We start from the raw sequence: 134,771 nt of genomic DNA on the forward strand, positions 1-134,771 counted from the left end.
TCCTGTGGACAATTACATCTTTTCTAAAGATCTGGCACGGTCCAGGGACCTGATGATCAGTTACATGCCCACCATGGAGGGTCTCCGTCTCTCTCCTCTAAGTCGCGTGGATTGTGGATTAAGAGTCGGGGAAGTGTAGTTCACCAAATGAGAATTAAGATGTGGATGCCGGGGACGCCTGGGTGGCTCAGTGGGTTAAGCCTCTGCCTTCAGCTCAGGTCATGATCTCAGGGTCCTGGGATCGAGTCCCGCATCGGGCTCTCTGCTCAGCAGGGAGCCTGCTTCCCTCTCTCTCTCTGCCTGCCTCTCCATCTACTTGTGATCTCTCTCTGTCAAATAAATAAATAAAATCTTTAAAAAAAAAAAAAAAAAAGATGTGGATGCCGGAGGTCGGCTGAGGCAAAAACAATAATGGGTTTGCGGGGATCAAAGACTTAGTACTCAAGTTAGCCGCTACTCGAGTAATCAAGAAAATGTGGATGAGGGGCGCCTGGGTTGCTCCGTGTTAAAGCCTCTGACTTCGGCTCAGGTCATGATCTCAGGGTCCTGGGATGGAGCCCGGCATCGGGCTCTCTGCTCAGCAGGGAGCCTGCCTCCCCCCTCTCTCTGCCTGCCTGTCTACTTGTGATCCATCTGTCAAATAAATAAAATCTTAAAAAAAAGAAAAAGGAAATGCGGATGGACTCAAACCGGGTGTGCGTGTAGAAAAATGGAAACCAGGCTCGTTCTCTAGCAGCCCAGAACTCTGGAATCAGAGTTGGCAGCTTGAAGAAATGGGAGACTTGGAAATGCCCTGACACGCTTAGAAGCCACAGCACAACTGCACACAGCAATCGGGCCTTCAGTTGCTGTGGCCAGTCCTGCAATGCCAACCCGTGCCCCTCCGTGCGCCTCTGCCTCGAGAGCAGGGTGTGGAACCAAGCCACACTCACCAACAAGACGCTGCCTCTGGTAGAGAAGTACATGAACCCCCAAATTACTATGTTTCTAGATCTGTGGCCAATTGGGGGCAATGTTCGGTCTACCTTACGCTGAGATAGCCCACTATCACTGATGACTCATCGCGACAGTATGTGCTTCCTACCCCCATTCATCTCTGATTACGTGGCAATCTTGCAGAGGAGGAGCCTTCCTACCTTGATGGAAACTGACCAAAGCTATTAATAGGCTTTTAATTGTGCACTTTTGTGGTTTAAATACCATGTTCTATTTTTGATGACTGATAAAAATAGGCTATGTACCACCATGTAAAATATATCCCCGGCTTTTTATTTTGAAAAATTGCAAACCCACAGAAGTTGAGATAGTAATACTAAAATATTAATGCTGCCTTCACACACAGAGTTTTCATCAGAAACCCACAGCGGCCTCTGCTCTGTGTTCATGTCCAGATACCTTCTTCCATGCTGAGAAGAGAAGCGGCCCTGACATTAGTGACACTGTGAGAGGAGCGGTGTCCTCGGGAAGTCCTGAGGCTTTTTCTGCTTCACTTGTCTCATGAGACACTCACGGCTCTACAAAACCCTCAGGACAGGATTCATTCCCATTTTACAGATGAGGAAACAAACTCAGAGAGCGGCCCTGTGATCCGTCTGCTCAAGGTCTCAAGTCAGTCAGCGACCCGGCCGAACCTGGAGCCAAAGACTTCTGACTTCAGTAACTCAACATACTACGCTCACTTGCCTCCTGGATACACAGTGAGAGTAAAGCCAGAACCAGACAGATGTGCAAAGAAGTGTTTTAGCCTCGTTCTTCTGACACCCTGAAAGCAAATATTCACCGGGACCCATGTGCATAGCATTATAAACCAGAAGTCTGTTATCAGGAGTATAAAACCACAAAGGACATTGAGAGGGACAGTGCACACAGAGGGCATCAAAATGTCTGCTAACCGGCCCCACAGTTTGACTTCAATATTTATTGAGTGCTCACTCTGTCCCTGGTATAGTGCTTGGGATACAGAGCAAAGAAAATGGACAAAGATCTGCCCTTGTGGAGCTCACATTTCTGGAACAATCCAGAAGGTCCCAACGAGAGACCGCTGGGCTGCATTTGGCCCACGTTAGTGTTCCATTTGGTCCGCAGTGTTTAATTTTTGCCTTTTTCCAATAAATCACCAGCTTCTCTCAAACAAGCAACTTCTGCTGGATTCCTGAATAGTAAGTAGCAGCCACCCTCCCTCTGCCTCACCCCGGACACAGGCCCTCCGGAGATCACTTCAGTTTCCCCCCATTTCTCATGGTCTTGCACCCGGGCCGGTGTGGCCCCATGCCTGCATCTGCGCCTTCCACTTGACCTTCCTAAGTATTCAGCCCCAGGAGCAAACAAGTATCCAAACAAGATAATTTCAAGACGGCCTTAGGTAAATACAAAACACAAATAAAGTAAGCTGATGTGGCAGGTGTGATGGGATTGGTGGAAAGGGCTACTTCAGACTGGGTGGTCAGGGAGGGTTCTCTGTCAAGTGTAACTGGACGGAGGACTGAATTACGACAAGCCTGTTACGTCGGCCAACAGCAAAGAGAAAGGCTTCCAAGCAGAGGGCACAGCTTCTTGGGACAGAACTTGACTTGGCCAAATCTGTAACAGCAAGGTTAGGGTGGCTGGCAGAGTGGTAACGAGATCACAGAGGAAGGAAGAAGCCAGATTACATAGGACCTTGTAGGCCACGACGAGAATTTTGGATTTTATTCCGAGTGCGATGGGAAGCCTCTGGAAGGCTTGGGAACAATGTGTTCTGGTTTCCATTTTCAAAAATCACTCTGCTACGTAGAGAGGGACTTAACGAGGCAAGGGAGGAAGTCGTGGGACCCGTGAGGAAGCAACCTTATCACAGTCCAGTAGGTGACAGCGGCCAGGACCAGGATGATAACAGAAAAGATGGAGAGAAACAGATTCAGGGTATCATCTCGAGTCCAACCCAAAGAATTTTCTGGTGGAGTGGAATGGTAGGATGAGAGTAGGCCGGAGGGATTAATGAAAAAGAGAGTCCGTCATCAAGGATAACTCTAAGGTTATGCCTCGTTCAAATATTTAGGAGTTGGGGATATTTGGGGAGGCCTCGGTTTTAGGGAAAGAGACAGCAAGAACGTGATTTCAGATGAATGCATTTTGCCAAGATTCAAGGCTTCTGGATCCTCGTGTTCCTTCTCCCACACCGAAACAGTCTCAAACCCAAAACATCTGAACTTCGAAATGCGGCATCTCTTACCAACTTCAACTTCAGATCCATTGCCTGAGTCCCGATTCAGTCCTCTCTGGCCTTGACTTTGACAGCAGCCGTCCACAGCTATGAATTAACTAGCAGAAAGCGCTTGACAGCCACGTGCCCCCTCTCCCGTTAGCCATGACTGACAGCAGTAATCGTGTCCTGTTCGTTTTTATCTCCAGTGCCTAGTGCTGTGCTGGACACAGAGCGGACACTGAAATACAGGACAAACTGAAAACGGGATGTAACCTTGAAGAGAGGAGTCCAATCCTAGAATCCTAGGATTCCTCTACCCAACTTAAAGCAGAACCAGATACAACACGTATGATCAAGTTCCAGAAACTTAGCCTTCCCAAGGGAATGTATTTCTTTCCTTTCATTTAGTTTCACTCCACGGAGTCCCACTTTCACCTGGTTGTTAGTAAGTGAGACTGGCTGACAGGCAACACATATTAGTACTCTTTTCCACATGGAGGGACTTTATACGTGCATACCTTCACAACACCTCTATAATAAGTAGGTCGAGAGAAAATCTAATGTCCATTTTACAAGTAAAAAAACTGAGGCACAGAATGGAATCCCTTAATTCCCCTTCAATGGAGGTAGGAGCTTCGCCCGGATTAAGACTAGCCCTTCCTTGACACCACAGCACAGAGGAAAATACGCCAGGCTCCCAGCCCTGCCAAGACCGCTGGTTAGTACTCAGGTGTCCCCTAGGTTTTGCCTCCACAATAACAAACTCCTTTGGGTACCAGGGTGTGATGCCACAAGGTCAAGGCCATGTCCTCTCTCTCTCTCTCTCTCTCTCTCCAATTTACTCCTTCCCTGTGCCTGGTGAAGACAGAGTCCCTCCCTCGGGCCCAGGAGAAAGAGAAGCACCTTAGTCATTAGTCTGGGAGGTCAAGTAAGGCCAGGAGTCACAACCGGCAAGAAGAGAGAGAGAGATCAAAGTAGGCAAGAATAGTTTCAATGGGGAAAAGGGACAGAGGAGCCGCCACTGAGAAAATCAGAATACTCCTTTCAAAAGGTTCCCAGCTGGGGAGTCCCCGGGAAGAAAGGGCAGCCACGGCGGCAGCAGCACGCCAGATCTTTCCTGCCAGACTCTCCCAGAGTCATTTCTTCAAGGCGCCCAGGCTTCTCAGAGCCTCCTGGGCCTGGGTCAGCTGCTGCTGCAGCCTCTGGCGGGTGCTCTCATTGGAGGCCCGCTTCAGGAGGCCCTGCATTTCCTCCACCACTGCCCGGTGGCCAGGGGTGTTGTGGAAAAGCCGCACTGCCCGGTCCCCACAGGAGGCCAGAAGCCGGCCAGTGATGTCAAAGGACAAGTCAGTGATACACTCCCCGTGGACCTGCTCAAAGCTCTCCTCCTTCTCACCCCGCCGGGTGTTGTAGAGATGAATACTGCTGCCACTGGCCAAGGCCAAGACCTGGGCGTCTGGGGAGAGTGCCAGGCGGCACGGCGTGGCGCTCGCAGCTTCAAAGCAGCCTGTCCTCAGCAAGTAGGGATCCTGCTGCTTCTTGTACTCCACGTCTGTGTCCCACAGTTTCCACGTACCGTCCTTGGAGACCGAGGCCATCCTGCAGCATGGAAAATCACGGCTCTAGCCCCAACACACCCTGAGCGGGGAGGGCACCAGGATGGCGTGAGGGACTCCAGCTAGGAAGCCAAATGCACGGCCAGGCCTACCTCCTGCTGAAGCCCGGGAACTCTACCCACTTCAGAGCGGCAGCAGAGATAGGGAAGAGGGCCCTGGTTGCCAAGAGGGGCTGAGAGGCACCGGTAAGATGCCAGAGAGGAGGCACTCACCGGCGGGAGTCGTTGGAGAAAGCGAAGAAGTGGACGGCCGCAGAGTGGCCTTTCAGTTCGAAGGCTCGCACGACCTCCTGGAAGTCGCTTTTCTTCCCAAAGCACACTTCCCAGACTTTTACATCTGGGGTGAAGCCACACGAGGCCACAAACCTGCCACACAACCAGGTTCCTTTACAACTTCACTTTAAGGGCATCTCATTTCTGCCAACCCGCTAAACCTTAAGAGTTAATCATCTTATGCGTAAATAACACCGTGTCTTTTAAAACCGCTTTTATACGCAGGACTCAGTCCATCTTCGTAACCACTCTGTAAGGTAGGTAATACCCCCAGCCCAGCCTTCTAAAAACTATAGATGAACAGAGACTAAGGGCTTGGATCTAGGCGTCCTGATTCCACACCGTACGCTCTTTCCCCTGTTTGAAGCTGGCTCTCTGCTCTGTCCCTGGCCACAACTTCTGCCCACCCCGGACGCCAAGTCCCTCCTTCCTCACCTGCTACAGGGGGAGATAGCAGCATGCGTGTTGTTCATCTGGTTGGTGTTGATGGTCGACAGCACGTGACCTTTCAGATTCCAGATGAGGATAGTCGTGTCACTGGAAGCAGTCATGATGAACTTCCCTGAGAGGGGAAAGACCAGGGGGGTGGTGACAGGAACTGGGGTCAATGACCTAACCAAGTGTCATTCTCTGAGGAGACACTTACAAAGGCCTCTGCTGTCTCAAATCTCCATGCTCCCCTCCTGGGCCAAGGGTCCCCAAAGATCAGGATTTTGCTCAAGACTGTGGGTCTTACCTGCCTCCGCTGGGGACCTGCTGTGGCTCTGGGACACCAGGGGAGCCCAGAGCCAGAGACCTTTCGTCACAGTAGAACCCAGCGTAACTCTAGGCAGCGCTAACGCATTCAGCAGGTAACTGGTGCTATTTCTTCTAGTCTTACCCTCTGAACGCCTCTTACCCGTGTCCGCGATGCCAATGTTGATGACGGGTGCCTTGTGCTTTTTAGGAAAGTCCTCCGGGTTGGCTGTGAAGGTGTAGCCTCCATCCTCTCGCTTGGTCATCTTGAAGACGCGAAGGGTGTCTCCGTTGGCCAGCCAGACGATGAAGGCTCTAGAGACAGGTAGCAGACAAGGCACTCGTTCGTTTGGAGGCCCCTGTGCGCCAGGTTCTATGCTAGGCTCTGAGGAAAACCACGGTCTTCCTTCAGCCCTGCAACTTAACCCCTTCGTTCAAAACCTCTTAACACTCCTCAGAAGATATGACTCTCGTAGCTTTGGCTCCTTCAGAGTTTAGAAAACCATTATCATGGCTTCCAAGACGACTCTGGAGCCGGGCTTCATCTGGTACTTCCCAAGAAGGAACACATTCTCCCCTCTCTGCTTCCTGGCTGTGTAAAATGCAGAGACCTCCACGGAGCCCCGGGAGGTGCTCAAGCTGTCCGGATCTGCTTTCTGCCACACCCCAGGGAGATCCAGGGTGTCCCCCCCACCACCGTCACTATCCCAAGTCAGGTGTGGGAAGGACATAAAGCCTGGGGCTGGGCTCCTGCGGGCAGAGCTGTGTCCCACCTGCAGTCGGGGCTGAAGCGCACCAGGGTGGCGTGGTCCAGCTCCACGTTGGCTCTCATGCTGCGATGCTCCCGCTGCAGGAAGTCCTTGGTGCTCCAGATGCGGACGGTGCGATCGTCCGCGCAGGTGGCCAGGTACTTGCCATTGCTGCTAAAGTCCATGCAAGATATGTTCCCACTGTGGCTCTGAGGGAAGGGTTGCAGGAAGTATGAACAGGGACCCCTTGGGCAGACGGGGTCTGCTGCCTGGATTAACCGCAAGCTGGTGATGGGGTGTCGTGAGGAGGAATGGGAATGGGGCATCCCCATGGATCTGGGTTAGAGGCGGAAGAGTCTGTCACGTGCATGGAATACTAGTGAGGAAAAGTCTGCGGGGGGAGGGGGAGGTGTGAGTCTGTGTGTGTGTGTGTGTGTGTGTGTGCTGAGCACGGGTGCCCACGTACCTTCAGTGCCCCGGCCAGGAGGCGGTGCGAGAAGTTGTGCTGTTGAGGCTTCTCCTTGCGAATTCGTTGATGCTGTTTCTGCTTCTTGGATCTCAAGGACTTGTCAAGTGGCAATCCATTCGCTTTTTGGCCTATGAGGAGAGGCCGTGTCATCGACGCATTCACTCGCTCCCTCGGCCTTTCTGACCATCTGTGACTGGCCAGACGTGGAGTGCAGCAGCAAGAGGTGACCAGACAGGGTCCCAGGCTTGGGATGTGGGCAAACTGGGTTTGGGATCAGGCTGGGTTGGGACTGTGTCTGTACCACCGAGTGATCTGTTAGTCCATACAGCACCATGGTGCAAATTAGAAAAGGCGCCCTCTCTGGGCCCCACACAGCTCAGCGGGTACACGGCACAGGACCCAAGGGCAGGTCACCGGCCACACATCCCTAAGTAGGGAAAAACCTGCACGACCAAATCTGGCGGCCCCGGCCTTAGGCAAGTTGCTTCATGGCTCTGGGCTTTCGTCTCCTTAAAGAGAAGAGAGGATGACCCCCACACAAGCAATGGAGGCCAGGACGACTGGACTCCCAGAGAGAACTCGGGAATGAGAGGCAGGGAGTGGACACCTGTGGAGCTCCAGTCCCTTTTGCATAAAACAGCTGTTTCGGCTGAGAAGCAGGCCAGGTGCAAAGCTGGCTTTGTTAGGTTCCTGCAGACGCCCCTCAGTTCCTCCAGGAAATACAGCGACTGAGGCCCGAGCGCGGAGACCAGCGCGATCTGCCCTCTCCGGCCTCGCCCCACCAGCACCCGCCCTGCTCCGCTCACATCAGGGTCCCATCAAATGCCCTTCGAGAACCGCCCGCCTTTGCCAGCGATGCGCTTCCCTCCTCCTTGGCCCCACGGACACATCCATCCTGCCAGACCCCACGCCACGTGCTGCCTACGCAGAGACTTCCTTGACCCCCACCGCCCCCAACGAAGAAAGCAGCGCTGACCGCTCCCACCCTCGGGTTTCCAGTCGCTAGGACCGACCTCCTCCCTGAAACCGACTTCACTCTCTTTTTCGCTTACACTTTCGGGGGTTCTGCCTTCCGCGCTCCCTAGAGGATGCCCACCCCACCCCCACCCCACCCCCCGCCACCACCTATTAAGAACCAGCCCGGAGCGCCGACAAATGCGGGTCCGCCTCCCCTCACCCCTCCCCGCTTTCCGGAGTTTGCAAGCTCGCAGCGGCCCCGGGGGGACGCGGAGGCGGAGCGGGACAGCTCCTCGGCCTCCGCCGCCGAGACGCCGGCCGCGCGGGACGCAGCCTGCAACTGCGGGCGCGACCAGCCCGGCGAGCCGCTCCCTCGTCTCGGGAAGCGAGAAGGAGAAACTGAGGCCCCCGGGGGTCCGCGGCACCCCTGCCGGGCCCAAACCGCCCGTGGCACGACGGGGAGGTCCCCGCGGGTCGCCCCCACCCGGCCCGCCCCGCCCCACTAACCGGCGGAGCGGCTGCACGCCTCCTCCTCCGCGCGCAGCCACCCCCGCGCTACCGCCGCCGTCGCCATCAGGGCCAGCAGCCCGAGCAGCAGCGACAGGCCCATCAGCTCCGGGATCTGCGGCAGCTCCATGCTGGCAGGCCCGCTGCCACCTCAGCCTCCGGCGACGCGGGCACCAGCACGTCTCCGCGGGGCCGCGCACGTATGCGAGGCGGGATCTGGCCGTTGGCTCGTCCCGAGGGGCGGGATCTGGCCGTTGGGCACCCGTCGGGGCGGGGCCTGAGCGTTGGAGCGACCGAAAGGGCGGGGCTTGGCAGTGCCCGGCTCGCGGGGCGGGGCCTGATCGTCGGAGCGTTCCGAGGGGCGGGGCTTGCGCCTTCCCGGGTTCGGCTGCGTCGCCTTCGCAGGTCAAAGGCTGGGTTTGTTGGTTCTGAGTCCTCTCGAGCAGTTTACTGATAATCGTTCGTTAACGGCGCTGTTCCAGCCATCACCACAGTGGATCCTTTCGAGGAAGCAACACGGGGATGAGGTCGTCTGGATGGACCAGTGTGTGCCAGGACGAAAGACAGAAGGAAAATCGGGAGGCGGCTGCCGGGATCCGAGAGGGAGGTGATAAGGGTCTAGACTTAGGGGTGGCCTGGGGAGTGGAAAGGAACTTGAAAAGACTTTTAACGAGAGAGTTTTATTTTGAAATTAGAGAGTCGCAAGGAGTTTGGGAGAACCAGCAGGAAGGTTCCCCGTATACCTTTACCAGGTTTCCCCCAGGGGTGACAGCTCACGTAGCTTATTGTGCGATATCAAAACCCGGAGGCTGGGGAGAGGTCTACGGAGCTCGTTCTGATTTAACCAAAAAGGAGATATTCGGGGCGCCTGGGTGGGTCAGTCGTTAAGTGTCTGCCTCGGGTTCGGGTCATGATGCCAGGGTTCTGGGGATCGAGCCCTTCCTTTGGGCTCCCTGCTCCAAGGGAAGCTTTCTTCTCCCTCTCCCACTCCCCCTGCTTGCGCTCCCTCTGTCCCTGCCAAATAAATAAATAAAATCTTTAAAAAGAAAAAAAGAGACATTCTGAAAGACTAATTGATGAGGTTTAAATTGGACCTGCTTGGCTGGCAAGGAAAGGTTCCCAGGACGGGAACCTCCCAGCCCTGCAACCCAGAGTGACTTGAAATACCAGGGTCAGAGATTCCAGATTCAAAGGTTTCCATGCCCACCAGGGAACGTGTCCTGAGAGTGCAAGATCTCCGGCCTTTAGAAGGGACCCTCTAAGGAGAAGGGCTGTGCAGAGAACAGGTGACAGACCGGTAAGCTTGGTGGAGGGCATAGATCCAGTCAGAGAGCAAATGGAGTGTGGTCTCATTTCCTTCCCTTTTGTCCTTGGGGGTGGGGTGGGGTGGGGTGGGGTTGACATTGACTCATCTGTGGGCAGTGGGGTGGGGACAGCTGGGGGTGTCCAGAACATCCTGGGGCTTTTCCTCCTTAATTTGCTATTTAGAACTATAGGACTGGCCATGAACCACTATATCACCTAGAGACAAAGCTGTGCTTTTTTTCCCTAGTTATTTAAGCAATCTCTACACCCATTGTGGGGCTCAAATTTATGACCCCCCCCAGATCAAGAGTCAGATGTTCTTCTGACTGAGCCAGCCAGATGCCCCGACAAAGCTGTGCCTTTAAGAACTTCATTCACCAAGCATTTTTTGCATAGGACATTCATTGATTGGGAGCTTTGCCTTTCATTTAATCTCCCATTCCCATCCCACAAATTAGGATAGTAATGCTCTAGGAAGTGCTCATTAAGTGACTTTGCAGAGATCGCAGGGATGAAGAGTGAACCTGAGGACACATGCAGGTCTGTGACTCCATAATCTACGGATGTGGGGGACAAGAAGAAAGAGTAGGGCTCTGCGGAGAGCTCACTCAAGACTATAGGATTCCCACATCAGGAGTTACTTGATTTTTCTAGCGGCCTTTAAGGCCAGTGATGCTATGAAATTAAACAAATGAAAAAAAATTAGGCTCAGGTCAGGTGACTTACCCAAGGTCAACAAGGAAGCAAGAGATACATCTCTTTGGGGTGGGTGGTAAACTGGGGTCGGCTACACTCCAAGACCCATCCTCCGCCTACCTTGCCACTTGGGTGATGATAAGGTCTGCCTCTCACCCGAAGGAGTCACAGCGGGAAGCCGAGGTTAGCTTGTGGAAGGACAACCAGTGACAAAGCAAGATTTGGGAAGGCTGGACAGATCAGGGAGGGAGCTCTCTCTCTACCCATGGGTTTGTGGGGGGCAGTGAGACTTGGTTGTATGGGCTGCAGACCAGCATTGTTGGAAATGTAAATTCTTTTTTTTAAAGATTTTATTTATTTGACAGACAGAGATCACAAGTAGGCAGAGAGGCAGGCAGAGAGAGAGGAAGGGAAGCAGGCTCGGGCTCGATCCCAGGACCCTGGGATCATGACCTGAGCGGAAGGCAGAGGCTTTAACCCACTGAGCCACCTAGGCGTCCCGGAAATGTAAATTTTTAGATTCCATTCCAGACCTGCTGACTCAGAAACTCTGGACATGGGGGTCCCTGGCAATCTGTATTTTAAAAAGCCCCACTAGCTAAGTGATTCTGATGTATACATAGTATGGGGATTTAACTGATTTAAATTTATTATTTAGGGGCGCCTGGGTGGCTCAGTGGGTTGGGCTGCTGCGTTCGGCTCAGGTCATGATCTCAGGGTCCTGGGATCGAGTCCCGCATCGGGCTCTCTGCTCGGCAGGGAGCCTGCTTCCTTCTCTCTCTCTCTGCCTGCCTCTCAGTGTACTTGTAATTTCTCTCTGTCAAATAAATAAATAATATCTTTAAAAAAAAATAAAAAAAAATAAATTTATTATTTATTATTTAACTGATTTAGCACACTGATTTAACCAACTTGAGCTCCAAACAGGTGCTGTGTGCAGCTCAAAGCATCTTCTCACAGTGCTTCTTAACCTTGGTTGCCCTATTGGAATCACTTTAAAAATGCTGGTGGTCCAAGCTTCCACACTGACGGCTTCTGATTTAATTGGTCTAGACCAGACCTGGTCGTGAAGGCTTTTTAAAGCCTTTCCAAGTTACTCAGGTGCACATTTAAGTTTGAGAAGCAGCTGTCAGGGATACAGCAGACTGATACAAGGCTATACATAGAAGGGATGTTCTGTTGGACCAGGGCGGTGGCTGTGGGGATGGATGCCGACGAGGTCGCCTGGCCAGGCCTTGGTAACAGGTGCCACAGGGTGATGGGAAGTTGGCAGGGGCCCAAGATGACTGTTTCCAGCCTGTACAAGTGTGTGGATGGTGGCGCCCTTCCTGGGGATGGGGACACAAAGAAGACCAGGTTTGAGGAGGGAGACTGTGGGCTGTGGTCTCAGAAATGAGTTCTGGGTCACCTGGATGGCTCAGTTGTTAAGCGTCTGCCTTCGGCTCAGGTCACGATCCTGCAGTCCTGGGATCGAGCCCCGTATCAGGCTACCTGCTTGGTGGGGAGCCTGTTTCTCCCTCTGTCTGCTGCTCCCTCTGCTTGTGCTCTCTCTCTCTCTCTCTCTCACTGTCAATTACATAAATAAACTCTTTTAAAAAAAAAAGAAAGAAATGAGTTCTGCTTTGGTTCCTTCAAGGTAAAGGGAGCTGTGAAACACCCAGAAGGGAGGGGTCAGGGTGGCAGCTGGATATGCGCTTTTGATACAGAAGAGGAGTGGATCCTTGGCAAAGAGGCCAAAGGGAACGCTATCGCCCAGGGCTTGCCCCGAAGTGAGAAGGAAGTGGGTCAGGAAGGGGCAGTGGAAGATTCCCACAGCAGACACTTGGAAGGCACTGCCAGGGAGGAGGGAGAGCCTGGAGAGAATTCTGGATTCAGGAAAGGGTTGTTCTAGAATGAGATCCAAGCTGGGGCGACTGGGTGGCTCAGTCAGTTAGGTGTCTGCCTTTGGCTCAGGTCATGATCTCAGGGTCCTGAGATCGAGCCCCGCATCGGGCTCTCTGCTCAGCAGGGAGCTGCTTCCTCTTTTTTCTCTGCCTGCCTCTCTGCCTACTTGTGATCTCAATCTGTGTTAAATAAATACATAAAATCTTTAAAAAAGAATCTTAAAAAAAAAAAAAAAGGGTGAGATCCAAGGGCCCAGGGGAAGTCAGGAATAGCACTGCAAATTGGTCATTGGATTTAGCAATGAGGGAGTCAAGTGACCTTAGTGGCTTTCTAGGAGGTAAAGTCCTAACGGCGCGCTCTGCTGGAGGTGTGTGCGTGGGGGAAAAGCAGCAGAGCGCGCCGTGGGGGAAAAACAGCAGAGCGCGCCGTTAGGACTTTACCTCCTAGAAAGCCACTTCAAACCTCTGTCTGCAGCGACAAAGCACTCCACGCCCGCGTGCCCCTGTTCCCTGCACCAGAGAGAGCACTGGCTAAAAGCAGAGACTAGAGTCCAGACGGTAACCGAGCAGCCCTGGGCTGGTTGACCTCTCTGTGCCTCAACTTCTCATCTGTGAGATGGGGATTATGAATAATTATAACTTCTATAGTGCTACATACGAGTCACTGTTTTAAGTGCTTTACACTTACCCTGAAATGCTCACAACTAGCCTGTAGCAGTAGATGAGTAATACGTAATAAGTGAATTAATATACACACATAAGGTGCTCACAGTAGACGTTCCCACCAAGTGGCTACGCACCCTCTGCTCGCACATCTCGCCTAATGGGAAGGTCACTACCCTCCAGTGGCAGCACCTTCTCCTTCTGGATGGTTCCATCAGAGTGCCTTGCCCCTTCTACTCTACCCCTACACAAAACCTTCCAGTGCCTTCCGGCTCGGAGGAAAAGCTAAGGTCCTTTCAAGGCCATCTCCCACTGCCAGCTGGTTCTCTCTCCATCCCAGAGTGAGACACCCGGACAGTCCCCAACAGTTTTTGGTTTTATTGGCAAGAATTCTTTACAAAATCTATACACACGCATTCACATGCACACGAGATGCCTGTCCCTGGTTTGGCTACCCCCCACACCCCCGCACTGCTCTCTCCTGGAATCTGACCTTCCTGGCCTCGCCCAGGAATGCCATCCTGCAGCACCCCACTCCCCACTGGGCGGCCAGCGAAGGAGCCGAGAGTGGGAACCTCCTTTTCTGCCTCTCTGCTGAGAAACAGAGGCCTGTGTCCTAACGGGGTGGGGTTGGGAAGCAGGGAGCAGGGTAACAGGATCGTCCCCCTTCCTCCTCCAAGCTCCCTGAGTTGCCAGCTTTGGTCCTAAGGGTCACAGCTACTAAGGCCTTGGGATCATCATCTGTGGAATCTTCCCTAGGACCATTTTGCAGACTAGAAAATGGAGGTCCCAAGAGACAGCATGAGTCTCCCAGGTCACAGTGTTCATCACTGGTGGGGCAGCGACTTAGAAAGTAGCTCTTCCTGGCTTTCAGGAGGTGGAAGAGATTTGGGCCCTGCTAGACCCTCAGGACAGAGGACAGCCGGGGCCCGGGGCAGGAAGGGAGTGCCCAGATGTTGTCCCTGGAACCCACACCCAGGGAAAGCAGCTCTGGGGTAGCCGAGCGAGTGGCAGTGTCCAGCCGGCACTATAGCGGTTTGCCAAGGGTGCCCTCTGTGACTGCCCGCGTGGCTTGCTCGGGTATACAGCCTGGGTCCGTCAGGATACTAGTAGATGTGCTCAGCTGGCGGAGAGAGTTCAAGACAGCTGGGGAAACAGAATGAGAGAATGAGAGAGAGAGGGAGGGAGAGATACCTCCTGGGGTCCAGGGGTGTCCTCTGGATGCTGAAGGATAAGGAAGGGATACGAGCTGGCAAGACCGTCAGCCCCTCCCAGGACCTCTGTCTGCGAGTGTCCTGGAGGCTGGAGGACCCTCCGGGGTACGTGGTGGGGATGGCCAAAACTCAAGGCTATTCTGAAGACAGGCTGGACCTGCGGTCTGAGCCGAATGGACATTCCTGGATATTCTGGTGGTGGGCAGAGGGGTGTCTCACGTACTTGGCCGGAGGGCAGGCAGGGAGCAGTACTGGTCCAGCCAAGCCAGTGAGGTCTGGCGGAGGCTCTGTAAGCTTGCTGTGGACACCATCCCGTTGAAGGACTCGAACAGAGGCCGAATGAGGATGCTGAACTGGGCCCGGGTCAAGGAGCAGGGCTGCTGATCAGCCATTACCCTCCCCCAGCTCACGCGGAGCCCTGACATCTGGGCCAAACCCGGGGAAGGGCCTGGCCATGGTGGCACCTTGAACTTGGAGGCCTTCCGCTGCAGCCACCCGCCCACCTGCCACGGCCTGCCCGGACCCTCTGTGTCCATCTCCTGGGCTGCACTAGCCTCCCCCACATCCCTGAGCGTCCTGCCCTGGCCCAGCCAAGAGCTTGACCAGGTAAGGGAGTGAGACACCCCACGCCTTCTTCAGGACCCACTCCACTCACGCCCCTCAAACTCGAGGTTCTCCCAAACTCCTCTTGGGACATTCTGTGGGCAGGGCCGTGCTCCCCTCAACCAGGGGCTCCTCCCTCGGTTTCCCTCTGCTCCCAGCGAGTCCCTGAGCACTCCTGCTGGCCAAGATGTCAAGCCCCTGGAAGGAGGGGGCGGAACCTGCGGCCCTTCCCCTGGGGCGCAACTCCGAGAGCCCCTGCCTGGTCAGTCGGGCACAGCGGGGTCTGGCCATGGTGTCCCTCCCCTCCCCTGCCCCCACTGCTGGCCGGGGGAGGATACCACCCAGAACTTCCAGTTATGCAGCGTCCGGGTGCGAACGTATTCATCAAACATGTCTCGCATCTGGTCGAAACGCTGGTGTGTGATGGGCACCCCGGTAGCAGGCAGTTGCTGCTGGCACAGGCTAGGGGGTAGGGGGGCCAGTCAGGGCTGGGGAGTCGTGCGGCATGCCCCCTCGCCCGCGGCACCCACGCGTCCCCCCCACGCCCCGCTTACTTGATGGCGGCGTTGAGCTCCTCTATCTGGTCCCGTAGCTGCTGCGCTTCCTCCTGCATGGCCGCCCGCTCCTGCTGGAGCATGGCGATGTACTCGGCCGTCTTCTGCAGCGTGGTCGCCTTGCTCACCTACGGCATCACCAGGGTGGGCTCAGGTGCTGGCGGTGGCCCCCCCTCTGGGGCCCACTGAGGCACTGGGTGGGAGGAGGAAACCGGGTGTCCAGAGGATCCTGGGAGTTGGTCTCAGGAGGTGAGGGGAGGGGGGGTTGTCGACCAAGGAGCCCTGCCGGTTCTGGGGGCGCCGGCCTGCGCTGGAGGCTCACCTTGAGGCTGGGCTGGGCGCTGAGGGTGCTCACCAGCCCATGCAGGGTGTCAAAGCCCAGCTTGATGTTGAAGCGCCGTTTCTGCTCCGCAGAGATGTGGGTGATGCGCCGGCTCTCGGTCTTGGGGGGCAGATAGTGGGGTGAGCCTAGGAGGGAGCACGGAAGGGCCTCGGGGTAGCAAACAGATCTCGGGGTAAGGGCAAGTGCCACCTTGTTGCTGTCTGGACGGCCCCGGCTCAGGATGGGTTGAGGGGGAGAGACGCAGACACTCAGAGTCCCTGGGCCCCGTGCGGAGCTGAGGTCCCCAGACAGCCGCCGCTCACCACCTGTGGCAGGGACAGACACACCCACAGACAGACCGACACAGGGGAGAGGATCCCATGGCCCTGTCCCTCTCGTCCTGGCCTCAGATGGAGTCCCCCTTTCTCCATTCCCGGGCATCCCCCCGCAGCCCTGCAAGCCCTCTTTACCGCTGTGCGCTGGGGGCGAGAGCCGCTCCGCTTTGGGGACAATCAGGGGCCTGGGAGGGGCCAGTGTGGCCGGGCCTGGAGGGGGCCGGGGCGGCGTGGGGGCCGGGGTCGGGGGTAGGAAGGTGCAGGGAAATTCAGGGGCCGTCTCCTGCTGGGGTGGAGAACGGTGGAGAGTTGGGGCAAAGCCCGGGCCCACCCTCGCCTCCCAGGGCTCGCCTCCCAGCGCCCGCCATCATACCGGGGACCCTGAGGACCGGAGGAGGGTGCTGGACACAAGCGGCGGTTCCAGGGTCTGCTCGGGCTTAGCTGCGGACGGGCAGAAGTGTGAGGGCCACCAGTCATCTCGTCATCTCCCCAAACCCATCGCTCCCCTCCAAAAAAGCCCAATCCCCTTTTGGGTTCAGAACCCATGTCTCTAATTCCTACCCCCCCCCCCCAAGCTGAGCCTGAACCCGCCCCTTCAATCTTCACCCTCTGCTCCCACAGGCTCCCCACTGCCACGTTGGGTCCCCGCCCCCCCTCCGTGGACCCCGTTCTGGCTCTTCCCATCTTACCTGCTGTGAGCAGCTGCGTGAGGCAGGGGTTGCTGCCCCCGACAGTGGCAGTGGGGTTGGCAGTGGTGGCGGCCAAGGTTGGGGGGCTGGGCTTCCGCCCTCTAGGGCATGGGGTGGGGGACCTGCCTCTGGGCCGCATACCTTGGGGCACTGGGAAGTGGGGCCCAAAAGGGGGCTCCAGATACCCCGAGGGCAGAAGGTCTATGGGGAAGGGGGCAGGGGCCTGGCCTGGACCTGGCTGTGGGGTGGATGGGAAGGCGGTGGGAGCAGGTAATGGGGACACTCCTGGGGCGGGAGGGACAGTGGAGAAGGGGAATCTGGGGGCGAAGAGAGGCTCCTCCGGCAGCAAAGCAGGGGCCGGCGCCATGGGAGGGAAGGTGGGGGCCGGACAGGGCTCTAGGCCAGGCCCCTTGGCAAGAGCAGGGTATTGGAGCAGGGGTGGGGGGACTGGCGGGGGTGGGAGCTTGGGCTTGGGGTCTTCAGGAAGGAGGAAATCAGAGTTCAGGAAGGCACTGGAATCCAGGGGGCCAGGGCAGCTGCTCCGGGCCTGGTTGGGGGACAGACAGAGAGCAGGAGAGAGCGAGCTGGTCTCGGCAGCCACCCCCGCAGCCTCTTGCCCTGGCTGAGCTCTGGACGGGGGCCCTGAGACAGACAGGAGAAATGGTCCCCGCTGTCCCCCCTCCCACACACCAAGGGAGACTGTGGTCTAGTGAGGGGAGGGAGTAGACACACACGCATGCGCAAATTCTGCAGGAGCATGACTCCATCCAGCCACCAGTCCATCCACCTGTTTGTCCTCTCCCTTATCTCTCCGCCAGCCAACGAGGTTTTAACCCCTTCGCCGATCTATCCGGCCATCTCTCCTTCACCCATCCGTCAACCCGTCCCAAACCTCTCCACTGTGGGTTCCGTGGCCCGCGCGCCTTCTCCAGCCGCCAGCCTGTTCACGGACCCGCCAAACTATCCCTCCCCAAATCCATCTACCAGCCCATCCATCCAACCAACCCCTCTCCTACCCACCCAGCCCCATCTACAACCACCCCCCCCATCCATTCACCAACACGCCCCTCCATCCACACACCCCCCCTCGCTGGCTCACTAGCTCAGTCCCTGGGCAACCATTCACCCAAGGCTTCCACTCCGCTGGGTGAGCAAGGCTTAGCTCTTTCAGCGAGGGGCTCACTGCCCGGTTGAGGAGAGAGACCTCTCAACGAGGAGCTACAGGAGCGCCTGAACCGTCGGATGGCAGAAGCAGAAGGCGTCTGACCAAGCAGCAGGGAGGCGACCTCCGAATGGAGCCCGCAGGTTCCTGATCCAAAATGGCAGCTTCCCTGTGTCCTAAGCCCTCGCACTGAGCTTTCCGTCTCCCTGTGCGCTCGTTGGTGCTTCCCCTCCCATCTGGCTTGCCCTCGACGGGTCTCTTCTTCTGTCTAAACCCAAACATTCACTAAGTCCAGAACCTCTCCTCCTCCAGGAAGCCTTCCATCAACAACCCGGTCCTCAGCGGTGTCCTGCTTCATGCCCTCCCTTCTCCCCCATCCCCCACTGCCTTCAGTCTCCCCTCTACAACCTGGTCCCATTCCGCTTCACGAGGGCCCTTCCTCCTTCCTCCTGAGCTGAACTGCTCCCTCTCAGAGGGCAGAGATGGGGTCTCTCTCCCCCTCAGTCCCTCTCAGTCGACCAAGCACAGGACATGGGCAGGTGAGCTCGGCAGGGCTGAGTGGGGAGGGGACGGGAGCTCACCTGCAGACGGTTATGCCCCGAGAGGTGGCTCACGCCTGACGAGGCAGGGGGCACCTCGGAGCCCAAGACCCCACTGCTGAAGAAAGGGTCAGCCATGGGGCCAAAGCCGGGGGGCTCCGGGAAGTGTGAAGCCGTGGGCGTCGGTGGAGGGCGGTAGCTGGTGAAGAAATCTGTAATTCGGACACACAAGGCGGTAGCAGTTAGGGATCGGGCCAGGCATGGCTGGAAGCAGTGGGCGGAGAGTGGGCCTCGTGCCCTGTCCCCAGGCCGGGCTGGCCTGGCTGGCAATGAGGTGGGGGGAAGGCGGGGGAGGGGGGGCTTCGACAGGAGATTGTGAAATTGGGGGAGTTTCTGTCTCACTCAGGGGAAGCAGCGAAACAGAGGTTTGGGTGGGATGGGCCTGCCTGCAGGCCAGCAGAGGCTGCGGGGGGGCGAGTAGGACCCCGGGAAACAGTCCTCCTGCTCACGGGGTCCCCTTCCCCATCCCAGGACCTGGCAGTCCCCTCTCCCTCCTGTTACCGGCAGAGCCGGGGCCACATGGAAAGGGCCAGGGCGACAGAGTGCCAGGGAGCGAAAGGGGTGGGGTGCGAGGGGCGGAGGTCCAGGATGGGGATGAGCCCCAGGGTGACGGGAGTTCTAGGGGTGAGCTAGAGGTGAGTGGGGTCGGGAGGTCAGCGGGTCTGGGACAAGTAGGTTTGTGGGGAGGTCAAACAGGGCCTCAAAAGCAGAGCCTGGGAGTGGGCCGAAGGGCTTAGGGGGTCAGGGCGGGGGTCAGAGGGTGGGCTCGGAGTCGGGGCAGGAGTGAGAGGGGGCTGGAAAGCCTGGAAGAGGGCCGGGAGCGGGCAGCCAGATCGTCTGAGATGCGGGTTGTGTAAGCCCAGGCTATTCTGGTTTTGGGAAGCAGCTGCCTGCGGCCTAACCACATCCCGGGCCTGGACGCCGCCCGCCCACCCGCTCCCTTCCGGGCACCTTTCTCTGACCCTGGCCAGCCTTGGGTCTGAACCAGCTCCCGAGGCCTCCTAGTCTGGCCCGACCCAGCCCCACTGGCCTTGGACAGGCCCTGGCTCCCCCCAGCCAGGGGAGCTGGTCTGGCCTCTCTCCCAAAGGCCACCTTGAAAGAGACCCAGGAGCGAGAAAGATGAGCCCACGCCAAAGCCAGAGCCTGAAGGGGTTAAACGCTGTGTGTGCCTCTTCTGTGAGTCTGGTGCCCCTGTGTCCTGGAAGGCTGTCTCTAGGCGGCTATCAGCGGGTGACCTCCTGCGGGATCCATCTGCGCGTGTGTGACCCTGTCTCCCTGGCTCTGTCTGAGTCCTTGTGTGCCTGCCTTGATGTGAGGCCCTCCGTGTGTCGGGTGTGTGCACCTGTGTGTGTGCGTGTGTGTGCGTGTGTGTGTGTGTGTGTGTGTGCGCGCGTGTATGTGCGCCCTCGTGTGGGTCTTTCCTTATCACCTGATCTGAAAGGATCTTCTTATCCTACCGCCTCCCTTAAGCGGAGGGACCGGGCGGCAGAGGGCAAGTGGTCACGGATCCGCTACCCTCCCAGCCCGCGGGGACCGTGGGCCTCATCGCTAGGCCCCTTGAGGCTTAGACTCAAGAACCAGCCACGCAGGGGTCTGCTCCCGGCTCACTGCTGCTGTTTCCTCCCTGGTGCTCTGTAGGGCTCACGGGGTTCCCAGCCCGCTCACCACCAAGCCCCTGCTATAGTTTGCCCTCAACTATCCCCTCCCCCCTTGAGAGAAGTTGCTTCGTGACCCTAACCGGCCACCCACATAGTGGCCCCAAGCTTCTGTCCCGCCATTGGCCCGCGTCCCCTCTCTGACACCCTCTCCTGCTCCAAGCCCATGGCTCTTCCTTGAACACCCCTCCCAAGCCCCCTCCCTCCATACAGTTCCGGCCTCCTCACTGGGTCTCCTCTCAAGTGAGGGGCTCTGGGCGACAATGAAGGCAGCAGCCCGGGTGGCCTTGGTGCTTCCGGCCCTCCCTGTGCGTGGAGGGCCAGAGAGGGCTACCCTAGCCACCACCTCTGCATGACCGACATCCCCTACCTTTGGTTACCCCAGCTCACCCCCACTCTAGCAGTCACCCCGGATGGACAGAAGTGGCTTCCTAGCCCCTGACTTGGCCCAGAGTCCCACCTGGAGAAGGTTTCCTACCTGTGGTGGGGGTACGTGTGCCCAGACAGGACCGCTGCCCTCCCAGACTGGTTCGCTCTCTGGGTACTGCCATCAACACTTCTGCCCCCACGGCCCCCACCCTGCCCGGGGCTGAGGCAGGGGTGGGGGTGGTTCCTCATTCCCTGGTTCCCACCTCCCCCTTGACTGACAGGCCCAGGACCCTATGGGGAAGAAGTTCAGGGGTCATGGAACTAAACCTTAATCCCAGAAAACCTCTTCCTACCCCTGGGCCTGGGCTGAGACAAGCCAAGCCTCTAATAGGAGTCCCCTGAAAATATGATGACTGGGACAGTCTCACAAGCTCTCCAGCTGAGTAAAGGAAGCAGAGCCTCCTGTGAAAACAAAAAGAGACATTTGTCCACAGGGGCCCATGCAGACACAGGTATCTCTGGGAAGACACAAGAAACCAGTGACCTAGCAGCCCTGGGGTCAGGAGACAGAGGCCCAGAAACATGTTACTTTAAAAAAATAAATAAATAAAATGCTTTACAAGATATAATTCCTGGAATTTTCTTAAAAACAACGTAGGAAGGAGAAGTGGGTGAGGCCTCCGTGACACCAGACCCACCAAGGGTGGATACATTTTGAAGTCGGTGATGGCTGTAGGAGGGTTCGGTGAACCACGCTCTCTCTACCTGTGTGTGTGTGTTTGGAATGTTCTTTTTTATTTACTTAAAGATTTTATTTGTGGGACGCCTGGGTGGCTCAGTTGGTTAAGCAGCTGCCTTCGGCTCGGGTCATGGTCCCGGGGTCCTGGGATCGAGTCCCACATCGGGCTCCTTGCTCGGCAGGGAGCCTGCTTCTCCCTCTGCCTCTGCCTGCCTCTCTGTCTGCCTGTGCTCGCTCGCTCTCTCTCCCTCTGTCTCTGACAAATAAATAAAATCTTTAAAAAAAAAAAAAAAGATTTTATTTAAAAAAAAAAAAAAAGATTTTATTTGTTTATTAATTTGAGAGAGAGCGCGAGTGGGGTGAGAAGCAGAGGGAGAGGGAGACGCAGACTGCTCGCTCGGCAGGGAGCCCAGTGACGCCGGGCTCGATCCCAGGACCCTGGGATCATGACCTGAGCCCACGGCAGACACTCAACCCACGGAGGCGCCCAGGAGCCCCTGGAATGTTCTTTAACAGTTTTTAAAGGGAATTATGTCAATTAATAAACAGGCCCTCCAAAATCAAAGTCCCTTTCTCTCCTGAGATTCCACTACTGTCCTGGGAGCTGGCAGAGCCTGTAGCTTCCATGCCCTTGGCCTTGGCGCCCGCCCAGGTGTCCAGTCTGGCTCTGCTCTCACCTGAGGCTACATCAGTTGCATCCCAAATCCGGACAAAGGGAGTTCAGGAAGGGCCCTCAGAAATCACCTGGACCATCCGTCCTCCCAGAGTGGCCTGGGAAGGGCCCCCCCAAGGGCTGGTGGTCCTCCAGGGACTTTCCTCGCACTGGCCCGTCCCGCCCACCCCACCCAGCAGGGGGCGCTGCCTCACCCGAGATCTCCATGAAGTCGTCCAGGCTGGGCTGCAGAGGCGTCAGGTCTGGCTGGATCATGTCAGCATTGCCCACGTAGGCTGCAGAGGGGCAGGGGTGACGTCAGGGGCCACAGGCGGGGCGGGGTGGGGGCCGCCCACCCCTGGCCAATGCTCCCTGGGCTGCCTGGCTTCTCGCAGGCCTCCCCTTCCAGGTGCAGGCCCTTACCGTCCTCAGGGGGCAGCTGCAGGGGCGCGGAGCTGGGCTGCGTCATGGTGAAGAGCGTGTCGGAGATGTCGGACAAAAAGCAATCGAGGTCCAGCAGCTGCCGCCCGCCGGGCTCCTCCTCTGGGCCCACAAGCAGCACGGGCACCACGCTGGAGAAGAGCTGCTCGCACCATCGCTCCGGTGGCTGCCAACCCCCTTCGGTCTAGGGAGACGGAGACTTCAGCAGCCACGAGAGGGACACAGGGGCCTCCCACTGGGGGATGGAGCGGTCAGCCGGTCGGAAGCTTCCGTGTGCACGGCCCTCCTCACCTCTCTCTGCAGGACGCACTTTGCTGCCCCGAAGGCTTAAGGTCACCCCATTGGCCTCTAACTGCTGCCCCCAGCAGAGGGAGCCGGATGGCCCGCAGATAAGGGTCCTCCTCCTGCCCCTATACTTTTCCCTGCCTGGAACCCCAGTTCTTAGGGACTTCTGTCCCCGTGCCTCCCACCACTTGCTGGGCTAGCCAGAAGGCTTTGGGTCTCCCCCACCACTACGCTCAAAGGTTCCCCCACCTCCGGGGAGAAAGGCTCTCGAGGAACTAGAGGACAGAGGCCACACCCACTGCCTTGGTGACCCGCCACCGCCTTACCCACCCAGAAGGGAAGCTGTCAATTCTCTGGGTCCCCGGATCACCCACCTGCTTTGGGGTCAGGAGATCCCCTTCCCTGCTGGATTTACGGAGCTGCAGGAACACACAGAGGTGGGCGCTGGATCGCTTGTCTCCCTCTGCCATCACTGCCCGCCAGGCCTCCCCTACTCACAAGCTCCCCAGGACGAAAGGGATCCCCATTTTCCCCCTCAGGAGCCCCTGCGCGCTGGGAGGTAAGGAGGCGGCGAGGAGCCTCTGGGCCACACGGTGGCGCTGTCGAGCTGGGTCTTCCTGGGAGGCGGGGTCCGGGGGTTGCAGGGGAGTCCCGCGCCGGCCCTCCCAGGAGAGGCGGTGGCCCGCGGCCCACCCCCGCCCCCGCCCCCCTACCCGCAGCACTGACCCTCTTCTTGTAGTAGATGCGCCACTTGTGGTACTCGCGCATCACCACCTCGATGCGCCGCTTCCAGTAATTGCCCTCCAGGACGACGGCCTGGGGAGGGTCAGGGAGGGGGCTCAGTGAGCGGCGGGCGCGGACCCCACCCCGCACCCGATCCGCATCTGGGCCGCTGCTCGTGTCGCGCGCTACAGGGGACCCGACGGAGGGGCCGGGCTCGGCAGGGAGGCAGGAGGTCCCGCGGCTCAGCTACCTCCGGTTTCCGGTGCTCATCAGCCTCAGGCCCCTGCAGGGGGGTCACGAAGCCACACACGGGGCTCTTCCTCCGCTCCACATCTGAGAGAAGGGGCTCAGGTCAGGGGGTACCCGGCTTCTTCACCTCCCACCCCAAGGGGACTGGGCCTCCAGGGCTGCACTATGAATTCCTGCTGGGCTTCAGATGCTTAGATAAGTGCCACCTCCTCCAGGAAGCCTTCCTGCCTGCTCTAGCCCATCCAGAGCTCCCTCTGTTATGGGATCCTGTGAAAGGAACCTCCCACGCCTCCTTTGCCTTCCTTGGGAGCCCAGTAGGTGTGCAGGGCTGAATGGGATTGTGGAACCACAGGAAGTGAGCTGCTCCAAGAAGGTCAGATGGGCAGGCCAGGGCCTGGAGCCCTTGGTCTCCTGCCTCAAGCTCCTGGGCACTGCCCAGTCTGATGCCAGAGAACCACTCCTTGTCCCCTTCGGCCACCTAGCTGAGCCCTTTCTCCACCTCCTCCACTCCCTTCTGTATCTCCAATCCAATCTCTCTCCCCAGGCTCCTTCTTCCGGGCCCACAAGTACCTTTCAGTCTCCCCATTCACCTCCCAAACCTTCCCTTCTTTCGCTACTCCAACAAGCTAATCTTCTCTTTCACTACTTTGCTTTGCCCCCAGTTCTGCAAGAGTTGTCATAAGCATCTCCGCCCCTGGCCTCCACTTCCTCTGACCCAGCACCCGACTCCACTGCCTGCCCGAGGCCCTCACCCACCCCAGGCCCAACCTCCTGGACCTCACTACAGAGCATCCCCAACCCCTCCTCCCTCCGCCAGGGAGCCTTCCCTTGGTTCTCCTGCCTCCGTGACTATTTTCACTGGCCCTTCTCTGAGGCGCGCCCCCAAACCTCTCTCCTCTTGCCCCTTTCCAGCTGCAGACATTTTCCAGCTGCCCATGGACTCTCGGGATGTCCCAAAACTTGGGGGGGGTTAATTTTTAAAAAAAGGGGGGGGCTGTCCCAAAACTTGACACTCTCAGATGTCCAGAAACATCCTTCCCAAGCCTATGTCTCTGCTGGAGAGCCAACACTGCTTCCCAGTCACACTAACTGCCCATCGACCCCCAGCATTCCTGTTGAACCGGGGACTAATCATCTCACGCCTGAGGATGTGTGGTATTTCACCCACTGTCTCCTCCCCTCCATTTTCTGTCACCGATCGCCCAGGGTCTGGTGACCTAGGCTTCATAGGCCCCACCTTGAAGCCAAACAGCCTCCCTCCTACCACAGCCCACCCTCTGGCTTTATCCTACGCAGAATGTTCTTCCCTTCCCTCCTCTGCTTCACCCACCCCTGCCCTCCCATCAGGAGAGCCCAGGGCAGTCCCTCTTCCAGGAAGCCCTCCCTCCTCTGAAATCCCACAGTCTTATCTGCCTGGCTCTCCACTTGGCCTTGGCCGTTTCTCTGCATGCTGGCCTCCCTGCCAGGAGTAAAAGCAGGAACTGTTGCCCTTTGGGCTCAGATCGCTGAACCTGGCACACAGCTTGGCACACAGTAGGGCTTCCGAATCCTGGGACCCCCACGCAGTGACTTTTCCCACCTCACTCAGCCTTCAGCAAACTTCCTCCGGGATCATTAACAGACAAGGGCGACCACCCGAATGTGAAATTATCTGGCCCTTTGGACTCATTTACAAAGTTCTGTCCTAAAGAACAGTCTGCAAAATAATCCCCCATGGGATTAGGGGAGGGGGTTTGTGCTGGTGGCTGAGTGTGGCTTGGAAAACAAAGAGGTGGGCTGTCTCCAGAGGCCTGGCTGGACCTCCCCTCCCCATCCCCGTTGACCCTGTGCTCTAGACAGAAGGGCAGTGACCACGTGGCTCCTGGGGCTGGGACAGGCTTTATTTAACACTGATAAGCTCATCCATTCAGGAAGCCACCTAGCCCCTTGCACCTGCGCTGGGACGGATGCTGGAACAGGGGATCCGCAGGTGAATCAGAGACTCCCAGCTTAGTTGGAGAGATCAGGAAAGCACACCATAGCATGAGCTGATGCAAGGCGGGGAGCCTGCCCACAAGAGGGGTGCAGGGCTCTGGGAGCCCAGAGGACACCAAGATGATTCAGAGTGAGGGGTGGGTTAGAAAGGAGAGGATCTTGGAGGCCAGGAGCCTGCAGAGGGATGGCAGGTACGAGGGGGATGAGCCAGGCAGCCGTCCATCTGTCCCCACTCCTCTCCCTTTCCCAAAGCCCACCTTCAAGCCCTCAGGGCTCAGGGAGAAGGGGCTTGCCTTGGGCTGTCGCTATTATCACAATAATATTATCACCTTTGGGGAGCCCTGGTGTATGTCGGCCGTGGGGTGAGATATGAATGATCTCACTGGAAACTCAAGCAAGCCTCGGAGCAGGACCTACTGTTACTCTCTTTCTACAGATGAATGATCCTTATTAGGGAGGCTGGGGACTTTCCCAAGGTCACATGGCTTGGTTGGGGGGGGAGTGCATCCTGGAAATTAACTCAGCCCCCTCTCTGTCTGACACAGACCCTGGGTGCTTCCAGCAACTCAGGCAATAGCCAGAGACGGGGTCTGTCTGTCTGGGTGAGGATCAGAAGTTTCTTCTGCAAAGAGAAAGGCCTGCGTCCCATTCAGCTCTGTGCGGGAAGGGTAGGGAGTGTGGGGCGGTGGGGGCGGCGGTGGCAGTGGCTGTGACTCCCTCTGGCCTATCAGCTTCCTGCTTAGGGTAGGGCCCGGTCCTACGTGTTCTCAGGTGAGCCATCCCACGTGTTCTCCGGGGAGGACTGGAAGCCGGCCAACTGGGAGCTGTGGAAGGAGCATTGGGCTCAGAGTCGGAGAGCCCTGGACCTCCAGCCAGTCCCAGCTCTGTTCCTTTTATGATCCATGACCCCGAACAAGTTACTGGCCTTCTGGGCTTTACTTGTTCATCCATAAAATAGGGGTAATAATACCTATCACCAGCATTGCCAGGAAGCCTCACATAAGATGGTTTGTGAAGTACTGGGTGCCAGAGATAAATGGAAACCAGAAACCCTCCCTCCCCTGCGCTTGGATGGAATCCAGGGGACCCGGGCAGAGAACACTGAATATGTTCCCTCCTGGGCTGTGTGTTCCCAGTTCCGGGGAGTCTTTGATCCTGTAGCAGGACTTGGCTGTTCTGGACGAGATCCCACCCCACGGCCGACTGGGGCCGAGGCAGCTCAGCCTCTGCAGCTTTGCCATGGTGGGTGGGTGGGTCTCAAACCCCCAAATGAATGACCGTGACCTTCTCAAGGGCATATCAGATTCAACCATCATTTATTTAGCACCAGCTTCGTGCTGGGCCCATTTGTACGTGTCATCCCCGGGGCCAACCAGGAAAAGTAGGACTGTTGGCCTTATTTTACAGATGAGGAAACAGATTCAGAGAGGTTAGTCACACAGCCTGCGGTCACACAGCGAGCAAGAGCCGAGACTGGGTAGGAAAGCAGCTCTGGGCAACTCCCAAGTCTGCAGCCCCCTCCGTTCTACCACATGGCCTCTCTGCCCCCCCCCCAAGCCCCCAGACTCCATGGGGGCACCTGCTGGGAGTTCAGTAAGGACTTCAGAAAGGCTGGGGGACATCCAGGCAAGATCCTATTTTCCCCATTTGCGACGTGATGCCTCCGGCCCGGACAGCATCCTAGCACCTCTTTCCACCCTGGCATTCAACGCACTGACAAGGCTGACACAAGGCAAAAAGGGCCTTGAACTATCCTGCAACTCTCTGCCCATCTCAGGACTTCCAAGGGGTGACCCCTGCTGTGCCTAGCATCCCCGTGGAGAGCACCCTTTGGGATGCGTTCCCCGAGACCCTCTGGGGGTCAGATGCTGGCGCTGGCCCCTAATGGCCACGGGGGTTTCCTGGGCACCCCCCCCCCACCTGCAGCTCCCCTGCTGTGAGGGTCGAGGCGCGCACTCACACTGGATGTACCAGGCCCTCCAGATGGCGTTGTTGAGGCGGATCTTGTCCCTGCAGAGCAGCTTGAGGCCTTTGAAATTCTTCCACTTGGGAGACACCAGCTGGCCGCTGTCAGAGGGAGAGGGCTAGGTCAGGGGGGTGGGCAAGGGGAAGCTGGGGGGCAGGGTGCTGCTGCAGGGCTGGCTCCCCGCTCTCCCCCGTGCACTGGGTACTCACCCATGCTGGGCCATCTGAGGGGCCCCTCCCCCACCACTCCCTCTTACCTGCCTGAAATTCCCACCCCGAGAGTCGAGAGTCGGACCTTCCATATAGGTCCCTGCTAGGGCCCGCTAGGTAGGGTTCGCAAACCCATTTGCAAACTGAGTGTCAGGAAGGTGCAGGGCCATTCCCAAGGTCACATGGTAGAGATGCACTCAGGCCCTGTGGCTTTCAGGCTCACTGGCCCCCATCAGCCTCCAGGGGATGGGGAAAGGTGTGCCTGGGTGGGGAGGGAGTCTCTTTGCCAGAAGTGGCCACCAAGCAGCCAGCTGCTGCCTTTTCACTGCCCTTCTGGCGGCTGCCCACACCAGTATCCCAGGATGGAGATCTGGGCTGAGCTCGAAGGGTTGCCCCCTCTCAAGGATGTGTGTAAGACCATAGCCATCAGGCTCCAAAGGAAGACAGCTGGGATGCTGGAGCGGTGGGCAGCAGGGAGGCAGCACCCCGATCCCGACCCCTAACCCTGGCCCTAATCCGAGGAGTCAATCAAATCCACGAGATGGAAGGGCCCTACACAGGTGAGGGGCTTGACTCCCAAGGTCAGGATGTGCTAGACACAGGCCAAGTCTACCACCGCTAAGGAGCTGACCTAGGAGGACAAGATCCTCAGGGTCTAGACCCCCACTGGCCCCTCCGTTCTCCCTTCCCTCCTCATGTTCCAGCCCGCTCTGGCCCACCTTCTCAGCCTTTGCTCACCTGGGAGGCTGAGGCCCCAAGACTTAGTTTTTCAGAACCCCAGGCCTGCTTTCTTCCAAGTCTTCTCTGTCATCTTGGGGCTAAGGGGTGGGTGGGGAGGGGGGCAATCTGGCTCCTACAGCCCCTAGGTGCATGGGTCACTGGGTCCCCTCTCCTCTCTGGTCTCCAAGCTCCTATGTTTGTTTCCAGGTAGGGAGCGGGGGAGGACTGCTACCCTAGGGTACCACAGGCCTCATTACCCAAATAGAGTACATAGCCCATGCCTGCTGGCTGGCCTCCTCCTTCCTAAGTTAGATAAACACCATCTGTCTAGTAGGGAGACTTCGATGGGATACACTGATACCTCCTGGGCCAGCTTCTTCTGTGGCACCCCCCGGGCGGGGGGAACCTCTGAGTCTGTTGCCCCCACCTGTATCCCAGCAACCTCCTAGCACTCTGATCACCCAGGGCCCCGGCCTGCCTGCCCTCCCCCTGCTTCCCCGCTGAGGCTATGGTGTGTGTGTGGCCAACGCAGTGTTTAGGGAGATGAGACAGTGACAACATCCAAGGGCAGGAGGAAAGCCATTTTGCTTGTGCCGGGCTTGCTGGGTGGTAGGGGAGCCGAGGGGCCCGGCCCGGAGGAAAAAGCCTGGCACCAGGGTTCGAGGGCTTCTCATGACCAACAGAAAGTCTGGGACTCTTGGGGATAGCTTGGAGAAAACCTAGGACTCCTAGTTCAGCCCGACTGACTCCCTACCCCTTACCTGGTCCCCAATCTCCCTGATAGGACTTCCCCTAGAGTCTCCCTAACAGGGTCCTCCTTGCTCTCTGCTGGATGCTAGGCTTTCCATAGCTAGCCAGCTCTGACCATGAACAAGTGTTTTTATGGAACTTCCAGAACCTGTCTCCCTGGGGCTTCCACCCACAGAATCGTGAACTCTGGTTCTCCTCCTAGAAGGGAAGTCCACACTGCCCTGGCCGGGGATGAAACTGGCCTTTCGTCCGGTCCTCCTGGTCAAGCGCCCCTAGATAGACCCCTTGCCTTGCTGTCTTTTCCCATCCAGTCAGTCACTCTCTTGGGTCACCCTGGCTTCCCCCATACTCTCCCTTCCAGGGAACCCCTATAATTAGGGGTATTCAAGAGCTAAAACACTGTCCCTGTCTGAACCTCAGATTTTTCCCCTCTACGGTAGAGGGGAAAGTCTCCTCTAGTACTGAGCCACCTCCATCCCTGGCACTTGGACACCCCCAGAGATGGGATATTCTGGGCGTTTAGGAAGAACGCACAGCCCTCTCCTCCCCAGCTGCCCTGGGTCACACCAGATTCTAGTCAGCCCCTTAGTGGGGTCAGATCTTGGAGCACGCTCTAGCCCCAACCTTGCCCCTTCCCCCGAAACCCCTCCCTTTGGCCACCCATGGTTTGGGGTTGGGTGGGATGCGGTATAAAGCAGGAAGCTAAAGTTGGGGGCAGGTGAGAAATGGGGCGCCCTGGGAGAGCCTGGGGAGGAGGGGTGCCCACATCCGGTGCACCAAGACCTTAAATGCCCTCTCCCAGTGGGTCCCGTGATGTCCCAGGAGGCGGGGGAAGGGAAGAAAGGGACGGGAATTTGAACTTTCCACATCGGTCCAGCGCACTGGACGATCAGGTTGCAACATGACCTGGGCCTGGGGCCAGAGCATGTGGGCCAAGGTTACATCGCCTCCAGCCAATGGGGTCTCGGCTGGGCTGCCGCGGCTGGGGGTGGGCAACACCCTCGCAATCCCCACCCCAGCCCTGGCTCCCGGTCGGAGCCTCAAGGGCTGTTCTGTATCCAGCGGTTCTCAGAAGGGGAGGAGACGCCGCAGAGGAAGAGGAATATTTGCACAGAGAAAAGATCAAGGCCAGCCGGTCCCCCTTTCACCTCCACGGTTTTCGGTTGATAATTTATCCTGGCCCCTCCGCTCCTGGGAACTTTGCTCCAGGGCACTGGGCCAGAACCCCGGTTCGCGCCCTCCCCTGGGACCCAGGCGTGGAGCTAGGGCCGGGCGCGGTCCGTGCGTACTCTCTGCGACGCACCGAGCCGGGGTCCCAGGCGGCCTTAGGCGCTCAGCCTAGCGCGGGAGACCGGGGTAGGCGAACCCAGGCCTCCCGGGCACCAACCCCCACGCGGCGTGCAGCACCCCCTGCCGGGCGACCGCTGGGGAACTCTGCCAGCCGCGTCCTCCTCGGGCCGCCCGGGGCACCCTCCATCTAGCAGGTCAAGGACAGGTGTCCCGGCAATTGGGGAGTACAGGGTGGACGAGAGACCGGGTTTCGTACGACGTTGGCCATGAGTCCGGACAGTCACGGGCGTGAGGAGTGTCGTCTGAGTGCAGGAATGAAGTGGGTCTGGGCCAGGGGTGCTGGGGAGGGCGCGGAGGCCTGGGGTGGTCTGGTGGATCGGCCCCAGAGTGGAGGGTAGGGACAGCTTAGGGTCCTGGGCGCGTGAGGGGTGCCCTGGCCTTTCTCTGGGGGGGCAGAGGAGCCGGGACAGGCCTATAGCGGTCAAGGTGGAGGGCAGGCTGTCTGCATCCCGGGAAGGGAGTGGAGGTGGTCAGCAAAGGGAACCTGGAGGGGTGCACTCCAGGCGGAGGGCGGTGGGCTGGGCCCGGGCCGGAGGACGCTCGGGGCCGGGGCAGAGGGGTGTTCAGGATGTGGTCGGAGTCTCCGAGAGCAGCCGGGGACCAAAGTTTGGGGCCGGGTCGGGTGTCCGGGGCCTCAGCGCGTGGTCCCGCCACGGAGGGCCGAGGCTGGCGGGCCCCGGAGCCGCCCTCACCTGTAGGCCAGGCTCATGCACTCGAAGAGGCGGGTGAGTGTGGGGTCGATGCTGCGCGGCCCGAAGTCTGCGGGCCCCGTGGGCCCCTCCTGGTCGCGCCGCCGGGTCAGCGAGTCGCTGTGCGGCGACGACACCATGAAGTGACCGCTGTGGATGACCTGCGAGCGGAGCAGCCCGCCCGCGCTGCGCCGAGTACTCGGGTCCTCCGAGTCCGTGTCTGAGTCCGAGTCTTGGCTGGGGACGACCCGCGGGCCGTGCAAGCCCGCGGCCAGACCGGCCAACGCCCCGGCCATGGCTTTCGTCGCCGCCGCCTCGCCGGGGCTCGGAGGAGCCGCGGGCACAGGGAGCGAGGCCCGACTGGCCTCATTAGCATGACCCCGCCCCTCCACCACAATACGCCGCTTGAGGGGCGGGGCCTCCTGGGCGGGAGGGGCGGGGCTTAAATTAGCATAATCAAGGCGCTCCGAGTGAGCGTCCGGGTCCCGGAGCTGCTTGCAGATCTGGAGTTTGGAAGAGGAAGAGGTCCTGGTGTCTCCTCCCGCCTTTCCTTTTGTGGTGCCCCTACTTCGCCCGAAAGGGGTCTTCAGAAGAGCTGATTACCAGGAGCTCACACCTGAGCCTGAAAGCGCCTCAGTGCCTGGGGTTCCTTGCCTCCAGGGGCGCCCCCCAGCCCCGCCCCGCATGAAGCCCTTCACCTACCTACACGCCTCCCTCCCGCCCTCTCTGATCTCTGGGCTCGCATTCACGCCCTCTCGGCCCTGCACACGACTGGAAGCACCCACCTCTCAGAAGTCTTGTGTGGCCTGGCCCACGGGAAGGTCTCAGCAGCCCCAGTTGCCATAATGACCATCGCTAGACCTGCACAGAGGCCCCAGAGGGTTAATGAGTGCGAATCCAGCGGTGCTGGCTGACAGCCGGCAAGATGGAGCCTTGTCACCCTCCCCTGGACATCCCCCAGGCAGGTCCCCTGCTCAGGAGCTCTGGGCACCCCCTTTCCCCACGCCCTGAGCTCCAGCGCCAGTTCCTGTTTCCGTTCTCTCCCCCTGAGAACACGAACCGGGGTGTTCGGTCTGGGGAACGCACACTGTCACCTCACTGCCCCTTTAACAATCTTCAGAGGTGGGACTCCTGACCCACGTCAGGCGGTGTCCCCAAAGTCCACAGGAGTGGAAATACACTTGAGAATTTACAGAGGACCAGCCAAGGTCTCTCGAATTCCAGACTTCCCATCCAGGGCTATCTCTGGTGGGGGAGGGGAGGGCTAGAGGCCAATGGCGGGGGGTGTGGCCTAGGTGTGGTCACAGGAGGGAAAGAGGGGGAGGTAGTCAGCTGGGGCTGGAAGCTGGGAAGACCTTCCCTCAGAGGGCTTTCTTCCCGCCCAGGATCCCGAAATCAAATGGCAGGACCCACGAGGGGCCCTGTGACCATCTGAGATGCTAAAATGATGGCCCCAGGCTGTTCACAAGCCAGGCTTTCCATCCACCCCCCCCACCCCCCCCACCCCCCCACCCGTCCCTTGGCCAGGTACCCTCTGTCCCTGACAAACAGTGGCTTCTCTGTCCTTGGAGCCTCGGGCCGGGCGCTCTCCTCCCGTCTCCTGCTGATTTCTGCAGAAGGTGCATTCTCTCGGCTCATCTCAGCCAGATCTGGGGGCCTCAGGTACCCGCCTCAGCCCGCCTCCTCTGGAGAGGGAGCCATTCCTAAGTGGCTCTTTTGGCATTCTTGGCACAGAGAAGGACAGAGTTGTTACTTATCCCTTATGCGCCTGACTGGCTTTGCCCCCGGGCTGTGGGCCTGGAGGCAGGACTGTTCCTCTGGTGCCGGAACCCCCAAGCTGAGCAGGGAGGGACTTGGGGAATGCATGACACTGAACAGGGCTGGTACCACTGTGGGGGACAGGGGTGGGACACGGGGCCTCCTCTCCCTTGGAGACTCCTAGCTTCAGGGACCCAGGCACCCCAACAAATCTTTATCGATGGGGGTTCTTTCTCTCTGCCTGTAAAATGAGGCCGTTGAATTCAGTGATCTTTTTAGGATTCTGTAACTGTTAACACCCTTGGTTCTGAGTCTCCTGCTGGCCTTCCGTCCCCAGGATAAAAATCTCAGAATTGTCTCCTGTGATTTGAGAGACTTTCCTGCGACTTGGGTCTCAGTAGGGTGGATTGTGTGTGTCACCTCCTTTCCCTAGACATCAGTCGGCTCTCGACAAGCATCTTGTACCCTGGTCTTGCCCTCCTCGGGGCCTGATAATTCCTTTGGAGGACTAAGTCCTGAAAAGTCAACCCCTCTGTGCATAATTCAGAACAAAACAATGTGACATTGTACTCTAAGTGCAAGGAAGTTCACAAATTCTGTTTCTTCCACAACGACAACTTCAATTAGAAAACGTATTTAGGGGCGCCTGGGTGGCTCAGTGGGTTAAGCCTCTGCCTTCAGCTCAGGTCATGGTCTCGGGGTCCTGGGATCGAGCCCCGCATCGGGCTCTCTGCTCAGCGGGGAGCCTGCTTCTCCTTCTCCTTCTGCTCCCCCCACCCCGCTCATACGTGTGTGTGTGTGTGTGTGTGCACACGCACTCGCTCTCAAATAAATAAATAAAATCTTTAATAAATTATAAATACTCCAACCTTGCTGGCACCTTGAATGCGTACCTCATCTCCCTTGTCTGGCCTCCCCCAGTCATCGTCCCTTAACTATCCTGGAGTAAGTGATATTATGTCCATATTATAGTTGAAGAAACAGGCTCAGGGAAGTGAGGCACTTGCTTAAGTTCCCACGGTGAGAAAGGGCAGAGCCAGGCCTGATTCTGAAGTCCCGTCTCTTTTACTTATGAGGCTGCCTCTCTCCCCTCTTAAATAAGATTCCAGCCACAGCCAACTGGAGAAGTCAAACGAGCTGTTGGCAGGGGGGCCCTGCCTGGCATGCCTGGACGTGGACACAGCCAGTTCAGGGTGCCCTTGCCGAGAGGACGGTGCAGGCTTGTGGGAGCTGGCCTGGCTCCCCCTCGTGCTCCCTTCCCCCTCTGGCCTCTGCCACCCCCAGCGTTCACAGCCTCTCTCTACAGCCAAGTCTTGTGCACAGCCCACGGAGGTCCAAGACGTGGTCCCCATCAGTATGGGAAGCCCTGCTTCCCATATGGCCAGAGATCCTGCTTGACATCACACCTGCCCCGTGTCCCAGCCTTAGTTCTCGGGATCCTTGCCCCAGACTGCCCCTCCTCATCGGGAAAGTTCCCCCAGACTTAAAGGGCTACATCCACCTCCACGATCTCATAGGAGGTGCCACGACCCTCTTCCAACACAACTCTTAATTGCATCCGGTTCTGCCTTTTCAGGGAGGGGTGCACATTCCTCCCTGTCCCACTAGATGGCGAATGACCTGAACGGGAGAATCATGGTTGATTTCTCTCTATAGACACTTTTCCTCCCAGTGCAAATGTGCAAATGGCGTTTTGTCGAATGGATGAGTTTATACTACATCTGTCTACTATGTGTGCTCTGTCCATCCATCCATCCATCCACACACACAATGACATCATCCACACACACGCGCGCGCGACGACATTCACTAAGTGTATATTACATGCCTGTTGCAGTACTAAGTAGTTAGCTTTTGCAAGAGTTCAAAAATACAGAAAAGTGAAGATTTGGCACCTGTAGTATCCAAAGAGATGGAAAGTAGCTCAGCAGCTGCCAGGGGTCGGGAATGGGGGAATGATTGCCAATGGGTATGGGGTTTCTTTTGGGGGTGAGGAAAATGTCCTAGAATGAGACAGCGGTGATACTTGCATAACTCTGTGACTATACTGAAAGCCACTGAGAGGGGCGCCTGGGTGGCTCAGTGGGTTAAAGCCTCTGCCTTTGGCTCAGGTCATGATCTCAGGGTCCTGGGATTGAGCCAGACATCACATTGGGCTCCCTGCTCAGTGGGGAGCCTGCTTTCCCCCCTCCCCCGCCGCCTGCCTCTCTGCCTACTTGTGATCTCTCTGTCAAATAAATAAATAAAATCTTTGGAAAAAAAAAAGCCACTGAGAAAGGGTGAATTGTATGATCAATGTATTATATCTGCATAAAATTAAGCACTTTATTCCATTCCTGGTTGTCCCCTCAATTGTGTGTGTGTGTGTGTGTGTGGATATGTTAGGATGGTCATGGCCATTTTACAGAAGCGAAGACTGAGGCTCTCCTCGGGCGATTCAGAGTGCTTTTGTGAGAACTGACCCTAAACGGCTAATGTTCAGGTTAGGACCCTACCCTAACCGGTCTAGGGAATCTTCCTAACAGCTCGGGGAACTGTTTCAACTCATTTCAACTCATCTCGTACACAAGGAAACAGGCTTTGCCGAAGATCACAAGGTAAGAAGAGAGCCGAGATTCACACACAGCCAATCCGAAGCCGGCCTGCCCAGCAGAACCTCCGTTCTCACAGTAGAAGGACCAGCGACTATTTGTACGCATTATTCTCATCAGCTCCGGACTGGGAAAAACCCAAATGTCTATCACTGGCAAGTGCAAGTGCAAAATGCAAGGCAGAACAGCCACGCTACGGGATATTAACGCAGCGGTGGGAGTGAACCCCCGCCAGCCGGAGGAAAGCATATGATCGCATCTCATGGACCATGCGTTGACCAAAGAAACCTGACATGGATGTGTACGTGCTAAAGGCTTCACTTTTTTAAATAATTTTTTGTTTTTAAAAGATTTTTATTTTTTTATTTGTCAGCGAGAGAGAGCATGAGCAGGGGAAGTGGCAGGCAGAGGGAGAGGGAGAAGCAGGCTCCCCGCTGAGCAGTGAGCCCGATGCGGGGCTCGATCCCAGGACCCTGAGATCATGACCTGAGCTGAAGGCAGACGCTTAGCAACCGAGCCACCAAGCATCCCTGTAAGGCTTCATGTATATAAAGTTCCAAAAGAAGCGCGTTTGTGGTTTATGAGTCAGGGGAGTGTTTAGTTTAGAGGTGACAGGAGGAATCAAAAAGGGGCCTCCTGGGCTCCTGCTAACATTTCATTCCCGTATCTGGGTTCAGGTTACACAGGTACGTTTTCGGTGAATATTCATCAAGCTGGATACTTATGATCTGTGCACTTTTTTTTTTTTTTAAGGTTTTATTTATTTGGGCGCCTGGGTGGCTCAGTGATTAAGCCTCCGCCTTCGGCTCAGGTCATGATTCCAGGATCCTGGGATCGAGCCCCACACTGGGCTCTCTGCTCAGCGGGAAGCCTGCTTCTCCCTCTCCCATTCCTCCTGCTTGTGTTCCCTCTCTCACTATGTCTCTCTGTCAAAAAGTAAATAAAATCCTTAAAAAATAAAGATTTTTAAAAAAATTATTTGAGAGAGAGAATGAGGGAGAAAAAAAGGGAGAAAGCAGAGGGAGAGACAAGCAGACTCCTCCCTGAACAGGGAGCCCAACCCAGGGCTCCATCCCAGGACCCTGAGCCCATGACCTGAGCTGAAGGCAGACGCTTAACCTGCTGAGCCACCCAGGGGCCCCTGATGTGTGCACTTGAAAACCTAGTTTGCATGCGTGTGCCCAAACACACACACACGCACACACACCCCGTCAGTCACTCCCACCTCTGAATCACCTTTGAAGCTATTTTTTTTTTTAACCTTCCAAGCGATTTACCTGAAGCCTGCCCCAGCTGGGGGTGAACTAGGGATCTAGGTGTGGGGAGGGGACAGGCGGCACATCAAGTCCAGAAGAGGATGGGGGGGGATCCCTGAGTGGGTTGAAGAAGCAGGTGATAGAGGGATGGACAAGAATGAAGAAGGGGAATAGAAATGTTTTTGCTGTAACAGATTTTGCCATAGGGTCATCCAAAAATATAATCCCGACATTACCTGTCTACCAACAGAGTAGGGAAAAGACGGGTTGCCCCGCCCACATCATTTCTGCCTTTTCCTGGTCTGGGAGGGGGTATTAAGGCTGCCTGGAAGCAGTCAAAGTGCTGGAGAAGAAGTTTCTAGAGAGACACCCTCACCGGTCACACCACTGATTTCTTCCTTCCTAGCTCTCCCTGCAGATCACCGACCCCATCCCCCAACCCCTCCCTTGGTTGCACCCCAGGGCCCTGTGGAAATGGCTCCCCCTCTCCTCTCCACTGTTCAACTGTACTAGTCAGAAAGTACAGGGTCAGGAATTAGAGTCTTTAATTACTTGCTCTGTGACCTCAAAGAAGTGACTTAACTTCTCTGAGCCTGTTCCCGCATAGATTAAAGGAATCATAATCCCTGTTCTTCTAGTCTCCCTGAGCGACAAGAGGAGAGAAGCATTTAAGGGTGCTGGGCTCCAGAGAGACTGGTGGTTTCGTTGGCTAAACGTTGGGCAGGCTTTGGAAGCACAGGTGATGGGCCTTGGCCTTGGGAAGCTGGATGATGGGGGGAGGGGGACACAGAATAAGAGGAGGGAAGAAGACCTGAGAGAGACTGAAGTGGGCTGGGGCTGAAACTAGCCTCACTGCACGTTCCCCCAGATCCCAGGGACCTGGACTGGTTCTTCTAGAACCATCTGGGGAAGCGCAGGCTGACCCTCTGGCCCATCTCTTCTTCTTCGGGTCCTTCCTCAGTCAGAGATACTCTGGGACAGGCTCTGCATCCCAGCTCCCTCTTTGTCTGCTGGTCTTTTTCCAGTTGCTTCTCTCTTCCTCTCCTGGGCCCTCCCCACCCCACACCCCAGCTCAGTCCAGCCTGGGGCAGGAGCTCATGGGAGGCTGCCCGCCATGATGTCAGCCTTGGGTTCAAATCTCTGTCCTGCCCTGACCCGGGGCCATCCATGAGAACAGCCGGTTGTGTGGTAGAATGGTGATGAAAGTTCTAGGCCTGGCCTGCTCTCCCGGAAATAAGACAATGACCACGAAGCCACTTTGGCCAAGGGTATGTGTCGTCTACCAGAGCTTCTCAAACTACCTGCAGCCCAAATGAACTGAGCAAAGGGCCCGCTTTTATTTTCAATCTGCCATGGCTCTATAAGTAGGCAGGACATGATAAAAAAGTGAGTTATTAGAAAAATTCAATTGAAGGAACAAAGAAGCTAGAAGCCTAGTGTTTTATTATCATATTCCACAGGTAGCAGATGACTATTAGACTGATATGTTTTTAAACACTTGCTGTCAAGTTATGTATTTATCTGCTTGTCAGGGGGTCTGCGTGGCTCAGTGGGTTAAGCCTCTGCCTTTGGCTCAGGTCATGATCCCGGGGTCCTGGGATCGAGTCCCACGTCGGGCTCTCTGCTCAGCGGGGAACCTGCTTCTCTTGCCTGCTTTGCCTGCTTCTCTGCCTACTTGTGATCTCTCTCTCTCCGTCAAATAAATAAATAAAAATCTTATCTGGTTGTCAACTGGAAAGGGAATCCGTGGCCTGGCCGTAGTCCACGGGTCATACTTCGGGGAGCACTAGTTTAGAAGCCTCAGTGCCCACTGGAGCTGGGCTTGGGGGCAGGGCCGGGGGTGGGGAGCACGGCAGCTTTGCGGGCTATGGGTCCCCATCTTGACTCGGGCCCCTTGAATGATTTGCCTCTCTGTGGTTCCCCAGCCCTGCCTTCACCCCCGATGTTCCCTTCCAGAATACCTTCTCCCCTCTCTGCATGTCTGATGCCCACTTTGTCTTTAAGGATGACCTCAAGCACACCTTCTAGAAAGCCTGCTCTGACCATGCTCCCCCGCCCCGCCAGGATGCAAGTCAGCCCTCCCTCTATTGAACTTGCACAGTCCCGGGCACATTTCTGCCCCTCTCTGAGTCTCTGGGGGGGCATGCCTCGGTCTCCCATGCTGAGTTGCTTGGAGGCAGGAATCCAAGTGTCTGAACATCCCCCCGGCTGAACTCCTGCACCCCCGGTGTAACTGAGGGCATGATACCAGCAGACGGCTGGTATGTGTGCCGAGTGGGCAGCTGAGGGGGCTCTTGGGTGGGAAACGGATGAAGAAATGGAAGGTTCGGTAGATGTACGGGTAGAAGGAAGGCGGGACAGATGGACAGATGGTAAACGCTAGCAATCGTCATCATGGCAAGTGTAGAAATAGTAAAAGGTAGCTAAGAAGCAATGCTGACGTAAGAAGAAAGTTACAGAACAATGCGCAAAGCGTGATCTCATTTGAGAAGAAACTAACAAGAGTGAACACTCACATGTGAAAAGGGAAGAAAATCAGGACATCCACCCACCCAGCGACGACGCCGGTGGTCTTTAGGGGAGGTGGGAAACAGACATTCGCTTGTAAATTTCCATAAATGTTCAAGGTGCATAAGCCCTGTGTATTACTCTTGAAACGAGAAAAAAAAATTCTCCAAAAAACGTACAGAAAAGGAGATGAGAGAGTAGAGCAGGTGATGGCATGGGAACCCCCTCCTTTCTTCATAAGGACCAAAACGTTCAGAATCAAAAGTGTCTAAACAAAAGAAAAAGGGTTCCTGATTGGCTCACCAGGCACTGGGGGCGGGGAAGGGACAGCCCCCCACCCCAGCCCCTGGGAACACTCTTTCTGATTCTACGCAGCCCACGGATGCCATGGGGGACATTTTCTCTTTAGGACACAAAGCCCAGGGGCTGGGCTCATCAGGTACCTGTGGGTCATCTCAAGCAAGGCATTCACCCTCTCTGGGCTTCAGCTGCCCCGCCCCCCACAACATGGGCAGAAGCAGTCTAGCCCCCTAGGTATGTTATGAAATGCCAGGGGGTAGAATCTTGTACACAGCAGTGCAGGGATTGGGGGTGGGGGGTAGAGCCAAGGAGATGAGGTTCTGCCAAGAAGAACCATCATGCCAAGAGTCTTCTCAGTCTACAAAAATGTTCCTGGCCACCATTTACCACTGGACCGTTTTAACCCCCAGAGAATACTATGATTCGTGTCCATTCTGACACTTTCCTGGGAGTTAGCATCCAGCCCCACGTGTTAAGGGCTCAGACCCACAAAACTGGCTCCATTTCAGACACCAACGTCAAGTTCAGGTTACTACGTGGACCTCTGGCCACCGCCTGTCAATCGGGGACATCCCAGCGCCCCTTCTTCAGGTAGTCCAATTTGCTAGAGAGGCGCACAGAACTCAGGGAAGCCCTTTGCTCACGTTTGCCATCTTTATCATAAAGGATACGACTGGGGAAAGCCAAATGGAAGGGAGGCACAGGGCAAGGTTTGGAGGGTGGGGGGAGGGGGTGCAGGGAGCTTCCCTGCCCCCACCAGGTACCCTACGCTCCCAGTGCCTCGATGTGTTCACCGACCTAGAACCTGACCGAACTCCTTCATTTAGGAGTTTTTCTGGAGGTCTCAGTAGGTAGCATGAATACGTCATTGGTTACTGGTGATTGAACACAATCTCCAGCCCCGTTCCCCTCCCTCCGGAGAGATGGAGAGTGGGGTGGAAGTTTCCGACCTTCTAAGCCCTTCTAATCCCACCTGGTGACCCCGCTTCTACCCAGAAACCATCAGGAGCTGCCAGCCACCAGACATCTCGTTAGCATACAAGAGACACTCAGGGCTCTGGAGTTTCCGAGGGTTTTGGAGGGTTTTCGGAGCTGGGCGCCAGAAACAAAGGACAAGACCTTACACTGTGTAGGAGTTACACCCGCTGCTTGTAAGTTTGGCATGTCAGGACTGGACTGAGCTGTGGAAGTCAGTAGGAGCAACAGGCTCCTGTTATTGGAGGAGGAGGAGGCTCAGTTTGGAGCCTCGGACTGCATCAGGCCACCTGTCGTGTCCCATCAGTGACCAAGCCAGGTCCTCTGCCTCCCAGCTCTGACCCCTCCACACTGCACTATCAGAGCTTTATAAGAGAAACCCCAGAAGTAGAACAGGTACCGTGTTAGTCTACCCATGCTGCGGATGAGAACACAGAGGGTCGGCGAGCAGGTGTGCCTTGCAGCGGAGTCTCCTTCTTTGTGGCTGGATGGCATTTCCGGCCACCTCAGTATGCCGGGGCGGGTCTGTGCCTGGTTGTTCAGAGTCAGCCCCGGGAGAGTAGAATGGGGAGTGCCTTGGAGGGTGTGGAATGATTGTCAGGGGGCTAGGAGCTCCTCTGGTCTTCCTTAGACCCCTGGCCTGCTTGTGGGAACATGTGGGTCAGACGACACCCCTGCCATCCACAGCTCCCTGACGCCAAAGCAAGGGGACAGGGTGTGGAATGTGGTGCTCAAACCTGCCCCCCATGTGACCTTGGGCTCCTCTCTGACCGTGATTCCTATACAAGGAAAAATGGTACCGTGGGCTTTGAACGCTCCTTTGTCACCTTTAACACGGGCGTGGGGATATGGTCGGTGGTCAGTTTACCTTACGGGATTGTTGGCAGAATCAAACGACAGGTGTGACGGCCAGTGGCAGGCCCATGAGTGTGGATTTCCTTCCTCACCTCTCCATCCCTGCCCTTTCTTGTTTTCCTTCGTGCCGAGCGAGCATTTCTGAGCACGGTGTGAGAGAAAGAACCGGGTGCTATAGGACTGATGAGGTGGGAACTACCTCCCCCAGGGGACTTGGGGATGGAAAAAAAGCTTCTCAGACCAGCTGTGGGTAGCTGTGAGAGTCACACCAGCCCCATCAGGGCTTCGGGTCCCTGGACTGACAAGGAAAGCAGTCCCAGGGAGGCATATCTCTCAACCAGGGTCACCTGGCTGATGGGGCTGTGTGGGAGCTGCCTGATGGGGCTGGTGAGACTCCCGGGGCTACCCAGAATTAGGGAGGCCTGGGGATTCTGGAAAGGACCTAGCTGGGTCAGATGATGAGCCTGACATGAGCCTACCCCCTCTGACGCAGAGCTTGCCCACAGCTGCCGTCGACAGTCCCCGCGAGCCCACTTAACCCCAAGTGACAGACGAGCAGAGTGAGGCCCAGAGGCGACAGTGGGAGCAGAAATCGGAGTTTTGGAATGAGGGTGCCTTGCTCTGAATCGCAGCCCAGTCATTTCCAGGCTGTGTGACCTTGAGCCCGTGCCTTGACTTCTCTGAGTCTCTGATAGATCTTTATAAATGTGTTTCCTCATCTATAAAGTGAAGACAACATCCCTTCTCAGGTTATCAGGAAGAAGGAAACAGAGACAGAAAATCACGGTGGCTGGCACACAGTAGGTACCCAGCAAAATTCAGGCCCTCCTTCCCCCCTCCCAGCTACCCTGGGCTTCAGGGAGCCTCTTTTCTGTTCCTCACCCAAACCCCTTCGTCAGTGCTGATCGGGGAGTGGTGAGGGCCTCTTCCATTTGCCTTTGCCCCCCACAGAACCAGCAGCAGGGCCAAGGGCAGCCTCTGAGGGAGGTCCCAGGTAGGGCTCCTGCCCGAAAGGAGGAAGTGGGCTTCGGGGCAGGTGGGGTCCACGGAGCCTCGAGAACAGCCTCTCCCACCTCCATACCGCTCCGCATTTGTCAAGGCTCGTTTCGCCCTCCACCTCAGCTTCCCAGTGTCACCTCCCCCGGTGCCACACACGCATACACATAGGCCAGGGGATTTCGTCTACAGCATTCCAAGACCCCAGGTGGGTCCCTCACCCTGGCCCCCTCGCCCGGCCCCAGGTTGAGTCCTGATCCCGCAGCCTGAGCCCTGAGCGTGATTCCAGACTGAGTCCTGGCCTGGGGTAGATCGTGTCCTTGGTGGGGGATCGGGGTGCAGCCAGAAGGATCCCCCTCTCAGGGGAGGGGGACTCCTCAGTGGGACTCTCCTACCTCCTCCAGGAGCTGCCCCTGTCCCAAGGCTGAGGCGCTGCTCAGGTTCCCGGGCCTGAGATCCCCAAGCCCCAGGGCTCCTCCCCCTGGATCTGGGGCTCCTGGGCAGGAGATGGGCAGGCCAGATGCAGAGAACAGAAGGAGACACACCTGGACAAGATGGAGGCCTGGGCCGGCTCCCCGGCCCCACCCAATCCCTGATCCCGCTGTCCCTGGGATATCCTCGCCCTTGAGACGACAGACCACAGGGACTTTGCTTGGAGTGGCCTGTCCTGTCCTCCAAAGCATCCCGGTGTCCCGTTAAATCCTGTCCCTATCTCCACTCCAAGTGGCCCAGAAATGAGTTTCCCCATATCACAGAGGGAGAGCCGGGCCCAGAGAAAGGAAGTAACGTGCTCAAGGTCACACAGCCCGATGCAGACAAGAACTCCAAGCTCCGAACGCCAGGCCAGGCCTGACCACAGGTTCTTTGCCCACTAGGGTGCCCTCAGGAGACACTGAGGCAGGGAGAGGGTGGCTGAGGGGCAGAAGGAAGGCCTGGGCTTCCTGGGCCGGACCAGTGGGAGTGCCCTTTGCCACTTTTCTAACTACACCCGTTGGCTGGATGTCTGGTGGTCACGAATGCACACGGCTTCCCAGCCACACGGTAACATCTGGCTTCTCCCTGCCCAGCCAGGGGGAGCTCTGAGCCCTTGCTCCTGGTCCTAGGGCCCACCTGGGGCCAGCTTCTCACGGCCCCCACACCTGTCCAGGGCAGAGGGTGCAACCAGGAGAAAGGGGGCCCTCCCTCCTGCCTCCTTTTTGCCTCCCATAGCCCACTCTCAGCTCCCTGGAGAGTTCCCAGACCACCATTCAATCCTTGCCCAGCCTGTGGGACCCCAGGAGGCCGTGGGAACCTGGGTGCACCTGGGAGAGCCTGCAGGATGAACTCCCAGATTCTCAGTCCTGAGCCCTCTCTGGGGTCTGAGCTAGCCTCCTCCTCCTCCTCCTGGCTGCTGGGCCGGGACAGGTACACAAGAGCCTCAACCCCAGCAGCCGCGCGCGGAGCCAGAGAAGTGTCCCTCCCCCTTTGACAAGTGCAGAGACGGAGGTCCAGCCTGGGGGACGATGTGACTCCCCCTGCGCCAGGCACCTGCGCCCACCTGATGCCCTCCTCGCCCCTCACCTGGACTCCGCGCGATCGGCGGGCGGGGTGGGTCCCAGGCAGCGCCACAGGGTCCGCTCGGGCGGCGTCCGGGGGGGCCCCCGGAGCCGCGGGGCGCACGCGGGATGCTCCCGGGGCGGCAGCCGACAGCGGCCGCGTCTTCTCCGCGCCGGCGGCAGAGGGCTCTGTGCGCCGCGCCCTGGGCCCGGCTTTTAGCGGCGGGTGTGGACGCGGGCACTGCCCGGCCTCCGCCCGCTCGAGATGTCCTTTGCCCCTTGATCGGGTGCCTCCTTCTCTCCTTAGCACGTGGATGGCAGCCGCTCACCCGTCTGGCTGCCTGTGGGACAGACATGGCCCGGGCCGCGGGCCCAGGCGCCTGCCAATCCCCGTCTGGGACCTGCTCGTGCCCGCTCACCTTTAACCCCCGGTCTCCCCGGGGGTTTGGTGCGGGGCTCCCAAACCGCGATGCCCGGTTTGAGAAGGGAGGAGCCACAGGTTTGGGGCCCCGGCCCGGGTGGGCAGAGACAGAGGCTGGGACTTGGCGGCGAGCTCCCTGAGCCCCGGCCCCTGTGGGAACCTCCCTCCCTCCATTTGAGCTCCCATCCGACTCACCCAACCCCATTCATTCCCCCGGTGCCAGCTGCATCCCGGACCCCACCCTGAGCTCCCTCTGCCTCCAAGCTCCCTCCCTCACCTTGATTGCCCATGACCCTCAGGAGCACCCCCTCCCTTCGCTGGGCTCTCTTCCCCTCCTTGAGCCGCTCCCCACTCTCTCTGGGACGCGCACAAACCCTTCTCCACTTTGACGACCCCCCCCCCAGCCTTGTGCCCTTGCAGAGTTCCCTTTTCCTCCTAACCTCCTGCCTCTCCCTTAAGTCTCCTCCAGTGGGAGATGGGACCCGTGATGGAGGGGATGGCGATGGTCTTGGGCCTTCACATCCACGAAAGGCAGAGGAAAGAAGTTCCTCGAAGGAATCCAATCCAGGAAGGCTTGCTGGAGGAGGAAGATGTCCACGGTTCCTCTGATGCTTAGAAAGGAAGGAGATGACTTTGATGGCTTCTGGTGACTGGCTCCCCTCTCCTGATGGAAGCTGGGGAGACATGGGCGGCGGTCTCCTCATTTAAGAAAGTCTCCTGAAGATCAGCAGAACGCATCTCCCCCTTCAAATGAAGATTCTTTAAAGCAAGGGCAGGGTCTCATTTCAACTTGATCAATCATTACTTCTAGCTAATGTTTGCCCAGCCTTGACTACTTGCCAGGGTCCTGCCTACACTTCTTAAGCCCTTTGTGTGGGTTAAGTCATTGAATTCCCTCAGAGACCGGATGGGATGGATATTTTCTCCCCATTTAACAGATGAGGAAACAGAGACACAGGGAGGTTCCTACAGGTGTGCGTTGGCAGAGCTGGAGTTTGAGCCCGGATGTCCTGGCTTGGCACCTCGTGTGTAATAGATCTTTTGCTGGGGGGCTAGGGACTGGGAAAGATGACCTAAATGCTGTTCCTGGTCTCAGGGGACCTCTAGTTTAACAGGGAGGCATGGAAGAGTCTTTAGTGACTCTGGTACAGGTCCAGCCGGCATCCAGGCTGTGACCGGAAGTGGCAGGAAGGAAGGACTGATCCTACCTTTGGAGGAAGAGGTAGGTATGTGCTAGGCCAAGGTCGGTTCTTCAACAGCTTTCGGACAAGGCATGGGGAGGAAGGGCATCTGAGATGGAAGGACCTCTTGGGCAAAAGCAGGGGAGGTATGGAAATGCATCGTAAAGTCGGGGGGTAGTCAGGCGTCTGGCTTGACTGGGAAAGGGTCTCTGGGTCAGGTAGGAGACCGGGGAAAAGAAAGAGGGACGGAATCATGGAGGAACACAGATGCAGACAAAGAAATGAAGACCAGCAGAGAGATAACAGGGAGCCATGGAAGAATGATGAGCAAAGGCAGAACCAGGGGCTTTGCAGAAATTGTGGCAAAGAGGGAAGCAGGAGGTGCATGGGGGTGGGTGCCCCAGCCCAGGAAGGACAGCGCTGCCTGTGTGACTGACCTGGGGGGGAGGTGAACCAATGACTTGCAGAGCAGGACAGTTTGTCACCGTGATTTCTTAAGGGTGCTTCTCCGAAGAGCTCTGGATCCAGCCCCAGAGCAGGACCAGGAGAGAACTAGCATGCTTGTAAATGTCATGTGAATTGCATGGAAAGGATTTGGGGCTAGATGGAAGATGCGGGGCTGAGAAAGTCTTTCCTGGTTTGAGCCTAACTGCCGGGCAGGATGCTAACCCGCCCCCAAACCAAATAAGGGGGTGCCCGAGGGGCTGACTGAGCAGAGTTCCAAGATACCCTGGGGGTTAGGGGGGTTGGTGATGGCCAGCAGACTGTTGTCTTCAGGATGACGGGTGAAATCTATGCCTCCCAGGACGAGGCAGGTGGGGAGCTGACTCTTGATCTCGGGGTCGTGAGTTCGAGTCCCATGATGATTACTTCAATAAATAAACTTTAAAAAAATGACCAATAGTACATGAAAAGATGTTCAACCTCATTAGTCACCAGAAAAATTCAAATCAAAATCACGAGATCCTATTTCATATCCACTAGGATAGTTATAATAAGAAAGATAGACAATACAGTGTGGGCGAAGGAGTTGGAATCCTCGTCTTTTGTTGGTGCAAGTGAAGGGTGGCAAGACTGCTTTGGAAAGTGCTCTGGCCTTTCCTCAAAAAGGTTAAACACGAAGTTATCATATACCCACTCGCTGGTATATAGCCAAGAGAAAAACACGCATCCCCTAAAAACTTGTGTGTGAATGTTCATAAGAGAATTATTCATAATAGCCAATAAAGGCAAACAGCCCCAATGTTCATCAGCAATGGACGGATAAACAAAATCATGGTGTACACAGATAACAGAATATTATTTAGCCTTAAGGAGGATGAAAATCGGAGTGCCTGGGTGGCTCAGTGGGTCAAAGCCTCTGCCTTCTGCTCAGGTCATGATCTCAGGGTCCTGGGATCGAGCCCCGCGGGGAGCCTGCTTCCCCCCCTCTCTCTGCCTGCCTCTCTGCCTACTTGTGATCTCTGTGTGTCAAATAAATAAATAAAATCTTTAAAAAAAAAAAAAAGGAGGAAAATCCTGTTGCCCGCTAAAACATGGATAAATCTTGAAGATATTATGCTCAGTGAAATAAAATAATCACAAAAGGACAAATATTGTAGATTGTAGATTCCACTTATATGAGTTCCCTGGAGCAGTCAGATTCACAGAGACAGAGAGGAGAAAATAGTGGGTGTCAAGGGCTAGGAGGAGGGGGAAATGGGGTGTTCGTATTTAATGGACATTGAGTTCCAGTTTGGGAAGATCACCAAGTTCTGGGGACGGATGGTTGTGTTGGTCACTGAGCAATGTGAATGTGTTTCGTGTCACAAGGTGTATTCTTAAAAATGACTAAAATGGTAAGTTTTATGTTATGTATATTTTACCCCCCCCCCAAAAATCAGAAGGACTTGTGTAGTAATAAATACTATAGTGCGAATGAATATTTTTAAAGATTAATTTTATTTTATTTGACAGACAAAAATCACAAATAAGCAGAAAGGCAGGCAGACAGGGGCGGTGGTGGGGGGGAGCAGGCTCCCCTCTGAGCAGAGAGCTCAATGCAGGGCTCCATCCCAGCACCCTGAGACAATGACCTTAGCAGAAGGCAGAGGCTCAACCCACTGAGCCACCCAGGCACCCCATGAATACATTTTTTTTTTAAAAGATTTCATTTGGGGCACCTGGGTGGCTCAGTGGGTTAAAGCCTCTGCCTTCTACTCAGGTCATGATCCCAGGGTCCTAAGATCGAGCCCCACATTGGACTCTCTGCTCAGTGGAGAACATGCTTCCCTTCCTCTCTCTCTGCCTGCCTCTCTGCCTACTTGTGATCTCTGTCAAATAAATAAATAAAATCTTAAAAAAAAATAGATAAATAAATAAATAAAATCTTTAAAAACATAAAAAGTTTTTCATTTATTCATTTGAGAGAGCATGTGAGAGAAAGCACAAGCGAGAAGCCGGGAGCCAGACGCAGGGCTGGATCCCAGGATCCCAGGATTGTCACTTGAGCTGAAGGCAGACGCTTAACTGTCCGAGCCACCCTGGCGCCCCCAGTGTAAATGAATCTTGAAAACATTATGTTAAATGAAAGAGGACAGGGGCACCTGGGTGGCCCAGTTGGTTGAGGGACTGACTCTTGATTTTGGCTTGGGTTGTGATCTCAGCTGGGGCAGGAATGGGGAGTGATTGCCTATGGTTACGGAGTTTCGTTCGGGGGTGATGGAAATATTCTAAAATTGTGCTGATGTACCCCAAATCACTGAACTGTACAAATTGAATTGTTGAATTGTATGGCATGTGAATTATATCTCGATAGAATTGTTTTTGTTGTTTTGTTGTTTAAAGAGGGTAGCGATTGGGCTCTTGGAGAATAATGAATTTAAACACTGAACCGGGGAGTGGAACCATGAAGATGAAGCGTCCCCTTCGTATAGCCAGCCCCGGAAGTTCATGACCGATAGTAGGTACCCCGTAAATTAAAACCAAGGGAGGGGTGCCTGGGTGGCTCAGTGGGTTAAGCCTCTGCCTTCTGCTCAGGTCATGATCTCAGGGTCCTGGGATCGAGCCCCACATCGGGCTCTCTGCTCAGCATGGAGCCTGCTTCCTCCTCTCTCTCTGCCTGCCTCTCTGCCTACTTGTGATCTCTCTCTCTGTCAAATAAATAAATAAAATCTTAAAACAAAAACAAAAACAATGGAGTGTTTCCAGAAAGAGAAACACTTCCCAGCTGCTGTTTTTGGAACACTGACTAGATGTCAGGCATCATGCAAGACACATGTCAGGACATATCCTTCAACTACCCATTTTACAGATAATGTAACTGAGTCTCAAGGAATGAAGGCATTTACTCTTGGTCCCACAAAAAGTGGCAGAGCTCAGAAAGGGATCCAGGTCTGTCTGATTCTATGTCTAAAAATAGACCCTAAAATTACTAATTTTATATGAAAGTTTTAAAGATTTTTTTTTTTTTAAGATTTTATTTATTTGACAGAGAGAAATCACAAGTAGATGGAGAGGCAGGCAGAGAGAGAGAGAGGGAAGCAGGCTCTCTGCTGAGCAGAGAGCCCGATGCGGGACTCGATCCCAGGACTCTGAGATCATGACCTGAGCCGAAGGCAGCGGCTTAACCCACTGAGCCACCCAGGCGCCCTATATGAAAGTTTTAAAACTTTATTTTATTTTTAAAGATTTTATTTATTTGACAGAGAGAGACAGAGCAAGAGAGGAGAACACAAGTAGGGGGAGTTGGAGAGGGAGAAGAAGGCCTCCCGGCAAGCAGGGAGCCTGATGTGGGGAGTTTTCAGACTTTAATAAAAATATAAAGAATAATACCGGGTACCCCCACTAGCTTAAGAAATTGAACTCTCTCTCAATGCTGTTGAACTTCCTTTGATCTCCTCCCTGATTCCATCCTTTTTTTTTTTTTTTTTCTTTGTTAAGGATTTTTTTTTTATTTCTTTGAGAGTGAGAGAGAGAGAGAGAGAGAGAGCATGAGCAGGGGGAAGGGCAGAGGGAGAAGCAGACTTCCCGATGAGCAGGGAGCCTGATGCGGGGCTCGGAGCCTAATGGGGGCTCGATCCCAGGACTCTGGGATCGGGACCTGAGCCCAAGGCAGATGCTCAACCTACTGAGCCACCCAGGCTCCTCCCCTCCATCCTCCTGCCAGACAGCCATGCTCCTGAATTTGGTATTTCTTTTTTTTTTTTTTTTAAGATTATTTATTTATTTATTTGACAGACAGAGATCACAAGGAGGCAGAGAAGCAGGCAGAGAGAGAGGAGGAAGCAGGCTCCCTGCTGAGCAGAGAGCCCGATGTGGGACTCCATCCCAGGACCCCGAGATCATGACCTGAGCCGAAGGCAGCGGCTTAACCCACTGAGCCACCCAGGTGCCCCTGAATTTGGTATTTCTTGTGCCCACTTTTACTTTGTACATATCTGCAAACAATAGGAACTATAGTTTTGCATGTTTCTAGACTTTGTGAAAACAGCCCTGCCGGGAGGAGGTCTCTTCTCGCTCAGCGTTGTTTGTGGATTCACTGAAATCGACAGGGGTAGCTAAAATTTGCTCACGTCCATTGGTGTTTAGTACAAAGAACTGACTGTAGGACGGTCCCCTGGATCCTTTGCCACTCTCCGGGGCTTGGGTGTTTGGGTTGTTTCCAGTTTTCTGTTACGACAAGTAGAGCCACTGTGAGCGTTCCCATTCTTGTCTCCCAGCCCAGGGGACCAAAAATTCCTAGCAATATGTCTGTATTAGTTTCTTATCGCTGCTGTAACAAATTACTGAATTCGTGCCTTAAAACCCTGCGAATTTGTTATCTAACAGGTCTGGACGTCGGAAGTTCAAAATGGGTTTCACTGGGCTGAAGTCAAGATGTCATCAGGGTCACGCTCCCTCCAGAGTCTCCATGCATTTCCTTTCCCTTTCTGGCTTCTAGAAGCTGCCTCTACTCTTTATCGTGAAGCTCCTTCCTTCATCTTCAAAACCAGCAACACAGTGTCCTGGAGCTTCTCTCCGTCTCCGGCTCTCTGATTCCCCTGCCACAAGTCTTCTGATTCTGAGCCTGCTGCCGCCCTTTAATAAGGACCTTTGTGATGACTTTGGTCTACCTAGATGATCCAGAACCATCCCCCCCAACCCATCTGGAGACCCTTAATTTAATCATATCTGCAAAGTCCCTTTTGCCTCATTTTTGTTGTTGTTGTTATTTCTACTGGACTATCTGATACAGATGAGTCCCTTTTGCCTCGTAAAGTAACACACTCACCGTTTTCTAGGGTTTAGGCTGTGGACAGAGGGGAAGAGCTGGGTAGTATCATAGGCAGGGGGTGTCTTTGAATCGTGAGCTTGTCAGACTGCTCTCTGGAGCGAAGAATCGATTCTCTCTCCCACCCGCAGGGCATAAGACCTCCTGTTGCTTCCCACCCTCACCAACACTTGATGTTATCTGACTTTTTAATTTTCACCAGCCCCACGGCGATGAAATATCTGGGCTCTGACCACAGTGTGGTCAAGAAAAAGATAGTGGTCAGCGAGAGTAGCCCTTGGTGGTAAGGAAGTGGCCGATGACCTTGACTTTGAGCACTGCCCTGGAAGTGGTGAAAAGGGAGTGCCGTCAGCCTGAGTCAAGGAATAAGGAGGGTGAGGAAGTGGGCAGTGAGGGTACAGGGGATGTCTGAGTCTGCTGGGGCTGCAGAAACAAAATTCCACAGACCGAGTGGCTTCAACAAGAGACTTTTCTTTCTCATACTTCTAGAGGCTGGGAAGTCCTAGATCAAAGTCCTAGCAGCGGGGGCTTCTGGTGGGAGCCCTCTTCCTGGCTTGCAGAAAGCCACCTTCTTGTTGTGTCCTTGAGAGAGAGAGAGAGAACTTCGTCTCTCCTTCCCGTCTTATAAGCACACTAATCCCATCACGGGGCCCCAATCTCACGACCTCATCTAAATCCGAGCACCTCCCAAAGGCCCACCGCCAAAAACCATCCCACGGGGGGTTCGGGCTGTGACGTATGAATTTGGGGGGCGGATACACGAGTACTCAGTTCATCCCAAGTTCCTTCAAAATATTGGGGGGGGGGTGAAAGGAAGGGAGCAGTCTAGAGGCAGAGATGAAAGGTGAAGAGCCAGAGATGGGAAGCGAGACATTAACTACTAGATTGAGTCAAGGCATCTCGGGGGAGGCAGGTGGAGGGGAGACCCATAGCGAAGGTATCTGGGTTGGTTTCGGAACAAGGGGGGCTGTTCTTCCTGGACGCAGCCGGGAAGGAAGGACTCCAGGGCAGATGCAGAAAAAACCCAAAGTGGTGAGGCAGAAAGTTGGTGGGAGCTTCTCCATGGGATGGGCGGCAGAGTTATCTCCCGAGAGGGCAGGAGCGGGTGCGAGGGTCTGAGTGTGGGGAAGGTTTACGGGATGTGTTGTTGGGTGGCTTCAACAGAGGGTCCACTGAGCAAGGGGGGGGGGACTGGCAAGAAAGAGGGGATGAGCTGAGGCAAGCGTCTCCCATGGGATCTAACCAGCGCCTCCTCGGGAAGCCCAGAGGGGGAAGGGGCAAAGCAGGGCAGGTAGGGGGGCATGTCTAGGAGCACTCTGGAAGTTTAGAGGAAATGGTGAGTCCCGAGGAGGCAGAGCAGAACCAGGGAGATCATAACCGGGAAACTGGAAAGTCCAGAGGTGTTCTTGCTAGTGACCAGGACCAGGGTGGAGGAACAGAAGGGGCAGTAGGAGCCCAGAAGACAGGGGCGCACAACCCACCCTGGAGAGGGAGAGACGGCTTCCTGGAGGTGGTGCTCTTCCAGCTCAGTCTTGAAGGGGAAAATCAAATTTCAGTTGTCATAAAAATGTGGAAGGGGGCGCCTGGGTGGCTCAGTGGGTTGAAGCCTCTGCCTTCAGCTTGGGTCATGATATCGGGGTCCTGGGATCAGGCCCCGCATCGGGCTCTCTGCTCAGCAGGGAGCCTGCTTCCCCTCCTCTCTCTCTCTCTGTCTGCCTCTCTGCCTACTTGTGATCTCTGTCTGTCAAATAAATAAATAAATAAATAAATCTTTTAAAAAAACGTGGAAGGAAAACTGTCATCACAATCCGTCAACAAGCCTGTCCTGCTCAAGTCCATTGGGCACCTCTCCAATGGACGGCCCGTTTTGTCTCTCCTTCTCACATATTTCTGCCATGCCCAGGGTGCGCTGGCTGGTTTGGGAGACTCCTTGGCAGAGGAAGTTCTCTCTGGGTTCATTGCTTTTTTTCTCTTCAGCTTCAGAACTCCTATTCATCCCTCAAAACCCAGCTCAAATATCACCTCTGCTGTTGTCTTCCCCCCACCGGCCCCACCCCCACCCCTTGTGAGGCTTTCAGAGTGCCCGGGTCCCACCTCTGCGCTTTCTCAGGGCAGTGAGTTGGATCAAGCTCCAGTCACTGCTGCTTGATTTTTAGACAAGTGACTTCATCTCTGAGTGTCTGTCTCCGGACCCCGGCACTGGCTTGAAGATAAGCTACCTGACATCCTCTGGCATCACGTGGGAATCACAAAGGAAGACATCCCGTGGTGACACCTGCCATTCTCCCTTGCACGAAGGGAAGCTGAGAATGTGACTCTGCCTCAATCCGAGAGCTCTCTGAGGGCAGAGACCATGCCCCTGCGGAGCCTCGCCCAGTGCCCGGCACAGAGAGGCACCACGTGCTCCGTGCACACTGCACAGGCAGGAAGAACCGAGCCCGCCTATCATGTACCTGTAATGTGACTTTGGGGAGATGACATCATCTGTGTGCATCTGTTTCCCCCATCTCTGGCAGAACAATCACTCGCACTGGGTATTCACTGGCTGCGTGTAAGACCCTCCGCATTCACTAGCTCGGATCCTCAGGGTGTGCGTCATCGCCCCATTTTACAGAAGAGAACACTGAGTCTTGGGGCGGTACATGGCTCGTCCGAGTTAGCAACAGGGCAGAAGCTCCCGGCGCCCGGCCAAACGCGGGAGATTGTTGTGCGAATCCAAGGGAGGAATGTGAAATAGCCCTGCAAACTGTAAACGCCTGGGGTGGGAGCGTCCGCGCCCGGGGCGGCGGGGGGGGGGGAGCGTGGTGAATGACGGCCGGAGACCGGGTGCGGAGACTGACGGCCTCGGGTACACCCGCCTGGCGGCGGGAGGATGGCTTTGCAGCGAGCTCTCGGGTGCGGGAGGCGCGGCTCTGCCGGGGCCGCCAGGGGTGCGGCCCGCCCCCTCCCGCCCCACCCCCAGCCCCAGCGCCGCGGCCCCTTTAAGAGCGGGCGGGGCGCCCTCTGGCGGCGGAGCGCCGCGCGCGGCGGGAGCCAGAGCCGGATCCCGGAGCCGGAGCGGAGCGGAGCGGAGCCGGGGCGGAGCGGGCCGAGCGGGCCGAGCCAGCAGCCGAGCTGGGGGCGCGGGCGGGCGGCATGTACCGGGCCCGGGCGGCGCGGGCGGGGCCGGAGCCCGGCAGCCCGGGGCGCTTTGGGATCCTCAGCACCGGGCAGCTCCGGGACCTGCTTCAGGATGAGCCCAAGCTGGACCGGATCGTGCGGCTCAGCAGGAAGGTAGCGCGGGGGGCGCGGGCGGGGGGCGCGGGGGACGGGCCGCGGCCTGCCGGACCTGCTGGGCGACCGAAGGGCCGCGCGGGTCGGGCCGCGGGGCCGCGGGAACCTGGCACGTCCGAGTGGGCCCCGCGGAGCCGCCCCCGGGGAAGGGGGCGCCCGGAGCCGGCCTGGGGCGGGTGGGGCGCGGGAGACCCAGGGAGGCGCCCGTGCACCCCCGGGATGGCCGCGAGGCGTGTCCTCCAGCGGATGCTCCGGGGAGGTGTGTTCCGGGGACAGGGACTGGCTGTGTTGTGGGGGGCCCTGTCTCGCACACCCACGTTCTGTAGGGCCAGAAAGGGGAGGCGCCTTCCATAGGGGAGAACTAGGGGCCTGTTTGACACCTGGGGGGACCTCTGGGGGGGGCGTCTGCATTCTAAGGGTGCCGGAGGGGGCTTTGTGGCTTCCGTTGGGGAGGGGGGCTGGAAGCCGAGGCGTGTATTCCGTAGGCCACCATAAGAGAAAGTTGTATATTTCACGGGAGATAGGCCCGGGCTGCTGGTCTGTGGGGGGTAGAAAGGAAAAGTGTCTGTTGGAGGGAGGCAGACAGGAGGGGCCTGTGCATCCTACAGGGGACAGATGGAGGGTAGTGCGTTCTCCAGGGGCAGGGAGGGGGGCTTGGCCCTCCGACAGACAGAAGGAAGAAGCAAGCATTCTCAAGAGCCAGGAGAGAAAGGGGGTCTGCTTTCTGCAAGAGAAGGAGAAGCTGGGAGCAGGTGCTGGGGATCCGGGAGGAGAAGGGGGTGTGTATCCCCTGGGGTGTGGGGATTCCACTGGAGGGCAGGAGGAGGGGTGCAAAGGGAAGAGAGGGTGGCTTGAGGCGGGTACCGTGCGGGGACAGGGCGAAGACATGTCTCTGGAGAGTGAGAGCAGGGGGGAATGTTTTCGGCACACACACCTGAGGAGGAAGCAGACAAAGGCCTGGAACGAGAGGGAAGCTGCCCATGCATGGAAAATGGGACAGAGGAGGGCGGGGGACTCCTCAGGGACCTGAGCAGACATATTAATTGAAAAATTAAAAATTAACTAACATTTGTGGAGGCGGTCATCGTTTTCCTGACTTGGGCTCACAACAACCCCGGAAGGTAGCTGTTTTCCGCTCACTTTGTACAAGAGGAAACTGAGGCCCAGAGAGTGAACTCAAGGCAAAGCCCCATCCAGGCCTCTTGGAGTCCCTCCACCTGTTAGCCGGCCATCCTGAAGGCGAGGTTCCTAGGGCTTGGCCCTTGGGCCCTATGCCCGGCGTGGGGGGGGCAGTAGGGGGATCTGGGCAGATTCCCTGAGTGGGCCTCCCGGCTCTTCTGGCAGTTCCAGGGCCTGCAGCTGGAGCGGGAGGCATGCCTGGCCTCCAACTACGCACTAGCCAAGGAGAACCTGGCACTGCGGCCCCGCCTGGAGACGGGCCGGGCTGCCCTGGCCATCAAGTACCAGGAGCTTCGAGAGGTGGCCGAGAGCTGTGCGGACAAGCTGCAGCGACTGGGTGAGGGACACTTGGGAGAACCGTCGGCGACGGGCGCCGTTGGCTTTCTGGCCGGCCGGGCTTGGGAAGGGCGAGGCTCTGAAGGGCAGGTCTTGGGCAGCCCTCCTCCCTGGCCAAGTCTTAGGGGTGCCGCTCCTGGAACACGGAGTTGGGGAAGTGAGCAGTCCAGGAGTAGACCTGGGTTGGAAAGGCCAGAAGGGGGCTCTGAGTAGGGGAAGAAAAGCTGCCCTGGGGTGCTCTAGGGGGCAAAGCCTCTGCTTCCTCTTTTGCGCTAGGACAGGGGGGCAGACCCCCCAGGGGAGGTTCACAAACTGATCCCATGGGCAGGACCCTGAGGCACCAGAGAGAAGCAGAGAGTCACACACAGGGTCAGGGAGAGTTGGGATTGGGCCCTGGGTCTCTGGCCTGTCTTGGGCGATGGGCTTGTTTTGGGCGACGGGCCCTGAAGGCAGGCGCTCTTTCCTCTGTCCCTCTGTGGCCTTCAGAGGAGAGCGTGCATCGCTGGAGCCCCCACTGCGCGCTGGGCTGGCTGCAGGCTGAGCTGGAAGAGGCCGAGCAGGAGGCTGAGGTGAGGGGAGGGGCCGCGGGGCTGGGGATGGCAGGGAGGGAGACCCAGGCTATCATCGCCCCCCCCCCCCCCCCCCCCGTTCTTAGACTGCAGCGCTGAGAGCCCCTCCTCCAGGAAGCCCTCCCTGAGTGCCTGGCCCCAGGAGAGCCCGCTACACTGCTGTCCAGCTGTCCACCTTGGACAGCGAGGCTCATCCTCCCCAGCTGTGAATGTCTCAGTGTAGGACAGTGTAGACTGGGTCCGCAGAGGAGCTAGGGCGAACTTCTCCGTGCTGGGTCGGGAGCACAGTGCTCAGGGAGTCCTAGGAGGTAGCAGAGGGGGGCCTTGATGAGAGACACCTAAGTTTACTCCAGGTGTGTCCCCATCTCTGATTCTGCCTCGTCTTCCACCCAGCAGAGGACAGCGTCCCCAGTCCCTTGGCAAGTCCCAGGCAGGCCCAGGCTAGAAGTCAGGGGCCCCATCTCCCGGCCGTGGGGTGGGCGCCCCTGGAAGAGATTCGGGGTGAGAGGGGGAGAGGTGTCTGGCGGGGCTCTTCTCAAACTGTCCCCGCCCTCCCATCCCAGGAGCAAATGGAGCAGCTGCTGCTGGGCGAGCAGAGCCTGGAGGCCTTCCTGCCCGCTTTCCAGCGCGGCCGCGCCCTCGCCCACCTGAGGCGGACCCAGGCGGAGAAGCTGCAGGAGCTGCTGCGGCGCCGGGAGCGGTCAGCCCAGCCGGCCCCCACTGCTGCTGCGGACGCCCCCAAACCCTTCCCCGCCGCAGCCGTCCTGCCCACCGGGGCCGCCCGGGGGCCGCCAGCAGTGCCCCGGAGCCTGCCTCCCTTGGACTCCCGCCCAGTGCCCCCTCTGAAGGGCTCCCCCGGGTGCCCCCTTGGCCCAGCCCCGCTGCTGAGCCCTCGGCCCTCGCAGCCAGAGCCCCCCCACCGGTAGGATCCAGGGTTTGGCCCCCCAGTGGGGGGCCCAGACAAACTTGATCTGTGGCTCCTCCTCCTCCCCCACTGTCTGGGTGGGGGGAGGGGCAGGCCCCTCCCCCTGGCCTCAGGCAGGCCCTGGCCCTGGAGGCTGAGCTGGGGAGGAGGGTCACCTGGAAGATGCCCAGAGAGAGGCCGGAGGTGGGGTGGGCAGGGTGCCTCTGGCGCTGAGGAAATGCTGCCTTTTTTTCCTCCCCGGCTGGGGCCTCCAGGGTAATGGGCCAGCTCCAATGAAAGAACTTTCCTGCTGGGGGTCCCCCCCGGAAGGTGCCTGCTTCCCCCAGGAGGCCTGACTGCACCCTTCCACTCCACTGGGCTACAGCACAATGCCAAGGCCGACAGGAGTGCTTTCCATCACGTCCTGCTCCTACCTTTCCCCAGTTCTGGGGCCTACCGCCTAGGAGCCGGCTGGTCAGGCCCCAGCTGCGGGGCCAGGGACACCATGGCCCTGGGGCTACTCTGTGCCCCACTCCCGCTCCGGACCCTGGGGCAAGGTAGGCCAGGGGCTCCTGACCTGCACCGATGCGAGTGGGCCATCCCCAGGAAAGACCATTCTGTATTTTTCTGTCCCCGTCTCCTTAGAATGGAACCTTTTTGAGGGCAGGTCCTTGTCTTTGTATGTTCTGTCCCCAGCCCCACCTCCCAGGGGCCGTCAATAAATGTGATGATGAGGATGACGATGCTGCCCGACTCGTCTCTGCTCCCTCAACCAGCCACTCTGCTGTCACGGCCTTCACACCCGAGCTCCTGCGATGCCCTCCCTTCCTCTCTGCCCATCCAAAGCCCAGCTGTCCTTCAGGTCCAGCACTGCTGATGCCTCTTCCATGAAGCCTTCTCTGACTACCAACCCACGGGAGTCTTTCCTAACTCTTGTGGCCAGAAGCACACTCTGCTCCATCACTGTTCTCCAGCCGCCTCACCTGTATGCACCTTTTCTTCTTGGGTTTGTAAGCCCAGGCCGGATGGTACCTATTCCTGCTCTGGCCTGCTGAATGACCACCTCCTGTGAGGGGTGGAGGGGCTTCTGTGAGGCTGAAGGTCATGTTTTCAGCTAGGGTGAATACTTGGTAGCCAGCTTAGGCGATGAGGGTAGGAGAGGCCCTGGGTCAGCTTAGGTCAAGTCTGACGAGATGCCGATTGGCAGGGAGGCCTGGAAGGTCTGGCAAACAGGAGGGGGCAGGCAGAGTGCTGTAGAAGCGAACGTGATCGTGGTCCATGGGACAGAACCATCTAGAAAGAGGAAAATATTGCATTGGCTCTACTCTTCACTCAAGTTTTATACTGTAGGAGGGACTCACCCCCGTCACAAACCACCATCGTTGGTCTCCTGGGCATGTCCCCAATGCACTCGATGAGAACGGGGACTGAGACTAAATCCCACAACGAGGAGTTGAGAGCCATCTGAGATACGGGCGAGGATTAGCCTCCGAACCCGCAAAGGGCTAGAGGTGTAGAGCCAGAGGTCAGAGTCAAGACCGGTGGGTGGAAACCATAGGATGGATGGGGTCCGTCCACAAAAATGAGCGAGCAGTGCCCGTGTGGAGTTGTAGAGATTTCAGCAGTGGTCGGAGGGCCTGGCCCATCTGAGCTTTCCAGAGCCCTGAAGGTCTAGACAGAGGTACCCCAGTTAGGGGTGCAGTCAAAGCTTGTGCAGAGTGTCCACTCGAGAAGGTCTACCCCACACTGGCCTTGGTTCCCCCGCTGTCCTTGTTGCTAGCTCCTGAGCTGCTGGAGGCTGAGGGACACCAGAATCACAAGGTCTGACATGACATGAGACAAGACTGAACGGCTTTGAAGACCTCCCACACCCTCAGCATAGGGCAGGCTGGGCCCCTCTTGTCCTGGTTTTCCATTCCTGGGCCTTGCTTCCAGGGTTGTGGGTTTGTGACCAAAAGGAGAAAAAGCGTTGGGATTGGGCATGTCTGAACCCTCCTCCACTAGCGGGAATTAGCCAGCAGCCTCTGGAAGGCAGAGGCTAATGTGCACTCCCTAGTCGCTCAGCCACCCCTCCCCAGGACAGGTAAAAAAAAAAAAAAGGAATGACCAACCCCAGGGGAGGGGCTGAGAGAGGAGAAAAATATTATTCAAGCAAACCAGATGATATCTTTCTGCGGGTCTTACACCACTCACCTTCCTTAAAGAGCTCAAACTCAGTTTTAGAAGGGGTAGGGAACAAGGCCTTGTAGTGTTCAGCTCTGGCATGAAAAAGACTTGAGGCTGGTGGGTATAGATACCAACAGAGTGGAGTGGGCTCAGTTCTGGGCCATGAGAAAGTCTTTGAGATGGATGGTTAATAAACTTCATTAACCCTCATGCTTGAAGATACATGGAATATTCTGGAAGGCTCTGGAAGGTTCCAGCCAGTCTGGGCTTTTCCTCTGCCACCTGGCAATTTCTGGAACTTTCTGTTTCAAGGTTCCAGGACCCCAGGGAAATGTCCCTGAGCTCAATCCTCTGTGAGAGAGAACCTGAGAGTCTACATCAAGGGGCCCCTGAGAAAGGTCCCACCTATTACAAACCACCAGGGCTTTTACAAACCAAAACCAAAAAGTTGTCCAAATAGCAAAACTTCTATCCCTTTTTGTGATAACAAAGAATTCCTGCCCTTTTAAGAAAGTCTGTTATGTACACATCCTTGTTCAAGAATCACTATCTCGGGCATTATTCTAAGCTTCTCCCCTTATGTCTGAAATATAAAACATAATCGAGGGAGAAGGGAGGGACTAAGGCTTATTGAATCAAGCAGGCCTGAACCAGAGTGGGCTAAAATCTTTACTACTGAACTGGGGTGTGGTCAGTGCAGAGCCAGGGCTAACAACTTGTCCCTGACTTCCAAGGCTAGAGACAAGTGGTTCAAGCTGGACTAGCTGTTGGTCTCTTCCAATTTATACAAGGATTTTACACAAATGATCGAGGGCAGGAATTGATGTTACCTGCCTTTGTCCAGGGCCTTGCCATTGCTGTAGACTTCTCAAAAGATTCTTCTTGTCCCACATGAAAATAAGGTTTAGACTCTGTCTCACTGCTTAGAGCATGAGCTCTCGTAACAACATACGTTATCTGCAAGCTCAAAGGGCTGCCGCGCTAGGAGGCTCACAGAGGGGCAAAGCTGCCCATTTCCACAAAGAAATACACCCTCTCCAGTTTTTTTGGAAAAAAAATGCATGGTCCCTTCTTTTTCCCTTCTCGACAGACACGGAGCATAGAGAGACATTTCTCTATTATGAGCAAAATGGCCAAGTGTGTGGATCAAGGTCTTTTACGCTTCCCCACTGTGGGTGGGCGTGCCGCAAACCCGGGAGCCATGTCCTCCCTAAAAGGCACATGTTAACAGCTTTTCCCAGGTGCTAGTACAAGTGTGGAAGTGAGCACAAAGGCAGCAAGTTTTCTCATTTTTTGAGAGAAGTCAGAAATCTGTTTTTTTATATAGTCTTCTGTTTTGAAAGTTGGCTAAAGTTTTTGAAGATGTGGTGCCAGTCAGAGCGAAACACGGTGTGCAGGTTGGCTGTGTGGCCTCTGGGGCCATGAACTGCAGCCCATTCTTGGTCCTCCTGAAACAGGCCTTGCCTTGTCTACCAGAAGCCCCCTCCCAGAACTGAGGGTGTGAATTCTGTAGGGGCCAAAGCCGGATGGGAGGGAGAACGCAGAGGACCCCAGCCGTAAGAGAGAGATTGCGTAACACCATGACCATGACCTCAGAGCAAGTGCTCTCTGCACCTGCTTCTTGGGGATGACGGCACTGAGCGTTCTCAGTATATACAAGTTCACCACGAGGACCCAGATTCAGGTCTCGCGGTCATCCTCACACAGTAACAGAGGGACCCTCAACTGCTTTGCATAAACCGTACGGCCACCAGACCCACAAGCTGGCCTGAGAACCAAGGTACTGAGGGCAGGCAAGGCGGGCCTTCTCCTATGATCCTGACCATGGCAGGTGGCAGTGTGTGATCTTGTCACAAGGCTGAGGCATGGAGAAGAGGTAAAAACCAGGATAGAGCCCACTTCTCTAGGGCACTGAATTCAAGACAGTGGATTGAAGGAATACCAGTACTTCCTAGCCTCTCTTCGTGCGATCTGGTGACCTTCCAGAAAGGTCTGAGATATGCCACCTTCACCCTGAGGCCATTTCCCCCAAAACGAGTATGGTGGCCACTTACTTGGGCTCCATCCATGGTGCCGAGGCTTGCGACCGTAAGGACTCTGTGCGTGCGCGTGTGTGCGTGCGTGCATTACGTTATATATTAATGACCAAATGGACAACTCATTGGTCTAAGGGAGGTTATTCGTATTCATCTTGGCTCATGCTAGGATCATTATGGAAGGAAAGGTGCATCAAGTGAACAAAAAGCCAGAACCTCAGAAGGGAAGCAAGAAATCCTACTCCCTCAGCGCTGGGGTCTGTAAAGGATCAGTTTCCCAACAGGAAAAAACGTAACAAAGGGCAAAGTTTGGCTCAGGAGAAATAAAGTCCCGATCGAGTCCAAAGACAGTACTGGAATTGCCTACACAAGTATACCTTTGCCTACTGTCTTGTCCGTGTCTCCCCGTCCGGGACTCGTATGCGTGGCACTCACTGGCACACCGTATTTGCCCACCCCCATGAACGCAGCCTGAGGTGGGCTGGGCTGATCTTACCCTTCTCCTGTCCTAGGTCCGACCTTTGAGGGCGTTTTTAGTTTGTGATCAAACAGAGCAAAGGGTCTTGAGTTGAACATGTCTGAGCCTTCCTCCACTATCCGTAACTGGGCAGCAGCCCCTAGAAGGCAGGGATGATATCCCCGGCCTGGTTCTGTCTCTCCTCTGTAGGGCAGGTAAGAAACTGAGAAAGTCACGACTTAGGGCCATCTCAGGAGAAGGGGGAAAGGTGGGAAGGGGGGAACATGATGGGAACCAGTTTGGGGATCCTTGAGAAAGCCTCCCACACATCTCCCTTTCCATAAAGGGCCCAGACTCCATCTTAGGGAGAGTAGAGTTCACTCTGGGCTAAAAAACAAAAACGAAAACAAAACACCTGAGGCAGGCAGGATGGCACTGTGAGAAGAACGTGAGCCTGGTTCTAAGGCCTAAGGAGAGTCTTACAGTTGGATGATTAATAAACTTTATTGACCACCCTCCTTGGAGTTGCATGGAATGTTCCAGAAGTTTCAAAGGGTCTGCCCCTCCCCCAACCTTCTGGAACTTCCTATATACCTCCGTGTTCTGGGACCCCAGGGAATGTTCTTAGCTTTGACATTCACGGACAGAACATAGACTCGGGGGGTGTATATACAGCCACCGATGAGAAAGGTCCCAGCTATTACAGACCACTAGTGTTTATACAAACCCCCAAAGAACCCCAATCCTTTTTGATAGAAACTCTGACAGAATCATGGCCCAAGGACACTCCATTATTCGTCCAGGTGCCTGGTTGCAAACCACTGGTTTCTGGCACATTCTACCAAGCCAAACACTTCCTGTTGTTTGTATTCCAAGAAGGACTTGTTTTCCAAATATGAAACATAGTAACATTAAATGTTCTCTCTAAAAGTACATCTGCCCCTCCCCCCAAACCAAGGCTAAGTGAGCCTACCAGGTCTGAATCCAAAGCCTGCTCAAATCTTTACCACTGAATCGTATGGTCACAGCAAAGTCCAAAGATTTTGCCCCAACCTCCAAGGCTAAAATCAAAATCATTTCTGAGACACCAATTTGAACTAGCTGTGGCCTTATCCTAATTATTAGGATTTCTCAAGAGCAGTTCTTACTAATATACCTAGGCACCGCTGGCTTTGGTTAGAACCTACACTTCTGTCCTCACTCTTGTGGTAGATCTCTTGCGAAGGTTTTCCTATCCTACAGCTTTCCACTTAGCCCTAGTGCAGGAACACCTGAGCTGCTGAACTCCCACAGCCCCCCTCCCCGCCCCCCACCACCACAATCAGGGACACAGAATCAAGAGCCTGACTACTACAGCTCCAGCCAAGCGGTGACCGGTACTGCTTAGCTCGACTTAGACACGGAGAGAGAAAAAAGCCCCAGCCAGCTCTGAATAAAGAACCAAGTTTCCACCACATGCCTCCTCTCCCTGACAAGTACCGTCGACGCCACGCTCGAGCTGCCAGGTTTCAAGGACTTGACTTGTGAGGTTCAACAAGAGGACAGGCCGCCATCCCAGTTTGCCGGATTCAAATTTCCAGTTTGTTGCGGTCTTTCGGGGAAGGGACAGGACTGTACAGTTAGCAAGGGGCACACTGTCCCAAGGATAAACTGGACTCTAACATCATGTTTTAATCCCTGAGCCCATTAGAACTATGGATAATAAAGTGTGACAGACCTCAAGAGAGCAAAATGATTTGTTCCTCTGTGGCCATGCCACCGAGTAATTTCTCCGAGGTCCTACAGAGGCACTCTGGTCCCTTACGCTCGGTGACCTTGCTTTCCTGCTCCCACATGGCACCAGCGGAAGGGGGAGTGGGGCCTGGGGCTGATCAAGAGTGGCAAGGTTTCCAAAGGTCCCATTCTTTCCCTACGTCACGTCTCACCTGTGGCTGGGGAACTCACAGAAAGACAAGGTTCGTACAACCCCAGGATTTTTCTTTTGGCAGCCAACAATGGGTCACATGGCACGGTTCAAGGTTACACAGGCGCCCCACCGGACGAACGCGGGGGCAGGAGCAGACAGGGCTTGCCCCGAGCTTTAGAACAAAGCCAGACCGCGTGTTCCAGAAGTTGACAACATCAGGAAGGCAACCTCTGGAAGCGGGCACCCAAGGGACTCCAGAAAACCCTTCCCTCTCGGGCTTTCGGGACTCTTCTTCTCGGGGCCTCTTTCTTGGGCATCCGAAAGCCTTCTTCCCGGGGCCGTGGGGGAGGGGCGTGCAGGTGGATGGCTAAGCTGGGCGGCCGGGGACGAAGAGGGGGGTAGGCAGCTCCTCCGGACCCCAGCAGAGGTAGACTACCGAAGGCAAAGGGTTCAAGCAGACCGGAAAGGCCATTTTCTCGGGGCTGGCTGGGGGCGGCTGCCCTGTCCTCCTCCTCCTCTCTCCGATTAAAAACGAAAGCCTATGAGGACGAAGGCTGTGAGGAGAAGGAACACAAAAGTCGTGTCTCGGGTCTCGTCCCAGCGGAAGCCCTTCCTGGCCCGGTCCTCCTGCTGCTTGCGCAGGGCCTCTCGCCGGGCCCGCTGGCGCCGCTCGCGCTCCAGCTGCTCTCCGTAGTGCGCTTGGTAGAAGGCGTCGAAGTTGAACATGGTGCGGCTGGCGCCCGCCGCGGCCTGACCGCGGTCGTGGGCCCAAGAGGCAGGTGGCCGGGCGCGGGGCGAGCGGTCATCGCCGGCGGGCCCCTTGGAGGGCCGGACATCAGGTCCGCGCAGGTCCTCGTCGCTGAGCAGGCCGCGGTCATACTTGCGACGCAAGGTGGCACTGCCCAGCACCAAGTAGGCCTGGGAGATGCGCGTGAAGCGCTCGGCAGCCTCGGCGCTCCCCGAGTTGCGGTCCGGGTGGTAGAGGAAGCTCTGCCGGTAGTAAGCTGCCTTGATTTGCGCCTGCGTGGCCGTGGAGGGGACGCCGAGCAGCTCGTAGAGCGCGGTGCGCGAGTATGAGCGGTCGCCCTGGGAGTAAGTCCTCGCTTGTAGGCCCAGGCCGGATCCCCGGTTCTGTGGACCGGTCGGGACCCGCCACAACCTCCACAGTAACCGCCGCGAACACCTCAGATCGCGCCTGGCTGCCATCTTGGATGGGACACGCGGGCGGTGCAAGACGAACTGGCCAATGGGAGGCGTGCGTTGTTCGCAGCGCGTCCGCCCTGTAGCCAATCGAGTAAAATCGGAGGCGGGGAGAGGGGCGGAGCATGCGTGTTGAGAGGTGGGCGTGGAGCCGATGACATAAAAGGCGGATTTCCGGGACGCCAGTCCCAGTCTCGAGGCTGAGGCGCGGATATGGCGTTTCGCAGCAAGAGGCCGGAGCACGGCGGGCCCCCGGAGCTGGTGAGAGGCTTTTGCTCGGCGAATCCCCTTCTTTCCGCGGGTGGGGCTGCCGCGTCTTGATTCCTCCTCTACTGCTCTTCCTTTTCTGTCTCCCGCAGTTTTATGACAAGAATGAAGCCCGGAAATACGTGCGCAAGTAAGGGGAGCCCACATGTTGTCGGGGGTCGGGAACCGGCAGGTTGACCCAACAGCGGGCATGGCTGGGAAAGCGCGCAGAATTGGGGGGCTGCGGGGAAAGGGAGGGACAGGGACTGATTCCAGTTCTGGGCAGTGGGAGAGTCAGCGTTAGAAAAAGCTCGGAATCCTCCGGGCCTCCGTCAAGTAGCGTTCAGATGGGGGTGGATGCTGCGTGCTGTCTCCCGGGGGTTTTCAGAGTTTCAAGTGACCGCTTGTTGGAAGCGCGGGGTAAAATGGGCAGGGGGCCGTGGGGGCCGCTGAGGGGAAGGAAGGCGCATTCACAGAATGTCTGTAGGTCTCGGGTTCTCGAAGAACTGCGGGTGCGGGGAAGAGCGGAGGGCTAGAACAGAGACCCGCAAGCCTTCCTTTTCGGATTCGCTGCTGTGGACAGAACTGTTCTCTGCTCCCGTTTAAACTCGAGCCCGAGACCCAGGAGGTCGGCAGAAATCGCCGGCCCCGGTTGTCCTTAAGCAGCGGCGTCAACTTTCTTCCCCCTACAAAGCTGTGTGGAATTCTCTGTCCTGGTCTTGGGGTAGACCCATCTACTAGAGACCCGGTTTTTCTTAGGGGTCGTCATCGACTGAACTAATACTCAGTTTGAATTACTTCTTATGAAGGAAACGTTAATATTTTATTAATACTTAGTTTGAATTATTTAATATGAAGGAAACGGATGTGTTGGAATGTTTAGAGCATAATGGGTTAAGGAAGGCATGTTATCAGGTATATGGGGTTGGGTAAAGTATTACTACAGTTAATTTTACGTATTTCATTGTTATCACCGTCCTATGTGGCCTGCACTATATATCTCATAGACAAAATGATACAGATTTTTTAAAAAAGATTTTATTTATTTATTTGGCAGAGATCACAAGTAGGTGAGAGGTGGGGTGGGGAGGGCGGGAAGCAGGCTCCCCACTGAGCAGAGAGCCTGATGCAGGGTTCCATCCCAAGACCTCAAGATCATGCCCTGAGCGGAAGGCAGAGGTTTTAACCCACTGAGCCATCCAGGCGCCCCTGATAGAGACTTTTGTTGTGCACTGTTGAGCCTTACGCAACAGAGCTACTATGGTGGGTAATTCTTCCAGAAAATGTGTGGTTTTTTTTACATTTTGTTTATTTGACAGCGCAAGAGAGGGAACACAAGCAGGGGGAGAGGGAGAAGCAGGCTTCCTGCAGAGCAGGGAGCCCAACGTGGGGCTCGATCCCAGGACCCTGGGATCATGATCGGAGCTGAAGGCAAATCCTTGACGACTGAATCGCCCACATGCCCAGAAAGTGTGTTTTTAAGTAACAACCATATCAGAACTTCACTGAGTTGAAAATCCCCAATGATTAGTCATTGAGCTCGGTGATTTGTTCCCTTCACATTAGCATTGCAACTGGTTGAGTTATAATTTAGTGTCCCCCCCAAAAACTTGTGATATTATATGGGTTTGGGAGTCACCTTTATTTATTTATTTAAAGATTTTATTTATTTATTTGACAGAGATCACAAGTAGGCAGAGAGGCAGGCAGAGAGAGAGAGGAAGGAAGGAAGCAGGCTCCCTGCTGTGCAGAGAGCCCGATATGGGGCTCGATCCCAGCACCCTGGGACCATGACCTGAGCTGAAGGCAGAGGCTTTAACCCACTGAGCCACTCAGGCGCCCTGGGGGTCACTTTTAAATAGTTGAGTATGGTGACAGGGTAAGTACCTCAGGGGGATTGTTCCTTTTCCTCTGTCTGCCTTTTTTTTTTTTTTTTTTTTTTCCCTTTTTTCTTTTGCTCTGGGTGATGTTTTAGCTCAGAATTCTTTTATCGCTTGTTTGTGTTTTTTGCCTTCCCAGCTCACGGATGATTGATGTCCAGACCAAAATGGCTGGGCGAGCTTTGGAGCTCCTTTGTCTGCCCGAGGGTCAGCCCTGTTACCTCTTGGATATTGGGTGAGATCCTGGGGCCCAGTTCAGGTTGTCTAGGTGGTGGTGGAGTGTCTTTGCTGCTCATGCTTTTGAGCTCCTGTTTGTGCCTTCCAGCTGTGGTTCTGGGCTGAGTGGAGATTATCTCTCGGATGAAGGGCACTACTGGGTAGGCATCGACATCAGCCCTGCCATGCTGGGTAAGTCTGACCTGCTTCGCCCTGGAACGGACTGCTCTTCATGAGTGTGGAGCAGTGGGCATCGTCTGTTTCCCTGATACTCTCTTTTCCCATGTAGATGCGGCCTTGGACCGAGACACTGAGGGAGACCTGCTTCTGGGGGACATGGGCCAGGGCATCCCCTTCAAACCAGGTTCCTTTGATGGATGTATCAGGTGAGAAGAGTCTTTGCATCCTACTTTTAGTCCTGCAGATCGGTGCTTCCCAAATTGGCTGTGCTGCAGAGTTACCCGGGATACTTAAAAATACACATCCCCAGGTTAGACCAGTGTCCCCAGTTATGTCAGTTTTTTGGTATTTTGAAGCTGTCTAGTTCTTTGATCATCTTACGCTGCCAGGTTCAGGTACTTCTGGTATAGATACTCTGTCTGCTTGGGGGGGGGTCTTTTCACACCTTCAGGAGCCATTTTGTGGGTGCCAGTGGCCATCTTGTTGGCGCCAGTGGCCATCTTGTTCGTGCCAGCAGCCATCTTGTTGGCCCCAGCAGCCATCTTGTTGCCTTCTTTTTGAATAGCTCTGTAGCGGAGAGTGGCCCAGAATTTTCCAGTCTCTTCAGTGACTTGGCCCTTTCTGGGTTGTCAGGGTGAAGTTTGGGACATTTACATAGTACTTTGATAACATGAACATTGAAATGACTGAAATGTGAAGTTTGTCTTCTGTGGTCAAGTTCTGTTGAATATTTCCTGTGCTGTGTTGTTGATGGGGTGGAGGTAGGGGATAAGGAAGAAGTCATAACCTTAATCCTTCCCCGGGGGGATGCCTCCTCCTGTGATTGTGGCCTGAACAGTGGGGATCTGGGTGAGCAGGAAAATTTGGATTTGAAGAGGTTTTTTAGGGTTAGGGATTAGTTTACATCTGGGAACAAGACTGGGGAGAAACCACGTTTCAAGGATGGCCGTGGCTTTTTAGTAATGATTGGGTGAGCTGTTTTAAGCTGCGGGAAACCAGTCAGCCATCAGGTCTGTGTGTTTGAGGAGTAAGTTGTTATTTGTTTGTTTTTTTTAGAGATGGCATGGGAAACTTTTTTTTTGGCATTGCTTACATGTAGGACATGTTACCAAGCGTTTGTGGAGTTTGTGGAGATATATAGCTTTTAAGACTCTCCATGGCGTATTAGGGGCTGTAAGACATGGCAACTAAACACGAAGTCGAGTGTGGAGTGTGACTGGGGAGTTGTGGAGCCCACCACAGTGCTGAGGAGAGGCCAGAGAACACAGGGAAGCCTTTAGAAGGATAGAAGGAGGAAGGGTTGGGTTGGGCCTTGAGGGCCCTGAGGAATTTGGATAGTCATGGGGAGGGTTTCTGAGTGAAGGAACAGTGTGAACCAGGGGACAGAAGAGGCCGGGGAAAGAAGTCTGATAGATCGCGTGGGAAGGATAAGGAATTTTAAACTCGGGCTGAGAAGTGTGGGCTCTATTGAGTAGTCGATGGGAAGCTGGGGAGGGACCAGATCAGAGCTGTACTTTGGGAAGATTATTTAAGAGGAGAGAAGCGAGATGGTTGAAGAAGTGAGGCAGTGAGGGGCGCTGACCCAGGAGAGAGGTAGAGGGAAGTAAAAGCTGGGAGAGGCATTTGGATGGACAAGCGGGGTTTGGGTTTCTGTGGATATGTGTGTGCACAGCAGTGAAGCGGGACTTACCTGAGAGGGGTTTCTAATAGGCGCTTGAGGCTTTTAGGTCTGTGGATGGTGAAGACGCCGAGTGAGTACAGTTAAAGGAACCGATTGAGGAGGATGAATGAATGAGGGTGTTTGCGTTAAGTATTATAAAGGGGTTTTCCTTTGATCACAGGAAGGGAATGAAGGGGCAGGTGGCAGAGAGCCTTGACATGCTGTGTAAATTTAAATTCGAGATGCGTGCAGAAACAAGGTTGAGAAAATACTTGTTCGGACTGGCTACAAGGAAGTCAGTGCTGACCTCCTGTTCACTCTTTTCTGTCCTGTTGTAGAATGGTGAGCTGGAGTGGATCTGCGCGTGCCCAGAAAGAGACCTGTGGGCAGGAGGGTTGGGGCTGAAGGATATGCATGATGTTAGTGCCTCGAAGAGGTGGTGGAGGGAGCAGCGCGTGTTGGTCCCTCTCCTGACAGGGTCCCTTCCTTTCTCAGCATTTCTGCTATTCAGTGGCTCTGTAATGCAAACAAGAAGTCGGACGTCCCTGCCAAGCGCCTGTACTGCTTCTTCTCCTCTCTGTACTCTGTGCTGGTGAGTAGAGGTCTCCTTCCCGTCTGGGCTGGCGGCTTATCCCTCCTGCAGGTACTGACGCGCTAGGAAAAGCCCTTCAGATGGGACCACAGGACCCAAGAACGGTGACAGGACTTTACTATGGTTACTTCTGTCCAGGTCTTTAGTCTTAAGAGGAAAGCTCAGTGGTCTGACATCCCTAACGAAACGTAGAAGATGCTGGTATCAAAATCTGAGACCGATCACTGTTCTGTGTCCCCACTGCACTGTTTTTTTTTTTTTTTTTTAAGATTTTATTTATTGGGCACCTGGGTGGCTCAGTGGGTTAAGCCGCTGCCTTCGACTCAGGTCATGATCTCAGGGTCCTGGGATGGAGTCCCACATCGAGCTCTCTGCTCAGCAGGGGTCCTGCTTCCCTTCCTCTCTATATCTGCCTGCCTCTCTGCCTACTTGTGATCTCTGTCTGTCAAATAAATAAATAAAATCTTTAAAAAAAAAAAAAAGATTTTGTTTATTTATTTGACAGAGAGAGAAATCGATCACAAGTAGGCAGAGAGGCAGGCAGAGAGAGGGGGAAGCAGGCTCCCGGCTGAGCAGAGAGCCCAATGCGGGGCTTGATCCCAGGACGATGGGATCATGACCTGAGGCGAAGGCAGAGGCTTAACCCACTGAGCCCCCCAGGTGCCCCCCCCCTGCACTGTATTTTAATCGGAAGTTGGTTTGGGGGCATGGAGTCCCCAGAGCGAGGACAGAGACTTCGTGTCCAGGGCTCACCGTGTGCCCGCATCCTCTGACTCCCACCCCTCCCTCCCCTACTGCTAATGCTCTGATGGGGAGCGGGGTGGTGGTTTATCACAGAGCTTTTATTAAGCTTTACTTTGTCCTCGTAACTGATACTGTTGATTTCGGTTGTGTTACTGGATTAGAAGATAGTTTGAGATTTTAAGTCCGAAAATTGAGTCCTTTCACTTTTTTGAACGGTCCTAGATGTTTCTTGGTCTCCTTCATCTCCGCACCTCATCCTGGTTTTCCTAGGATGGGTGGTTTTGCAGGCGACCGGCTGGGCTTGTGCGGCGTGTGGTTTCCGTCACACGCGCGCGGGAGCTAATCCGAGGTTCTGGTGGCCTTTGTGTTTGCCTTTCTGCCGAAGTGGTTTCCCTCCTGTGTGTAGCCGGCTCCCCGCCCGCTACATTTCAGGCCTCTGCTCAGGTGTCCCTCAGAGCGGCCTTCCTTGAACCAAAAGTAAACCCAACAGTCTCTTGGCACTCACCGTTCTTTGCTGTAATATTCTTTTTTTTGGGCACTAAATCAGGACTGTGAATTGGCAGCCTTTCTCTCTCAAACATGAGCTCCACAAGTTCCGGGGCTCGCTCTCTTCCCAGCTTGTATCCCAGGCCCTAGGAACAGCGTCGTGTAGCGAGTGAGGTTTCAGATGTTGAGTGAGCGAGGAGCAGAGAAGCGTTGGGCCCTGAGCCCATGGTGTTTTTGTAGGAGAGTGATGTTTCTGTCGCTTGCAGGTCCGTGGAGCCCGGGCCGTCCTGCAGCTGTACCCTGAGAACTCAGAGCAGGTGAGCCCCTCTGTTCCTAGAGGGCTAGGACAGCCCAGAAGCTGTCCTGCTCCCCACTTACCTGCCTCCTGCTGGGAGGGGACAGAACAAGGAACCTGTTGCTGACTGGTAGGGGAACTAGGGAGCGAGCCTCTGGGAGGGCTTCCTCCAGCCCCTGCTGGCACGTTTTATGACCCGTCATCCTAGGGAAGAGCGTCGTGGTATCTGGGCAGAGAGTTGGGATAAGGACGTTTGTCTGCCAACAGACACGTGTCTCAGTTAACCGGCTAGTTCTGGCTCCCGTAATCAAAGGTACAGAAATTGGGGAGGATTTGAGAGGAGAGCAAAGCTGTCTGCTGTGGAGTGTCCTCCGTGGGGCTGAGGAGTAGAGGCGCAGATCCTAAAAGACAGGTGGGGAGCGGTCTCCAGTCCTCACGTGAACCAGTTTGCCCTCCGTGGTGGCCTCCGTGGTGGCCTTTCATCCCTGAGATGGGCGTGGGGGAGATGGGTCCCTGGGCTAGAGAGAAGATAGGGGCATTGTTGGTTCCAGCCTGCCTTTTCCTTCGTGTAGCTTTTGGTCTACACAAAATTCGCTGCTGTTCTCTCCTCAGCTGGAGCTCATCACGACCCAGGCCACCAAGGCTGGCTTCACCGGTGGCGTGGTGGTGGACTTCCCCAACAGCGCCAAGGCCAAGAAGTGAGTGCTGGGGCCTCACTTGCTGCCCACGCAGAGCAGAGAGGGTGTTGGGGTGATGAGCTGGCCAGAGGCGAGCGGGGCTGGGTCCCCAGGGCCGTCACGTTCTGCACCTGTGTGTGGGAGGGAGGGTGCCTTGAGGTCTTCTCCCCAGCATCCCCCCACGAAAGCTCTCTGAGCCCAGCCCTCACTCTACTTTCTGGTTTCAGGTTCTACCTCTGCTTGTTTTCTGGGCCTTCAACCTTTCTGCCAAAGGTGAGGGACCCAGAGTTTGCAGGCTTGTGGCCTTAGGATTCTTCACTTGTGGGGCTGAGCCCTTGGAAGGGCTTAGGCCTGGGTGGCCCAGCCTCTTTGGGGTGGGACAGGCAGTTGTGGAGCCCGCCAGGACAATCTAAGAGCACTCTGGTCCCTGCAGGCCCTGAACGAGAGCAATGACGAAGAGGAGACCAGGGAGTCCGAGTTCACGAGTGAGAGGTAAAGCGGCTTCCGGGGCTGGCAGGCGGGGCTGGAGGAAGGCGGCGACGCTCCGCTTTCACGAGGTCTCACAGGTCCAAGTGGGACAGTGGCTCCAGAGTGGGAGCCCTCCCAGGCCTGAGCCTGCCCCTGCCTCAGGCTGGGCGGCTGGGGCCCTGCTGGATGTCCCCGGACAGCCACACGGCCTTCTTTTCTGTTTTCCCTCCCCACCTGCGACCTGGACGCCCCCGTGCCCCCTCTCCCGCACGCTCCTGTCCGCTCTCCGGGCTCCTTCCCATGCGCTCGCACACGGGCTGCACCGTCTGTCCCGAACCCGCCGACGACAGCTCGCCGTCCCTGAGTGGGGGCTCCCCCGTGGATCCGATCTCATACCTGCCTCTTGCTGCACCGCCCTGTTCTCTCACTCCTGCCTCCCTGTCCTTACCGGTCACTGTGGTCAAGGCCACAGCAGCCTCTGTCCTGCCAAACCTGTGGCTGCTGCCGGGTCTGCGCTCTCCTGTCCTCTTAACCCCCTGCTCCGTTGGCACCGACGCTTGGCACCGACGCGGCCTCTCGCTCCCTTGACGCTTTCCTCACCCGGCCTCCCACCCGCCACCCCGGTTTGGTCCTCGGCTCGCCGGCTCTTCCTTCTCCGAGCACCCTGGGGCGCCCAGCATGGCCCCCTTCTCTGTCGGCTGCCTTAGCCTCCAGCCCTAGCCCCCTCGCTCCAGATTTCTGCCTGCGGCCTTAGCCCCTCCTCCAGCCTCTGACCACCCCCCTCCGCCGAGTGTCCATTCCCGACTTCGCACGTGTGTGGGGCCAAGCCAAGCTCCTGCCGTTCACCCCAAGCCTCCCTCCCTCCACTCTTCCCCCTCCCCGGTCCTGTCGTTCTGACGTCCGCTCCAGCCAGTCCTTCGCGTCCTGTCGCCCCTGGTGCCCACGTCTGGACAGGCGGCGGCCCCGTCCCCGGCCTGAGCCCCCACCGCCGCCCTTGCCTGATGCAGACACTGCTGCGCGGGCCTCCCTACCCCTTTGGATTTCTCCTCCGTCCGCGGCAGGACGAGTCCTTTCCTGGTCCCTTCATTTTCTACCAAAGGCGATTCCGTCTCGGCACTTGTCCGGTGTCCTTGCTTGAGTTCTGCTCACCCTTATTTCCCTCCGTCTTCTGCTGCCCTGAAGCCCACACCTTTGCTTCCTGGGTGGTCGGGGGTCTCCCCACCCGGAAGGAGAATTCGGGGACCGCGGGTATGTCCCTGATGTCAGAGCAGGTCTGGTCCGTGAGCGGTGTCCAGGGTTCCCTGGCTGGATAACGGATGGTAAGGCAGCAGAGGTGGTTAATTTCTTTGTTGTGGTTGATGGGAGTGAAAAGCCCCAAGGTTTTAAGATGGATATTTTTAAGAGGAACAATGAGCGAGAATGAATGAGTTTGGAAGGCCGCAGTGCCGAAGAGCACGCGTGTGTCCCTGTGTCCGCCACAGACTGGAGCCCTCTGATCCCCCGGAACCGCCCCCCCCACCGTGATCGGTTCCCTGAGCTTCCTCAGCCCATTCCCACGGGGATCTGGGGGGCTCTCCGAGATGTGTGCTGCTCTGTGGGGCGCATAGTTGGGGCTTCTCCCGTTCCTGTCGTTTCTGATCGTTGTCTCTGGCTCTGACGACAGTCCACCTGTGGCATTTGCCGCTTCTGACCAACTTTGCCCTCGGCACCTTCCGTCTGGGGCACATGCCATCTCGTCTGCCCCGACGGCTCTCCCGTCCCCTCTGTGGCTCACGGCCGGCCCCCCAGCTCGTCCTGCCCCCAGGCTCCCGCTTGCGTGGTCCTGCCCTTCCGGCCCCCATGTGGCAGCTGCCTCCTGGTTTGCACTTGGTGCCTCAGGCTCCTGCCCCCCGGTCGGGGGCGCACTCCCGTCTTCTTTGTGCCCCCCACCCCCCCGCCTGCACACACCGAAGGGTCTAGATCACTTTCTGTCCCTGACCCCTGCTTACTTAAGGGACAACAACGCTTGCTCCTTTTATAAGGCAAGCGAGATTCTGAGATAACTTTTTTTTCTAAGTAGGTTTTTTTAATGTATTTATTGTGTATTGATACGTGTAAGTGTGTAGAGAGCGGGAGTGGCAGGGAGGGCCGGAGAATCCCGAGCGGACCACACCGAGGACAGCGCCTGGGCTGGGGCTTGGTGGCAGGACCCCGAGATCGTGACCTGAGCCGAAACAGAGTCACGTGCTGCACTGAGCTGCGCAGGCGCCTGGGGGGGTGGGTGGTTGGTTGACTTTTGATGATTCGGACGTCAGTGTTAGGTGAGAACAGATGAGCCGTAGCAGCGACGGGGTGGACATGGCCTGGCCCCCAGGCAAGGAGGGAAGGTGGGCTTCGGACGCGCGGAATCCCGTTGGGTGCCCTTCCTTCTCGTCCCGGGCGCACAGGACTCTTCTGTCCCCTAAGCTTCTGCTCTATCCTTTCAGGGCCTCCCTGCCCCGTGGCGCCGAGGTCCCGGGGCTCCCCCACGTTCTGCCTGTAGAGATTCCCGCTTACCTCAGCAGCCGTCTTGTTCTTCCTAGGCTCCGCTTTGCCTTCCCGTGTCGCTCCTTTAGCAGCTGCTGGGCCTCTGCATGCGCTCTGCCCCGTGTGGCTGCCCCTGCCATAGCCCCGCCGTGGGCTCTTCAGGGCCGAGGCTGGCTCTCAGCTGCCACGGGACGTCCCCGGGTCGTGCGGTCAGGTGCTCGGGGAGTGGTGGCTGCGCCGGTGGTGAGCAGCCCTCCGTGGCAGGAGTTAGGCTGGAAGCCGCTTGATCCCAGCTGTTTGGAGGGGGCAAACAGCCGTGTTCTCAGGGCCTCTCTCCCACGGGGCTGTGTGAGGGGTCCCTTTTCTCCTCAGCCAGGGCCAGAGGCCAAGATCAGCCCTGGAGGAGCATTGTCGGGGCTGCCGTGAGCTGGCAGCCGCGTTTTCCGGCCTCCGACACCGTAGCTGCCGGGAGCCCGCGTGTGCTCTGTCCCAGGCGTGGTCTGTCCCAGGCGTGCCCTGTCCCAGGCGTGCCGACCCCACGGCCACGTGAGGGGCTCAAGTGGCTGCACCGGGGACGGGGCCTCTGGCTCTCCTTGGATGGTGCCAGGCTCTCGGGAGCTGACCCGGGCCTGTGTTGCCCCAAAAGTAGTGGGGCTCCTCCGTGCCTGCCCCACGGGCAGCGCCTGACCAGTAAGCACACCGAAGCAGGCCCTCCGTCCCCTCAGAGCCGTGTCTCCCGCACAGGATCCCGTACAGGATGGCCAGGCGCGGGTTGGTGAGGAAGAGCCGCCAGTGGGTGCTGGAGAAGAAGGCGCGCCGCAGGCGGCAGGGCAGGTGAGGGCCGGGCCGGGCTGCTGGGGAGGACGGGGTCGGGGCTGCTCACGGCTCCCCTGCATTTGTAGGGGTACTGGGGGTTCTTTGGTCCTTGTTTTCTGAGACTGGGCTCTGACTTTCTTGCTACAGGGAAGTCAGACCGGACACCCCGTACACCGGCCGCAGGCGCAAGCCCCGCTTCTGAGCGGCGAGCGGGGCGTGTTGGGACGGCCCGGCTGTGCCCGTTGTCGCGTACCTTGTCGCACGCCTTGTTGCACGCCGGGACTTCTCTCTGTTGAAGTGCCTACTTCGTCAGCTGACAAGATACTGTTAGAGGAAAGTTCTCAAGTTCTAACCATTGTTGTTCACTAACAAAAGTTCTTGTTCTAAAAGCAATAAACCACTTTCCGTGGAACTGTGGTTCTGGCATTTTCCAGATCCGACCCTAAAAGCATTTTTTGAGTTCCTCCACTGGTCAGGGCTACTGCCTGATGCCCCGGGTCCAAATGAGGCTTGAAGAACTTGGAAGCGTACAGGGAACACAGGACTCCATCTCAGGCCGCTTACCGATCCAGCACAGGCCGATGAGGGGACGAAGGGCCGGATGAGCGGATCTGCGGGACCCGCTGACCTGAGGCCATCGCCCAGCTTCTGGCTGCCCCTCGGTTAAAGGCATCATCCAGCCTATGGCCTGGGCTGACCTTGGCCTTGAGCTGCACCAACTGCTGACTGGCCCAGCACGTGGTTGCCTTTGGGGCCTGTCTCCTGTCCGATTTCCAGTGGTCAGAGGGCAGGCAAGTCTTGCTCTGGGTTGCTTGTGACTTCTGGGAAAATCAGGGGAGGGGAGAGCTCTGGGCCCGCAGTACAGAGTGCGGGCATCAGGCTTCCAGCAGGAGTGGAGACGTTCAGGCTGGGGCGGAGGGGCCCGAGGATCTGGAGGCTGAAGGGGAGGGAGGACGGGGGATCCTCTGCCCGGGTCCCTCCTTCCTGTCCATGCTCTGCACGCGGAGCCCGAAGAACTTCCAAGACCGGGACAGCGACAAATCCAGAGCAGAGGCAGGGTACAGATACAAATGTTTATTCTACATAAAAATTTCACAAAATGGGCAGCTGGTTGTACCAAGACCTTTGGTGAGGGGGTGAAGGAGGGGAGGGAAGTCGCTGTTCAAGAAGGCAACACGGACGGTGGTCACAGTCACTGGGCAGGAGCAGAGCTGAGGGGAGGCGGGGCCCGGCCGCGGCCCCGCCCCCTGCCGCATGCACTCGCAGGCACACTCCCAGCCAATCAGCGAGGGGGCGGGCTCTCGGGTGGGGGCACGATTCTGACTGGAGAAGCCCCGAGACGGGGAGGAGGGCGGTCCGCCTCCCTGGCTGGCGGCCGAGTCCTGCATCCCAGACGCCAGACACCCACGTGGCATGTCCGTGGGGGGGACAGCAAGGGCAGGACGTGACTGTAGCCTGAGGTGACGTCTGACTTTCCAGGGCACAAGAGAGCAGGGACCCCCGTCCCAAACATGCAACACACGATGGCTTGAGAACCTGACAGGCCGGCCGGGGACGGTGGCTGGCGCAGGGTGTGGGCTCCGGCCAGGGCAGAGGCCCGGCGGGCCCCATCTGCCTCCCGAGCTCGAAGGGTGCTGGAAACCAGGCACCGGACGACCTCTCTAGAATGTTACCTGGGGTCAGGCACAGCCCGGAGGGGTTGTTCCTGGGGCTGTAGGAATGTGGGAAGGGAGGAAGAGGCAGCCAAGACCTGCTGGCCTCTGCCCCTAGGCCGGGGAGGGAGCCTGGTCTTGACGAGCCAGAAGCCACCTGGCCACGACACCCTGAGCCTCCCTGGCAGTGATGAGCTGTTAGAGGCTTAGAGCTGGGCTGTCTCTCAGGGCCACCCCTCCCCTGACCTGAAAAGCAGCACCATGTGGCCAGCTGGCCCCCACCCCTCAGAGGGCTCGGCTTTGGGGGACAGCTGGAGAGAACAGAGGTCAGGGCGGATGGGCCGTTGAGGAGGAGGCAAGGTTGGGGGTCCACCGAGCACCCTGGTCCCAGGAGAGGGCAGACCCTGGGCTGGACTGGGACTGCGGGCGGCACGGGAAGGGGAGCATGGCTACCCTGGGCAGCTTGACCCAGGAGGGGTGAGGCGGCCTGGGCCAGGGCCGGAGTCTGTTCCCTGCGGACCTGCCCCCACCCACTGGCTCCTCGGTACAGACACACACGGTCACAGAGATCATGCACACGACGGCTCAGGGCGGGGGTACGGAGGGCCCTACGGCCGAGAAAGGAGCGGTACCGGGTGGGAAGGAAGGGGCTCCGAGCCAGAAGGCGGCGGCAGCCAGCGGGCCTCCCGAGGGCAGACAGACCGTCCCGAGCGGAGCGGCGGGTGGGGTGGCTTCTACCCGAAGATGCCTCCGAAGGTGGAGGCGATGACGATGCCCAGGACCACGCAGCAGATGATGATCATGATCTTCTTCTGCACGGGGCGGGCGGGAAGGGGCAGCCTCAGACTCAGGGGAGGCTCGGGGCCAGGGCACCCAGGGAGAGGGGTCCCTGAAGGGGGGCTGAGGACGGGGGGCCCGGGGACAAGGATCAGAATTGGAACTGGGGAAGGTGCCGCCTGGAATGTACCCAGGGAGGCAGTGGCTGTGGGGAGCTGAAGGCCTCGGGGTCAGGGTCCGGTCAGAGCCCAGAGATGGGGTCAAGGCAGAGTGGGGAGGGCTCCGCGGTGGTCCCCAGGGCTCCGAGGGGCAGAGGGGGCTACTGACCCGGCGCGCCTTGCTCTGGTACTTGACGGCCTTCTTGGTGTCAGACACGGCCCTCTCCACGTAGTCCACCGAATGTTCCACGTTGTACTCAATCCTGTCGATCATCTCTCCCTGCAGGGCCGGCGCCCGTGAGCTCTAGCCGGCCCCCCTCAGGGCAGGGCTCTGGGGAAGCACCCTGAGGTCAGAGAAAGAAAAGTGGGGGCGTGAGAAGGATGGGGTGCAGCCTGTCACCTGTGCCCCTCAGGCCAGGCTCCCGGGGAGGGGCTGGGCCATGCAGTTCCAGCCAAAGGGGTGCAGACCATGCAGAGGGTGCTCAGCCGGGGCCGGGAGAGGCAGGGGAGGCAGGGGCGGCAGCGGGTACTGGGACAGGGTCCCGCTCCCTCCTCGCAGACATGCAGGTTCCACTGCGCTCCGGCTGACTTCGGTCTTCAACATCCAAGGATCCCTGCCTACGCCCCTAGCCCTCCTGGGCCCCGTAATCTGGTCCCAGCAGCCCCCCAAGGCCGCTCCCACCAGGATGCTGCCCGAGACTACCATCAGCGGTGCCGTGACAAGCGGCCGCGCTCTCCGAGTCCACTGCCCCTGCCGGTGTCCTGCTGGTGTCGCCATGGTCTCCGCCCCAGCAGCCTCCTGGTGGCCTCCCGCTTCCTGACTCGGCTCACACCACACCCACACTTCGGGAAATCCAGAAGGCCAGCACCCCGTTTGCCTCACCTTCACTACCCCCCGAGCTCCAGCCGCACGACCTCCTCAGTGAGCCTGGCTCTTGCCAGTCTCGGGACTGGGCTCTGCTGGTCCCGCTCTTCTCACCCGGGAAGTCTTCCAAGCTCAAAGGCCACCACCTCAGAGAGGCCTTCCCTGACCACCCCCATCCAAAGCAGCCACCGCAGGGACGTTACGGTGTTACCTTAAGTGTGGCCCTGGGACTAGTACCAACAGCCTCGAGCCTGTTAGAAATGCAAATTCTCCGGCCACCCTCCAACCTACCAATCTCTGGGAATGGGGACTAGGAAACCTCCAAGCTCCTCCAAGTGATTCCTGGGCGTTTTCGAGTTGGAGAAGCCCCGCTTTATCTTCACTGCCTCCTGCTAACCTCTCCTGAACACCCGGCACAACCAGAGAACATTCCATTCGTCACTCCCTTCTGCTGCCCTCCTACCCCACAGACATTAGCTCCAGGAAGCAGCGCCCCCCCACCCCGACCCCGCTGTCCTAGTCGCTGCTGTACTTCCGGCTCCCGAGAAGGCAGCCGTCAACTGTGCCTCCGAGACAAACGGCTGGTGAGTTGGACAAGGCTGGGTGGGGGCCCATGCGGGGCCATGCGGGGCCTGGTGGGCCAAGCAGAGCCATGCAAAGGACAAGGGTCCTTCAGGTAGGCCCAGCCCCAGAGGTGGTTTCAACAGTGGGGGTGGGTGAGTTACCTGGAGACTCGGTCCCTCCCGGGCAGGGCAGCGTGTCAGGCAGAAAGGGTGGGGGTTAGTGCAGCCCTGGGGGCTGCTGGGGGCTGGCGGGCCGAGGGCCCCGGGCCCGGGCTCTCACCTGGCTCTCCACAAGCATGGCCATGTCCATGAACATGTCGTGCAGCTCCCGGATGCTGTTCTCCAGCTTGATGATCTCACTGTGCCGTGTCTCAATCTCGCTCAGGGCCTGCTTTGAGATGCTGGAGTCCATGATGATCTAGAGGGTGGGAGCAGTGGGCTGTGACCTGGGAACCTGCCGCGGAGGGCCTCGGGCAGGGCAGGGGGCCTCGGCCAGAACAGCAGCAGGGATGGGGGACCGTGACTGCTCCCTCCCAGCCACAGCGCTCCACCACTTCCCGCTCGGTTCCTATTAGCTGTTACTGGATCTCTCTGGGACGGACGTCTCAGTGTTAACGTGAAGCCCCCTGTGCCCACCACAGAGTCACTGCTCAGCAGCCTTGTAGGGAGGCCAAGGTGACAGCCCCCGAGGACCCAGGCCTTGAACCTCCTTTCTCCCTCCCCCTGCCCCCGCCCTCCAGTCAGCCTCCCAGAAGGCAACTACTCCTCCCTTCTCTCCTGGAACCCACAGCCCCTAGCTGCCTTCCACTCTGCAGGCCGCCTCCTTCGGGAAGCCCTTTGCTCAAGTGTCACTTAAATGTAGAGACGGCCAAGGGCACGATGTCTCCCAGGAGGAGGAACAAGGCCCTGAGGACAGTGGAAGGAGCCTCTTGCCAGGGGCAAACCAGAGAAGCAAGGAAGGGGACCCACTTCCCTGGACTGAGGAACCAGGAGACGGTGGTCTTCATTCTACCTGTGCCACTAAGATCCGTGTGGCCTCAGTCCGGGCCCTTTTCCTCTGGGACTCTGCCATCCCTGAAACTGGCCTCTCAAGGTGGCTGTGTCCACAGACAGCCCAGGCCCAGCTTGGGCACACACACCAGGGGTCCCTGCCGGGGTGCGGTGGGCTGGCGGTGGCGGTGGGTGGCTCACACTCACCCCGGAAGCAAAGATGGCTGGGTTTCCACTCTCCAGCATGTCCTCCAGCTCCTCGCTGGTCGTGGTCCGGCCGGCTGCAAGCAGGGATCGCACTGAGCCCTGCACACCCGCAGGGTTCGGCCCCAGCCCTGCCCCCCACCCCACCCCGCGAGCTCACTGATCTCCAGCTGCCTCTGGATGCGCCCCTTGCAGCGCTCACGGTAGTCAGACTGCGTGGCGTTGTACTCAGACATGACCTCCACAAACTTGCGGGACAGCGTGGAGTGCTAGGGCGTGACGTGGGAATGCAGGTGTCAGGCCCAGCTCCACAGAGCCCCAGGGCGTCCAGAGCCCACCAGCCCACCCCGGACACCCCCAGCAGCACCTGTGTCTTTCGGATCCTCAGGTCCGCGGATGAGCGGTTGAGGCCTTCCTCCTGCTCGATGCTCTGCTCGATGCCTGGGCGGACGGGGTGGGGGTGGGGGGACGCTGAGCCACGACCTGTCCGCCTCGCCACTGTCTTCTCCCTCTTGGACCCACACACCCAGGATCTGCTCCAGACCTCCCCTGGGGAGGGTCTAGTGTGGACTGGGCGTGGGGGCGGTGGTCACGGGAAGCAGAGGAACAGGACGCACCAGACACTGGGGAAGGGTCGCCAGGGGCCCATCCGGGCGCACTGCGGGTTTCGGCGTGTGCACATATGCACACCCGTGAGGCCTCAGGCACACTGCAAGCTGTGTGTGTGTGTGTGTGTGCGCGAGCGTGTATGTGTGTGCCTACCACGCACTAGGTCTGGCAGCTCAGGCCCACCCTGCCTTCTGCTCAGGAAGGAAGGGCCAGCCGGGGAGGACCTGGTGGCCCCAAGCTGCAGGCCCTTGGTCCCTGCGCCCGTGCACCTCTGCACTCCCACAAACGCGGTGCTGGCCATACCTTGAACCCTCTTTAGCTTAAGTGGGGACATTCCCAGAGTGAAGCCCGGTGCAAACAAGCCTTACCAGGTAGCAGTGCACCCTCATGAAGGAAAGCGAGACCCAACGGCCCGCTCCAAGCTGGGGAGACCCATGGGACGCAGAGGGAGTGGGCCCGGTGCGCCCCCCCACCTCCAGCCAGGGCCCGGGTGGAGCCCGGACTCACTCTTTAACTTGGAGCGAACTTTGTTTGCGGTCTTCTTTATGTCGGACATGAGCTCCTCCAGCTCCTCCTTCGTCTCTGGGGAGGTGGAAGGGGCAGAGGGTAGATGCCCCGGGGCGCCCCCACTGCTGCCTGACAGTCAGGCTCAGCCCCTGGCACAGGGGGCTCCGTCGCGGGGCTCCGGGCAGACCCTGGGTCCCGGGTCTCCCCCCTGGCCCCGGCTAAGGCTCTGCCTGCCCCTCTGCTGCTGGGCCGGGACCACGCCAGCTGCAGCCTCACCCCCTCCGTGCTGCCTTCCAAGGAGCCTCCCCTCCTCCTTCACTGGCTCTGCCACCCCCTGCAGATAACAGATGGGTCTAAATTTAAGGCAGAAATAATTGTGGAGCAGCTGGCGATGCTGGAGTTGGCGCTGGGGAACACTGACTTGATGCTTGCCTGAGTCGAAAGGGGGGGGGGGCGCTGCGGGCTCACCTAGAGTTACCTGGTAGCTCTGGGGGGCCAGGGGGGCCAGATGTCCAGCCAGTAGGGGGACAGAGCCAGGGGCCGGGGAGGCTGAAGCAAGCCCCCGTCAACGGAGCCCCCTAGGTGGGGCAGACCTTCTACTGGGTGCCCTTTCCCAGGTGCTGAGCTCAGAGGAGAGCAAGCGCTGGATGCCCAATGGGCGGCTGGGGGCACGAGGCACCAGGCCTGGACGGAGCTGGCGGAGAGAGGCTCAGAGAGGCCAGCCCCCTGGCACATGGTTAGCCCTGGGGCAGCAGGTGGCCAGTCCTGTGACAGTGACGCTGGGGGAAGGCCACAGCCTAGTGTTTCTGGCCCTTGCTCCGACTGGAACCTCTCTCTAAAGCTGGCAGAAGCCCTGGGGGTTCCCAGCTTGCTCCACCCCCCGCAAGTGGCAGGCTGGCCGAGTGGGGCCAGGTGGCTGCTTCCCTCTGGGGTGTTGGTGACAGCGCCCCCAGCCTCCAGGCAACCCCGGGACTCGGACTTCCTGGAGAAACCACGGAGCTCCTGGGGGAGCCTTAGTTTCCTCTGGGGCTGGGCCCCTCCTGGGGGCGGGGGAGGAGCATTTACAGCAGTTGATCGGTTGGGGGGTACCTCCTAAGTAGGTCGTGAGGTAGGGGACTTCAGGGAGTGGAGGAGGCGCCTCTTTCTTACAAACAAAGGAAACTTGGTTATCAGCTGCTCTGATGTCTCTGCCTCTTTTGCTCAGACCCAAAACAGCCCAGCCCAGATGGCAGCCCCCAGGGAAGGCAGAGCAGGCCTCGGCCCGGGGAAAGCCGCCCCCTCGCTGCTGTCCTTCCCCGGAAACTGCTCCCTCTGGTCTGGAAGCCTTACCGGGGAGCCCCCTGCCCTCATCAGTGACCCCCGGCCAGTCCTGACTGCTTGGCTCACAGTGGCAGTTCCGAGCCGGTTGCTACTGACTGACGTGGGGACACCTTGTGCAGAAGGTGCGACAAGAGGAAGGAACTGGCGTCTCTGTGGCCCCACGCTCGGCCTGTCCACCAGCAGGGGAGGGCCGCAGCTCTTTGCAGCACTCTGCACCGGTTGTCAGCCCCCTTCCGGCCCTCAGCAGGAGGGACCCACACGGGGACACACCCAGACTCACACACGCGTGTGTGAAGACGTATGACGTCACACGTTGCTACCTGAGACAAGTCTCTGGGGAGAGGGGCAGCGCGCGACGGCCACACTGAACTCGGGCCCTGGCTTGGAGGGGCCCCGTCTCCTTCCCACCCATTCCTGGGGCAGGCTCCCGGCTCCCAGCAGACTCATATCGCTTTCTAAGGGCCTGGGCCAGCTCGGCTTGGCCCTGGCCTCCAGTTCCAGTGCACTCTGGGGGCTGCGGAGAGATTTCTTCTGGGGGCTTGAGGATGCCTGCAGGGGGGGCCGAGGGGTCAGGGATAGGGAGACGCAGCAGGAGGCCACACACAAACCCAGCCCTAAGGGCTTCCTGTGGGCCATCCAGGGCCGGGACCCTCCCCCTTGCATTCTTGGGGCCCCCTGGGCTGGAGGGGGGGTGGGAAGGAGGCCAGCCGGCAGGAGCAGAGCACACCGGCTCAGGTCACAGGCCTGCGCGCCCGCACTGTCACTGCCTCCCCAGGGCCGCGGGGAAGGCACCTGGGACCTGCGTGCTGTCAGCCCGGCACAGGGCTAGGCAGTCACCAATACCTCGCCAGGAACAGCGACAGGAGGGTTGGGGGGCATGTCTGGGGACAGAGTACAATGCAGACACACAGAGGCTCCCTGTGTGCAGGAGGAAGGTGACTTCCTGGAGCCCTGGGAAGGCCCGGCTCCGGGGTACCAGTGGCCAGGTGCCAGGGCTGCTAGCTCCTTCCGGAAGCTCCTCCCGCTTGGCCGGCTCGCCCTCCCACGGCGCTGAGGCTCGGCGCGGCCATCTGCTCCCCCGGGAGGCTTGCGAAGGGGAGGGGCTGGGCAGAGAGGCTTCCTTTTGAGCCGGGCAGCACCCCCTGACCCAGCTTACCTGGCCCAAGGTCAGTCCACCCATGCCAGCCTGGGTGGAGACCCGGGGCCAGCGGGGGATACTGGGCACTGACCCCTGCCCCGGGCCAGCTGCGTTCCCTGGAGCTTTCCACGGGGCCCTCCGCGCCGCGCCGGGCAGGCCCAGCAGTGCGGGTGCTGGGGATCCAGGAGCCCCTCCCCGGCAGGACGCCACCCCCTCCCGGCCCCCCAGCCCCCCCGCTGCCTGGGTCCCTCACACTCACTCTCGTCGGGGTTGGGGGAGGCCAGGATGGCGCTGTGCTTCCGCTTCACCTCCTCCACGTTCTCCGAGATCTTGTCGATGAAGCCTCGGATCTCCTCCACCTGTGCGCCGGGGCCTCGGTCAGGAGGAGACCGGGGAGGGCGCTCGTGGGCCCCGGGGCTGGACCAGACTGAGGCTGGCGGTCAGGTTCAGAGGGGCTGGACCAGGCTTCGGGTGGGGGTGGGGGGTGTGACGTGGGTGTCCCCCCCCGCCCCGCCTTCAAGGTCTCCCGGTGTACTCGAGGGCGTGGGGTGTGCTGGCTCCCACCTGTTCGAAGAACTCATCCATGAAGCCGTCCCGGTCCACTGTGACAGTGACATCGTCGTCATCATCGCTGTCCTTGGCCTGTGCGGGGTGTGCGCACGTGAGTGGAACGGCGGCGGCCCCACGGGGTCCCGCCGGGCCTGGGACTGCAAACTGCCCGGCATCATATGCAGGAGGCTGGCGGGCTCGGCTCCGGGGCCCTGACTGCCGCCCTCTGTGCTCTGTTCTCTTGGCAGGGACAAGGTCTGGCTGTGCCCCTGCTCCCAGCCACAGTGAGACCTGGAGGACCCCTGAGGCCCCAGCGTAAGGACAGAGGCCCTGCCTGTCAAGTTGGTGACAGGGCCCAGTCTCTACCTCTAGGCCAAGGACTCCTTCCCCTGCCCAGCTGCTTGCCCCTTTCCCACAGAACCGGGGCCCTCACCCTAGGGGGCAGCTGGAAACGCTTGGCCCCCTGGCCAGCGGCCCCAACTCACGGACCTTGCCTGGGACACGCTGCCTAGAAGCTGGCCTTCTCTACTTCCTAGTCCCGACAGGTTGGGTTTTTTTTAAAAGATTTTATTTATTTATCTGACATATCACAAGTAGGCAGAGAAGCAGGCAGAGAGAGAGGAGGAAGCAGGCTCCCCGCTGAGCAGAGAGCCCGACGCGGGACGCGATCCCAGGACCCTGAGATCATGACCTGAGCTGAAGGCAGAGGCTTAACCCACTGAGCCACCCAGGTGCACCCCCCCCTTCCCCAGTGGTTTTAAGTAGGATGGAGCCCAAAGTTCCCAAGCTCCTTTCTGGCAGGGGGTGGGGGGTGGGGGGGGCAGTCCAGGCGTGGGCAGCCTGGGTGCCAGGCCATCCATACCTGCCTCGGAGAAGGCAGGCGGGCTCAGACTGCGGCGCCGTCCCACAGTGCCTGAAGCAGGCCTGGGAACCCAGCTCTCCCCGCCGCGCGTGACATCGGACCTCCATGCTCCTTCCCTTCAGGCCCAGAGCTGGGCCCCCCCAGCCCGAGAGGCCAGTCATGTCGCTTGGCTGGGGGCCTGCCCTAGGTCCCACCCCGCCACCCTGGGAGCGGCCGGACAAAAGCCACCCACAATGGGGCTGAGTAATTACACCTGTGACTCCCAGTGTGCCGGCCGCGCTCGCCCCTGTCCGCCTTACACGCCTCCGAATCGCCAGGGGCAGCCCGCTCTGCTGGCCAGGGCAAGTCCCTCTCCACGGCCAAGGCCAGGGGCCCCCTCGCGCTGGGGTTATCGGGCTTGATCACAGCCCTTCAGGTCCCGGCACCCATGGGAGGAGGTGCGAGCAGGCTCAGCACTGGCCTTCACCTTGGTCTCTCTTGTGTCAGGGTCCAGGTCAAGGACCAGGCAGCGGTTGAGGGATGGGGAAGCTGGTGGACCCGGAGGCTGGGCCCAGCTGGCCTGCTGCGGAGGGACCCAGGTTCTGCGCCCAGCACAGACAGGGACTGGCTGAGGGACGTGCCCTCTGAGTCTGTTTGCTCCTGTGTGCGGTGGGGACAGGGACGCCTGGCCGCAGGGACAGCAGGTTGAGGAAGGTGGGAAGGCACCGCATGTTCCGTAAAGGGCTGGGCCCCTGGGGCTCCTGGGGTCCCACTGCCCCCCCAGAGAGGGACCAGACAGCAGAGGGGTTGGCTGGGAGCTTTACGGAGGCAGAGGCGGCTCTCACAGGCCCCCTCATCAGGAGATCACACCTCCTCCCCCAGCAGCTAAAATAAATCCTTGCTCCCACAAGTGCCTGTGGCTGCTACCAGGTGGCCCCCTCCCCCCAGCCAAGCCCACCTATAGACAAAGAGAATCTAGAAGCCGTTTCCACACTTTTGAACCCTGCCAGGAGCAGGACCTAAGCTAGAGGAGCACTCCTTAGGGAAACCGAGGCAGAGTGCAGTCTGGAGGAGCCCAGGTCCCCCTCCGGGGCAGCCTGCTAGGTTGGGAGGTGGCCCCAGAACTCCTGCCCTTCAGCGGCCTGCCCTGTCTGTCTTTCCTGGCATCTAGAGAAGCAGAGGGATGGACAGGACAGGACAGAAGGAGAACGTTCCAGGACCTCTCCCAAGAACAGTAATGACCAGCGAGGGCCAAAGACAAGGGTATCAGAGTTTCCAGAGACCCCTGGGATCTGGGCCGCTGCTCGGCCTGGGCCCCGGCTTGCCCGCCCGTCCGTCAAACAAGGATGGATCTTCTCCAGCATCCAGCAGCTCCGACCTGCCCACTCCTGGGCCTCCCCAGAAATCTGGCAGCTGGAGTCGGGGAGTTTCTCCCACACAAGGTTGGCAGGAAGGCCGCTCACACTCTCCGCCCGACTCCCAGGCCATAAGGGCAGAGCTGAGGAAGGCGACACCAGGGGCCAGGGCCTGACTGGGGCTCCCAGACTGGGCTACTCCCCGAAGATGGCACTCGGATTGGCCCCAAAGCCACTCGGAGGACTGAGGGCCTGAATTCGCAGCCCGGGTCACAGCAGTGGTGACTCCAAGCAAAACCTGGAGGGGATTCTCCGTGGGGACCCCTTCCTTACCACGTCCTGGAGCTTCCTCCTCCACAGGACTTTGTACCCACTGCCCCTCGCCACCTCGCTGGCGCAGCCTGAAACCAGACCCTGGTACACCCCACCTAAACCACCTCCCTGCCTCCACAACCTACCCGCTGTCTTCCCCGCCCCAGTGCAATTCCCTCCGCCTGGAATGCTGATTCCACGGAGCAGACACTCCTGCCATCCTTCCATGCCACCTCCTTCCAGAAGCCTCCCCCAGGTCAGTATCTCGCTCCTCTGGTTCCCCACACACTGTTCACATCTCGACTGGAACCACAGCCACGCAATGAAAAGCCACCTTGGCCTCAGCTTGCATACCTCCTGTGATGGTGAGCTCACGAGACTTCCCCAGGCAGCTCTGCCTACCTTGGGCTGCCCCAACTGTCCCTTTCTTGTGGCCCTAAGCCATGAAGAACCTGTTGGTGCCCTTTCCCTTGGCTGGACTTGCCAGAGATCTGACGGCAGCATCCACACCTTCCCTGGGTTCTCCTCCTCAAGCTGACCATTCCCTTCCCCTCACATCCCTCCTGGGACCCTAAATTAAGTTGCAACCCCTGCCCCAGACTTGTTTGGTTCAGCCTCTCTCTTCTTCTGCGGTACATGATATAAACTCAATCTGTTGTTGATGGTGGTCTAAGCGGTACCAAAGAGCTGACCCATCCCCTCCCTCTTTTTACGTGGTCTACCTTCATTAATGCAACCAGAGATCAGTATAAGTGATCATACAGCACTTCCTGGCCAGAAAAGCCCCAAGCCCTTACCCACCCCTGTCTACTTGGTTGGATTTTAGGCTCAAGGGAAGGACTTTTTTTGCTTAATGTCTTCATTTGTTCTGATCCTTGTTCCAGTAGGTGAGAATCTGATGGCTCATGACTCTGGGGCTCCCTGCAACCTCGTCCGTATCTAAGCCGGAGCCCTGTGGCACCTTTCTAGAGACATCGCCCAGATTAACTAAGATCCCAGCCAAGTTTCACTGGAATCTAAATAAATGACAAGCCCCAAGCCCAGACACACTTGGACCCAAAGCGAAGTAGGAACTGGGCTGGCATGTCCTCGTGTCCTGGGGGTGGTCAGGGCGGGCATCACTGACACACACCAAGGGAGCACCCAGATGGTTTAGAATCCTGAGGAGCCCAGCTCCCTTAAAAACCTGCTAGCCCTCTGTGAGTGACAGTCACAGCACCAGAAAGAGGGCTGGCCTGGACTGGGGACTTGAGGTGGCAGGTGGACCTGGTGGGGCGGCAAGCATCTTCAGGACAAACCTAGCCTGTCATCATCTGAGCAACCTACCAGCCATCTGGCCCAAACTAGGTTCTGCCTCATTCTCCTGAGCTCCTCCTCTGAAACCCCCCATTCCCAAGGGTCCCCCCAAATCAGAAACCAGGTACATCTACTTTCTTCCTCTTCCTCTCCTATCCATCCAACATTTGACTTGTTGCGGTGTCCTTTTCACTGGGTCTTAACCCTGGTCCAGCACCATGATCCCTTGGAAGGCTTAAAAAAAAACCCCAAAACCCAAAACCCAGCTTCCAAGATTCTACCCAGAGAGACGGAATCAGAATTTAGGGGTTTGGGGCTGGTAAGGCTAAGTTTTTAAAAAGCCCCCCACCCTGGGGTTGAGAACCAGTGGTCTGATCTTTCTCCTCTCTGATAGGCTCTGGCCTCGTGAGGCCTCTGGGACAAGCCATCCAGGATGAAGGCCGCCCTGGCCAGAAGCCCTGCACTTCCAGAGGAGGCCAGACAGCCCTGGTGGTCTCTGCTGGCGGAGGCCCAGGATTCCGGGATACCTTCCTGGAAACAGAAGTGTGATTCCTCTAAGAGGCTGGAGGCCAGCAGCCTCCAGGCCCGTCCCTGGGGATGGATGTCCGGAGGCCAGCCCCTGTGTTGATTCATTCCTCTGGAGCAGGAGTTGGCTGCTGTCTGCCTCGAGGGCTCGTTTTTTTCCCCTTCTTGTTTTTGATGACGGACGAAGTCAATACCACTAGAGCAGAGAGACCCAGCGCTGAGTCAGGGGCATGTGAGGCCAAACCGGGTCTCCAGGAAAGAGGGGCTCCCCCCACCCCCATCTGATCCCTCCGCCCCCTCCCCACCTGGTGTCTGCCTTTCACCTCCAGATCCTTGCCCCTGAGCGGGGGCCCCGGGGCAGCTGCAGGAGGCAGCCTCCACCTGGACAGGAGCCGGCTTCCGCCCCGCACTACCCTCCTGCCCCAAACCACAACACACCATAGGACCTTCGATAAACCCCTGGCCCCTTCCAGACCTCACTTTTCCTATCTGCGAAAGAGGAAAGACTAGATCATCCCTGAAGATCATTCTGGCTGCACCCCAGGTTTCTTCTGGAAGAGAAACCCACTGTTTCTTCTGGGAAACCCGAGGGAAGAAGCCTACTCTTCATCCCTAGTCTTCCACGCTGCAAGGCTGGTCGGGCCAGGTGCACTGTAGGGTGAAACGGGCAAGAGGGATTAAGGCAAGAACCTGCCTGGTGTTGCCCAGGACCCCCAGTCTCTTTTCTCTCAGCGAGAGAGAACGCGGGAACGGGTGGGCTTCCCCACCCAGGCCTGCGCCCCCCCCACCGCCGTGAGCAGGCATCAGACCACCCCCCATCCTCTCCTGGATGGGCATTCCAGCCTCTCTGCCTTTACTCACGTGGATCCCTCCCCCCAGTTCTATCCAACTCCCTCTGGGCCACCCTAGGTTCCCTTCTTCCGGGGTCTGGCGGCCCCCGCGCTCCCTCCTCTCTGCCCTCTGGCTCCCGCGGCAGGCCCCAGGTCCTGCATGGGGCTCAGCACGAAGGTAAACCCCCTCCTGGACCCCGGGAAGGGTGGGTGAGCTCCCAGATCGCAGAAAGAAAACCAGGAAGGCCTCCGAATAGGGGGGAAGGAGGCAGCAGCATGCCAGGTAGGGCTGCCCGGTGGGGGGCATCTTGCCCTAAGTCTCTCTGGTTCTGTGACCCTGGGCTAGTCCTTGCCCCTCTGAGACCCCGGGGTGGCCCTTCTGATCTCTGAGGGCCCCCGATGATCCCTTCGCTCCGTGTGCACAACCGCAGGATAAGCTGCGTGAGGAGAGGCTGCTGGCGACGGCTGGAGGGCTGTGCCCGGCCTGCAGAGCGCTGAGGAAATGCGCCAGCTCCTTCCCCAAGTGTGACTTTTATAAATAAGCTCCCTTTGCTTTCCTTCCAAATGTGGTGGCGTTGGATGTGGAAGGAGGAGGGGGAGGCGGGAGGGAGGCTGGCGGGGCTGCAAGTCACCGGCCCGAGCACCACCTCTGTCCAGCCCAGCCTGTACGCCGGCCTCTCGGTTCCTGGGGATTCTGACTCCTGGGGTTCAAGGTCTCTCTTAAATATGGAGTCAGACTCGGGGGACCACCCCTTGCCTTGAGACACTGGGCTCTAGGTTTTCTTATCTCTCCTTTCACAGGTGGGAACCCAAGGCCCAGAGGGAGACTTGTGGGAATGAGAGGTCCCCCCCCCCCACTTGCCTAGGACCCCACCCTGTGTGGGCTCCTGGGGGCTGCCGGAAACCCCCAGGGGGCAGGACCAACTGCCAATGAGGACAGCAGCCTTCACTGGCTCTGAATGCCTGCGGGGTGGGGTCTAGAGAAGAAGCCAGGCCTCACCATCTAAGGGAGCCCCAAGGCTACTGTTTATGTATATATGTGTGGGGATGGGGGTGAGGGAGTCGCGGAGACACACCCCAGAGCAACAGTCCTGGGTTCAAGCTCCCTACAACCCGTGCCCCGCGCATGGGCCTCCAGTCCCAGCCAGGCCTAAGTCTGACTGTCTTTGGGACAAAACCCCTTTCTACTGTCCCTTTTGAGCTACCAGGCGTGCCATTTGCTCTCTTATGCCTCAGTTTCCCCTTTAGGAGAGGGGACCGCTGATACGCCGGACAGCCTGTCACATGTAAAGGACTGTGTTCCCCTGACCACTTGGTCCCCACATACACTCCCGTCTGACCCACCAGGCGCCCGAACATCAGCCAGTGCACCCACCGCAAAGCCACTCATCGCCGAGATAACATTCTTTCTGACTCAACACAGCACAGGAAGCTTGAGGGCAACCGCAAGGGCTGGCGGGGGAAGTGTTTAGACATCATATATAACATGAGGGACCATCTTCTTCCTTTGAAACCTCCTGAGGTTTACCCTGGGAGTTGGGCATTTGGCCAGGAATAAAAGGTCTGTTGGGAGGGTTGGGGGGGGGGGTCTGAGCCAGAGCAAGGGGGGAGATGGAGGCAGGAGAGTACAGGTCCCAGCTCCAGCTGCCTAGGAGACAAGAGTGGTACAATGGAAGAGATGGGGCACAAATGCAGCGAGCTTCTGGACAGACAGGTCAAGCCAGGGGCTCAAAAACCCAAAGTACACTTGAAACTTTCCATATGAGGACCTCGGTCTCTGGCTCCGAGTTGGGTAGCAGAGGGAGGGCTCAGAGGAGCCAGTGAGCTAGCTGCCCCACCCCCACCCCAGATCAGCACTGTGGACAGGGCACCTGCCAGCCAGCATGGTGGTCAGCTAGGGGATCCGACAAGAGTCAGCTTGGTCTAAAGTCCTGATGCCCCCTTCCCCACAGGCAGGCTTCATTTCCTTCAATGCCCCCACATGCCCCCAGGCTTGCCATCTGTAAGGGGGCAGAGGTGAGAACGTCCTCATAAATGTCAGAGTCCAGGGGAGACAGGGGTGAGGGGGAAGGGGTGAGTGAGGAGCAGGCGGCAGGGGTCTCAGTCAGGGGTGGGCTCTGTCTGGTCAGAGCCTTTGCGCATCCTCTTACTTCCCCCAAACCCCGCCCCAGGAGCCACACCCCGGGGGCCCAGACACAGGTGGAAAAATAGGTTCAGGCTGGACTCAGACCAGGGAACCCCGGAAGATCTCAAAACGCCGCGGGCCGGGGCTGCCGGGAAGCCAGCGAGGTGGACCGGGGGCGAATCCGACCCCTCAGGGACCGGGGCGGGCACCTACCCCCGAGCGCGACGGGGGTGGGGAGCCACAGGTGATGGGAGCTACAGGTGACGGAGGCGGCGGGGCGCCCCGCGGGACAGCGCCCGCCCGAGGGGCCCGGCCCCACCCGGCGGCCCGGTTTCCGCGGCGCGCCCCGCCGCTGGGCTCTGGGCAGGGGACCGCCCCCGGCCCCTTGCCACTGCGGTCCCGCCCTCTGCCCCCACCTGTGCGGGGGGACAGGAGGGTCAGTGATGCGGCACTACGGGGGGGGGGGGAGACAGAGACGCGACCAGCTCCGCGGGCCGCGGGCGAGGTCAGCCTTCCGTCCCGCCGCGGATATCCGGTAATAGCCCTCCGACCCCCCAAAACAAGGGGGCGCGGGAAAGTTTATCCGGGACCCGGGGCTGCGGCCGCCAGCCCGCGGGCCCACGGCGCCGAGCTCACGCGAGCCCGTGGCCGCCAGTGGGTCCGAGGGGCGGGACCCGGAGGGGGGTCGGGGTCCCGGGCTCCGCGCCGCGCCCTCCCGCCCGGCCGGGGACGCAGGGGGTTGTCGCCGGGTGGCCGCCGAGGCCACGAGGGGAGCGGCCGGCGCGCCGGGCGCGGGGCGCGGGCGGCGAGCGGCGGCGCGCCGGGGCCGGACTCACCGTGCGGAGCTCCTGGGTTCGGTCCTTCATGCTCCCGGGAGTGGCAGCGGCGCCGGCTGCAGCCGTGTGAGCCCCGCATGCGCGGCGGCCGCCCCGCGGCTGCGCAGCGCCAGCGCGGCCCCGCCCCGGCCCCCGGGACCCCGGCCCAGCCCCCAGCCCGGCCCCGCCCAGCCGCCGCCCCCGGCCCCGCCCCGCCCCGGCGGCTCCCGGCGCCCGCAGCGGGGTCGGAGCCGGGAGACCCCGTGCGCCCCGTGCCCCCGAGTTCCCCACGCCGCGTGATCCCTGCCAGGCATGGGGCCCCCGGAGCCCCCGCTCCCTCTCTGCGCTCAGCCGCCCAGCAGCTCCGCCCTCGTTCTGGACCCTGGATCTTCGCCCCCAGAGCTCCTCGCATCCCTGGGGGTTTGCTGGAGGTCGGAACCCCCTCGATTTCCTTGGAACCTCTGGCACTCGCCCCCAAAACCCTGCTCCAAAGTTTCATCCGCTGAGCCCCCCACCCTTCTCGCTTTCCCCCCAACACCTCGTCCCGACTCAGGCTCTGGCCCCTCTTTCCCCGGGATTTCTCCGATCCCTGGTGATGCTGGGTGACCACCTTTTTCCTTTAGCTTCCACTCCCAGCAGGATGCAGGGCCCCTCCTTGAGGAAGGGAGGTCTAAGCTAACGCCGGTTCTTGTAACCCCTTTCCCTGCAGCCCCAACCCTGAGTCCCAGCCCCAGGCCTGAGATCCTGTGTCTCTCCACGGCTGGGGGCCGCTCAGCCTGGGGCCCAGCTCACCGTAGCACTAATGGAAAGATCTTAGCCGTGTGTAGAGGGGCGGTGGGTGGGGGCTAGTCAGGAACAGATGCTCCTTTCCTAATCCCTGCCAGCAGCTTGTTATATAGCAGCCATATAACACCCCCCCTCCCCCAGCTGTCCCCTCTGTGCCCTGGCCCGGACCCTCTTGACCTCAAGCCAAGCACTCCCTGTTCCTTTCCCCAGGGCTGCCAAGGTGTCATTCTGGAGCTGGGCCAGCCTCCCGCTGCCCAGTGTGTCTGAGCTTGGCGCTTCTCCCAGACTGTGGGCACAGGTTTGCTGGCTGGTAGACAGGCTAGAGACACTGTTCCAGCCATCTTTCCTTCCCTGGAAATCCGGCCAGAGACTGACTCGCTTAGATGCGGCCTGGCATCAGAGGCAGCCACGCCCTTCCCAGCTGTCCAGACCTCAACCTTGAGCATCCCACAGAGTAAGCACTGGTGATGCAAAACCAGGATTCACCTGCTGGAGGGACTTGTTACAGGGAACCCGTGGTGGTCCAGAGTGCTTTCCTGTGTGCAGGGCAAATGGTGGGGTGGGTCATGGGTGCACCCCCAGAGCCCAGTGTCTGGGCAGGAGGGGGAGACACAGCTCATGACCTCACAGGGCCCCAGGGTCACACCAAGCATCGCTTACTAATGTCCATATTAAAGGTAGCATGAACAATGACTAAAGACTGGATGTGTACGCTTCACTCCCCTCTTGTGTTAGCGGTTTTACCCTCATTCAAGCCTTCATTCAGTTCGCAAACATGACTGAGGAAACCGTGCTCGAGCCGCTGTTTTGCACTTAAGATGTAATCTAGTAGGACAGACAGACACGGTTTCAGTAGTTGAGGGATTTGGGGTGGCTTCCTGGAGGCGGGGATTGCAGCAGGAAGACAGAAGGAGTGTGCCCAGACACTGGGGTCAGGCCAGGAGTGTTTGCAGAACCTCAGACCTTGCTGTGGGCCACGGCTCTGCATGGGTAAAAGATGAAGCCCTTGAATGAGGCCTTCCTTGAATGTTGAACTTTTTTTTTTGAACTTTCCTCCTTGTGCAGACAAGGAAGAAGGAATCAAGGGTCAGACTTCCATGAGTCAAATGAGTAGGGGGAGTCAAAAATCAGCGGAGCTAGGGCACCCGGGGGGCTCGGTTGGTTAAGCTTCCAACTCTTGATCTCAGCTCCGGTCTTAATCTCAGGGTGGTGAGTTCAAGCCCTGCGTGGGGCTCCGTGCCCAGCAGAGCCCACTTAAAAAAAAAAAAAAAAAGTTAACTGAGCATCTACTGTGCACTGCCTATTCTAGATGTTGGAGACCGGCAGAAAGCAAGAGAGACAAAAGTCCTTGCCCTCGTGGAGTCCACATCTAGGAGAGGAAAGAGATAGTAAATAGCATCCTTGCTCGGGAAAACATGCTATGGGGAAGACAAAGTCGGGAGGAAGGGGGTGTGGGGTTTGAGGTGGGTTTCTCATTTCATTTTATTTTATTTTTAAGTATCTATTTATTTATTTGAGAGAGAGAGAGAGAGAACATGGGAGCAGGGGGGAGAGTAGAGGGAGGGAGAGAGACAATCCTGGAGCGGACTCCCCAGTGAGCAGGGAGCCTGATGCGGGACTCGATCCCAGGACCCTGAGATCATGACCTGAGCCAAAATCAAGAGTCAGCGGGCACCTGGGTGGCTCAGTGGATTAAGCCTCTGCCTTCAGCTCAGGTCATGATCTCAGGGTCCTGGGATTGAGCCCCGCATCGGGCACTCTGCTCAGAAGGGAGCATGCTTCCCCCTCTCTCTCTCGGCCTGCCTCTCTGCCTGCTTATGATCATCTCTCTCTGTGTCAAATAAATAAATAAAATCTTAAAAAAAAAAAAATCAAGACTCAGCACTCAACCCCCTGAGCCTGCCAGGCACGCAGGGGTTTTCAATTTGCAATTTGATAGTCCAGGAGGCTTTGCTGAAAAGGTAGCATTCTTTTTTTAAGGTTTTGGTGTGTGTGTGTGTGTGTGTGTGTGTGTGTGTGTGTGTGTTTTGTTTGTCTGTTTGTTTTGTTTTTTAAGGAATCTCTATTCCCAACGTGGGGCTTGAATTCACAACCTAGAGATCAAGAGCCGTACACCCCACCAACTGGTCCAGCCAGGCGCCATGAGAAGGTGGCATTTGAGCAAACATCTGAAGGAGGGGAGAGAGTGAGTCATGTAGGTCTCTGGGGGGAGAGCATTCTGGGAAGAGGCAACATCAAGCGCAAACCCTGAGCAGGGAGCTCGCCTCGCCTGTCGGAGAAACAGCAAGGAGGCGTGGATGCCTGGAGCCTAGCGGGTAAGGAAGACCTTAAAGGAGTTGAGGTCCAGACCTCTTCTTTCGGCTTTTACTCTGACTGGGATGCAAGCCACAGACACGGATAAGGGGATGTGAGCCGAGCCAAGATCCATCTGGGACTTTAACAGAATCGCCCTGTTTGCTGGGTGGAGAAATCAGGTCTTCCTCCACTTACAGTGGGGGTTACATCCCGACAAACCCACCGTGAATTGAAAATATCCTAAGTGGAAAATGCACGTCGTAACGCCTAAGCGACCGAGCACCAGCGCTGAGCCGAGCTGTCCGTGAATGTGCTGAGAACACTTACACTAGCCTGCAGTTGGCCAGAATCGTCCAGCACAGAGCTTAGGTTATAATGAAGTGATGTGCTGAACGCTGGCCAGCGGGTGAGAAGCAGAATGGCTGTCTGGGTGCGTGGATGGCTGGCAGCACAGGGGTCCCCCTCACTCTCGTGATTGCTGCTGGTGCCACGACCCAGCATCACGAGAGAGGATCGTGCCTCGTATTGCCAGCCTGGGAAGAGATCCAGATTCGGAATTCAGGATATGGTTTCTACTGAAGGCATCTCACTTTCGCACCGTCATAATGTCAAAAATCATCAATTGAACGGTCTTAAATCTACATCTGTAGATCGTGAAGGGCTTTGGGGAGGAAGCAGCGGCAGTGATGGTGGTGACAGGTGGTCGTATTCTGCATGCATTTTTTTTTTAAGGTTTTATTTATTTATTTGACAGAGAGGGAGAGATCACAAGCAGGTAGAGAGGCAGGCAGAGAGAGAGAGAGAGGAAGCAGGCTCCCCACTGAGCAGAGAGCCCGATGTGGGGCTTGATCCCAGGACCCTGAGATCATGACCTGAGCCGAAGGCAGAGGCTTTAACCCACTGAGCCACCCAGGCGCCCCCTGCATACATTTTAAAGGTAGAGCCAATTGAAGGAAAGAGAGAAATCCAGGGTGAGCGGAGTCTAGCTTTGACCTCAATACCTGGAAAGACGGTGTTACTGCTCACAAAGGTGGGGAAGAACTAGAGGAGGGGTAGGTCTGGTGTGGGAGTAGATCAGGTTTTGGGGTTTGGCTCTCTTAATTTTGAGTTGCCCATCAGACACCGCAATGGGGAGGGCAAGTAGCCCATTGCCCATGTGGTCTGGATTTCATGGAATAGTCAGGGCTGAAAGCAGCCTGCCGAGGAAGTTCTCGGAGCGTGAGAAGAGGACAGCGTGGAGGACAGCCTGGAAGTGGTGTCTAGGAGAGAGACCTTGACCTGGCAGCCTGGAGGGAATGGTCAAAGCCATTCAAGAGACATATTTAATATTATTATACTGTATTTCAATTATGTAAAGAATGTTTGTTGTAAGACATTAAAACGATTAGGGGAGCCTGGCTGGCTCAGTCCATAGAGCACGTGACTTTTTTTTTTTTTTAAGATTTTATTTATTTATTTGACAGAGAGAGAGAGAGAGAGACATCACAAGTAGGCAGAGCAGCAGGCAGAGAGAGAGGAGAAAGCAGGCTCCCCACTGAGCAGAGAGCCCGATGCGGGGCTCGATCCCAGGACCCTGAGATCACGACCCAAGCTGAAGGCAGAGGCTCAACCCACTGAGCCACCCAGGTGTCCCGACTTTTCTTTTTTCTTTTTTTTTAAAGATTTATTTATTTACCCGAAGAGAGAAGAGGAGAGGGCTGGGGGAGGGGCAGAGAGAGAGGGAGAGAATCCTCAAGTAGATATACCCCTCTAAATCCAGAGCCCGATGTGGGGCTTGATCTCATGACCCCAAGATCATGTCGTGAGTCAAAATCAGGAGTTGGATGCTTAAAGGACTGAGTCACCCAGGCGCCCTGGACATGTGACTCTTGATCTTTTTTTTTTTTTTAAGATTTTATTTATTTATTTTACAGAGAGAGATCATAAGTAGACAGAGAGGCAGGCAGAGAGAGAGAGAGAGAAGCAGGCTCTCCGCTGAAGAGAGAGCCCAATGTGGGACTCGATCCCAGGACCCTGGGATCATAACCTGAGCCAAAGGCAGCGGCTTAACCCACTGAGCCACCCAGGCGCCCTGTGACTCTTGGTCTTGATCTTGGGGTTGTGAGTTCGAGCTGCACGTTGGAAGCCGAGATTACTTAAAAAAAATAAAATCCGAAAAAAGACATTAAAACAGTGTGAAAGATTATGAACTAGACGCAACAGGTGCTGATAACTGGGCACGTGCAGGTAAGGGCAGAGCTGGCTCCGGGAGGAGGAGCAGACCCAGGGGGACAGGGGAGGAGTCCAGACCCCCACCCGTGAGCATTTCAAGTGCCCGCCCAGATAGCTGGGGAGACATGCAGATGGTCAGTGAGGAGTTCATGTACCACGCCAGCTGGAGACTAAGGAGGCAGGAGTAGTCTGGCTTGGGGTGGAGATGAAGTTGGGGGGCCACAGTCCCGGGTGTGTATGCATCTGTGTGTGTGTGTGTGTAAGATTGGAATAAGAAACAAGGGCTGACATTGGAATGGAATGCACTAAGCATATAGTAGGTGCTTACGTATTTATTACTAAAATAAATACATAAGAAATAAATAAAATAATAAGTAAAGTAATAAAATAAATAATTAAAAACAACAACAACAAAAAAACCTGTTGCACAAGATGACATGGGCCCTGGAGCGGCCAACTCCCTGGGATCAGGGGCCACTTCCCAGAGGTGGGGCTTAAGGGATGAGTAGGAGGTGGCCGGGTGGAGAACGGGGGGAAAGGCCTTCTGGGCCAACAGTGTGAACAAGGACAGGGGGAGAGAGCAGGGCTTGTTCCCTGTGGGGACAGGGCAGTCCCCGTAACACACATCACTTCGATCCCATTCTTTTTTTCTTTTTAAGTAGGCTCCACGCTCAGTGTGGAGCCCAATGTGGGGCTTGAACTCACGACTCTGAGATCAAGACTTGAGCTGAGATCAAGAGTAGGACGCTTAACAGACTGAACCCTCCAGGTGCCCCAGAACATGCTTTAAGGTGTGTAATCGGTGGATAGTCTGTCCTGACCAATGCCCTGTGAAGCCTTGTCCCCACCTTAGTCAAAAGGGCTTCTCTGTGGCATTCTGCGCTCTACTTGTTCAGGGCAGTGAGGTCTCCCTATCGCCCCCAGGGAGAGGATCCTGATACCCCAGTAGAGATTTCTAGTTCCTTTGTGGTCCAGCCCTGTGTCACCTCTTGGAGGCCACCTTCCCTTGACGCAGCCGTGATACCCGATACCCACACAACACGCTCCTTTTAGGAATCTGCACTTGCCTTAGGTCCCCATGGCTGGGACACTCCTCCCTGTTTCCTGCCTCCTCTCCAGGCACCTGGCCCTTGACTTTCACTCTGTCCCCAGACATCACCTCCTCCAGGAATTCATCCCTGACTGCCCAGCAATGAGGGCCGGGCTCCTGTGTGGTCCCGCAAAGACCTGTATTTATCCTGATTGTAGCACTTCTTGTCCTGTGAGGCTGTGGTCTGTGTTAGGTGTCTGTCCCCTCATTGGATGGGGACATCTACAGGGAAGGAACCAGGTCACTTCTAGTATATTTCCCAAGGCCGGCACAGAAAGTGGGTTTGTGGAATGAGAGATGTTAGCACATGCGAATAAGCTGTGTTCCTATAAAGGAGCATTGAGGGAAAATCTGGGCGTTTGGGAGGGCCCAAAGCCCCTGGGGACAGTTTGGGGCTTCCATCCCGCAAGCTGGAAGGGTTGGGCAAGGGCCCCTTGCGCACCTAATCCCTGAGGTTGGGAACTGCTGCCACCTGCTGGACATGCTAGGTACTGCTTCACTGGCGTCCTGGCCGCCGAGCACCCATGTGCCTGGGGTTGGGATGATGACAGTCACCACCTGCCCTCCAGAAGCCCTCAGGCTGGTGGGAGAGACACCTTGACAGTGACAAGACAATGATGGAAAGTGCAGGGGCTGTAGGGGTCTGGAGGAGGACGAGGAGGAAGCTCGTATAGAATTTTCTTTTCTTGTGCTCTCTGGCAGGCTTCCTCACCTTTCCTGGGACTTCCGACCCTGGTCCATTACTATGCAAAGCGCTGGTCATTGTATGAGCGACCTTACTTAACCCTTCCTGCGACCCCACCGGGGAGGTGACCCATTAGTTCCGTGTCACAGATGAGGACAATGAAGCTCAGGGAGGGAACCACAAACAAGGTCACATACAGGTAAGCCCCCCAGGCCCCTCCCAGCCGGCAGCTCTCCTTTCCACTTCCAGCCTCCGCCACCCCAGCGCACCGTCTTGTCCATCTTGTCCATCTTCCAGCTCAGCCCCGAGGCTGAGCCATCCTGGGGAAGCAGGGGAGGAGCAAGATTGGACAGGGGCAGCTGGGGCATGAACCCAGGATTCCCCAGGGAGATTCCCAGAGAGAATCTCTCTATCAAATAAACAAAATAAAAAAAAAAATGGATGTGAGCTCTATGAAGTCAGGGAATTTTGTCTTCCTGTTTTATGTCCACCACCCGGAAACACGTTTAGAACATAGTAGGTGCTCAGCAAATATTTGCGGGATGAATGACTCACTTAATGACTGTAAAGCTCTTAGACATTTGACACCCCAGTGGCAGCCAGGGCCACGCCGAGGGTGGCATCGGAGTTGGGGTGGGGGTTAGCAGTCCCCGCAGAAGCCAGGCCCCCATAAGAAGGGCATCCACATCAGGGGGAGCACCGTTGTTCCGGGGGGTTAGCGGCACCCAGGAAGACTGAACTAATTACAAAATATACTGCAGACAACTGGAGAAAGAAGGTAAAATATGGAAAGCTAGGATGAGCCTGGTGGATGGCAATTCAGGTCTAACAGTGAACTTTTTCTTAATATATGTAAATTCTATTAGTTAGGTTCTCCTGAGAACCAGAACCATAGGATGAACAGTGGGAAAGAGTGTTGTTGTTGTTGTTTTAAATATTTTATTTATTTATTTGACAGAGAGAGACAGCAAGAGAACACAAGCAGGGAGAGCGGCAGAGGGAGAAGCAAGCCTCCCACCAAGCAGGGAGCCCCATTCGGGACTCAATCCCAGGACCCCGGGATCACGACTTGAGCTGAAGGCAGAGGCTTAATGACTGAGCCACTCAGGTGCCCGGAGAGAGTGAATCTTAAGCAGGCTCCATACTCAGCCCAAGCCCAACGTGGGGCTCGATCCCAGGACCCTGAGATGAGGACTTGAGCCAAAATCAAGAGTCAGACGCTTAATGGACGGAGCCACCCAGGCGCCCCCATTTGTGAACCACTGTAGGAATAATTAATGAGGGCAAGAAACATAGATGGATGCCGAACCCGATGGGTGAAAGTGAGGTAAGGGAAAGGAAGTGTCATAGTCTCAAAGTACCTCCCTTCCCCAGTGCTTATTAATTGTGGTCAAGCACTCAGCATTGGTCCCACCAGTCATGGTTCCAAACAATATTAGAAAGGAGAACACAGCATCCTGTCTGTGATGTCTCTGCCCAAAGTGGGTTAACAGTGGCTTAATCATAAGGAAGGCGTGGACAAGCCCGAATTTGAGGATGGTCTACAAAATAACTTCCCTGTAATCTTCGAAATGTCAAGGCCACGAAATTCAAAGAAAAGCCACAAATTGTTCTAGACCTAGGGGGACCAGCGGGATGCCACGACTGGGTACAATGTTTGATACCGTATTAGATTTTTTTGGACACTGAAGAGCAGTTTTGAAACTGTTTCGGAGATAAAAAGTTAAAAGAAATGCCTTTCTCCGGAATGACTCCTGCTGGCCTGCAGGGTTCATTGTGGATGAGCTCCTAGGGGAACTTCCTGGGATGGGCTGGGTGTGACCTCCTGTGACCTCCTTCGTGCTCCTCCTACTGTGCCGGGAGCCCCTAATGCTCTTTTCTGATTTTATCTGTGCTTAGTCCCTGCTGGCCTCGGAGGTCCCTGAGACCAGGTCCCTGGGCCCTTTCTGGATCATGGCACAGATCAGACTCTCAAAACACAGTGACTCCGTCTCAACAGAAGGGTGTGTCTGGGGGGTACAGTTCACCTCTTTGCCTGGGGCTCAACCAAGGAAGCTGTTGGTCTGGCTGTTGGAGGAACCCGTGTCTCAGTGCCACGAGTCATGTCTGGTGGGGTGGCCTGGGAGAAATATTTATGTTTAAGGCAGACTTGAGGATCTACTCCCCTGGACATACCTTGCTGAAGACGCTTCTCAATGGGGCAAATTCTCTTACACCTTTGACATCACTGGCGTGCTCAGTGAGCACGTGGGGTGAGGAGAAATGGGGGGAGAATGGGGGGGGGGGACCTGCAGACCCCGCCCGGCTCCAGGATCAGAATGCTGGGGATCCTGGAGGAGTGACCAGCCATGTTACTAGGAAGAATGGACATCCCCGACGTTGAGAGTCTACAGGCACGGTTAGGCCTTTTCCCTTCTGTTTCCTGCTGAGCTAAGCTCGGCCATATGCGTGGTTGATGCCAAGGTGCCAGGCTTTCGAGATGGGGTGCTGGGGCACCCCCACCTGTCGGCGTGCACGATGGTCCTGGCTCTGGCCCTCGGTTCTCATCTCCCAGCGTGGGTGGAGCGCCCCCTTGTGGGGGCGGACGAGTGTGACGGTACAGGAAGGGCCTGAGGAAGCTCTGGGCCCCGCAGGAAGGTTCCAGGATCCAGGAGGGGAGAGAGGGGCCCGGCTGGCCGGCCAGGCCGGGGCGGAGCCTGACAGGGAGTGCCTCGCCCGGAAGGGAGGGCAAAGGGCTACGTCGCCGCCTGCCCCACCCCACTGACAAGAGTCCCAGTCACCGGCCACGCTCTCTGTCCTGGGGCCCTAGAGGGGTAAGTGTCCTTCTGAAACCCTCCCTGTCTCTTTCCTGCGGTTTGGGTGGGAACTTCTTTCCTCCTTGAGGGGCCAAACGCCCCATCCCCTCTGCTTAGCCTTGTGCCAGGCAGGGGGCCACAGCTGCCACCCCTCAGCGTGGCCCAGTCCCCCTGCATTACTTTCAGAGGCCCAGGAGAGGCGGTGGGGGATGGGAAGGAGGAAGGAGGCAGGAAGAGAAAGTTCCAGACCCCTCCTCCGCTGACATTAGCATCAGAGCCAAGGGAAGCCCAGAAGCGGGACACCTCATCTAGACAAGCTCTAGATCCCCACTCCCTCCTCTGTCACCCTACAACAGAGCCCAGAATCCCAAGTGGCTGGAGCACTGGGGGACGCCCAGACAGAGCCCTCGCTGGACCAAGTCCTCCAGGAGCGGGATGAAGCCATTGCCAAGTGAGAGGCAGATGCTTGTGGGGGGTGGGGGGGTGTTGGGAGGGCAGTGGATGGTTCACCCTCAGGGCTCCGTCCTGCTAGAGGAGAGGAGGTGAGAAGTCAGGTGTTCCCGCAAGGAAAGCCACGGAAACGCTCACCCTGTCACAAGGCAGGGGGCTGTGTCCATGCAGCAGATGCGCGGGGTTCAAGCCTCGTGCCACTGTCCCCGCCACCTGCAGGAAGCAGGCACTGGAGGCCGAGCTGGACACATGCAAAGCCAAGTTGCGCGCCGTGGAGGCCCAGCTGCTGGAGGTCCTGGAGGAGAAACTGAGGCTGAGGCAGGAGGTGGAGGCCTGGGAGGTAGTGTGGGAATGCCAGCCGGGCCAGGGAGCCATGGGGAGAAGGCAGAGGGCACAGGGTCGGCCCTGAACCTGCTCTCCCGCCCCCAGGAGGACATGCAGCAGCTGGTGAGGCAGCGGGTCGAGAGTCAGCTGCGGAGAGAGTCCAGGGGCACTCTGGGCACCCCCCTGGGCCCCCGAACTGCGAGGGTCCCCTGGGTCCGGTTCCCCCTGGGTCGGTGGGGACGCTGGCGATGACAGAGCTCAGCCCGGGACCTTGGCAGCAGAGTCTTTATTCATTAAAGCTTGAGGTCTGACCACCTCCGTCCCCTCGCGCTCTCTCGGTGCCCGCCCGAGTCCTTTTGCGCAGAAACATGGAGGGGGCCACAGTGCCTGGAAGCCGGGGGTTTCCTGTTTCCTCTCGTCAGCCACTCTTAGGCCAGGAAGCCTCGGATGGCAGCCACAAAGTCCTGGGGGCAGTCGGCATGGACCCAGTGGCCGGCATGGGGCACCGTCTGCATCTGGGCTCGTGGGAAGAGCCGCCTGATCTCAGCGTGGTGGCTGGGGCTGTCCGTCGGAGAAGGCCGCGCCAAAGGGGTCAAAGTGGGAGGTAGGAGAGACACAGAGAAGCGGAAGAGAGCAGGGAGACAAGAGCACATGAGCCCACACGCCCAGGGGTGTTTCTGGATTCTCAGGCACCCCCTGCCCACACCGAAGCCCTCCCCAAGGATCCCTAGGCTGGGACCCCTCCCACCACCGCCGCTGAAACTAACTTACAGCACATATTTTGAGTTTCCACCCAGGAGGAAGAGGGTTGGCCCAGGGTAAGATTCTTGTCGTGGTGGGAAAGCCATGATCTTGTCCAAATGCTGGGCCAGTGCTTCCAAGTTCACCCTCCACACGAAACGTCCACCTGCCTCCACTAGGTTGGTGAGCAGGAACTGACGCTCAGCCAAGTCCTGGAGGGGGTGGGTCCGGTAGTTGGGGGAGGGGAGTCTCCAGGGACCTTGACAGGTCCCAGCCCACAACACCACCAGGGAATGGGTGTGTTACTTGGATAACAGTGCTGAGCTGCTCGTCGGCCAGCTTTCGGGCAGAGGAGCGGGGCACCCCATCCGGGATGTCTACAGCCCTCATGGCGGCCATGTAGGACGGGAAGTTGGAGCTCGGTGTGGTCTGCACTGGGCTGATGTCCACAGCAACCAGGCGTTCTACCAGCTCCGGCTGTTTAAGAGAACCACACTTGGGACCGGCCTTACGGTAGGCACGGTTGAGTCTCAGGCAGGGTTCCCAGATCCTGAATCTGGCCATCCAAGGCTTGGCTGAGTCCCAGGTCCACCGCTGGGTACTCAGGGTCCACACTGGATGCGGGGGAAGCCTCACCCACCCTCTGGAGTGCCAGCAACATGGCTGTCTTGCCTCCCATGCTGTGGCCAATGAGGACGCAGGGCACGAGGCCCAGCTGGGACAGGAGGTCCTGCAGGTCCTGGCTCATGGCCTCGTAGCTCACGTCTGGGCTGTGGGGGCTGTCACCATGGTTCCGTGCATCCACCGTGAGCACCTACGGAATGGAGAGAGGGCGGGCAGAGCCGGCATCCATGTTCCGGGCACAGACAGCCCAAGGCGCGGCATTCCTGCGGGCTGAGGGGCCTAGAGAGGCCCGGGGGAAAGGTCGTGAAATGGAAAAGCGGCCCCGATGGTGAGAGGGCCCAGTTCTCAGACCTAGGAGGCCCGATGGAGGACCTGGGGCTGCTCCGCCAGAGAAGAGAAGGCCCAAGGAGCATGACTGTGTCTCTGAAGGTTTGGCCTGGCAGGGTGACCACCCAGAGAAAGCAGGTGCCAAGAATTTCCTCCATAAGGAACCCTGGCCCCCTTGACCACCGCACCCCTGGACGGCTGAGCTCAGCGTGGAGCACGCACGCACGGCAGCTCTCACACATGAAGGACTGGGTGGGGGCAAGCACGGGAAGGACGGGGGTCCACACCTAGGGCCCCGGTGTGTCCTGCGGCCTCCGTCCCCTTCCCCACGCCGGCCTGGGGACGGGCCACGCCTCCGCGGGGCCCCGCCTCTCCCGGAAGCTCACCCTTCGGCCGGTCTGCTGGGCGAGGGCCTTGGCGATGGAGCTGAAGTTGGTCTTGGAGCCGAAGAGCCCGTGCAGGAACACCAGGGCCGGGCGCGCCGCCTCTCCGTCCAGAAGCTTGTAGGAAAGCCGCACCGACCTGCAGGGAGGCGCGAGGGCGGTGGAGGGGTCTAAGCCGGCTGGGGAAGGGGTTCCGGGGAGCGGCCGGGGCGGGGGCGGGCGCAGACGGAGGAGGCGGGGCCGCCGCGGCCGGACTGACCGGGGAGGAACGACGGACAGCCTCCCACGTGGCGCCCTTGACTGACCTCGGCTCGGCGCCGCTTCGGCCACTGCTGCTGGGTGCGACGGGCACCCTGCAGAAGCTGAGGCTGCAGGGGCCGAGCCCCCTAAGGGGGAGCCTCCAGGAGCGGGTCCAGCGGAGCATGCCCGGGGAAAGGCTACCGGCGCTCACCGCCGCGGGTCCCCCCTCGCTCCGCCTCCTGCCTTCGCTCAGGACCCCGCCCAGTTCCGACTGTAGCCCCGCCCTCTTCCCCTCCCACTAGCACGGACTACCCCGCCCTCGCCCTCGTTTCCTTACGTAATCCCAGGGTACAGTCTGGTCCCCCAGCTCCGCCCCCTACGTCATTACGCTATCCCCGCAGCCTCCGCGCCGGCAGGCGGGAGAACCGCCCCTGACCACGCCCCGGGCGGAGCCGCCTTGTTCTCCGGTTACGCCCCCGCGAAGCTCCGCCCAGCCTCTTCCGGCGTCGTAGCCTCGTGGCGAATCAGGGTCCTGGGGCGTGGGAGTCCCATCCCCGCCGCTCGCAGCGTCGGGGATTTGGGGCGCGCGCGCTTTGGGCGCGGGTGGGGCAGGTCCCTTGGCGAGCCGAGGAGGTCCGGCCTTGGCCCGCGCCCGCCCCGCAGCTGGCCTGCTCCTCTGCCTTCACGCACCGCCTTGGGTGGGCGTCATACCTTCAGTGCCGCGGGCGGGCGCGGAGGGGCGCCGTGCTGCCCAGCCGGGGGCCCCGGCAGGCCGGGTGGTGCCCCTCTTCCCCATCCTGAAGTCCTCGACTGGAGAGGTCATCAGCCACTCTCCACGCCCGCCCTTTACAGATGGGGAAACTGAGGCAAATGGCTGCACAAGCGGCAGAACCAGAATCGCTGATGTGACGTTCTTTCCCCCCCCCCCCGGTCCGTGTCTCCCACCACCCACCCTGACCATCCTACCGGCTCTTGCACCCATGCTTCCTATGAACTCCCCAACCCGAAAACTGCATCTGCACACCTGCCTTTTACTCTCCGGCCCCAGGACTCCCTCTGCTGGCTGCTGCGGGGGCCTTCCGGAGAGCCAATGGCCCAACTCCTGCACGGCTTTATAGAGGTCCAGGATAACGGCCACCTCCTCAAAAGCCTTCCCGGATTTTCCCAGTTGAACCTCATCTCTTCCAGCCCATGTTCTCAAAGCTGGCTTTCTCTGTGTCCACCGCAGTCTGGGAGCTCCTGGCGGACTGGAGACACGTTTTTGTTTATCTGGGGCAAAGTGCAATGGTAATCATTTTACTGAATGATTGTGAAGAGATTCCAGGCACTAGCTGAGGCTTAGGTGAAGGCTTAGGTGAAGGTCCACCTAAGGGCCTGGGTCAGTGCCCCTTGCAGGAGATGACATCTGGACCAGCCAGGCCTCTCCCTCTTCAGGGCAGGCCTGATGGAGTTAAGACCTGTAGGATGCATCTGAACTCCAAGGTGTTATAAATACCTTGCCCAATAAGATGGCTCCCACCTTGAGTCAGCCCGGGGACTGGCAGTTGTTTTGTTCTAATGAGAGAAGGGCTTTGAGGTCACGGGGTGGGGGGGTGGGGGGGGGATGCTAAGCACACCAGGTGGTGTGATGGTTTGTTGCCAGAATAGTCGTTAGGGGACTGATGAGCACATCTGAGCCCTGGATGGGGGCTGGACCAAGGCATGGGAGGGGTCCTTGGAGGAGACATAAAGCAAGTGTTTTTCTAGAATTGGTGGATGAAGGGGCAGGGGGTGGACATAACGTTGGTGATTCAGAAGGTTAATATTCCAAACGTGGTTTTATTTTATTTTTTTTAAGATTTTTTAAAAAATTTGTTTATTTGACAGACAGAGATCACAAGTAGATGGAGAGGCAGGCAGAGAGAGAGAGGGAAGTAGGCTCCCTGCTGAGCAGAGAGCCCGATGCGGGGCTCGATCCCAGGACCCTGAGATCATGACCTGAGCCGAAGGCAGCGGCTTTACCCACTGAGCCACCCAGGTTCCCCCCAAATGTGGTTTTAAACCACCCTCCACCTCCTCCCCAGCCTGCTGTCTAGCCAGGCAACCTGAGCCTGGCCCGTGACCCTGGACCATCTGCTCAGAGCCCTGGGTCTGTGGCAGAAGCAGTCTGGAGACATTCCTGAGACCTGGCCAAAGCCCCATCACGTGGCTGGTTGGGGCCTGGGAGCAAGCGGAAAAACCAGTTGGCTTGAGGTTTCCACTTTGGAGCAAGCGGTGGGGCCTGGGTAGGGGAGGTTGCCACCTGGGAAGAACTCTGGTGTTGGTGTGTTGGGGAGGGGTCAAAATGGGGGCTGCCCACCCTTCCCCAGCTTGTTTAGGAACCGGCTAACTCCTAACTGGTCTGTGAGGGTCTCTCTTGGAGTGGGGGGGGGGGGTGTCCAGCCCTTGGAGGTGGGGGGAGGCCTTCTGGAGCCCCCTGATATGCTGAGGTCATGTGGGGGAGGGGGCAAAGGGGCGTGAATGAGATGGCCCTGGCAGTCTTTGTTCCCAGCATCCCGGCTCCCAGCCGTCCCCAGGTCCCTGTGAACTGGGAGGGTGTTGTCATCCTCATTTGACTGCTGAGAAAATGGAGGCGCGGGAGGGGAGTAACCCAGCTCCAGCCGCTGAGCACGTGCGTGGCCCAACCCGAATTCCTTCCCAGGAATTTGACTCCTCGTGCAGTGCTCCCGGTAGTCCCCGCCCTTCTGGCTGGGAATCCGAGGCCTCCGAAGGGGTGCGGCCGGCGGCGGCAGGGCGGAAGGGGTTAAGACCGGGAGGCAGGCGGGTCTCCCGTCGCCGCACCTGGCTCAGTATCGGTCACGTGGCCGGGGTTTCACCTGCCCCGCTGAGCAGGGACAATCAGGCCGCTTGTTTCCAGGTTGGTCGCCATGGTGACAGGAGTGTGCCAGGGGAGGTCAGCCGGGCAAATTCCTGCCTGCCGGCCGGGTGGGGCCGGAGTGTCCGTCGTGCCGTGGCGGGGCTCCCAGGAGACCCCTCGAGGCTTCCCCACGGCGGGGGGGGCCACTAGGTGATTCCGCGCCCAGCCTCCTCCTGTCGGGGCCACTCAGCCTTCTCCGATTTGGATCCGGAGTTTTTTAAGCTGCGGGGACTTTTCTGTGCAGTACCTTGTTCAGTCCCCATCGCAGCCTTTCCCACAGGGGCACGGTGGTCGCGGTGCCTCCCCCAGACTCACCGAGCACTTCCGGAACGTTCCCTTTTTCCTTCATCGCTTCAAAAATAACAGCTGCTTTGGAGAAAGTATGCACCTTTCTAGACAGCCCTGAAGAAGGCGAGAAACTCAGGAACCACACGGCAGTGCATGGTGGGGAGTACTTCTTTTCTTCCTGGCAGGTGCGGGAGACCCACTGATACTGATAAAAGGCAGGGAGTGCACAGGGCCCAGAACATCTCTGGGCCCCCTCGCAGCCACCTGCAGGCCCCCTCCCCTCTGAGCTTCCCACCAGGCCACACACCTTCATGTCCTGCTTTGCTCCCCTCACTCCTCTGCTCCAGAAAGGCCCGCAGGCCCTGCTGGCTGCAACCCTGCCAACGCTTTTCCCACCTCCAGCCCCATGTGCACGCTGTACCCCCAGTCACAGCCTCCTGGAAAGCATAGATCTTAAAGAAGGGGGGTGAGGAGTCTGGGTGGCAAGCCGGGCGGAGTGGGTGGACCCAGCCCACTCCATTCCCCTGGGAAAAACACCAACCCGCAGGGGACACTGCAGCCCCCCCCCCATCTGCATTTGGGACCCTTTACTTATTGAGCACCTACTATGTGCTAGGCACTGGGGTTCCAAGGATGACCCCAGATCCACTCACAGACCTGACAGTCTGGTGGGGAGGATCAGATGTGTAATCGCACACGCAGTAAATAGGCAAAGAAAGGCGGAGAGAGAAAGAAGGGGTGCCTCTGGCCCTGGGGCCAGGTAGTGCCAATGTGCAGAAGGGTTGCTTGAATGGAGGTCGGAAAGATGAGTAGGAGTCGGGGCAGGTGAAGGGCTTACAGTGGAGGAGGTTGTTCTGGAAGTTGGGACCATCACTGCAATGGCCGAGCCCTCCCCTCTCCCAAGGCAGAATTTGGGAATCATTCTAGGGGCATCTTCCTTACCTCCCCTGCCACCACTCAATCTCTCCCCCAGTTGCTATGGATTTTTATCTTCCAAATAACTCTGATATCCATTCTCTGATGTCCACATCCACGACCCCGTCCCTTCCCCGGGGATGGCCAGCTCCCTGTCCATTTCCCTACACAGTAGTCAGAGTGATCTTTTCCAAATATATAATGTCTTTCTGGGTTCATCTAGTTGGTTCCTTCCTACTTTTCCATACTCATTGCTACTGGGGATGCAAGGGGCTGACCCAAGAGTAGAAAAGCTGGTTTGTGTGTTTCAGGAGCTAAAGCCCTTAGGGGAAGGGAATGCTTCTGCAGAGACCGGAGCTTGGCCCAGAATGGGAGAGGCGTCTGTCGCCCACTTCTTGGCTTCTTGGCAGGCTCCCCAGAGAGGAAACAGCTCAGGGGTCTACTGGGCTGGCAGAACCATAGGCAGTTTGCAATATTCTCCCCGGTCCCAAGCCCAAAGCAGACACAGTACCAGGACTGAACTGGCCACTGAATCAAAATGACAATGCCTCAGCAGTGACCACTGTTTCCTGAGGGCTGGATACTGTCCAACCTGTCCTTCCAGCCACCAACCTCCCCTCCCCCCATCTCAAACAAACTTGGGCCTGCTGAATATCCTGGAATTGTGGCCCCAACCCAGGGGGACTGAAGTTTAACGTGACTCCCACTGCCGGGGCAGAACCGGGCATCACAAAAATCATGGCATTGTATGTCTAAGTCTAGAGACTGACTTTCATAATTGTGATAATACCATGCACATCCGTCTGCAACTGACTTTTCTTTTTAAATCAATAATCCAATAATCCATTCAACAAATATTTACTGAACACATGCTAAGGCCAAGTATGAATTTTTAAAAAATTTTTATTTATTTATATATTTATTTAGAGACAATTCAAGCAGTGGGGTAAGGGCAGAGCCCAAGTTGGGACTCGATCCCATGGCCCCCAAATCACGACCAGAGCCGAAATCAAGAGTCAGACGCTTAACTGACTGAGTCACCCAGGTGGCCTGATTTTTCTTTTTTTAATGCCAAATACGAATTTTAAAACAAGATATGGCAGTTACATGGCTCTGTTCTTTAAGCAACACAAAAAACCCAAACCCTAAATCCCCTACTTTTCTAGTCTCCATTAGGGGGGGACAGGCTACAAAGAAATAAACAAAGAAATAAGTGTGTAAGTATAAATTGTGTAAGTTCAGTGAGCAGGATGCTGTGTTAGCTAGTAATTGGAACTGGCAATATTAAGTAGGACGGTAGGGAAAGGCCTCAGGTAGGTGACATCTGAAGGATAAGAAGGAAGCAGTCATAGGAATGCTAGGGGAGAAGTGTCCTACACAGAGATAACAGTGTATGCAAAGGCCCTGCGGTACACAGAGGAAACAAAGGGAGCAAGGCATGCGGTAGGTAGGTTGGAGTTGGTCCGAGTGGGGGGAGCCTGGTAGGGAATTTGATTTTTATTCTAAGAAAAAGGAGAACTGGGAAAGGGTTTAGGGAGGGACAGGCATGCGTTTTTATAGGACTCTCTGGGTGCATAGTGGAAGATAGAGGGACAGACTGAAGGGCACATGGAGGAGGGGAAGGAAAATCAGCTTGAACACCACTGTGGTTGTCCAGTTAGGACACGATGTCCACTTCTGGCTAGGAGGTGGCCATGGAGGTAGAGAAAGGTAGATATCAGATATGTTTTGGAGTTAGAATCAGCAAGATTGGATGAAGAATTGGATAGGTAGAGAGGACAATGGGGAGGGAGCGGGAGGGGTCTAGGACAACACCAGGTTTCTGGACGGACCACCTGGGCAGGTAGCTGTGCTGTTTGCAGAGCTGCGGAAGGCTGGCGAGGAACTTTCCACTAGGGAGGGACAATCTAGAGTTTTGTTGTTATTATTAAGATTTTTATTTATATATTTGTCAGAGAGACAGAGCAGAAGCAGGGGGTGTGGCAGGCAGAGGGAGAAGCAGGCTCCCCACTGAGGAAGGATTTCCTGATGCGGGACTCGATTCCAGGACCCTGGGATCACGATCCAGGCAGAAGGCAGATGCTGAACCGACCGAACCACTCAGACGTCCCACAATCTAGAGTCCTACTTGATGCATGTTAAGGTCGAGTTGCCCGTGAGATACTGGTAATAGTCAACATTTGTTGAGTGCTTACCATGTGCTAAACACCATTCTAAGTGCTTTATCTGTTTACTGATTTCGTCCTCATAAGAGCTGTATTACTTTATTTGTCGGTCCCTCTTTAGAGCCAAATGCGTTGAGCCACAGTCAGGTTAATTAACTGCCCACCATCCCAAAGCCTGGACGCTGCAGGGCTGGGATCTGGTTCCAAGTGGCTGGGTTCCAGGGGCCACGCCATTGTTAACCACTGTGCCCCACCACCCGCACGCACCCGAGGAGGCAGCTGGACGCCTGCTTGGGGAGCTGGGAGGAGAGGTCTGCAAGCCGGAGGGTGTTAAAGCCCTGGGAATGGGTGAGACAATCAAAGCGTTCACAGAGCATCAGAGGAAGAGAAGAATGCCCAGGAGGACAGACTGAGCAGTGGCAGGAGGAGAGCTGGGGGAGGGGGGCGGGGGGGGGAGGGACTGGTCCCAGAGGGCAGGGGAACTGAGGTTCTGAGGAGGAGGAAGCAATCACCTGTGTCAAAAGTTGCCAAGAGTGAGTAAGCTCTGCATAGAAAAGTGACCATAGGCCATGGCAACCTGCAGGCCACTGGGGACCTTGCCAAGAGCGGCTTGGAGTGCTGAAGGAGTGGGGGCAGGAGCAGACGGGAGAGGCTGATTGGCCCGTGGGAGCAGAGGAGGCAAAATCCTCTGGGGTGGTCTTTGTTTGGAAATGCGAAGTCAAGAAAACGTTTTTTTTTTTTTTGGGCAAGAGAAAGAAGGTATTTCTTTTCTTTCTTTCATAATTCTTATTTTTTTTTTTTTAAGATTTATTTATTTATTCATTTGGCGGAGAGAGATCACAAGTAGGCAGAGCAGAAGGCAGAGAGAGGGGGAAGCAGGCTTCCCACTGAGCAGAGAGGCTTCCCACTGAGCAGAGAGCCCCATGCGGGGCTCGATCCCAGGACCCTGAGATCAGGACCTGAGCTGAAGGCAGAAGCTTAACCCACTGAGCCACCCACATGCCCCTCAAACTGCCTCATATATGCTATTAGCTCTAAGAGTCTCGATCAGGAATCTATGAATGGCCACAACCATGATTGGTTGATATCTCTTTTAAGTCTCTTTTGATCTATAGATTCCCCTACATCTCAATTTCTTTCCTTGAAAACGAAATGCATTTTTTTTTTTTTTGGGTCACTGAAGAATCCAGGTGCCGTTTTGCTGACCATACTGTTGCTGTGCTCCTCCTTCCTTTGCATGTCCTGTAAACTGGTAGTAGATCTAGAAAATTGATCAGATTCGGATTTTATTGGTTCATTTATTTTTCTGCAAGACTCCTACACAAGAGACGTTGTACTTGATTTTTTTTTTTTTTTAAACGGCGGCCCCTTTGTACTGGTTAGGATATCTCAGGCTGGAACCCCAAGTCACACGGGCTTAAGCAGTGAGATCTAAGGAGGGTGAGGACCCAGGGAGCTGACAGTGACTACCGGGCAGAAAATGTTTCCAGGGCTCCACGTTCCACCTCTCCAGACTGATGTCCTCATCGTGGACCTCATGGCTTCTTGGGCTCATTCTTTTGGGGGTTCAAGTTGGCGATAGAATCCTATCGCCACTACCACCCATCCAAGGAGAGTCAGAGTGCTGTCTTAGAAAATGTGGAAGCCTTTTCCTGCTGCCCACCCCTATCTTTCCTCCTGTCTCACTGGCCTCAACTGTCACATGCGCCTCGTAAACCAGTCACCGTGGAGGGAAAAGAGATCAGCCACCATGACTGGCTTCGTCTAATCCCCAGAACGGTAGGTACCTGAGGATTGAGTAAAACGAGCATCGCATACCCTTGCACGCTCTGTACTTCAGGACAAAGTTATCTGTAAGTGGAATTGCTGGGTGTCAGAGGATCTTTATAAGGGACTTCAATTTGGTTGATTTGATAGAAATGGCCAGATTGCCCTTTAACACTGTTGTATCAATATAAGCTTCCCCAGCCCGGGGGTGGGGTGGGAGGGTGGGGGAGTGGGGGGGGGGGAGGGAAAGCAAGAAGCAGGGCGTGCAGCCTGGGCTCTAGCAGGCCAGACTGCCTGGGTTCAAACCCCAGATCCCCTATGCGAACTTTGGGCAAACATAGCACACTTCTATGCCTTGGTTTTCCTATCTATAAAATGGGGATGATGATGAAAGCACCACTATTTCGTCAGCACTTGCACTTAAAAGTTATGAAGAGGGAGGGGCGCCTGGGTGGCTCAGTGGCTTAAGCCTCTGCTTTTGGCTCAGGTCATGATCTCAGGGTCCTCGGTTGGAGACCCACATTGCATGGGGGGGGGGTCTCTGCACAGCGGGGAGCCTGCTTCCCCCTCACTCTCTGCCTCCTTGTGATCTCTGTGTCAAATAAATGAATAAAATATTAAAAAAAAATTTATGAAGAGGGAGATGCTGAGCTGTTTGTTTCTCCCAGCTCCCGGTTTGTTAGTTTCCTGACACCTCCATGTCCTTTATGGAATCCCTTAACTCCATACGTGCCTCTCTGGACAGAGTCCCCCCAGTAAAACCTCTGCCCTGTTGCGGCAGGTGTCAGATTTTCTTTCCTTTTTAAGGCTCAATCACATTCCATTGCATGGGTGGACCTCATTTTGCTCTCCATTTACCCACAGATGGACATCTGCGTTGTTTCTACTCCTGGGCCATTGTGAACAACAGGCTGTGAACACGGGAGATCCCGCTTCCCATTCTTGTAGGGACAGACCCAGAAGTGGAATGGTTTGATCACAAGGCAGTTTTATTTTTAATTTTTTAATTAAAAAATTTTAATTTATCTTCTTATTTCTTTAATTTTTCGTTTTTGGAAGGGACACCGTATTGTTTTCCATTTTTCATTCCCACGAACAGTGCCCGAGAGTTCCAATTTCTCCATATCTTCAACATCAGTTTTTTTTTTTTAAGATTATTTATTTATTTGACAGAGAGAGAAAGATCACAAGTAGGCAGAGAGGCAGGCAGAAGTAGAGAGAGAAGCAGGCTCCCTGCTGAGCAGAGAGCTGGATGTGGGACTCGATCCCAGGACCCTGAGATCATGATCCAAGCTGAAGGCAGACGCTTTAACTGACCGAGCCACCCAGGCACCCCTCTCTCTTTCTTTCTTTTTTTTTTTTTTGAGAGGAGCCCAACAGGACTTGATCTCATGACTCTGAGATCAAGACCTGAGCTGAGATCTAGAGTCAGACCTGAGCCCCTCAGGCAACCCTACAGTGGCCATCTTAATGAGGGTGAAGTATTATCTCATTGTGGTCTTGATTTGCTTTCTCCAGTGATTAGTGATGTTGAGCATCTTTTCATATGTGCTTACTGGCCATTCATATATCGTCTTTGGAGCAACATCTATCCAAATCTTTTGCCTGTTTTTGCATTGGCTCTTTTTGTAGGTGTTGAGTTTTAGGAGTTCTCTATATATGTTGGATATGAATCCCTTAGCTGCTGTATGATTCGCTGCTCCCATTCTGTGGGTTGTCTTCTCACTCTGTCCATAGTATCCTTTGATGCACAAATTTTTCAATTTTCCATCGGGTACAGTTCATCTATTTTTTTGTTTTGTTTTGTTACCTGTGCCTTTGGTGTTATAGCCAAGATATTGGTGCCAAGTCCAATATTGTGAAACTTTTATTGTATGTTTTATTCTAAGAGTTTTATAGGCTGAGCGCTTAAAAAAAAGATTTTATTTATTTGCAAGAGAGAGAGAGAGACAGCAAGAGAATGACCAAGAACAAGGGGGGGGGGGTGCCTGGGTGGCTCAGTGCGTCAAAGCCTCTGCCTTTGGCTCAGGTCATGATCCCAGGGTCCTGGGATGGAGCCCCGCATTGGGCTCTCTGCCCAGCAGGGAGCCTGCTTCTCCCTCTCCCTCTGCCTGCCTCTCTGCCTACTTGTGATCTCTCTCTGTCAAATAAATAAATAAATTCTTAAAAAAAATCTCTCTTAAAAAAAAATAACAAGGGGAGTAGCAGAGGGAGAGGGAGAAGCAGACTCCCCGCTGAGCAGGGAACCCGATGTGGGACTCAATCCCAGGACCTTAGATCATGATCTGAGCCAAAGGCAGATGCTTAACTGACTGAATTACACAGGCACCCCTCTTTTTTTGTTGCTGTTTAAGATTTTATTTATTTATTTTAGAGAGAGAGAGAAAGCAGGGGGAGAGGCAGAGGGAGAGAGAATCCTAAGCAGGCTTGGAGTTGAGTACAGAGCCCAGTTCGGAGCTGGACCTCATGACCCTGAGATCCCGACCTGAGCCAAAACCAAGAGTTAGATGCCCAACCGACTGCACCACTCAGGTGCCTCAGAAAAGCTGAGCTCTTAGGTCTTTGATCTATTTTGTGTTAATTTTTGTATATGGCATTATATAAAGGTTTAGCTTCATCTTCTGGAGGTGGATATCCACTTGTCCTAGCACCATTTGGGGAAGAGACTAGATAGATGATTCTTTCTCCATCAAGTGTTCTTGGCACCCTTGTGGAAATCATTTGAGCACATACGTGGCCGTTCATTTTGGGGTTCTCTCATTCTGTTTCATTGGTCTCTTTCTCAGTACTGTACTGCTTTGATGATTCTAGCCTTGGGATAAGGTTTGAAGTCTACCAGTGTGGGTCCTTCAGCTTCGTTCTTTTGGCACCCTGGATGTGAAACTTGTCTCTCACTCACTGAACATCAGCTCCGTGCTCGTGCTGGCATTAGGCTAAGCCTGGGACATACAAAGGTGAACAAGGTGCGTAGAGCCCCGCCCCAGCAGAGCCGATGGTTTAGGGGCAGGAGAAAGACAAGTTCAGAGGTCATTCCGGGAGGTAGCATGTGAGTTAGCATGGTCTTTGTGAGTTTCCACTATGGCGTGTTGTGGCTAGCACTCAGAGTACGGAAGGTGCTGGAATGGCTCATCTCCAGATCCCTGCACATGGATCCCAGATTCAGCGGCGGCTTTAGGAGCAAGTGACCATGAGTGTGGAGTGCTGTATCATTGGTTTTTTATGAATCTCTGCCCCTCGTGCTAGATGATGCAGAAGAGATTCATTCTAAAACGAAGTCAGGGAAACACGTGGCTTGAATCAGGCTCGGGGAGATCATATTATTCTGTTCCAAAGTGTCTTCAAGTAGAAATGGTCAATAAACTGAGAAATTGTTGGGAAGACAATGTAATTTCCTTCTTTTTTTTTAGGTGTCCTTTGTTGAGAGTGTAGTTTGGAAACATTTGTTCACACCGGTGTATATGTGTGTGTGTGTTTTTTTTTTTTTAAGATTTTATTTATTTATTTGACAGACAGAGATCACAAGTAGGCAGAGAGGCGGGCAGAGAGAGAGAGGAGGAAGCAGGCTCTCTGCTGAGCAGAGAGCCCGATGCGGGACTCGATCCCAGGACCCTGAGATCATGACCTGAGCCGAAGGCAGCGGCTTAACCCACTGAGCCACCCAGGCGCCCCATGTGTGTGTGTGTTTTAAGTAGGCTTCGCGCTGGGTGTGGAGCCCAACCCAGGGCTTGAACTCAACGACCCTGAGATCAAGACCTGAGCTGAGATCAAGGATCTGATGCTTAATTGACTGAGCCACCCAGGCCCCCTTGGTCATTTTGTCCTGATTATGCTTATGTTATGGCCAGCTGATGAGAAACGCTGTGGGATTGTTTGAAAGGGAGAAGGGATTCTGGCAGAGACCGACAAAGGCCAAGATGGGGTCCTGGATGGATGGCACTCTGTAGGGACGGGCTGGCGGTCAGGGAAGCTTCCCTCAAGCCAAGACACGAAATGACCTCTACGCTTGCCAGGAGGGGTGAGGCAAGGGTGGGGAAATTGCCAAGAACAGAGAAGAGCTTGTGGTGAGGCCCAGGGCCCGGAGAGGGCAGGGTTCATGCAGAATTGAAGGATGTCCGGACGAGTCGGGCCTTGGGGTGGGGAAGACAAGAGACAATATGGCGGCGACCGTGGCTCTGGCCCTGGAGAGGCTCTCAACGCATGCCGTGGGGTCTGAGTGGGATTCTAAGAGGCATATTGGGGGTGTGGGGGGTAAGGGACTGGAAGGATTTTCCAATGTGGTTAGATTCAGGACTTCGTCGCATGAGGAGTCCCTTGGCTATGCCGAGGTGAGTGGCCTGGAATGGGGCGTAGCCGGGTGGGGAGGTGTGGAGAGGGAGCCTTGAGGCTGTTCCTGAATGATGGTGGTGGCCTGGTTGGAGTCATGGCAGTAAGTGGGGAAGAAGACAGGTGGACACATCTAGAACATGACCAGGTTGGCAGGTGAGAGGCTGGTCCTTGGCAGGATGCGGCAGGGCCAGCAGCCTAGTCCCATCACCTATGAGCCTTGATGGCTTCATCGTGCAATGCGTGCCTTGCAGGGTTCTTTGGGGGGGTGGGGTGGGGAGCAGTGACAATATGGCTTCCTGTGCAGCTGAGAGTGAGATGCGGCCGGTGACTTGTCCAAGGTCGCTCAGCCCGCGCCCCAGCAGGACACTTGCTCTCTTCACTGGCTCTGCGGAGCCTCCTTGTCTTGGCACAGATGACCTTTATTGGAGCCCTGCTAGGGGAGGGAGAAGGAAGGTACTGTCTGTTCCTGCAGGCCTGCCGCAGACCTTGACGGAACCACAATAAATGCTGTGTTTGTTTGATAAAGCACTTGGCTTTTGGTCTGGGCAGGAGGAAGGGCTGGGGCAGGTGTGGCAGGAGCAGGGCAGCCCCGCGGCACAGCGGTGGGAGGTGCAGTGGGACAGAGCCGCAGGGCCTGGCAGGGGGTGTCCAGGGCTCTGGATTTTGGAGAAACCCAGAACTTTCTCATGACCCAGACACTGCCCTCAAGTTCCCAGACCCCTGCCTGGCTTTGTAGACCAAAGCATTAACAGTACCAGCTCACGCTCATAGAGGTCCTGTCGTGTGCCTCGTCGTGTGGAAAAGCACATAGGCAGGTCTTCTTTCCACGGGTGCTGGCCTGCGTTGGGTGCTGCGGGTGGATAGAAGGTCAGGACAAGTTTCCCTGACTTTGGGGGTGACCTCCTGCTGGAGGAGTCTGACAGGAAGCCACATAACACAGTGCCATCATGGGGTTCCCTCCTGGGAACCCAGAGGATGGCATCGCTGGTCCTCCACACGGCCTGAAGCTAATATCATACCCATTTTGTGGATGAGGAAGCCGAGGCCCAGAGGCGTGAACTGCCCTGCTCAGCCAGCCCCCTTTGGTTCTCCCTCATTTTCTGCGGCAGGGGTGGCAAGGGTAAACATGGAGGCCGTGGTGGATCCTCTGGTTCAACCCCCTGTTGAAATGATGGAGAAACGGAGACCCAGAAAGGGAAGGCGTGTGCTCAAAGGCACCCAGGAAAAGGAAGGGATCTAGAAACCACTGACTCCCCGTCTGTCCTCCAGCCTGTGGTTTTCCGGGATCCCTCCTCTGAGCCTCCCCTCAGCTTGCGGTCTGTACCCCGCAAGCGCCACCACCCCCTGTAGACCCTAAACTCCAAAAACCATAAGAAGAGTTTGAGTGGGGAGACACCCCAAAGCCAGGCCAGGATGTGTGTGTGTGTGTGTGTGTGTGTGTGTGTGTGTCGTGGGGGGTGGGCTGCGGTGGGCAGGCTGGCTGCAAGGCCCCAGGCTGCAGCTCTGTCCTAGTGTGGCCGGGAGGCGTTATGCTCAGGCTGCCTTCTGGAAGCTCTTGGTAAATGAATAACTTTGCTTCCATGTCCAGGGTTCCCTGGGACAAAGAACCCGCTCTATGCCCCTCAGTTCCCACTTGTCATTCCCTGGCATACCCAAGGCCCGAGACTGTGGAGGTTTAAGGCAGATGCAATCCCTTTAGCCCTTCTGACCCCCCCCCCACCCCCAATTCCATCCCAGACAGGCCCGGAGAAACTTCTCTCGGTTCCCTCCCTCTCCCCTCCTCTTGCTGAACCTCCTCCCTCTCTGACCCTTCCCCCACTGAGCCCCTTCCCATCACTGAGCCCCGTCCTCCCCTCACGGAGGACCCACTGAGTCCTGCTTTTCTGAACCCACACCCCTTCTCTCCAGCTCTCTTAGGATGTGTCTCCATCACTCACCCCCCCCTTTATACTCACTGCCACTCTCTCCCTTTCCTTCCCCTGCCCCGCACTCCAGGCTAGAAGACTGGTCTCGCAAAGACTAATCAGGACCCCGACTCCAGCCCCTCATGCTTTCCCGGAATCCTACAAAGAAGGACTGAAAGCCATAATCTCCTTCCTCTTCCTTGAGTCATAAAGGGTGACAGCGTGTTGGTTTTCTCTAACTAGAGAATCTGGGGGCAGCCAAGCGGAGCATTCTACTGAAAAGTCTGGTGGCCACTGGGACCTTCTGCTTTAGCTCTGCTGCAGGCAAAGCAGTTTGAGATACAGTATCTATTTGGAAATAATCCCAAGTCTCCCCAAGCCCAAAATGCTTGACTCTCGCTCCCTGTCAACTTGCTAACTTGGCCGAAACTCGCATTATAAGCAAAGCTCTTGGACTCATGGTCTACGTACTCTGAGTTTACTTCTCATCTCTCGCTCACCTTTCTGCCCGCCCCATCTGCCCCGACACCTCTTGCCAAGGCCACCAGGGACCACCCTGATGCTTTGAACCCCGGGCTTTCTCCTTAGGCCGTTTCAGGCCTGACCACTTCTGCCACCTCGGACACCCTTGCCAACGCCCGTCTCTTGACCCTTTTTCCTCTTTGGTTTCTAGACTGACCTCATCTACTCTCCTGGTTTCGGGTGCCACCCGTGTGCTAACAAGAGCCACATTTACCACTCCCGAGTCCCAGGTCTCTATACATGTCCTGCCACTTCCTGGACGTCTCTGCCCGGAGGTCCCCCAGGTGCGAAACTCCGTGCACCCAAAACTGAACCATCGGTTTGCCCCAGTAACCTGGTCTCCTATTTTGGTAAATGGCACCACCAATCCAATCAGTGGCCTAAGGCAGAAGATTGGGATTAACCTAATTTTTCCGCCTCTCCCTCACCCCACATGTCCGAGTGCTTCTCAAGTTCTACGCTTCTTGCTTCCTCCCCGCCCCCATCAGGCCTTGCTCCAGGCCCCAGTGCTCCTGACTTCTTTCTGCCTGCACCATCTCAACAGGGTTGGCTACGGAGCCTCTTGGATGGGATCCCCACCTATTTTGGGGGGTGGGGTGGGGAAGCAATATTAAATTTAATATTTAAGAGCATAAATCTGACCAGGTGTGTTTTTCCCTGACTCCCAGAAACACCAGAATAAGGTCCAGAGTTTGTAATTCCACGTATGAGTCTGGATGACTCGGCCTCCTCTGGGCCCCTGGGCCCCTGGGCCTCATCGCCTTCTCTTTTGCACCAAGCTATCTGTCCAGCTGTGGGGGATCTCCCTTTTCCTGGTCTGCGGCACAGGCCCCCTTTCCTGCCGCCTGAAACTCCGGCGCCTTCTCCCAGACACAGGTGCTTCCAAGCCTGGTTAAACTCAAGCCCTAAGAGGGTCCCGAGTCCCCTCTCTCTCTCTTGGTCAAGGGTCCTGGGAAGAATAGGAGACCTCTCTCATCTCTCCTCCCGGTGAGAAGATTCTGCCCGGCTTTCCTTTTGAGGCGGTGTTTTACAAAAACAATAGGTCTTTTTGTTCTCTTCCCAGTATGAAATCATCGCACGGAACGTCTCTCTCACACGCACAGGGAAGACTCGGTGGGCAGCCAGCCGGGGAGGACGAGGAGTACAGACCCAAGATAGCACAGGCTAGGGAGGGAGGCCCCTGACACCCTTCTCCAGCCTCCCCCACGCCTCTGTCCACGGAGCAGGCCGTTACGGCTTATACTCGCCTCTCGAGATTGGGCCTTCAACGACCGGGTCCCCAGAGAGGAGGCCAAATGGCCCCCTAGGGCGCGCCCAGCCCAGTTTCCAACCCCGCTTTCTCCGTTCGTTACCCAACGTCTGCCCTCTCTGAGCTTCACTCCTGGGTGCCCCCTTAGCAGAATCCAGCCAAGGCCGACTCTGGCGGGGAGGGAATGGGTGGGGGGTGGGGGGCGATCCGCAGGGAAGCGGACGCCCTTCGGCTCTCAGGACAAGGAGGCGCCCGCAGATGCAAAACAAAAGGCTTTTATTGAAAAATATCCACTGGCCCTTTTCACGACAGCCGGCCCCCACCCAACGCGGGCTTGGGGGCTGCGGCCCGACGGGGCTGGGCAGGCGCGGCGGCCCCCGCGCGCGCGCCGTGGTCCCGCTCCCCGACCCTGGGGCCGGGGGTGGGGGGAGGATCGGGGGAGAGGCGTGTTGCGGGGGGGGGGGCGGCCGGGTCGGGGGGTCCCTCGCAGTCCAGTGGGAGAGCTCCCGGCGCGTGGGGTGGGCTGGTCTCCGACGGGAGGCTGCTCGCCGGGCTGGTGGGCGCTCCCGCGCGAGGGGTGGGGGTGCTGGGGTCTCCCCGCGGCCGCGCCTCAGACGTAGTCCTTGCGGTCGTAGGCGGTGCTGGTGGCGGGGCCGGCGGAGCGCGGCGCGGAGTAGAGGATCTTGGTGGGCGCGTACTTCTTGTCGCGCGGCGGGCAGGAGCAGCAGAGCAGCGCGCCCCCGAGCAGCTGCAGCGCGGCGGCCGCCCAGCCCACGTACAGCCCCGCGCCCATCTCACGCTTCTGCGCGTCGGGCACCAGCGGGTTGTAGAAGTCCCGGATGATGGTGTTCGCCGACCAGGACACCGGCACCAGCGTGAGCACGGCGGCCAGCAGGAAGAGCACGCCCGCCACGATGGTGATCTTGGCCTTGGCCGTGTCGTCCTGCACGCAGTTGGTGCACTGGGCGCCCACCAGCGCCACGAGCAGCCCGAAGGCGGCCAGCAGGATGGACACGACGATGAGGGCGCGGGCCGCCTGCAGGTCCTGGGGCAGCGCCAGCAGCGAGTCGTACACCTTGCACTGCATCTGGCCGGTGCTCTGCACCACGCAGTTCATCCACAGGCCCTCCCAGGTGATCTGCGCCGTGATGATGCTGCTGCCGATGAAGGCCGTCACCCGCCACATGGGCAGCGCGCAGCACACGATGGTGCTCAGCCAGCCCAGCACGGCCAGCGAGGTACCCGTGATCTCCAGGCCCATGGACATGGCTGCCGCGCGCCGAAGCCGGCTCTGCCGGGCGGCTCAGGGTGCGGGACGACGAGGGGCCGTGGCCGCTGCGCCTGGGCCGGAGCTGCCGCGCGCCGACGGACGGAGGCCTCAGCGGACGGACGCACGGACGGGCGCACGGACGGACGCACGGACGGCGCGGGCTAACGGCTCCGCTCTGCCGGCTCGCGCCTCGGCAGTGCCTGCACCTGCCTGTGGCTTTGTGGGCGGGCGGCGGCGACTGGGCTGGCCCTGGGCTGGGGCCGGTGAGTCTTAGATCCGTGCCCAGAGCTCTGGCGGGGGTGGGAGGGGCGGAGCCGCCGTTCCCCCGGCCTGGGGACAGTGACGTGGCCCCACTTCCCACCTTCGCCGAGCGCCCGGGGAGGAAGGACTTGGCCGGGAGTGGCGCCCAGCTCGGGGTGGGGGGTGCCAAGTGAGGGCGGGGCCTGCCACCCCGCCCCTCGCTTCTCGTCCCTAACCGTTCCCGAGTTCATTGTCTGGGGCCGGCAGGGGTTGCGCTACGGATCACGATCTGCGCGACACTGCCTGACTTCCCCACATTTTCGTCGCCATTGGCACAGGCGGCGTGGGGAAGGGGGTCTCTGCCAGCTGGCCGGGGGTCCCTGGGGCCTGGGAGCGCCCAGTGTGGGCGTGGCCGGGGCTGCTTTCGCGAGAGGGAGGCTGCCCCCGGGAGCTGCGCACCTGCTCCTGGGTCCCTCCCGCCCTGGCTGGCGCGCAATCCGGGCTTGATCCAGGCCCCGGAGGTCTGCGCTCAGAAGCCAGGAACCCGCCTTTCCGCACCAAAGGTACCGAAAAGTTGCCTCAAAGCAGCGCTGGACTCAATTTCACTTCCCGCCCCACCGCAGCGCCCTTCGCCCTTAGTCCTGCGGTGGTCCCGGACGCCTTCAGCAGGGCCGCTCTCTTTCCCGCAAGTCCCGCCTCCTCATCCATTCCTCTCCTGCTTCACCGCCTGGTCCTCCCGCCCGGGGAGCTGTGACCCATCTTTAATGAAATGGTGGTGAACGGTTGGATCTAGGCAAAAGTGGGAAGTCAGAGATCTTACTTATACCAGCAAAAATGGGTCTCTTTGGGCAAAGCAGAGGATTACAACCCAGCACGACCGAGCCGCAGCAGAACGGTAGACAAGTCCAACAAGCAAAGGAGAAGAACATTATTTCACGGGGAAAAAGAAGGAAGTTGGGCGGAGGGCTTGTTCTGAACAAAAGTCCATTTAAAGCGAAGCCAGAGTTCAGGGTAATGACGTTTCCCTTTCTCATTGCCTGAGTGGCAGAGGTGGTCAGTTTCTTTTAGAAGATGCCACATGTGGATCTTTCCGTTTGGGGGCCTATAATTGATGATTGTGTCCTGCCGAGGTTCTTCTGCTGGGGTCTGCAACTGACCATTCTTCCCTGTAATCCACACGGAGTGGCGGACTGCCCCACCTGCCTCTTTTTCCAGCATTCCAGGTCCATTTCAGTGAGGTTTCCTTTCATTAATTTTCCTGTTTCCTTCTTTGAGATCAAGATCTTTCCTCGAAAGCATCGTTGACCAAGAGTTAGGTATTTGGTATAGACTGGTTTTGTCCCTCAGGGCTTGGGAGGACCCACGCTGGAAGGAAAGTGCATAGCAATTGGAAACCACTTCGGACCACATTTGAGTAACAAGAAGAGTAAGGAGGGAGAACTCTCGGGTGCTTGCCCTCTGAGGTCTGTGTCTTCTCCAGGTTATGGGCATTGGAGGTCATCCTAAAGCGTCAAGCTAGCATCACCTGATTGGGGACATTGTTTTTATGAAAGACTGATAGGCAAGTACAGAATCAAAAGTAACATGACAATTTTGAACTGTATGCTGATTCTAAACCTGGACGCTGGGTCTGCAGGTAGCCAGCTGAAAATGTTTCTTGGCTCTTAATTCCAGTTTAGGGAAGAGAAGTTTCTCCCTATGAAGGCAAGCCCAGGCTCATGGATGGCCCCCGGAAGTCCCTGCTTAAAGTAGGTGCAAGAGCAGAATAGTGAATATTGCACAAGCACATGGAAAGAACCAATCCAGTGCACTGGGAAGAAATAGTGTAAGTATCAACATGAAGCAAAAGTGTAACTCTTTGCAGAGCAGCAACATTTCAGAGACTTATCTCAGGGCTCCCCACAGGCTCAGTCAGAGACCATGCAGCTCTTGAGCTCAGAGCTGTGAGTTAGAGACCCATGTTGGATGCAGAGATTACTTTAAAATATTTTTTAAAAAATTATTTAAAATTCATTAACTAACATACAGTGTATTATTAGTTTCAGAGGTAGAGCTCAGTGGTTAAAAATAAAATCTTAAAAAAAATAAAAGAGGAGCGCTTGGGTGGCACAGTTGGTTAAACCTCTAATTTTTTTTTTTTAAAGATTTTATTTATTTATTTGACAAAGAGAGAGATCACAAGTAGGCAGAGAGGCAGGCAGAGAGAGGAGGGGGAAGCAGGCTCACTGCTGAGCAGAGAGCCCAATGCAGGGCTTGATCCCAGGACCCTGAGATCATGACCTGAGCCAAAGGTAGAGGCTTAACCCACTGAGCCACCCAGGTGCCCTAAGCCTCTAATTCTTGACTGGCTCAAATGGTATTCTCCGGGTCATGAGATCGAGCCCTGAGTGGGGCTCCCTGCTCGATGGGGAGTCTGCTGGAGATTCTCTCTCTCCCTTTCTATCTGCCCCTTCCCCAAAATAAATAAATAAGTCTTTAAAAAAATAAAAACTATCAAAATTAGAAAAATAAATAATAAATATCGTTATCTCAAAAAGAACTGTGTTGAAAACAAATGTTATTGAATAATACAGTCTAAAGTTGTAAATTCAGAGACCGTGGATTTGGATAAGAATCCATGATCAGTTCATAATTGGTTTTTATTTTAAATTTTTAAAAAAAATTATTATTTTAATTTTAAATAGTTTATCTTTTAGATTCTTATATTTTTTTGGTCAGTTAATAGTTCAGATGGAAGAAGGATTTTTATGAATTCTGAACCATCTAAGACTTCAGCAAAAAGCAAGTGAAAAATTACTTTATTCCGGGATCATGACAAAGCTGTCCCCGAAAGGCCAGAATCAAGAGAAGAGGTTCCCGTCTTTTGCAAAGGCTGGAGAAATGCAGAGAAAGGGTATTTTCATCCCGTGGAAAAGAGAAAAAGGCATACAGGCCTGGTCTGGACATCCTGGAAAAGTTGTCTTGTCAGATGCCCTCCGTTTCAGTTCTGGGAAATCTTCAGTTTTCAGGTCACCAGGTTCTATCAGGATTTGGTGCCTTTCCTCCCTCCCTCCCTCTATTTCTCTCTCTCTTTCTTGCTTTCTTTTCAGATTTTATCCATTTATTTGAGAGAGAGAGAGAGTTGGAAAGAGCAAGCAGGGGAAGCAGAGGAGTAAGCAGATCCCACTCTGGGCTTGGAGCCCCGTCTCACAACCCTGACATCATGACCTGAGCCAAAATCCAGAGTCAGACACTAAACCGACTGAGCCCCCCAGGCACCCCAGGGTCTGGCGCTTTCTTTATTTTATTTTTTAAAAAGATTTTATTTGTTTATTTGGCAGAGAGAGAGATCCCAAGTAGGCAGAGAGGCAGGCGGAGAGAGAGGAGGAAGCAGACTCCCTGCTGAGCAGAGAGCCCGATGCGGGGCTCGATCCCAGGACCCTGAGATCATGACCTGAGCTGAAGGCAGAGACTTAACCCACTGAGCCACCCAGACGCCCCTCCAAATCAGCTTTTAAGGTGAGATGCTCTGTGAAGTCCTGGGGCATTACTGTCCAGGTGTATTTCCATTCTTTCAAGCGAAGGCGACAAGTTCATGGCTATCCTTATCAGCTGGAATACTAAAAAGGACCTCATAGGTCAATTGCAGTGAAACATTGGCTTTCAGCGGGAATGGATGTTGGTCGTGGCCCACTGGGGCCAGGAACACCGGGGAGGGGAGGGATGACAGTGTTATTTATGGCTCAAAGGTCCTGGGCGGATCTCCATCCTGGGCCCTTGGGTTTTCTCACAGGTAAAATGAGGGTGTTAACAGTGACTCATACGAGGAATAATGAGCACCTAATAGTCATCGTCTATTATGGGCTTGATGCCTTGAAGGTCCCCTTTATGTAGACAGTGTTGATTCATTATGGGAAGAAGTTTTGAGGGACCTCTTTGAATCTGGATGGCGGGTGGACAGTGTTTCTGCCAATATCAGCTGAGGATTTTGCCCGTAAAGTCAATGGTAGCTGATCTGATAGGAAAGAATGATCCATGTCCCCAGATTCAATCACATTGCCATCAGAGACAACGCACAGAAAACACGCCAAAGGATCATTAATGTCTCCTGTTTAGCATTTCAGCTTTATTTATTTAATTAATTTATTTATTTTAAAAGATTTTATCCATTCATTTGAGAGAGAGGCAGTGAGAGAGAGAGCATGAGAGGGGAGAAGGTCAGTGGGAGAAGCAGAGTCCCTGCGGAGCTGGGAGCCCGATGCGGGACCCGATCCCGGGACTCCAGGATCGTGACCTGAGCGGAAGGCAGTTGCCCAACCAACCGAGCCACCCAGGTGCCCTCAGCTTTATTTTATTTTACTGTCAACTTCTGGAATTACTTTTCCCTTTTAGGAGAAAGAAATTCTGGCATGATACTTTCCTAAGAAATCTTGGCCCAGCAAATGAATACAGGCAGAGGAAGTAGGGAGGAAAGGGTACATATCTCCTGTTGGACAAGAGGGAATAGGTTCAGAGGCAGGAAACTGTTGAGGTTTATTACAAATCCCTATAATCTGAAGCCCTATTATTTTAATACTTTGAGACAGGGGTTGCAGTCTAGGTCGGTGTCAGTAAACACAGAGACAGACTCATATTTCTCCAAGCTGATTAAGAGTGAGGGTTGGGGGCTGCCTGGGTGGCTCAGTGGGTTAAGCCTCTGCCTTCAGCTCGGGTCATGATCTCAGGGTCCTGGGATCGAGCCTCGCATCGGGCTCTCTGCTCAGCGGGGAGCCTGCTTCCTCCTCTCTCTCTGTCTGCCTCTCTGCCTACTTGTGATCTCTCTCTCTCTGTCAAATAAATAAATAAGATCTTTTTTTTTTTCTTTTAAAAGAGTGAGGGTTGGAAAGAGCCCCTTGTTGTTTCTGGAAGCCCGGACCCTGGGAACTGGGAATACATTGGAAAGACCCACCAGACGCGTGGAAGCAACTGGAGTGCTTAAATTAGTAACAATGTTAAAAAAATTTTTTTTAATGCCCTGGATCTTTGCAATAGTAATAGAAACTAGAAAGTTTTTTGGGGGGGTGGGGCTTCATTTGCCTGAGTTGGAAATTGAGAATTTTACTGGCCTTTCTTTTAGGGGCCTCATCTCCGACATGAGCAAGGCGGTCTAAATCTGGAGTGGCTTAAAATAAATAAATAAATAGACAAACAAACAAACAAACAAACAAATAAATAAATCTGGAGTGGTTGCTTTTACATTCCACTTTGCTCCTTTTAACTGAAAGAGAAAGATCCCTGTCCAGCCTGTTAATGAACATAGACTTACGTTCCCTGGATGGAGTTAACATCTAAAGGGAGACCAGAATATTCTTTTTTTTTTTTTTAAGCCCAACATGGGGCTTAACCATGGGACCCTGAGATCAACACATGAGCTGAAATCAAGAGTCGGACGCTTTACCGACTGAGCCCCCAGGTGTCCCCGGAATACCCTTAAAGGACAATTTGGAGCGGACTGTAATCGTTAGGAGCGGGACCATCAGATCTCTGTGCACAAGCCCGACTCTTGTTCCAATCAGCTTGTGACGACTGTCATTGCTCGGAGGGAATTTCCAGACAGTGTTCTAGCATCTTGCCAAAAGTTGGGGGCTCCTTCCTCGAAATTCCCTTCAGGATGCTACTTTCCTGTTCGTTTTATCCAGTGCTCGCCCTGGTCCTCAGCAGCAGGCACGTGGGCTGATGGAGAGAAATCTCAGAAACCATGTTGTTAGCTGTGAATAAATGTCAGACTTGTCAGCAAGGGGCTGGGGCCCTCCATCACTTTAGGAAACTCATTTTGCTTAAGACTCATCACCCAGCTCTAGTCCGGGGAAGGTAGGAAACTTGAGGTCCGTTTGTTTATTTATTTATCTAAGATGTATTTTTATTTATTTGAGGGAGGGGCAGAGGGACAGGGAGAGAGAGAATCCCAAGCAGGTTCCACGCCCAGCACGGAGCCCAGTGCAGGGCTCGATCTCACAACCCTGAGATCACGACCTGAGTTGAAATCAAGACCCAGACTCTGAACCGACTGAGCCACCCAGGGGCCCCATACTTGATTTTTCTTATTTATTTTTCATTCTTTCTCTTCTCCCATATGTCATCTCCATGGGGGCAGCCAGAATGTCCCCAAACAGGCAAGGATTTCTGCCAGTTTTATTTGCCCCAAGGGAGCTTTGTAATCTTTTTTTTTTTTTTTTTTTTAAGATTTTATTTATTTATTTGACAGAGAGAGGTCACAAGTAGGCAGAGAGAGAGAGAGGAGGAAGCAGGCTCCCCGCTGAGCAGAGAGCCCGATGCGGGACTCGATCCCAGGACCCTGAGATCATGACCTGAGCCGAAGGCAGCGGCTTAACCCACTGAGCCACCCAGGCGCCCCGGAGCTTTGTAATCTAATAGGAACCAAGGGCACCTCCAAGGGAGGGGAGAGCCCTCACAGAGCTGGACCTAAGGGGTTTTCTGGTTTGCTTACATTTTTCAAACCACACACATGCAGCCTGTGTCCTTTTCCTAAGCGCCCAGGCCCCGGGGTGATAGCAAAGTAGGGGAAACAGGGCCAGAGGCCCTTGAAAACTACGGTTCTGCTTCTTGCAGGGGCAAAGGTCTTGGGCTGGGCCTGTTGGAGCTGGGCTGGGCAGGACTGGGAGTGCCCGGCCAGAGGGCCCAGCTGGTGCTGGGTGGGGGCTGCCCTTCAGAAGCTTCGGGTAGCCCGGGTCCATTTCAGTGGACTGCTGGCTGATGCATTTTCCTGGTTTGTGGGGGTGGCTTTGGGCAAGAAGAGAAATAGAGCCCCCAGGCAGCTGGGCTGGGTTTAGGGGGGTCGAGGTCAGATGCCTTCAGCCAGAGCCTGGGTCCCTGGCTGGTGGTGCCCGGGTGGGGAGGGCTGTGTGCTCTGTCTCTTGCTAGCTACAGGGCTGAGGACAGTCCTGTCACTTCTTTTACCTGAGCTTCCTCTTCTGTCCAGCAAGGAAAACAGTGTCTGTAGGGCCCATCTCCCAGGGCTGGGGTCAGAATGGACACGTGAGAGTAAACCAGGGAAAACAAAAAAAACAAAACAAAACAAAAAACAACCCAGGCAGGACATGCCAAGGTGCAGAGAATGTGTGGAAAGAGCGTGGGGTGTAGTTGGCCAGACCGGAAAGGGAACCCAGCGGCCCCTCCCCAGCCGTGTGACCTTGAGCAGGTGCTTTTCCTCCTGGAGCCTCAAGTTCCTCAGCTGTGAGGAGGGGCTTGTTCTGAGTTGCTTGGGTTAGGGGAGGTGGGCAAGGAGAGGGGCCTGGCTCCAGAGGCTGAGGGATGGGGGTGTGCTGGGCAGGGCTGAGAGAAGGTAGCTGGACAGGAAGCTTCTTGCCCAGGGGCCAAACTTCAGGGACTCTGCAAGTAAGACTTTGGCTCCGGGCAGATAGCTCCAGCTCTCTGCTCCGCGGGGAGCCTGCTTCCCCCCTCTCTTTGCCTGCTTCTCTACCTACTTCTGATCTCCGTCCCTCAAGTCAATAAATAAAATCTTTAAAAATAAATAAAATCTTTTTTAAAAGGTTTTATTTATTTATTAGAGAGGGTGAGAGAGAGAGAAATCACGAAAGGGGGGGAAGGTCAGAAGGAGAAGCAGCCTCCCAGCTGAGCAGAGAGCCCCATGCGGGACTCGATCCCAGGACCCTGGGATCCTGACCTAAGCCAAAGGCGGATGCTTAACTGACTGAGCCACCCAGGCATCCCTTAAGAAACAACAACAGCAACAACCATAAAGAGATACCACTTCATACCCACAGGGATGGCTGGAATTATAAAGATGGACACGGACGGACGGTCCCAAGGAGCTGGAGAAGCGGGAACCCCCATACTCTGGGGACATCACATGTCATGGCTGCTTGTGAAAACCAGTGTGGCAGTTCCTCAAAAGTTCAGGCTACTATTTGCCCCAGCTTTTCCGCTGCTGGGTATCAACTCAAGGGAAGTAATAAATAGGTTCATGCAAAAGCTTGCACATGAATGTCCTGTTTGTAGCAGCATTGTTCATAATAACCCCAAAGTGGAGACGTTCTGAGCGTCCCCTGATGAATGATTAACCAAATGGTAGGTATGTCTATCAACAGAATATTATTTGGCTGTAAAAAGGAATAGGGCACCTACACCTGGATAACCTTTGACACATTACAGTAAGTTAAAGATGCCGGTCACAAAGCCTGACACATTGGGTGAGTCCATTAAAAAATATATATATCCAGGGGCACCTGGGTGGCTCAGTGGGTTAAAGCCTCTGCCTTCCGCTCGGGTCATGGTCCCGGGGTCCTGGGATCGAGCCCCGCATCGGGCTCCCTGCTCAGTGGGAAGCCTGTTTTTCCCTCTACCTGCTGCTCCCCTGACTTGTGCTCTGTCTCTCAAATAAATAAATAAATAAAATCTTTTAAAAACTTTATTTAAAAAATTTTAAAAATGTCCAGAGGAGGGAGAGCTACAGAGACAGAACAGATGGGCGGTTGTCAGGGGGCTGGGGTAGGGGTGTTGGGAGGAAAGGAGGAATGGTTGCTAATGGGTACGGGGGAGTCTTTTGGGGGGTGCTGGAAATGTCTTGCAGGTGATGGCTGCAGAGAACTCTGTGCATATACTCACTAACCATTTAATAGTGCGATTTAAATAGGGAGCTGTGGGCGCCTGGGTGGCTCAGTGGGTTAAGACGCTGCCTTTGGCTCAGGTCATGATCTCGGGGTCCTGGGATCGAGTCCCGCATCGGGCTCTCTGCTCAGCAGGGAGCCTGCTTCCTCCTCTCTCTCTGCCTGCCTCTCTGCCTCCTTGCGATCTCTCTCTGTCAAATAAATAAATAAATAAATCTTTAAATAGGGAGCTGTAGGGCGTGGTTGTGTTCAGGGTCTGCAGTATGTCTATGCCTGTGTGTGCGTGCGTGTGTGTTTCCAAGGAGCAAAGCACTAGGAAAAGAAGGAATAGAAAAGTGCCTGCGGCTCCATGAGCCTCTTCCTTATCTCCTGCCCAGTGTCCAACCCCAGAGAGTAGGCATCAGGGGCCTGGGGCCAGCTTCCCCCCATGGCAGCCCCTGGGGCACCCTCCTGTTTCTTCCAGTCCCAGCACGCTCCGGCCCTTCCTGTGCCCGCCTCAGTAGGCAGTGACCGCTGGGGCCACCTTCTTGTAGCCTCCAGCATGAGAAGCCGGGAGAGCTGTGTGCAAGGGGGGAGGGGGCGCAGGAGGGAAGAGCCCAAGGCTTGAGAAGCTTGGGGGCCCCGATGCCCTTGTTGGGGACAAATCAAGGACAAGGAGAAGAGCAAAAAGTGTGTACACGGAGGGGGCCCATCTGTGCCTACTGGGATGGCCGAGTCCTCACGGGAAATGTCATCGTTCGGCCGCGGCGTCTAGGTGTCCGTCTGGTGGAGGGTGTGTGTGAGTGTGGGTGTTGGGGGGGTGGGTGTAGTGTGCAGTGTTTGTGAATGACGTGTGCGGATGTGTGTGAGGCTGAGAAATAAATGGTAATGATTATGCGTATCGCTACACGTGTGTTTTAAAGGTGGTTATCAATTTCATTTGATCACAGTACTTATCTATGCTCCCAGCGCTTGGCCAAGGGTTGCCAAGGGTTGCCAAGGGCGGCCCCGGGTTAGAATTCAGCCTGCAGAGTCTCATTTGACCAGCACAAGGTTTTTCCAACACTACAGAGTGGGACATGCACACTCTGGTTGCTGATGGTAGCTCGTGTCTTTCTTTCTTTGTTTAACTGGCCTTTTTATTTAGGGATCGTTGTAGATTCACACACAGTTGTAAACAATAATGCAGAGTTACTCACATATGGTTGTAAAAAGCGACACGGAGATCTCCATACTCCCTACCAGGTTTCCCCCAGTGACGACATCTTATAAAATTATAGTACAAGATCGCAACCAGGATATTGACATTGGTAGGACACAGAGCATTTCCAAACCGCAGGGGGTCCCTCATCAGTGATTGATTGATTGATTTTTCAATTTGTGGGGGAGGTGATCATGAGGCACTTTTTAAAAAAAATGAATTTATTTACTTATTTGACAGGCAGAGATCACAAGTAGGCAGAGAGGCAGGCGGAGAGAGATGGGTAAGCTCCCTGCTGAGCAGAGAGCTGGATGTGGGGTTTGATCCCAGGACGCTGGGATCATGACCGGAGCCGAAGGCAGACACCCAAAGACTGAGCCACCCAGGCGCCCGTTCTCATCTGATCTCTAATACCCACGCCCCATCCTGGCCCCTGGCAATCACTCATCTGTTGTCATTTCAAGAATATTATATATAAGGGTGCCTGGTTGGCTCAGTTGGCGGAGCCTAGGACTCTTGATCTCGGGGTCATGAGTTCAAAGCCCATGTTGGGCAAAGAGATTATGCAAATGAGTAAAACTTCAGAAAAAGAATGTTATGTAAATGGAATCACACAGTACGAACAGTAACTTGGTGTCGGTTTTGGTCACCCAGTGTGATTCTTGTTCACGCAGCTTGTCATGTGTCTCAAGTCATGTGGCTTGTCCCTTGTTATTGCTGAGTGATATTGCCCGATATGGACGTGAACTTTTTCTGTAACTAACCATCTCCTGCTTGAAGGATGTCTGGATTGTTTCCAGTTTGGGGCTATTACAAACAAAACAGCTGAAAACCGCCTACGTACAGGTGTTTGTGCGAACACGTCTTCATTTCTATGGGGTAAATGCGTATGGATGTGATTTCGGGGTTGCATGGTAGTTGTACGTTCAACTTTTAAAGAAACAGCCAAACTGCTTTCCTGAGTGGCTGTACGATTTGTCATTTCCATCAGCAGTGTGTGAGCTGTCCAGTTTCTCTGCATCCTCAGCAACATTGGGTACTGTCCCCAGATTTTACTGAAGTCATGCTGAGAGGTGTGTCATGGCATTTTGCTATGGTTTCAATTTGCCTTTCCTTAATGACTTCGCGATGTTGGACATCTTTGCATCTGCTTATTTGCCATCTGTGTATCTCCTTTATTGAAATGTCTGTTGGTAGCTTTTGCTCATGTTATAATTGGATTTCTTGCCTTTCTTTCTTCTTTTTTTTAGCTCTTGTGTTTTGAGAGTTCTTTATATATCTTACATAGTAATCCTTTGTTGAATGCGCGGTTTGCAACTGTTAACCTTAAAAAAGGAAACTGGCAGTTCCTTATTAT

At 56.5% G+C, this 134,771-nt stretch overlaps 9 protein-coding genes, 1 long non-coding RNA gene and 1 other non-coding gene across 18 annotated transcripts; 5 read left to right on the plus strand and 6 right to left on the minus strand.

The window, feature by feature from the left end:
• Positions 1-1,248: 1,248 nt before the first annotated feature.
• Positions 1,249-8,687, minus strand: TBL2 (transducin beta like 2). Its single transcript, XM_059154769.1, has 7 exons — positions 8,490-8,687; positions 7,023-7,153; positions 6,581-6,765; positions 5,971-6,122; positions 5,508-5,634; positions 5,013-5,165; positions 1,249-4,783 (listed from the first exon to the last, which is right to left on the minus strand). The coding sequence occupies exons 1-7, from the start codon at positions 8,617-8,619 to the stop codon at positions 4,321-4,323; spliced, it is 1,341 nt and encodes a 446-aa protein (XP_059010752.1). The 5' UTR covers positions 8,620-8,687; the 3' UTR covers positions 1,249-4,320.
• A 4,712-nt stretch (positions 8,688-13,399) lies between these two features.
• On the minus strand, positions 13,400-32,154 carry MLXIPL (MLX interacting protein like). Of its 6 annotated transcripts, none has more exons than XM_059154912.1 (18): positions 32,072-32,154; positions 27,563-27,669; positions 26,364-26,426; positions 23,630-23,712; positions 23,383-23,472; positions 23,031-23,075; positions 22,354-22,555; positions 22,146-22,226; positions 18,497-18,666; positions 16,754-17,300; positions 16,438-16,505; positions 16,200-16,350; positions 15,940-16,055; positions 15,730-15,849; positions 15,408-15,535; positions 15,192-15,315; positions 14,474-14,603; positions 13,400-14,182 (listed from the first exon to the last, which is right to left on the minus strand). In XM_059154912.1, the coding sequence occupies exons 1-18, from the start codon at positions 32,137-32,139 to the stop codon at positions 14,064-14,066; spliced, it is 2,412 nt and encodes an 803-aa protein (XP_059010895.1). In that variant the 5' UTR covers positions 32,140-32,154; the 3' UTR covers positions 13,400-14,063. The 6 variants fall into 6 exon arrangements, with proteins under 6 accessions (XP_059010895.1, XP_059010892.1, XP_059010891.1 ...); XM_059154909.1 differs by lacking the exon at positions 32,072-32,154 and adding an exon at positions 31,290-31,652 and having other exon boundaries at positions 16,200-16,347; XM_059154908.1 differs by lacking the exon at positions 32,072-32,154 and adding an exon at positions 31,290-31,652.
• A 21,856-nt stretch (positions 32,155-54,010) lies between these two features.
• VPS37D (VPS37D subunit of ESCRT-I) lies at positions 54,011-57,914 on the plus strand. Its single transcript, XM_059154807.1, has 4 exons — positions 54,011-54,186; positions 55,531-55,702; positions 56,188-56,270; positions 56,834-57,914. The coding sequence occupies exons 1-4, from the start codon at positions 54,049-54,051 to the stop codon at positions 57,194-57,196; spliced, it is 756 nt and encodes a 251-aa protein (XP_059010790.1). The 5' UTR covers positions 54,011-54,048; the 3' UTR covers positions 57,197-57,914.
• A 4,969-nt stretch (positions 57,915-62,883) lies between these two features.
• DNAJC30 (DnaJ heat shock protein family (Hsp40) member C30) lies at positions 62,884-64,973 on the minus strand. Its single transcript, XM_059154806.1, has one exon. The coding sequence runs from the start codon at positions 64,943-64,945 to the stop codon at positions 64,265-64,267; it is 681 nt and encodes a 226-aa protein (XP_059010789.1). The 5' UTR covers positions 64,946-64,973; the 3' UTR covers positions 62,884-64,264.
• A 118-nt stretch (positions 64,974-65,091) lies between these two features.
• BUD23 (BUD23 rRNA methyltransferase and ribosome maturation factor) lies at positions 65,092-76,116 on the plus strand. 2 transcript variants are annotated; one of them, XM_059154695.1, is made up of 12 exons: positions 65,092-65,200; positions 65,299-65,336; positions 67,205-67,300; positions 67,391-67,473; positions 67,571-67,667; positions 69,617-69,713; positions 71,210-71,260; positions 71,851-71,936; positions 72,143-72,188; positions 72,349-72,407; positions 75,633-75,722; positions 75,852-76,116. In XM_059154695.1, the coding sequence occupies exons 1-12, from the start codon at positions 65,153-65,155 to the stop codon at positions 75,904-75,906; spliced, it is 846 nt and encodes a 281-aa protein (XP_059010678.1). In that variant the 5' UTR covers positions 65,092-65,152; the 3' UTR covers positions 75,907-76,116. The 2 variants fall into 2 exon arrangements, with proteins under 2 accessions (XP_059010678.1, XP_059010679.1); XM_059154696.1 differs by lacking the exon at positions 67,205-67,300 and having other exon boundaries at positions 65,098-65,200.
• LOC131820233 (small Cajal body-specific RNA 20) lies at positions 75,215-75,347 on the plus strand. Its single transcript, XR_009349547.1, has one exon. It is a non-coding gene; the product is annotated as a small Cajal body-specific RNA 20 (non-coding RNA).
• A 119-nt stretch (positions 76,117-76,235) lies between the features above and the next one.
• STX1A (syntaxin 1A) lies at positions 76,236-93,268 on the minus strand. Of its 2 annotated transcripts, none has more exons than XR_009349216.1 (10): positions 93,157-93,268; positions 85,052-85,129; positions 84,747-84,846; positions 82,030-82,104; positions 81,281-81,354; positions 81,074-81,182; positions 80,917-80,990; positions 80,000-80,137; positions 78,461-78,635; positions 76,236-78,168 (listed from the first exon to the last, which is right to left on the minus strand). XR_009349216.1 is itself a non-coding variant. In XM_059154693.1 (10 exons), exons 1-10 carry the CDS (start codon positions 93,184-93,186, stop codon positions 78,091-78,093), a joined length of 867 nt encoding a protein of 288 aa, XP_059010676.1. In that variant the 5' UTR covers positions 93,187-93,268; the 3' UTR covers positions 76,236-78,090. The 2 variants fall into 2 exon arrangements, 1 of the variants encoding a protein (XP_059010676.1); XM_059154693.1 differs by having other exon boundaries at positions 78,461-78,571.
• A 9,297-nt stretch (positions 93,269-102,565) lies between these two features.
• Positions 102,566-104,085, plus strand: LOC131819404 (uncharacterized). Its single transcript, XM_059154462.1, has 5 exons — positions 102,566-102,600; positions 102,805-103,015; positions 103,354-103,448; positions 103,667-103,787; positions 103,877-104,085. The coding sequence occupies exons 1-5, from the start codon at positions 102,566-102,568 to the stop codon at positions 104,021-104,023; spliced, it is 609 nt and encodes a 202-aa protein (XP_059010445.1). The 3' UTR covers positions 104,024-104,085.
• Positions 104,041-106,351, minus strand: ABHD11 (abhydrolase domain containing 11). Its single transcript, XM_059154907.1, has 6 exons — positions 106,152-106,351; positions 105,850-105,985; positions 105,153-105,326; positions 104,819-104,989; positions 104,543-104,724; positions 104,041-104,332 (listed from the first exon to the last, which is right to left on the minus strand). Exons 1-6 carry the CDS (start codon positions 106,268-106,270, stop codon positions 104,200-104,202), a joined length of 915 nt encoding a protein of 304 aa, XP_059010890.1. The 5' UTR covers positions 106,271-106,351; the 3' UTR covers positions 104,041-104,199.
• A 16,026-nt stretch (positions 106,352-122,377) lies between these two features.
• Positions 122,378-123,643, minus strand: CLDN3 (claudin 3). Its single transcript, XM_059154997.1, has one exon. It carries the CDS (start codon positions 123,383-123,385, stop codon positions 122,729-122,731), a length of 657 nt encoding a protein of 218 aa, XP_059010980.1. The 5' UTR covers positions 123,386-123,643; the 3' UTR covers positions 122,378-122,728.
• A 20-nt stretch (positions 123,644-123,663) lies between these two features.
• On the plus strand, positions 123,664-128,763 carry LOC131819714 (uncharacterized). Its single transcript, XR_009349304.1, has 3 exons — positions 123,664-125,453; positions 126,949-127,126; positions 128,478-128,763. It is a non-coding gene; the product is annotated as an uncharacterized LOC131819714 (long non-coding RNA).
• The last annotated feature ends 6,008 nt before the right edge of the window (positions 128,764-134,771 follow it).

Source organism: Mustela lutreola, chromosome 17, assembly GCF_030435805.1.
Source record: "Mustela lutreola isolate mMusLut2 chromosome 17, mMusLut2.pri, whole genome shotgun sequence".
Taxonomy (NCBI): domain Eukaryota; kingdom Metazoa; phylum Chordata; class Mammalia; order Carnivora; family Mustelidae; genus Mustela; species Mustela lutreola.

What these genes read in the sequence shown, in the direction of transcription:
- TBL2 (XM_059154769.1), bottom strand. Translation starts at nt 8,619, where the DNA reads ATGGAGCTGCCGCAGATCCCGGAGCTGATGGGCCTGTCGCTGCTGCTC. An exon ending in CATTGGCATCGCGGACACGG is followed by an intron (nt 5,635 to 5,970) that starts GTAAGAGGCGTT and finishes TTCCCCTCTCAG; the next exon opens with GGAAGTTCATCATGACTGCT. An exon ending in TTCTCCAACGACTCCCGCCG is followed by an intron (nt 4,784 to 5,012) that starts GTGAGTGCCTCC and finishes TCCATGCTGCAG; the next exon opens with GATGGCCTCGGTCTCCAAGG.
- MLXIPL (XM_059154908.1), bottom strand. Translation starts at nt 31,582, where the DNA reads ATGGCCGGGGCGTTGGCCGGTCTGGCCGCGGGCTTGCACGGCCCGCGG. An exon ending in ATGAGCACCGGAAACCGGAG is followed by an intron (nt 23,473 to 23,629) that starts GTAGCTGAGCCG and finishes GACCCTCCCCAG; the next exon opens with GCCGTCGTCCTGGAGGGCAA. An exon ending in GCCGTCCAGACAGCAACAAG is followed by an intron (nt 15,850 to 15,939) that starts GTGGCACTTGCC and finishes CTGCCCCCCAAG; the next exon opens with ACCGAGAGCCGGCGCATCAC.
- VPS37D (XM_059154807.1), top strand. Translation starts at nt 54,049, where the DNA reads ATGTACCGGGCCCGGGCGGCGCGGGCGGGGCCGGAGCCCGGCAGCCCG. An exon ending in TCGTGCGGCTCAGCAGGAAG is followed by an intron (nt 54,187 to 55,530) that starts GTAGCGCGGGGG and finishes CTCTTCTGGCAG; the next exon opens with TTCCAGGGCCTGCAGCTGGA. An exon ending in AGGCCGAGCAGGAGGCTGAG is followed by an intron (nt 56,271 to 56,833) that starts GTGAGGGGAGGG and finishes CTCCCATCCCAG; the next exon opens with GAGCAAATGGAGCAGCTGCT.
- DNAJC30 (XM_059154806.1), bottom strand. Translation starts at nt 64,945, where the DNA reads ATGGCAGCCAGGCGCGATCTGAGGTGTTCGCGGCGGTTACTGTGGAGG.
- BUD23 (XM_059154695.1), top strand. Translation starts at nt 65,153, where the DNA reads ATGGCGTTTCGCAGCAAGAGGCCGGAGCACGGCGGGCCCCCGGAGCTG. An exon ending in CCTCTCTGTACTCTGTGCTG is followed by an intron (nt 69,714 to 71,209) that starts GTGAGTAGAGGT and finishes TGTCGCTTGCAG; the next exon opens with GTCCGTGGAGCCCGGGCCGT. An exon ending in AACAGCGCCAAGGCCAAGAA is followed by an intron (nt 71,937 to 72,142) that starts GTGAGTGCTGGG and finishes TTCTGGTTTCAG; the next exon opens with GTTCTACCTCTGCTTGTTTT.
- STX1A (XM_059154693.1), bottom strand. Translation starts at nt 93,186, where the DNA reads ATGAAGGACCGAACCCAGGAGCTCCGCACG. An exon ending in TGGATGAGTTCTTCGAACAG is followed by an intron (nt 84,847 to 85,051) that starts GTGGGAGCCAGC and finishes CCCGGCGCACAG; the next exon opens with GTGGAGGAGATCCGAGGCTT. An exon ending in CCATGCTTGTGGAGAGCCAG is followed by an intron (nt 78,572 to 79,999) that starts GTGAGAGCCCGG and finishes CCGGCCCTGCAG; the next exon opens with GGAGAGATGATCGACAGGAT.
- LOC131819404 (XM_059154462.1), top strand. Translation starts at nt 102,566, where the DNA reads ATGGACATCCCCGACGTTGAGAGTCTACAGGCACG. An exon ending in TGTCCTGGGGCCCTAGAGGG is followed by an intron (nt 103,016 to 103,353) that starts GTAAGTGTCCTT and finishes ACCCTACAACAG; the next exon opens with AGCCCAGAATCCCAAGTGGC. An exon ending in CGGGATGAAGCCATTGCCAA is followed by an intron (nt 103,449 to 103,666) that starts GTGAGAGGCAGA and finishes CGCCACCTGCAG; the next exon opens with GAAGCAGGCACTGGAGGCCG.
- ABHD11 (XM_059154907.1), bottom strand. Translation starts at nt 106,270, where the DNA reads ATGCTCCGCTGGACCCGCTCCTGGAGGCTCCCCCTTAGGGGGCTCGGC. An exon ending in AGCTCAGCACTGTTATCCAA is followed by an intron (nt 104,725 to 104,818) that starts GTAACACACCCA and finishes CACCCCCTCCAG; the next exon opens with GACTTGGCTGAGCGTCAGTT. An exon ending in GGAAACTCAAAATATGTGCT is followed by an intron (nt 104,333 to 104,542) that starts GTAAGTTAGTTT and finishes TCCGACGGACAG; the next exon opens with CCCCAGCCACCACGCTGAGA.
- CLDN3 (XM_059154997.1), bottom strand. Translation starts at nt 123,385, where the DNA reads ATGTCCATGGGCCTGGAGATCACGGGTACCTCGCTGGCCGTGCTGGGC.